The 144,179-nt window shown below is 41.2% G+C and overlaps 2 protein-coding genes across 3 annotated transcripts in view; both read right to left on the reverse strand.

Moving 5' to 3' along the window:
* The window catches only part of LOC308518636 (uncharacterized protein), a 20,469-nt gene extending 15,591 nt beyond the window's left edge, over positions 1-4,878 (reverse strand). Inside the window, exon 1 of the mRNA XM_081090357.1 lies at positions 4,718-4,878. Coding sequence (XP_080946483.1) covers positions 4,718-4,733 — 16 coding nt within the window. The 5' untranslated portion in view covers positions 4,734-4,878. The remainder of the gene's footprint in view (positions 1-4,717) is intronic.
* Positions 4,879-9,386: 4,508 nt separating this feature from the next.
* Positions 9,387-102,244, reverse strand: SYT16 (synaptotagmin 16; the record flags this gene model as incomplete). 2 transcript variants are annotated; one of them, XM_081090340.1, is made up of 9 exons in its annotated part: positions 9,387-9,527; positions 10,299-10,720; positions 17,713-17,859; positions 22,432-22,712; positions 40,200-40,389; positions 43,198-43,638; positions 49,073-49,329; positions 54,609-54,821; positions 101,722-102,244. In XM_081090340.1, the coding sequence occupies 7 exons, from the start codon at positions 102,242-102,244 to the stop codon at positions 17,755-17,757; spliced, it is 2,010 nt and encodes a 669-aa protein (XP_080946466.1). In that variant the 3' UTR covers positions 9,387-9,527; positions 10,299-10,720; positions 17,713-17,754. The 2 variants fall into 2 exon arrangements, 1 of the variants encoding a protein (XP_080946466.1); XR_013995955.1 differs by lacking the exons at positions 22,432-22,712; positions 40,200-40,389; positions 43,198-43,638; ... (1 more) ...; positions 54,609-54,821; positions 101,722-102,244 and having other exon boundaries at positions 10,299-10,362; positions 10,644-10,720; positions 17,713-17,731.
* Positions 102,245-144,179: the final 41,935 nt, after the last annotated feature.

Consider the following 144,179-nt stretch of genomic DNA (forward strand, 5'->3'; position numbering starts at 1 on the left):
ACACTGACAATTCCACAAATCTATCCTGTTCCCTGGTGATGGCCTTGGAACCAAAGAGAAGAGTATTCCATGGGATGTGACCATCCATGCAGCTATGAAGTTACCTTAGATGCTGCACAAAGCCTAACTCCTGCCATGATCGGGCCCTGGCCATGATAGAGACCAAGAGCTGTAGGTTTCCTGGGTAAACTTTGTGGTTCACCACCCCTCAGAAGTGCATTCCTTGTTTTGAAGATGATCCTCCCTTTCACTCCACCTTTCACTTTGGAAAGTGGAAATAAGAAAGAAAATTAGTAAAGCAACTGCATAGCTATATATAGGTCCCAAGAAGTATCTTCCCAATAATGTCTATGGAGAGGCTATAACTGCCTTAGATGCCCAGGTCTGTTGCTCAGAGAGGAAGGTTATAATCCCTAATATGCACAGAGCAAGTGGTCTTTTGAAAAGTATCTGACCTATATCATCTATATCATCTTCCACTTTGATACCACCATCAGGTTGGGTTACAGCACCCAAAACATTTAGCCAGGTATCCCCAAGGGTTTGTAGAAAAACAAAAGATGTAATGACTCGTGAACAACTTTGCTCACTCAGAATTTATGAGAATTTGCTCTGGAGTTAGGTGGTTTTCTGCCCTCACTCATATGGTGCCCGATTTGTGTCACCACCTGGAGCTGCTCTAGTGGCAAGATGTTCTTCCTTCACAGGGAGCCTGTCTTCTAAGGAGCTGAAGGTGCTTCATTATATTGCACTGTGTTCAAGCTCACGCACTCCACCTAAGTTTATTAAGAGTTGGTCTATCTCCCACATTACAGGTAGAGAACCTGAGCCATGAAGTGGTGAAACAAGTACCACAGGGGGGCAGAAGTGAGGCTAGGCTCCAGAGTCCTGATTCTCTGCAATACCCCTGCTTTTCTTGATATTTCAGGCCCCCTTTTGATAATCATCTTAAAAAGAACACATACTTTTAAACACCACCCCAGAGGAGAAGTTCCAGCTTCGAACCTGGCCCTCCTCCCCTTCTAGGCATCAGTGGTATTTAGAAGACACTTGGATCTCTGCCTACCAAGTAGACTTTCTGTTGCACTTTACAGTCAATAATTTATAATGTGAAAAGTTTTTTATTCTAAATATAAAGCTATATTACAGTACTGAACACACCACCAGCCTACCCTTGTGCTCTTCATTAATACCCTCCCACCACCCCACTGAGAATGAGTGCAGTAAACTAGATGGCTCTGTTATTAGCCTGTTTGTAAAAATTTAATCAGAAAAAAATTTAAAAAGAATTGTGTTAGACTAAAAAGGGGCTGCACTGACCATTTAGAGTCCAGTGGTTCTCAATCTTCTGGCCCTTTAAATACAGTTCCTCATGTTGTGACCCAACCATAAAATTATTTTCGTTGCTACTGCATAACTGTAATGTTGCTACTGTTATGAATCGTAATGTAAATATCTGATATGCAGGATGGTCTTAGGCGAACCCTGTGAAAGGGTCGTTCGACCGCCAAAGGGGTCGTGACCCACAGGTTGAGAACCTCTGATTTAGACAGACAACTTATTAAAAATAAGATGTGGGGATGGGAGTTTGACAAGGATTGGTTTCCCCTAAACCGGAACAGGTGTTTCTGGCTCAGTTTTAGTCCTGAATGATTATGGTCCATATACACCTCTGCTTCTGAAATTCTAATTTCAGCCTTTTCTGGGTTTCTGAAGCCTATCGCTTTGACAAATAGAGCAATGTGAACTGGCTGTGCCTTCGGTTTAGAGCTACTGTTGGGAAGCTGGTGTTTTGATCGCTGAAGCCAGCTGGCCTGAGTCCTCAGTGGAGAGCCCAGATGGGGAGGCAAGAAACCCCAGCATCTTCATCAAACCTTTCCACTTTCCTCCACGTTACAAAGCATCTCCTTAATCTCACGAAAGTACCATGACATAAAACAGAACGTGGAATGTTCATAAACACCTAAAAACTTCCAACAAGAGTTGGGAAAAAACTGAAATCAGGGCTTGGTTTCCATTTTAACCTGACTGATCTCAGCTTTATCGGAGCCTTATAGACCAAAGTACACCCCCTCTTTACATGTTCAACTACAGCTGGTATTCCTATTGAGGAGAGTGACACCATCCTTAACTACAAATTGGTGAGAACTGTTTTTCCCACTCTGACTTATGATCCACCAATGTCTCTAGGATTAAAAACTTTTATAATGGTACTATTTGATTTGTTTAAAGCTAAATACCATGATAACATTTTCTGGTGAATGATTTTAAACAGATCAGTTCTCCAAAAGTACACAGCATATATTCTGCACATTATACATTCAGGATAAAATCATAATGAAAATTTAAGAGCCTCTTTTACTTGACCTTGTTGATTGCAACAGTGGTCTTCACGAAAGGGCAGACTCGTTCAATAATTAAAGGCACTGAAGGATTGTAAACCCCTATGCATATTGCATAAAAAATAGGATGTGTATAAATTACTAAAACTCAAGACTAAGGCACGTACAGGAATCAATACTTGTGGTGTTGTACTCAAACTTTCCTCAGGTTGATAGCATGACTAGATCTCTATCTGCATCTCATGGCAGAATGACAGCAAGTATTTTTGGTATCCTTAGATTTGTTTTTCACCATAAAATGTAGTAATTGCGATGGAGAAAGAAAAAAGGGTGGGCAGTACTACAGGCTAATTGAAACCAACATTTGTGATGGTTCAAATGGTCACCTTTAATGCTTAAAACCACTACTAAACCACAAATATTTCAATGACTATGGAGACCAGTATTTTCAAAGCCTCATGATACTCATAAACACTGTACTAATATAACTGATATAACATTGTATACCAACTACACTTGAATAAATAAACACAATACAACAGCCAGAACAGAATAAATTTTCAAATTGGTTTCTGAGTAAAATTGTTCAATTATTTATTTTTACAAAGGGAAGTAAGGAAAGGGAAGAAAGGCAGCATGGCACATTTTCATGAATTCGATCACAATTTGCTAGGCTGGTTACCTACAGGAAGTGCACATGGATAGCTCAGTATATGTGAAAGTTACACAACGCCGGAGGGCTGAATCCTCATTAAAAGACCACATTCAGTCTTGAAAATTGAGTTTAAATGCTTAACACTGATGGGTTTGTATTATCATGACCTTCATGCAAATTAAATTTAAAACATCACCACAATCTCTTTTTGCAACTTAGAGAGTTCTTTTCATTGCCTTCATTCAGACATGCTCCAGTGTGCTGAGCCGGCTTCCGCTTGACATGCTCCCTGAGCCAGGCTACCTAATTTGGCCCACCCTATTCACATGGGTCGCAGAGAGGAAGATCTGCCAGCCCACAAATGTCCTTTCTACAGAAACCCTCTATTGACTTCTACCCAGCAACCATCTATAGAAACAACCCCTTACATTGATCTTGTAAGTTATGGTAATGCTACATTAGCATTTATTTCTCTGGATACATATTTAAACAGTAATGTCTGCAAAGCCAGTGATTACCTGGTGATGCTGAATCAATCTGAAAAGTGTATTTCTAGAACAGCTTCAGAAAATCTGGTGAGAGTTCCCCTTTGCACAGCAAGCATTTCTCACAGCCTCTGGCTCATGAATGAATGGTTACCTGAGATTTTGAAACAAGGAGACAGACTCAAATAATGTGGGAAACGTGAGCACGACACTGACTTGAACTGGTTATCAAGCAGGTGAAAGCATTTAGTAGGAGGACATGAAGATCTTTGGGGGGGCAAGGGGTTGATCTGGACCAGAGAGATAAATAGAGAAGCCTTTGAACACACTATTAATTTCATTTTCTCCAAATTTAATTTCAAACGTGAGGAATCTTAACTATTCTAAGAAATCTGGAAATAACTGAATAACTGATCTCACCTGTTATTTACTGGGAGATTAACAGTCGGTTAATGTTTTGTTTTGTTTTTAAACTCAGTCAGAGAGATATAAGTTTTTTTTTAATGCCAGGGTTTGTATAATTTCAGAAAATATTAAAGTAAGAATCCAGCAGTTAACTCAAAATACACCAATTCAATCGTTCTCTGGAATACACACTGTTTCTCGCAAGCTTTGAAATAGCTAAATGGCACTTTTCTTTAAAGGGCATGTTTAGCTGCACCTTTTCTACATAGCTGTAGGCTTACAGATCTCATCATCTTCTATATTTAGAGAGATGAGCTTTCCAAAGGCAGATAGGCAGCCAATGAGGAGGATCCCATCAAAAGAGAGGTGAGTTACTATGGTTACTTTTCAGGAGGCTGAGTAACAGTGAAGGGCTGCTCCCGGCCAAATGGACCCTTTCCAGAGCAGGACCTAAAAAGATGTTGCTCCCGGTACGTGCAGAGTCAATTAGTGGAGACTCCACTATGTCACTTTCGCCTACACCGCAGGCTTCCTGTGAGCGACTGCTGCTTCCTAAGGCACACAGGCAGCGAAGTCCAAGGAAAAACAAGGACTGAAAACTTCCGAACACAAACCTAACAGCGATGGGCAGGGACATCCTCAAGAACCAACTCCGCGATTATTATTTCTTAATTGAGTCGGGATGTTTGGGGCTACCAGCTGACCACTTTTCAATGGGCTGGGGGCGGGGTGGGATCTCCCAACACCTTCCCACCCTCACCCCCTGAGCCTCAAACGGAGGCAGCTGGCTGGAGGAGTCCACACGGACCTTGCGAGCTGGGTCCACTCACCGTGAGACGGGCGCATGCACTTGTCTGGGAAAGGCGCGGGGTTCGGTGCTCCCTGCTTTTGCGGCTGTCACTCTTCAGACGGCGCTGACAGCGGCGGCGGCGGCGGCAACTGCAGCTCGGCCGGCAGCCCTGGCTCCCGCAGGTCCGTCCCTCCGCTCTCTGAAGCGCCTCTCGCTCTGGTTCCGAACGCGAGGCGGGCGCGCAGCTGTTCTCTGCTCGCATTGGACCAGAGGGAGCAGATGTTACCCGGTTGCTAGGAGCGTTGCTAGGAGGCGATGACGCCCCTCCAACCGCTCAGGAGCAACTTTCCTGCAGTCGGGTGCACTGGCGGAGGCTGTAGGAACAAGGTTGGAGAGCAGGGACGAAGAGGGGCGGCGAACAGAGGCCCAAACAGGGAAGGTCCTCTTGGGGTCTAAGTTGGGTCCAGGAGAGCGGGCGGGACCTGGGGTGAGAGAGCGCTGCGGCTGCCGCGCCGGGCTTCTTCTGGATGAGCTCCCGCAGGCCTGGGCAGGTGATGGGGGCCGGCCATGCCTGCGCCCCCAGGGCAGGCCATTCTCCGTAGGCCCTCGCTGGGGGCGGGGTGGGATCTGAAACACCTTCCTACCCTTTGTAGGTGTGCCCTGTGGGGGTTGGGTTTGCGGACCAGAGTAGGACAGCACTTTCAGCGGCTGAGGAAGCAACAGGACTTAGTCAGTGCTTTTTAGACACTGAGACATCCACTAGGTGCTCCTTTGCCCTGGAGCAGGTCCCTGGCAAGGGGACAGGTAGAGGAGTTGTGCGTGTGACCTGGGTGAGGCATGTGGGGTGAAGAGCGTAAGAGCTTCTTCTACCGCCTGGAACTCTCCAGAGTGTTCCTGTTTGTGTCTGCGGGTTTGAGCCGTTGTTAAATTTTAAAGAGCCAACTATGAACTAATCCATAAAGAATTAGACTCCTTTTAATGTTGTCTATGGCTGACTACAGTTATAGTGTCGAAGTTTTCAGAAAAATGTCCCCTTTGGTCTAAAAGACTTCCTTTATATAGTTCATCTTCATTTTCATCGGATGACTAATGAAAACTCAGGCTTATATGCAAACTTCTTTAAAATAAAAATACACAGAACAAAAGGTACTTTTCACAAAGAAGACTGAAGAAGTTATGCGTGTTTCAGTCATTTACACTTTAGTATAAATTCACTTAAAAGATTATATTGTCTCTGATATCTCATTCAAGTCTTATTTTTATTTTTTACCACTGCTTTTTGTTGTTGTTCAATGGGGTTGTTATTCATGGGTGGAGAGGAGAATGAGAACATCAGAGAGGGTAAAGTTAGGTAGCCAGTGAGCCAAATTAAAGACAGGAAAATGACAAACCTAAGAGGAAAATGTTGACCAAAGCTGTCCTCAGGGGGGAATCTCATTGAAGAAGATACACCATTTCCCTGGTTCCCTGAAAGGTCCAGCCAGGGCCTGGAAGGAAGAGGGCACCACTGGGAATGAATTAAAATGAAAAGCTGCTATCTTTGGAGTCCGAGTAGCGCTGCTGTGCAGCCTCAGGTTGACTCCTGCAATGGCAGACATTCTGCAAAATGGAAGCTACATAGCATCCCTGTTCCTCCTAGGGGCCCCTACTCCCTCAGGCACCCAGGACCAGCTTAACACAACAAACCCCAGAGTCAACAGCTTGTTAGCCCTAATTCTTTCCCCCTTGCTCTTCAAGGCCTAGTCACTCTGGACTTTTTTTCAGTTTCTTTGAATGAGGAGGTTCTCATTTGTCTCAGGTATTTTGTGCATGCTGTTTCTGCTTCCTTAAGAGGCCTCCCTTTTACCTAGCTTACTCCTACTCAGCCTTCAAATCTCTGCTTAAATACCACTTCCTCAGAGTGGCTTTCTCTCCCTTGCAGCCTCCCACTGATGAGATTAGTCTCCTAATTAAATTCCCAAATCATCCTACTGGTCCCATTTCACAACAGGCACCTCACTGGTGACTATTAAGGTAGTTCCACTCTGTCCCTAGCATCTAGCTCACAGTGCCTGGTCCATCAAAGGTAACCAAGAGCACATCTGACTGCATGGAGCCACTCTGCCTGGCCCACGTCCCTGTGTCCGCCTGGGCTGTAGCTATCAGTGAACTTTTAAAAGCCACGAGGGCAGCAGCTACTTGCTGCCCTTTTAGTTAATCAAGTAGAAGGGGGAAAGCCTATTATACAGAAAATTGTTTTCTGCCCTTAATGAGATACTGCGTAGACACAGCAATGTGTTTACCTTCTCAAAGCATCTTATAAAAGTTGCTTTTATTACATTATACTGGATTTTAATTATATTAGGAAACAACCTAAAAGTTCTTTATATGTTTCCCTAATTTTCTTCTTTGTCCTCCAAAGTAGGTGTGAGTCCTCTGAGCTGAAATGCTTCATCTTTTCTTAAAATGCTTTTCTCCCTCAGGTGCAAAGCAGCCTCCATCATCACAGGCTGTATCTTCATGGAGGGAAAAAACAAAACAAAAAACATCTATTTGGGGAATGGCTCATGAACTTGACCATTATGGGCATCCCTTCTACTTACTTTATCAGAATAAATCAGGATATAGTCTTTTCTGTTGTTAATATGACACGCCAAATAATTGCCAAATCCCCTCTTCATCTGGGACTACCTCAAGAAAAATAACAGATGTTGGAAGACTTGAAGGAAAGGTCAAGGTAATCTCAAGATCACAGAGTCGCTTGGTGCAAAACCAGAAATAGAACACTGGTATAAGAGTTTAATCTTTACTGGATTGTTTATGTTTACAGATTTAATTTTTAAATTCTTCAGTTCTCTGGGCAAGTGATTAGAGCAAATCTCTCACTAAACAATTTCAGATTTTAAAATTAAATATTAAACTACCATACAATCCACCTTAGACTTCATCTAAATTCTATTCTGCCCTCCTCAAGACAACCACAGATGTGATGCTAATCCTGTCTCCTGCGCCTTATCTGTTTGCTGAAAAGAATGAGATGTTTTATTATGTAGTAGAAAGAACATTAAAATTCATCAGAGCTCCGAGTTGTCAGCCAATCTTCCTCTTGAGTCGTGTCTCTGAATATCCCTGGAGAAACCCTAGGGAAACTGTAAAGAGAGACGGAAGTTTACAAGACATAAAATGTCACTTGATTCATCAATAAAATGTTACTCAGGATGGTTAAATTTTTTTTAATTACTACAAAAGACTTCAAACCAGAGTCATAGATGGCTGTGTCCATTATTTAAAAATGTAAGGAATGTTGAAAGAATGTCAGAAGGTAGCAATCATTTGTCAAGATTTAGGTTCTGCAGATGATTTACTCCACGTTCACACACTGAAAAACCTGTTCCCTCAGCAATATTCTGCTTTTGCTTGTTCAGACATTTTTTTAGGATTTGCTTTGGTGTTTTTAACATGTCACATATTAGTATGTATGGATTTACTAGTGCACATACACATAGAAATGGTCAACCTTGCTCAGGTTATCAGCCCAGAAATGTGAAGCCAAATGGTCTTTATTTGCAACAGCACCCACTCCACCAAGAGAGTTGAAATGCTGTGAGATGACTAGGATGAACAAGTAGAATCCTTAATTGGCCCTTAATGTTCCAGTGCCCCCACCGTTAGAAAGAACTTGAGCAACAGTGAGCCTGCAGTCAGCAAGCTTTCTTTAAATAATCACCACTACCACAGCACTTGAAATATTCTTTTTTAAAGAAAAATGTACATGTGCTAGATACTATGGTAGAAGAATCTCACCAAACTGATTCCTTTTCCTGTACATACAAACTACAATTCCCAGCCTTCTTCAGTATAGGTGACACCATGTGACTAGTTCTGACCAATGGAGTTTGGATAGCAGTCAAGAGACTACCTCTAAGCCTGGCCCTTTAAATATGCATTTGACTCTAAGGACCTTTTTTCCTCCTCTGCTTGCAGGGCAAAAACTTTCCTTAAAGGATCTGAGATGGTCCTCAATCCCTCTGATGCTGCTAAGAAAGGAAGCTGCATGGTACCTCTCTGATACTTAGGGTGGCTTATTAGAACAGGTAGCATTAATTACCTCTGCTAATACAGTGTGACAAAAGGGGAAAGAGATTTTCCCTGAAACATCTATAGAATGTTTTCTAGTCTCTTTTGTGTGTTTTGCTTTGAGGACATCAGCCATGCTTTCACTGCTGTGAAGGTGTCTGATCATAATAGCCCTGCCCCATTACTCCTTCTTTGCTGCAACAAAGCCTCATAAACTTATTGGAACTGGGTACACATAGAGGCTCTAGAAAAGAGCCTCTGTGATGAGCAATTACCTACACTTTTTTACAGGAATACCTGTTTTGCTTTCTCAGACTCATCATCAGATGCAACTTAGTTATTTTGGGTGATCTTTGCATTTATATAGCTCCTCACTTATCCAATATTCTTAATTTAAATTCAACACTTGAGCATTTGAGTTGATATACATTGATGTATATACATGTTCAACATAAAAGCCTACAGCACCCTAAAACCAAAATAAGATATATGGATCATAAATGTAATGCTTGTAGTTCTAATATACACATCTGCCATTGGTATGGTTTTTGTATATACTAAAATAAGCAATATCATTCGGGCTCATAAAATGTGCATGTTGATACTGCAAAACTGTAGCTTTTTTAACATAAAAAATGTCACACATATACATTTAAGCCATCTGCTTAAACTTTATTGACAAAACCAGTAGCAGCAGTTTTACAAAATTGGAATGATTTTCAGTTCTGAACAATCATGAGTTCAGTTGCAGCAGACATTTTGTACAAACTGGGACTAATGCTTCTTCCGTGTTTCTGTTTTAAACAAAAAGCAATTAGAATTTATCCTCATGCATGTAAATATCTAATACAGAAATAGTTTGGGAGCTGCATAAAATATGCTTCCAAAATCATTGTGCGACTGAACATCTGCCTTAAGCATTATTTGTATTAAAAAAGACAGTATAATTCTTCTAATTACGAATTTATTCTTTATCACAGGTAAACAATTTTGTATTTTCTAACATATTTTCAAGGGCGATCTAAAACAACAGTATCACCATGAAATATTTCACTGACTTGCCCAAATAAAATGCAAGACCGAACAGTGCAACAGTAATACACTAAAACGATTGTTATGAAACCTTGAACATTACAAAAAGCTGAAAGGTACTCCAGTTTTTAAGTTTAACAGTTAAAATTTTTTCCAAACCTTTCCCTATATAATAATTATTCACCAGTAAAAGTAATTTTAGAAATGGAGTGAGTCATTACATTCTATCGCTGTTTGTTCAGGTAAGAGCTACAGATGCATTCATGCTTCTGAAGCAAGAGACACCATTAGTCAATAAGTCATCCTGTGAGAAGCATAAGGACACCTGCATGGAATGTTTCAGAACTTTCTAAAATTCGAGTTCAACCCTTTGGAGGAGAAAATGTTTTCTGTTTCTTTCTTGAACCTCTGGACCATCTAGGGGTGGAAACCTAAAAGGGTTCTCTGCTGGAAACCTTTTAAGAGGAACTAAGACCACAGCCAGGTCTGAAAATGCCCATGAAACAAAGGGAGAAGTTTGGTGCAGCTCCTACCTTACAACTAAGTCTGGCCTTAACAACGAATTTGACCAGGAATGCCATCCAGTGACGTAGTCATCTAAAGGAAAAGCAGATTTTTTACGAAACCATGTTATGCTAAACTGTCCTCATAGGTGAAATCCATAAAACTATTGACCACCATTCACAACCACCATCAACCCAGGACAGTCTGGGACATAGAAATTACTCATTCAAATAAACATGGAATAGAAAAGGCACAGGCTCACATTACGAAATATTCAGCATCCAGCTGTGAGTAGAACAGAAATACAAAGCACACTCCCTGCTAAGAGCAGTGTGCTTGCTCCATGTGGGGTGAAATCTCCCAAAAATACTTACATATGTTCAAAATGAATGAATCATTCACATTTACATTTTTAATGCAAGCTCTTCAAGGACACCCATCAAAAGTTGAGCTATAACAGAAAACCAATAAAATATTTTAAAACAACAGAGTTGCACACAGTATGCATATGGGGAAACATAAATGTGTGAATGTGAACAACTGTTTCGGATGCCATATGAAGACCCAAAAGAGAAAAAAAAAGAAATCAGGAAAGTCAGATTTATCTTGTACTATGAACACAAAATATTGTTATGAAATCTTGGATGTACCTTGGAAGTATATTTTTACTTTCTTTCAGCGAGAAAATAAATGGTATTTAGGACAAAAGGATGATGTGGGTGAGGAAAGTCACTTGGAGCAGGGAGATATGGAGAAGCCTGATTTTTCAAAAGAAAAATAATACATTGATTGGAGGACCTTTTCTGGTGGGGGAGGCATCTTTGCAAATACTGTATCTAAATCCCACTTTATGAAAAAAAAAGCTACTTAATTGAATACTTCCCTGTACTCAACATTAAATTATTCTAAAAAGAGAAAAAAGAAAAGTCTCAAAAAGATTGGCAAGCCTGCTGAAAAGATAGGTTTTCATCTGTGGTCTGGGTGTCTGAACAAAAGAATTAGCACCTATTGTCAGAGGTGGAATGGCTAAAGACCATGCCAATGTAACTTTTAGTCAAATTACTAACCTTCTGTGAATATAGCTCCATGATTGGCAGAGATATAAAGGTGTCAATTACTTTGCGATTGCAACATAAATAAATGATTCGACCTTAAAATAAAAATGGTAAAATGTCTTACAGTCTTCAAAAACTCTTAATTCTGCAAAGTATGTTTCCATCTATGACCTTGTCATGCGACATGGTGGGGACGCAGAGTGTTTTAGTATATTAATGGAGGAATGAAGGAATCTTATTCTTACAACAATCTGGAGAAAATAAATGAAATAAATATCACTATTTCTACCTGACAGATACCCAAATGAAGGCTTGAAGAACCCGTGACTTTCATTTTAGAGGTCATTAGGGAAAGATTTGGTACTTGAACACAGTCCTCATTAGTTCTAATCCAATAGAATATTCTATCCACAACTGCCCCTTCATCTGCAGTAACGCCAGGTTCCACAAGTTGTTGCAGCTACAAAGCCAAGGACAGTCAGTACACATGTAAATAATGTCAAAATGTTCACCAGATATTGATTGCCCGTCAGGCCTCCCCATTCACCCAGTGTGATCATCAGTGTGATCACTGCAACATCCATCCATTTGCTCATTCAGCCACTGTATTATCATGGGTCATCCTCCACTCAGAATTCAGAGCTGCTCTATGAGCCAGATGCTTACATACCACTTTCAAATTTGTACAATTGACAATGACAGGGCACAATCACAAAGCTTCCTTTCTCTGGGCAACAGTGGGAAGTCATATAAACCAGTAACAGAAGGTGCTTTTCTATCATGAAGAAGTAATAACACAATTAGCACTTTTTATCAACATACACTTGATTCACTGCTCAGCAACAGAAAACACAACAGAGTCACTAAACTTGGGAATCCCATCTCAGAGCCTACAGAATGTTCTCTGTTTAGATTGCATTTGGAGGGGGAAAGGCTTAGATAGGTTAACATAAATCATGAAATTGTGATTTCATTAATCTCCTCACATGTAAAGCAAGCCCAATATCAGGTGAAATAGATTCCAGATCGGAAGTTGCTCCATTTTATTTGATGAATCACATGAATCAATCCAGCTATTTTTCTTGAGAACATGCACAGGAACAAAATGTACCATAGCAATTAGAACTGCAAACAAAGGTAAATAAACAAATGGATACAACCAGACAATGAGATGTTATTCAGCACTAAAAAGAACTGAGCTATCAAGCCATGAAAAGACATGGAGGAAGCTTAAAGGCATATTAGTAAGCGAAAGAAGCCAATCTGAAAAGACTATATGCTGTGTGATTCCTTCTGGAAAAGGCAAAACCATGAAAACAGTAAGAAGATCAGATTGGTGGTCGCCAAGGGTTGAGGGAGGGATGGATAGACAAAGCACACAGGATTTTTAGGGTAGTGAAACACCAAGAATGAAACCAAAGCTAAACTAGGTGGTAATAATGTGTCAGTGTAGGTTCAGAGATAGTAACAAACACACCCATCCTGGTGTGGGATGTTGGTAGAGGCGGAAGTTGTGCAGGTGTGGATGTAGGAGCTATATAGAAACTCTGCACTTTCCACTCAATTTTTCTATGAACATGAAATTGCTCAAAGAATTAAAGTTATTAAAAATTTAAAAAGTAAAGAGATCGCAAAATTACCATCATGCTTTTTCCTGAAAATATAGGTCAAATCTTATTCCAATGAATGTTATTACACAAATTCCTCAGTCACCAGAAAGTGTGCAATACTAACTTATTCATAAACTTAAAATCTGCAATAAAATTAAATTTTAAAATTCTGAAAAAGTCTTTGTATTTCATAGTAAAGTTTAATTTGTAGCTGCATTTGTGTGGTGGCAGAACAAAAGACTGCATTATAATTTGGTGTAGTTGTGAATTAACAAAGATTATTATGGGTCACAGGAAAAGGTGGCAAAATTAATAAGCTTTGCTCAAGGTGCCAATTACAAGGAACTTAACAAAGAAACTCTTAAAAGAGACATATGGACAGAGAATGGGAATACATTTATACAGAATAGCATACATGAAAATATTATTTTAGTGTACATGTTCTTCATCAATCCGTTCTTATTGGCAGCCTTCTGATATATTTTGCCAAACATCAGGTCTTCATCAAATAAGAGATGTGAATTTTTTATTATGGGTTGTCCACTGAACAACACTAAAAAATTGTCTTCAGTAAGAATTTTTAGGACATTAAAGATTCTGATTTAACTCACATGGACTAAGACATGTTCAGTAGATAGTTGAGGTAAGTTTTTATGATATCAAAAATTACAACCAATAAATCCATTGTCAAAACTTCTATTTTTGTCTCCTGCTATAAAACTGAAACCATTAAGAGTTAGATTCAGGCAGGTTTAAATGGTTTGAGACCAAAAAACAATTATTGGTCAACCTGCCAAGGTAGGGACAATTCCAATGCTGACTTTTACCCATGTCATTGGGATGCCCTAAATATGTTTCGTGCATAATATCTAAGACAATTTAATCAGAGGACACAGAGAAGTAAGCAGTGTTCTTTGTTCACACCATCACCCCTTTATCTGGTAGCTACTGTCTCCAGTTCACTCAGAGAGTAAAAGGTAGCAACACCTTTCAACTATCAAAACACAGAACTTACAAAAACCGTGTCATATTTGTTTGTATACACCTAGCTAGCATTCCAGGGTCTAACTCACTTCCTTGAAAAGGTGACTTAATATCCTATCTAATAATAGAGAAACATGGTAATTAACCATAACTTCGCTACGCTTCCCATTGGCTAATCAGCAGGATATGCAAATTAACTACCAACAAAGATGGTGGCCAGCAGCCACGAAGCTGAAGCGAGCAGGAGGCTTGCTTGCTCGAGTGATGGAGGAAGCCAAGGTTCTCTGCCTGCCTCAGCCCAGCTCTGAGCTCCGGATGCAAAAATGTTGCAATTACAGAAGCTAAACAAACTCCAGATACCTGCTTGCAGCGGGCTCAGAGCTTAGAGCGCCAGTGATGGTAACAGAATTTCAATTATAGAAGCTAAACAAACTCAGATACCTGCTTTCAGCCAGCCGCTGCCTCAGAGCTGGAGCCGGCTCTCAGCTCCAGTGACAGTTATAGAAGGTAAATAAATCCCAGAAAAAAAAAAGAAAAAAAAGAAAAAAAAAGAAAAAAAAAAGAGGCTGGGAGCTTCAGTCACCCGCCAGCCTGAAAACAGCCCTCAGCCCCTCACCCAGACTGGCCAGGCACCCCAGTGGGGACCCCCACCCTGAAGGGGTGTGACCAGCTGCAAACAGCCATCATACCCTCATCCAGGCTGGCCAGACACCCAAGCAGGACCCGCACCCTGATCCGGGACACCCTTCAGAGCAAACCAGCCGGCCCCCTCCCGTGCACCAGGCCTCTATCCTATATAGTAAAAGGGTAATATGCAAACTGACCCTAACAGCAGAAAGACTGGGAATGACTGGTCACTATGACACACACTGACCACCAGGGGGCAGATGCTCAATGCAGGAACTGCCCTCTGGTGGTCAGTGCGCTCTCACAGGGGGGAGCTCTGCTCAGCCACAAGCTAGGCCAGGGGTGGGCAAACTTTTTTACTTGAGGGCCACAATGGGTTCTTAAACTGGACCGGAGGGCCGGAACAAAAGCATGGATGGAGTGTTTGTGTGAACTAATATAAATTCAAAGTAAACATCATTACATAAAAGGGTACGGTCTTTTTTTTGAATAGTTTTATTCATTTCAAACGGGCCGTAGTTTGCCCACGCCTGAGCTAGGCTGATGGCTGCCAGTACAGCGGTGGTGGTGGGAGCCCCTCCTTCCTCCTCAGTAGTGCTAAGAATGTCTGACTGCAGCTTAGGTCTGCTCCCCGCTGGCAAGTGGACATCCCCCAAGGGCTGCAAGGCTGCCAGGCTGCCAGAGGGCTGTCTGATTGCCAGCTTAGGCCCAATCCCCCGGGGAGCAGGCCTAAACCAGCAAGTGGACATCCTCCGAGGGGTCCCAGACTGCGAGAGGGCACAGGCCGGGCTGAGGGACCCCCTACCCCAGAGTGCACAAATTTTTGTGCACCTGGCCTCTAGTACAATTATAAACATAAAAAATACTAAACAACTAACTTCTATTTCGTGTCATAACTCATTTCATTACTGGAATGGGATGCTACATTGCTTCCTTCAGATGCAAAGCACATCTCTTTATTTTGAAGGGAAGCATAGACTGACACAAAAGTGTATTTCTTAACTAGAAGCAGAAATACACTTAACGGGGGGTGGGGGGTAAGGAGGAGAAATCATTACAGAAGTACATTAAGCCAAAAAGTAAAGGATAATAAAAGATCTTCTGTTTACCTGGAGGATCTAGTTGTGTGTGCTTTTTGAAAAAAAGGAATATTTAGAAACAAAAATGATTAGTACACATCTGCTATTCTCCAGCCCCTAGCCCAGAGTCTGGGGTATAATAATAATTAATAAATATCCTTTGATTCTGTTTCACATAAACTAAAATAAAAAAAAATAGCAAGTAGATACTTTAAGGGGAAAATGAAGTAAACAAAAATAATGCATAAATATGGTGATATTGATAGGAAGGCAGCCACTTCACATCCTCAAAATGGAATAGGTTGCCAAGCTGGCATGGCTCAGTGGTTGAGCATCAACCTATAAAGTAGGAGGTCAAGGCACATGCCCGGGTTGCAGGCTCAATCCCCAGTCAGGGGCATGCAGGAGGCAGCCGATCAATGATTCTCTCTTATCATTGATGTTCCTCTCTCTTTCCTCTCCCTTCCTCTCTGAAATAAATTTTAAACAATATTTTTTAAATGGAATTGGTAACATTGACATGAAATAAACAGCATAAGTAAGCAACAGAGAGCAGGGAGCAACATTCTGCTGGTGGTTTTATCCTAGGAGCTCCGCAGGCCTCCGTGACTGCCTCTGCGATTGTTCTGTGAAGCCTCGGCAGTTTCACAGGTTCCACAGTGGCCACAAATATAGCTGATCCTTGTCTGTGCATCTAGGACATTGCTGTGTGACTCAAGGGAAACACAAACAGTCAAAGCCCCATGAGAGAGGGAACGCACTCAAAGCCTGCAGACATCCCCAGGCACCTGACCAAAGCCCGGACAGCAACTCTCCAGAGGAAATCTTGTATGATACAAAGAAAAATCAATGTGGAAACATGTCCAAAGGGGCAGAGGATGGGCCCAGTGTTGTTACTGTTGATTCTGTTTGGAGGTTACATATAAAATGTTAGACTTAGAAGGAACTTTATGAAGGCCCTCCGTTCTCCTGTAGACAGAACCCACAACTCATGCAGATGTTTCTATTTTTAAAAACTTCCAAAGATGATGAGTCTGTGATCTCCTTGGTGATTCCCCTTCCAACATGACCAAGGATTACTTCAAGCCTCGGGATTCCTAGATGTTTTCTCCAATAAATGCAGTCAATATATTTATCTCTTTCTAATAACCCATAAAAGGGAAGTCTACTTTTTATGGCACATGATTAGACTAATTGAACAATTATATGTTGGCAAGCACTGCCAGTGTTATTATGATGACTAATGCTTCCATGTGTTGTCACAGCCCAAACAAAAAAGATGTCAAGTTCTGAGCTATCCCAAAGAGCATGGTGCTAGACACAAGAAAATCCAATTAATAGTTAATTCAAAACAACCTTCATATAATTCTCCTTATGTCTTAGTTGAACTCTCTCCACCTTGATTCAGGTGGAATCTCTGACTCTGCCCAGTTGGTCAAGAAAAGAAGGAGTGCATTGTCCTCATGGCAAGAACTCCTGTCCTGGATAACTGTTACTAGAAACCACTCTAAAGTCTTCTCAACTCCCCACCAACCCCTTTAACTTCCCTACATGCTGAGTTATTCCTGACTAAAACCCTTTCTTCCTATTTCACCTGAATTGGGAAGCCCAGAACTTGAACCAGCATGTTGGCAATGTGGCAATATTGGGAATATAGCCTTACACGTCCCCATCCCACAAGTAGACCATGACAGGCTCATGGCGCCTGGCTATGCTAAATTTGAGGAGATTCATTATTGACCACTTATTTAGATCAAAGGTCCACAAAGCTTTTTCTAAATCCTCAGGAAACTCACCTCTTTACTCAAAGTTTGAACACTTGATCACAACTGAACGTACTTTCTGTTCTATCAGTAAGTCACTCTTAAAACGTTTCAAAAAGAAGTTAGTATCAACTCTAACAAAATTCATTTCATTAAATCTCTTAAGGGAAACAGTGATAAATAATTGGTCCTGAATAGAATTTTCCAGTCTAACCAGTTCAGTGAGTTTTGATAGCTGCATTATTATATCATTTAAAAATTTTGCCTATAAGGAAATAGTATGGATGTATAATATCGGCCAAAAAAAAAAAAAAGTGAGTGTTACCTGTTTTGAGAAGGGTGTCAGTATTGTGCCACACCACTTATTTTAGTTTTTCAGATCAAAGTTGAAACATGTCTGCGAATTGCCCTCTTCACCAATTCTTTTGATGGTGACAAGATGCTCTGTCCAGGTACAAGTAATAGAGAAGAGCTGGGGACAAGGAGAGGCCTTTATTAAGATGTGCATACAAGCACTAAAATTTTGCATCGCCTTGAGACCAAGGGATGGGGGCAAAAAAAACCAAAGATTTTGTTATTATACCTCATAGGGGATTTATTAAGGCTCAAATCCTCTATACACAGGCTATCGCTTCTTAGGTTGCCCCAGTAGGACTTCCTTTCTTTACAAATTCAGACTAGCTCCACGAGCCTATCCTTTTAAAAGTATCTGGACATTTTTAGTTTTCCTCTCATGTTACCATTACTTTCACTAGAAATAGAAACAAATTTTAAATGCTTTTCTTTTTCCTTTTTCAAGCATGATTGTGAGGGGATATATGGAATGCTTACTATATGCCAGACTGTGTGGTTAATTCTTTAATGTCTTTTTCAAAACTTTATGAGGTAGATATTATTTCCATTTTCCAGTTGAAGAAAGAGGGACACGGGCTGGATAAGTAATTTTCAGAAGGCTACACAGTTAGCAGAGCTCCACCCAAACCCAGGCTAAGACCACAGCCTGTGCCAACTCCTCTGGGTTGTGTTAGACCAGCCTCATTTCCCTCAACTTTGTTTTCCAGAATTCTGCAAGATGTGAAAAAAAATGATAGCTAGTTAGCCCGAAATGTCTTATGGATTCTTAGTTTACTCTTCTTGACTCTATGCTGGTAGACACTGAAGTTCACCAACTTATTAATTCTTTCATTCTTCCATACATATGCTATAGGATTTTTTTTTTTTATGGCTTGCATAGCTTTTTTTCTTTGGAATAAAATAATGACTTTTTCAAGGCAAAATACTTTTGCCACTTCAGGATTATCTATCAGTTACTTTTGTTGTGAGTCAAACAGAGTGGAACGTATGTTCTTTAGTCACAGTTTCCTCAAAGTTAAGTGGAAATGATGCCCCATGAGTTTTGTTGTCACTTCCTTATTATTAAATAATATGCCTTCATTTGGTGTTAGGTCATCTACAAGTAATCATTTCCTCCTCAGTTATCTGATCTTAATGTACTAAGTCCTCTGTTGCAAAAGGATAGCCAGGCTTAGGGGAAATCCACAAGTCAAAGTCCACAATGAACCATAATTTAATCAATTCACTGGCTATCAGAGAAGCTCTTTCACATAACCTGATAGTAATTTCAGCTTAAATAATTCTTTACTTGAAAAGAAAAGAGTTTTGATTCTCAGATAAGACCGTCTAGGGCAGCCAGGATGTACAGCACAGTTACTGCCCAAGAAGCATCAACAAGTTGTAAAATATTGCGCAAGCTGCCTGAAGCACCCAGCACTACAGAGGAACTCAACGCTTGAGGTCAATTACTGTCTTTGAAGGAGAAGCAGAGTGAAGGAGTGACAGTGTGGTACCATACTCTCTTTTCCCCTTGAAATCGTGGTGAGGATTCTTTCTCAAACTTTGTACAGGGAGACTGCTGAGTGTAAGACATCTAACGGCATTACAAGTACTTCTGTTAGGGAGGCAAGGCCTCCCTCACAGTTATGCAACATCAGCAAAGACGGTCCCAAACAACTGAGCATCACACTGGGACTCAGTGAGGGGGTCAGCAGTGAGAGAGCAGGTGCTCAGCTGCCTGGTGAATGGCCCATTTACAAACCCAACAGTAGTCAGAGGGTAGCAGGGAGCGCAAGAGTAGCCACCGTGATGGGCAAAACCAGCACATCACAATTCAGTATGAACTCATGCCCCACAAGAAGGCACACTAGAGGGCCAATTTCCATAAACCCGGTGCATGCATCTCTCTCAACAATCTTATTTACAAAGCACCTCTTCAGGAAAAATCGTGGTGAGAACAACTCATGCAGCAAATACTGGTGCTTCCTCAATTGCAATGTCCCTGTGAGATATTAATTATCAGCTAGATATGTAAGAGCAGCTTTTTCACTTCAGAACCAACTAATTATCTCTCCTAACTCCTTTGAAAAGCAAATGTAGATATAAAAGCTCGAGTGAAAAACATGTGAAATACATCATGTCTAGACTGCCAAGAAAACCAGGGAGCTTAAGTGCACAAAATCAAAAGATCTTAGTAAACCAGAATTTCAAATCAATGTAAAAAAAAAAAATCCAGCCTCAGATTTTCATGTGTCTTGTCATTAGCATTTTATATGTGTGCATCAGTGTCAGGGTGGATGCTGCTGCGTATTAAAGGCGTGCCTACACCCCACACGGTGAGTAGCACCAACATTGTAACATTATAAACACTAAAAGTGCTTTTCAGGCATCTCTTCCCTTCAGATGCTGCACATTCCTGCAACTGTATGTCCTGGGCAGACCACTGGGAAGCAGATCACACACACAGATACCTTCACTACACCAGCAGAAACCCTTACAAAGGGGTGGGTCCAGGCAGCAGACAAGGAAGTGGAGGTGATTCCTGGGCACCGTGAGCAGAAGGATGCAGCGAAACATAGGGCAGGAAAATATGAGGGGGGGTGGGGTGGGGATCCAGGACTGTCTGTCCAATATATGCAGATTTTTTCAAATGTAAATTATAAAGTGAATGCTGCTTTTATGTGACTGCATAAAGGCAGGCATAACAAGGCTGCTCTACTTCCCTTTAAACACAAGCACATAAAGAGAGTAAGGGATGTGAAAAGCCAATTCTTCGTGCCGCTACTTAATCAATTGCACTCAGTTCTGCTCGATGACACAGCCACACTGCGAACACCACTCCGCAGTTAATGGATATAACGTTGGAAAAGCACTTTGAGGTCTTCCCAAGGAAGACGGGGGGTAAAAACCCAGCAGGGCACGGTTTTATTACTTAGTAACTGAAAGGCATGACATGTGAAACTCCCGTGACCTGAAAAGAAATGAAGATATTAATTTATTTTGCTTATTCTGATTATTCTACACGAAAACACTTCTTCCCAACGTCGGACCGGGAAAGCATGGTAGGGTTATCCTCTGCCCTAGGCTGGTCTTGTCGGGATAACCATCACAGGCTGTAAGGAATAAATATGTTCTTCCAGTGTTACAGCCTACGTTTACAATCTGTCCAAATGTAGAGCTGAGGAGGAGTTATGTGTTTTTAACTGTATACATCCATCACTAGCTATCGCTCTTCCCACAGACAGCAAGAAGTCAACAGCGAAACACAAAAGCTAAAAATAAGTGCCTGGGCAATTGCTCGGAAGAGCTGCACACGGGCGCAGTGTGACATGTACACACATTCCTTCCCTTTTTCTGTGACAGCCGATTTAAAGTAATTGAAATTAAGGGCTCAGACCTAAGAAAAAAATGAAATAAACATGCACTGCACAGATATGTAAAAGTCAGTTGGAAGTAAAATTTCATGCTCATAACCACACAACATCACTGTTCCAAATGGCACGTGCCCAGAGGCAGGCAGTGACTATCACATGTTGCTGCAAATGCCGTGAAATATGACAATTATAGGCACATCAAATGCTGCAAGAAAGATTTAGTGTCATTCCACACAAGCTGGAAATATTTCTCCACTCACCGGTATTTTAACACATTCATTTCCAAGAGTCTGTCGAATCAACACTATTAAAGACCCACTGTTTACAATTTAATATGCTCTACCGATGGAAAATATTGCATAAGAAGTATGGTTCACATGCAGGTGTACATTCAAAATATATGTCTGAATATGTCGTTGCATATAGATAAAAGTATAATGTAAAAGGAAAACACTAGATTCAGAAAAATCAATAAATCCATGACTTAACTAGGTAGTTTTGGTTTTCTTCTCGTTCTGCAAGAATTCATTAGGTGAGAAAAAGAGCATAAAAACCTTGGAAGTTACAAGTTTGAAATATATTCAAAGGAGACAAGTGGTCTTTTAACAGTCGCTTTTGAACTATTTTTTAGCTTCAAAATGATTTAGCTAACCAAACCTCATAGGAAATCACAATATGTTCAATAGAAAGAGGTATTTAATTAATACAAATTTCTTTTATAAGTGCACATTTATGACATTTGTTTGTTAGGTAATTAAGTGAGGGGGAGTTTGAAAAAGAGAAAAATGTGAAATAGGAGCCTATGGGTGACAGTACATTCTTCTTTGAGTGTCTGACTCATTTCTGTATTTTGGAGTTTTTTGCACCATATTAAGACAATTCTGATTTATATGCGTAAGTGGTTACAAACAGTAACATTTAACAGCTCCCTTGCAATCTGAGGTTACTGTTCAAGCAAACAGACGAGAGAGCAGGAGAAGCTTCATCCCACAGCCTGAACCACCTCAATAACCTATTAACACAAATTAACTCATCCTCACTGCTTGCAACTATGGTAACATTTGCCACATAGTTGATTGTATATGTAGAATTTTTTAAAAAAATCACAATACTTAAATCCAATTCAAACCTTGAGAAAACCAAAGATCTCCTCCCCCCACAGCACCCCGATCCCCCACACAGAATGTCCTAGTGGTTAGTGGAATCCAATCCCTATTTGAAAGCCTGTCCTTAAAGAGCCTGCCAGCAGACACTGAGTTGGTGTTAGAGGTCAACCACTAGCATAGAGACACCTGTGGGCAAACCTAGGATTCGAGCAAGGTGTGCCATCTGCAGACCTGCTGGCCCTTGGTCTCCTTCATTTCCAACCAATGGTCTTGTTCCTCCTCTCCACTACTGTTTTGACCCAGAGCAATCCAACCAATCATCTCTTTACGCTTCATGGTGCGCCTGTTATAAACGGAGATCATCAAGGTGACATCAGAGAGCTGAAAGAGGGCCACCTGGAAAACAAAGGTCTCCTTATAGACAGGATTGGGCTGACCGCGTCGAATGGACGTCTTGCAGCGGAACATCTCTTGACCCACAGAATTGAGGAGAAAGAGCTTTCCATAGGTATCTAAGAAAAAACAAAACACAACGGAAATGAAAAATCATCCGTGCTTTCAGTTTTGCTGGACTAGTTGTAGTATTTACATGGGCAGCAAATTTTTCCTTTTCACATACTGATCAGCATCCTTAGGCCTGGTACTTGCCGTGGGACTAACATATTTTACATGAGCGATTAAGGAAAGGGATTATTACCTGGAAAGCATAATGTTTCATGCAGCCCACTGTCGGGCACCTTGCCAATGTTTATAAGGAGCCCTACACATGCAGAAGTGTACTATATACACACACAGCCATAGATACAATTGTGTTTATGCACATGCAGTTTTTCATTCCCATTTTATTTATCAACAAGATAAATGTGTGGATTTTGCTCTATACATGTTTTCCTTTCCATTGTCAAAATACTGTTTTGTGCCTGAGTTTAAGAGTCCCTTCTTTTCTCACATGTACATATTCTTTGGACCATCTCATCTACTCAATGACAACTACCAACTCTGGCTTCAGTGACAACTACTAAATCCGTCTCTCTAGCCTAGATGTCTCTCCCGAGCTCAGGATCCAACAGAATACTACATTTCTCTTCATGGATATCCCACACACATCTCACACTCATCAGGTTCCCAACTCAAACACTCGCTGTTCCACTGTCCCCCATCTCTCATAACATCATCCCCTCAATGATCCAAATCAGTAATCAGGACTGCATTTTTTTGACAAGACTGGCTTCCTCACCCTGGTCCAGCCAGTGAATCACCAAGTATTATTGATTCTACCTCCTGAGTAGTTCCCCATCCACCCACTTTTTTGCATCCCCAATGCCACTGAACTCTCAGTGTACAGCATAAGCTCAGATCTCAGCATCTCTCACCTGCATTCCTGCACGCTTGCTCACCAAACACCAGTCACTGGATAAGGCAATATTTGTAAAATGCCTATCTGGTCATGTTACTTTCACTAATAAGCAAAAACAAACTTGTCAATACTTCCCACTCGTCTCAGGATAAAATTAAATTTCTTTATATAGACTAAATATTTGGGCCCTGTTTATCTTCTAGTCTTATTGCACACCACTGTTGCCTTTACAAATTGTAATCCAACCATTTTGAACTACCTTCATCCCTCCAAACCCACCTGCTCTCTTTCCCTTTCACTTTTACACAAGTTATACATGTCCCGATATCCCAAGTGATACCCACCTTCAAGTGACTTCTGCTCACTGGTTTGGTTTGGACGTTACTTTATCCAGATTTCCTGACCACTCTCCTTCCCCACCAGGCCTAGTTCAGATAACCCTCCAGGGGGTCTCATCAAAATCAAGTGTTACAGACATAGATACAGAGAACAGACTGATGGTTGCCAGAGGTGAGGAGGGTTGGAGGAGTAGATGAAAAGGTGAAGGAAGGGACTGAGAAGCACAGATTGGTAGTCACAAAGTAGGCAAGGGATGTAAAGCACAGCATAGAAAACATAGCCAATAGCATCGTCATAACCATACATGCTGTCAGGTGGGTACTGGCAATATTGTGGGGAACACCTTGCAAAGCATATGATTGTCTAACCACTGTGCTACCCACCTGAAACTAATACAAAATAATACTGAATGTAAACTGTAATCGGAAAAAAAAATTTTTAATCCTATTTTAGCTTCTCTCAGCACGTATCACCCAGTATTTTACTGCTTGTTTACTTGTCTGCAAGACTCTCAGTACCCCAATGGTAAAAGGAGGGACTGCCTTGTTTATTATTGTATCCAAAGCCTGGCCCAGGGTCTAACATGTAGCACACATTCAATAAGTATTAAATATTTTATAATGAATGCTCATGACTAGCCAGGATGCTCAACTTTTCTTTGTTCTTTTGGTCTCAAGTTTTTCCAAACTTGCAAAATGCAGCTTGTTTGATGATCCTTGCACTATTATGTTGTAAAATGGTAACTAGCATCATATATTTAGTCATTTATAGAAAGGAAAGAAAACGTCCAAATCACTGATATAGTCTACTACTTTTGCTAAAATTCTTGAAAGGATCATTACAAAGAACATCATTCCTAAAACAATTATATTTTTAGGAAAATCACATCAATTTCTTGACTTTTTTCTTAACTATGACTTTTACCACTAACTTACGTATGCTCTATTTAAAAAAAAAAAAATCCTAAATGCTAAGGTGCTTTCCAAATTCTATTGTTCTGTACATTCTGTACAGACTGAAAGCTGATTTGTGTTTACTGCTCACTTTCCCACCTAAAACCAGTCAAACTTTTTACAAGCGTAAACCCAGGTCTCTGTAATCTACGTAGAGGAGAGCATTGTAGGATGGGAAACAAAATACAACCTGCGGTGTTCTATGTTGATTTTTCCCTATCCTGGTTCGATGTGTTGTTTTATGCACTTATCCACTGAGAAACACAAGGTGTGAAATTACACTTCAGGTGGGAAAACACTTCTCTTTCTCAGACTCGGGCTCTCCACTCTTCAAACTGCTTTACGGAAAAGCTATCAGCAAACCAACAACGGGGGAGTGAATTAGCATTGCTGCCTCTGTAGGGCTACATGATTCCCGAAGGAAAAGTTCAATCCAGCCACCAAACTGCACTGGGAATTCTGCTGCCAGGGTGGCAGTGGGAACTGAGTTAACCTTGCAAGCAAGGACCTGCTTATTTCACAAAGAGAGCAATTTCCAGCTTTATCCTGTCGCAAGACTGTTTTCTAGTTACGAGAAAGGTCACCTCCTACGAAGCCACCATCTCTGAATTGTAAGTGACAGGAAGGGGAAATAATAATTTCATAAACAATCCAGTCTGCGGACACCTGGCCAAAGGAAGGAAATGGTGCTGATCATTCTGGCTCACAGGGGAACCTTTATCAGCAGGAATGATGTGCTTGCTTTTCAACAACCTGACCAGAGGAGCAGGGCATTCTGCTGTGTAGAAGAGTGGGGAGCAGGGCTTGAGTCTTTTGGGGTTCGTTGACTTATTCTGATGACACCAGTCCAAACGGATAGAGAAAGATCCACCGAAGTAAATAGACAACTTAACTGGGCTCTTTTTTAATTCTTTGAAATTGATTATACTTGTTACAAAACAACAGCAAGCAATATTTTATCTTCTGACGATGAGGTAGAAAGTCTCTCAGTGTCTCCAGTAACTTGAAACTATGATCAAAACACGGAATGGGTCACGATCCCTGAAGTGCTGGATGCTGTTCTGCCAACTCAGTTCTCCAACTGCTTTACCTGCACTTGTGCCACGAGTGGGAGAAAAAAAGTGTAACAGCACAACAGTCCTCCCTCATCTCTGGTTTTGCTTCCCATGGTTTCGGTTACCCGTGGTCAGCCACGGTCAGAAAATGTTAAGTGAAAATTTCCAGAAATAAATGATTCATACATTTTAAAGTGCATGCCATTCTGAGGATCTTGATGAAATCTCCCACCATCCCCCAGTTCTACGGGGGAGGTGACTCACCCCTTTGTCCCCAGTATCCAGGCTGGACACACTCCCACTGTTCGCCACTTAGAAGCCACCTGGGTTATCTGATCCACTGTTGTGATATCTCCGAGCTTGTGTTCAAGTCAACCTGGTTTTACTTAATAATGGCATATTCACATAGCGTTTATTATAGTATATTGTTCTCATTGTTCTACTTTATTACTAATTTGTTAATCTCTTACTATGCCTAATTTATAAATTAAAATTTATCATAGGCACGTGTGTATAGGAAAAACATAGTACACTTAGGGTCAGTATACTATCCATAGTTTCAGGCATCTACCAGGGAGCATGGAACATATCCCCCGCAGTAAGGGAGGGCTCCTGTACACAAATCCTCAATGTATCACGGCACCAAGTACATCTCTTGGAACTCAGAAGTCATTTTTCCCAAGAATCAATGTGATACCACAATGGCTATTTCTATAGCCCATACAAAAAGCTACCCCTTTGTAGCATGACAGTTTACCACCTGGTACAACAAATGCAGCCTCAGGATGAGGGCAGGGGAACCATGATATTCTGGGCATGGGAAAGGAATTTCATCATTTGAATTTATTAACAACTATCAAACATTTTAAACATATGTAAAAGAGTAGAGGATAATAATACACATATTCAGTACCTACCCAGACTTGTAATATTTAGTATTTGTCTTATTTACTATTGATCTGTTTGCTTTTTGTTTGACTTTTACAAAATAAAATATTACGATTAAAGATAATCTTGAGTATTCCTCCTTGATCCTGTTCAACTTCTCCTAGGTAACTAATATCCTGGGTTTGGACTGCATCATTTGCATGTATGTGTTTATTTTAATTTTTAGTTATTGATTTTAAAGAGAGAGGAGGTGGAGAGATGGAGGGAGGAAGAGAAGGAAAGAGGGAAGCATTGATTTGTTATCCCACTTATTTATGCATTCGTTGGTTGCTTTTTTATGTGCCCTGATCTGGGATAGAACCCACAACCTTGGCATATCAGAATGACATTCTAACCAACCTAGCTACCTGGAGAACTTTCATGTATGTCTTTAGATTTTCACCCTTTAAGTAAATGAATGTTGGATTTTCACAATATAAGTAAAGATATTCAAAATATATTTAACAATATTTTGCACATTAAAAAAAATTTAATATTTTAGCTTATGACTTCCCAAAACTTATTTTTTTCATTTGATATTAAATTTGTTATATTATCTATATTGATATATAAATCTGATTCATTTATTTTAATAAACTACAGTGTTTAATAAACTACAATGCACTTATCCCTACTTTTAATGAATGGATATTTAATTGTTTATAATAACCAAGAATTGAAAATAGTTCAGGGAATATTTTTCTATATTTTGCATTGTACCAATATTTGAGACCCTTTCTAGTATATACCCAGGAGTGAATTACTGGCTTTTATAAATTTTAGATACAGAATCATTGTTATGTTTCCTACTAGTATCTTTTCCCTACTTGTAGTTTATCTTTTTGCTCTGTTTATAGTACATTTTGCAGCATAAATGTTTTAAATTTTATGGTATCAAATTTATCAATGTTGTCTTTTAGTTGATTATTTTTAAACAAAATTAAGAAATTCTAGCTAAACTCAATAGTCTCCTGTATTTTCTTCTATAAGTCTTAAGAATTTGTTTTTCACATTTGATCTTTTTTAGATATAACATTGTTAGTTTCAGTGTACAACATAATTTGACATATGTACTAGTATATATAGTGAAACTAGAGGCCTGGTGCATGAATTCATGCACGGGTGGGGTTCCTCAGCCTGGCCAGTGATCAGGGTTGATGGGGGGGTGGGGGTGGGGACAGCCATTTGAGGGGAAGGTCCACGCAAGGTTGGCTGGCCAGAGGGAGGGACCACAGGATGTTGGCCAGCCACAGGAGGTTGGCTGTGGGAGTGCACTGACCACCAGGGGGCATCTCTTGCATTGAGCATTTGCCCCCTGGTGGTCAGTGCACATCATAACAAGCAGTTAACCAGTCGTTCAGTCATTCGGTCAGTTGGTCACTTAGACTTTTATATATATAGACTAGAGGCCCAGTGCATGAAATTTGTGCACTCTGAGGGGTGTCCCTCAGCCCGGCCTGCATCTTCTCATAGCCTGGGAGCCCTTGGGGGATGTCTGACTGATAGCTTAGGCCCAGTCCCTGTGGGGAGCGGGCCTAAGCCATCAGTCGGACATCCTTAGTGCTGCCACAAAGGCGGGAGAGGCTCCTGCCACTGCCGCTGTGCTTGCCAGCCATGATCCCGGCTTCTGGCTGGGCAGCACTCCCCCTGTGGGAGCACAATGACCACCAGGGGCAGCTCCTGCATTGAACATCTGCCCCCTGGTGGTCAATGTGCACCAGTGCAACCAGTCATTCCACCATTTGGTTGGTTTGCATATTAGCCTTTTATTATATAGGATGATTGCCCGTGGGTAAGTTTAGTTATCCATGACCACATATAGTTACAAATTCTTTTCTTGTGATGAGAACTTTTAAGATCTACTCTCTTAGCAGCTTTCAAACATACAATACAGTAAGTTAACTATAGTCACCATGCTGTACATTACATCCCCAGGACTTATTTATCTTATAGCTGAGAGTTTGTACCTTTTGACCATTTTATCCCTCACATCTCCCACCTCTGGAAACCACCAATGTGTTCTCTGTATCTATCTTTAAAAAAAAGATCTCACATGTAAGTGAAATCATACCCTATTTGTTTTTCTCTGACTTACCACATTTAATTTTTAATCCACTGAAATTGATCTTTGTGTGTGGTGTGAAGTAGGGGTCTAATTATTTTTCCATATGGGAAGCATTATCATTAAACAGTCCATTATCTCCCCGCTGGTTTGTAATATGTCTGTCAGATATCAAGTTTCTAAGTTTGAGTGTCTTTCCCTAAGCCTGGTGATATTTATTATCATCATTTCATAATATGTCTTGATACTGCTAAAAAGAATCCCTCTATCATCTTTTTAAAAACCAAGTTATTCTAAGTTTTTTCTTGATTTAACTGGCTCTTACATATGAATTTTAGAATCAGCTTATAAGGTTTTTTTTTTAAGGGCAAAACATACCAAAAAAACACTGTTGGAATTTTGATTGGGATTATATGGGATATATAAATTAATTTGGGAAAAGTTGTTCTCATAATATAAAATATTCTCACCAATGAACATAGTATCAATTTAGTTTCCTTTTGTGTGTTTTAGAAAGTTTTATAATTTTTCCATAATTTTCACTCATATTTTATAGTTATCATATACTAGAGGCCCGGTGCACAAAAATTTGTGCACTCGGGGGAGGGGGGGTGGTCCCTCAGCCCAGCCTGTGCCCTCTCGCAGTCTGGGACCACTCAGGAGATAACGACCTGCTGGCTTAGACCTGCTCCCGGGTGGCAGAGGGCAGGCCTAATCCCTAGGTGCAGCCCCTGGTCGGGCTCAGAGCAGGGCAGATTGGGGTGCCTGGCCAGCCTGGATGAGGGGATGATGGCTGTTTGCAGCTGGTCACACACCCTTCAGGGTGGGGGTCCCCACTGGGGTGCCTGGCCAGTCTGGGTGAGGGGCTGAGGGCTGTTTTCAGGCTGGGACTGAAGCTCCCAACTGCTACTTTTTTTCTTTTTTTCTTTTTTTTTATTCTGAGCCAGCTTTAGCTCTGAGGCTCCAGCTCTTAGGCCTCTGCTCCTGAAAGCAGGTATCTGGTTTGTTTAGGTTCTACAATCGAAACTCTGTATCAACTCCAGGTCTGAGATCCCGGCTAGCTGAAAGCTGGTTTCTGGGGTTTTGTTTAGCTTCTATTTTTGTAACTATGTTTCAAACTGCAGGCTCAGAGGCCTGCAGCGGCAGGCGGGGAACGTTGCAGTCCTCCGTCACTGAAGCAAGCAAGCCTCATGTTAGTTTCAAGCTGCCTGGCTGCCAGCCGCCATCTTGGCTGACAGTTAATTTGCATATCTCCCTGATTAGCCAATGGGAAGGGTAGCGGTCGTACGCCAATTACCATGTTTCTCTTTTATTAGATAGGATATGTAAATGTATATATAGCTTAGATATTTTGTTGCTGCTGTAAATTGTGATGTTTAAAAACTCTACTCTTTAATTGTTCCTGATACATTAGAAAACAATTGATTTTGTATAAGAAACATCTTAGTTTAAATTTGTAGATTTTCTTTCCTTTAATATTTTTTTATTGATTATTTACAGAGAGGAAGGGAGAGGGATAGAGAGTTAGAAACATCAATGAGAGAGAAACATCGATCAGCTGCCTCCTGCACACCTCCTACTGGGGATGTGCCCGCAACCAAGGTACATACCCTTGACAGGAATCAAACCCAGGACCCTTCAGTCCACAGGCCGACACTCTATCCATTGAGCCAAACTGGTTAGGGCTAAATTTGTAGATTTTCTTGTATTTTTATGTAAATAACCATATATTTTTTTCTTATTCTATTGCATTGCCTTCAGCCTCCAGCCTAATGTTGAATAAGAGATGCTGGTGGGAGCCTTATTTTGTCCTGACTTTGAAGGGATTTCAGGATTTAAGAATGATAGTGAGGCCGTGGCACTGGTGGTGCTCAGTGGTTAGAGCATCAGCCCACACACTGAAGGGTCTCGGGTTTGATTCCTGACCAAGGGTATGTACCTGGGTTGCAGGTTCAATCCCCAGCCCTGGTCAGGGTGAGTGCAGGAGGCAACCAACCGCTCTCTATCTATCTCTCCCCTTCCCTCCATCCTTTCCACTCTCTCTGAAAAGCAATGGAAAAAATATCCTTGGGTGAGGATTAACAAATATATATATGGTGTCCCAAAAAAATATATATATACACACACAATATGAATAATTACAAAGGCAGTGTTTATTTAAATATAGTTGTATGTATCTATAGATATTGTGTGTGTGTGTGTGTGCGTGTGTGTGTGTGTATATATATATATATAGTGTCCCCAAAATATATATACACACACAATATGAATAATTATAAAGGCAGTGTTTATTAAAATACAGTTCATTTTCAAAATTGAGCTATCAGCTGTTGAAGTGTGTATACATTGTTTGGGGGCACCCTATATTTTCTTAAAATGCCCACTATTAAGGATAAGCAAGTTCCCTTCTGTACCTTATATTAGTTGTTGATATGCAATACCATTTCCACCTTTCTAAGCTCTTTCCTGTACCAAAGGGGTGTCAAGCCATAAAACTACATTTGCCTAAATCTCTGGCCTGTGAGACCCCAGCTAGACTAAACTAATGAAAGCTACATTCATGAGACTGGAAAGGGGAGCCGTAACTGTAGGCGCAGGTGCAGCCACATGGGCAGCATTAGAAGCCTGCAAAGCAAGGGTTTGCCCACGTGTTCAAACATCCTTGTGAGAATCACCCCTTTTGTGTGTTCACAGCTCACAGACCAGATAGGCTTCTTTCCTGTGATACCTGAACTTCAGGACTTCCTTAAGAAACCCTGCTGACATTTCTTCCCCAGGGTTAAACCCTGTGATAACTTCCAAATTACCTAGAGCATTTTCCTGACAAAATCAGCCTGATGTAGTAATCAGTAATCTGAACTGGAGTGTGACCATAAAAAAGAAAAAAAAAAAAAAAAAAAAGAATGGGCACCCGGCCTAGAAGTTGGTGCCAGGTGATGAGGAAACTAATATCAGAGGCCAGAACAGCGGAGATCCATAATCCATGTTACATGATGATAAAAACCACCATCTGCTAGAACTCGAAGGAAGAGCATACGCCTAATGAGCTTGCTGATCCAGGAGACAGATTGAAAAACAGAATGTTAAAAGTGAGTATTCAGTGCGACTGGCTTCATTGGGAGGTGCAGGGAGGTGAGAGGTAAGCCTGGGAAAGAACTGACCGGTATGCAAGAGGCAGGGAAAGGAAGAGAGCATGCAGGAATTCAGACCCTTTTGTGGTTGGAAAGGCTGATTGCTCCTAGACCTCCAAATAGTAAGAGATGGACAATGGTTAGCCATTTAGGTCAAATACCAAATTAAGATGTAGCTTCTCAGCAGATTTGAGTTGACTGGACCATGTGGCTGAGATCTGAACAGCAGAATATGAGAAGAGATGTTCAGTCGTGGCTATCTTCAACCACTCCCACCAAGAAGTCTCCCATGCTGCCTCCTCCCCTTTCATGGCAATGATGGAGCTCACATGTGAATGTGCTACTATCTCCCAATTACAGAGCCTGCACTCATCACAGATTGGAGGAGTCACCTGACTCACTTTGGAAAGTGATGCAAGAGAGAAATCAACCTGCCCTAACCAGTTTGGCTCAGTGGATGGAGCGTCGACCTGCGGACTGAAGGGTCCCAGGTTTGATTCCGGTCAAGGGCATGTACCTTGGTTGCGGGCACATCCCCAGTAGGGGGTGTGCAGGAAGCAGCTGATCGATGTTTCTCTCTCATCGATGTTTCTAGCTCTCTATCCTTCTCCTTTCCTCCTTGTAAAAAATCAATAAAATATATCTTTAAAGAAAGAGAGAGAAATCAACTTTTGCTGTGTAAGCCACTGAGACTGTAGGATATATTTGTTACTGCATCACAGCCGAGTCTACACTAATGCACTTTTTATTATTCATCTGCTAAGAATAATTATTTTCTCAATAATGGACACTGAACTTTATCAAAAGCTTCAATTGTGCCTATTGAGAAAACCATGTTTTCTCATAAATCAGTTAATATGGTGAACTACACCAGCGGATTTTCTTAATGTTAAATTTTCCTTGCATTCCTGAGACAAGTCCAGTGTGTTGGTTATTTGTTTGTTTTTTCTTTCTCATTAGGATGCTGGTGAGTGGGCCCAACATAAACTGCAGTGTATGTGAGAGGTTGGGGAGAGAAGAACAGGGAAGTATTGAGAAGAGAAATATTAATCTAATGTTATATCTATTTTTATATAGCATTTATTACATTTATTATGACCACTAATATATTTTGATTGATTTTTTTAATTTTGTTTTATTGCTTAAAGTATTACAAAGAGTAGTACATATATTTGATTGATTTTTATTGTGTTGGTTTGTGCTTTCTATCTATTCTGAATTTTCTATGCTTTTAAATATCTTTTTCTGCTTTCTGTTGTATTAACTGAAGTTTTTTTTTCTGATTTATTACCTCTCTTGGTTTTAAAGTTGAATTAAAATTTTAACATTACACCTCATTTAATGTCTCAAATTAATCAGTATCTCTTAAACAATATTAGGACCTTAGAATTCTTTGATTTCCATCTCCTCTTCCCATACTTCATGTTATTTCTGCCTAGAATTTTATTTCCACTTCATGGTTGTACTCCCAATATTGGTCATTTTTCCTACTATTGCTGTTTTTTATTATGCAGTCTACATATGCTTATATTTATCTACATGTTTACTATTTTTTGTTCATTACTCTTCCTTACACGTCACTTTTTCCATGTTCAATTTCCTTCTTCCCAAAATACATCAGTTAGTCGTTCTTTCAGTGATAAAACCTTTCAAATGTTTTGGGAAATATCTTATTTTTCCTTTACTTGAACAGAATTCTAAGTTGAGAATGTTTTTCTCTCAGGACTAGAATGATATTCTCCCCAAGTCCTCTGGCTTCTATCATTGCTGTGGAGAGGTCTCTCCTCTGTCTTACTGTTAGTCTTCTGCAGGTAACTGAGTTTTTATTGTTATTTTTTCCTTTTTATAATGTTATTTTTTCTTTTCTTAAACAGCATTATTGAGATAGAATTCATATGCTATGGGAACTGTATTTTCTCTCCTGTTGCTTTTCAGATTTTCTAAGTTGGATATGGTGGTGAGAATTAAATGAGTTGATGTAAGTAAAGGAAGACCATTTATGTTCTCAATAAGTTAGTGCCACATGGAAATCCTTCTATGAATTGGTCCTATCTGAGCACAAAGTGGCTATTAGTAAACACTCACTGTATTTCACTGAAACCTGGGCCAGGATTTGTAATGAAGGTGGGTGCCCCACATCTTTGTTTAGTCCCTGTCTCCAGGCACTTCAGTCATAGCGCGCACCCCCGCCTCCCTCCTTCACACTAAAATGAGGCAGCCTGATTTGCCTTTTGTTTTTCTTTCCTCCGGTCTCTGCTATTGTGACTGCCTAACAAGGTTAATATGCTGCTGCTGTAAGTATGATCATTTGGGAGGTAATTATCACACAGAGCCAATCCTGCACATGCTGAGAGGCTTGGGAACTTGTTTTAACTGGCAGGGCGGCTTAATGACAGTGTTCGACAAGGACCATTACATGTGTGTATATACACACACGTACACATTGGAGACAGAGGCATGGCAATGACGGAGCTGGAGAGAGAGAACCTGCAGCAGAATAGCTAACATTTTTTTAAACATAGCACTTGTATCAGTAACATTAGCTTGTTGACCTCATTTAATAGGGAAGAAAATGAAATTCGGGGAGGTTAAATCAAATGTCGAGGCCATGCAGTAATTGTGTGGCAGGCGCAGGAAAAGGACAGAACAGAGCTGCTAAATGGTTGGAGAATTGCCTTCCCATGAAGCCAAATTCAATAGATAATCAAATGCTTCTAATTCTCAATGGTGACTTTTTAAAAAGCATTTGCAAATGCGCGTCAGGATTTTAGATGTCTCCCAGCCGCTATAAGCTGCTTTTCACCTGGACCACCCACCGCCTACAGGTGTGGAGACTATCCTGCACCATCCTAACAGCAATCGTGACAACAGTATTTGGAATACTGACCACATGTACTAAATGAGATGTTACCTTGGAAGGGCCTGGAATGATTCCTTGGCACATGGTTATGGGATGTGGGTTAAGATTAGTTCATGTTGCTACCTCATTTATATACTCTTTCTGAATCAGATCTATGAGCTAGTTTCAGTAATTTCAAATAGCCTCATTTATCTTCCCTAGCATACCTTTAATTTGAAAAAACAACAACACAGCAATTTATAGTTTATAACATGAGCATTTTCACCAAAAAGATGGTAGATAGATAGATGATAGATAGATATATTTTATATCTATATCTAAGTCTACGTTATCTATCTATCATCTTTCTATCTACCTATCTACCTATCTGTCTACCTACCTACCAGATGAATAGAGAAAAGGTTAAACTTGAAAAGGAAGATATTCCCAATCACATACTTTTCCTTGGGATGAATTTGGTTTATAGAGGTTCAGCTGCTTGGTAGTCTCTCTATCTATCCCATTCAAGGATGAGTCAGGGAAATAGAGTTCAACCTTCAGATGTCACCATAATAAATACACACACACACACACACACACACACAGTACCCCTACCTATGGCTCTCTTGTTTTATTTTTCTCCTCCTGACCCAGCTGAACCATTCCAGGCCATTTTTTTCTGCCCAAAATTTTATAACTAAGGTTGTACAGTGGACACCCATAAACCCAACACCTAGATTCTTCAATTGTGATGTTTTGCTCCATTTGCGCTATGGACTAAATGTATACATCCTCCCAAAATTCGTATGTTAAAGCCCTAATCCTCAGTGAAGCCATTTGAAGGTCTGGTGGTATTTGGGGCCTTTGGAAAGTGATTAGGTCATGAGGTGACACTCTCATGAATGGGATTAATGCCCTTATATGAAGAGACATGAGAGAGATGATTTTTTTTCTTCCTCTTGCTGTATGAAGACATGACAAGAACGTGTCTGCCTGCCAGGAGCGCTGGCACCTTGATCTTGGAGTCCCCAGCCTCCGCAACCAGGAGAAATAAATTACTATAGTTTAAGCTACCCAGTCTATGGTATTTTTGTTATAGCAGTCTGAACTAACACAGTTTGCTTTCTTATATAAATATCCATCTATCTAAACATCAATCCATCTTAGCTGTAGCCATCATTACTCCTGACCCTAAACATTTCAGCCTGCTTTTAATTAACTAGAGTTCAATATTTTATGGTTCTTTTCTATATTAAGTTAAAATTCACATACAGTTAAATGTAAAAATCCTAGTACCATTCAGTAAGTTTTTAAATTAGATTTATTGGGGTGACATTGGTTAATAGGAGCATATAAGTTTCAAGTGTACATTTTTATAATACATGTTCTATATATTGCATTGTGTGTCCAAAACCCAAATAAGTTTTGACAAATGCGAACATCCATTTAACACAAATATAAAACATGTCCATCACCCCAAAATATTTCCTCCTGTCCCTGTCCAGTCCATCCTGCCACCAATATCAATCCTAAAGCAACCACTCTTCTACTTTCTAAATTCACTATAGATGAGTTTTGCCTATTTTAGAACTTCATATAAATGGAATATTTGGGGGATTCCTCCATGCTGTTAAATGCCTCAGTTAATTTCATTCCTTTGTATTGCTGAATAGTATTCCACAATACAAATATATCTTAATTTGTTGATTCATTCATGAGGACATGAAGACTTTTTGTGGTTTTTGACATTATGAATAAAGCTGCTAGGAACATTCTTGTGCAGATCTTTTTTTAAACTTATAGTTAAATGCCTAAGATGGAACTGCTGATTTTCAGTGCATTTGACTTGTATAAGAAACTGACAGGAATTTTCCCAAAGTGGTTGTTTCATTTTCTACTCCCACCAAGAATGTATTCTCCACACTTGGTGGAATTGGTCTTTTCAGTTTTAGCTATTCTGGGGGTGGCGGGAGGTGGAGACTTACATCTCTAAGTAGGCCTCCACCAGCTCCTGTTCATCAGAGTAAAACCTACCCCTCACTGAGCCTTCTCCCCAAGGATTTAACTCAAAAGTTTCACAATGGGTCTTACATTTCTTCCAAGACCCTAATAGAGGAGAGGAACTTCATCTACTATTTGTCCAACTCTTCTATTTTGCTTAAGAAGACAAGTTTAAAATATCAGAACAGTCATCTGACTGAATCAAGCTCTGAATTCAAAGTTATCTTCTGTTTCATGATATATTTTGAGACAAAAAATTCTCACATCTAAATCCCAGCCTTTGTTTCCAGAAAGATTTAGAATCCTCAATATTCTAGACAAGGAAAGCTCCCAGTACTCAGGCACAGCGACTCTTTCCCTTCAGATTCCCTAAGAATGATTCTTCACATTATCAAAGCCACCCTGTAAGACAGGCTTGATGTCCCTTTTAACAGACTAGATAACTGCACCAATGCCAAGAGTCCCAAGCACAAGATTTGTGACCCTTGCATATACATGTTCCTACATGTGTCTCTCCCCTGGCAGGCACCTCCTTCATGGTGAGCTCTTCCATGGGGCTTTTTGGTCCCACATCCTCCCATCACCTCCACCTTGGAGGCCAGTGCACTTGGCAAGGTCTCTCCACCACCCCCGGTCCCAGGCCCACTCATTTCCCCACTTGCATCCTCTCTCCTCCTGTTTCTTCCAACTCTGCTCAATTACCTCATAAAACTCATGTTCCCTCATCCTTTCTCTCCCTTGTCCTCTTCCATATGGGAACTAAAAATGTATTCTAAGCTTGCCTGACGACTGCCAAAGTGGTGCTTGTGGTGTAATGAAGTGAGACATAATGAAGAACCAAAGCCGTCAACAACTAAAGACCTTGAAAGTGGCAAGAGAGCCCTTTCACAAAGGAACCTTCTACTTTCTCAACCCCTCCTAATTGTGCTGGATTTTCCTCAAGGACCAGCATTCTACATAAACAAAAAACTTTCGTCTTCCCTTTTGGGTTTCTGTTTTCATTGCTAGCATCGCAGCAACATTGTCTTCTATTACTTTGGTTGCAAAGACACAGCATGTCAATTACATTTTAAATTAAATTGCAATGCTATGTCTAAGAAAAATCGTGTTGTAAATGCCAAACTGACTTAAACTTCTGGAATCAAATCAATTTCTAAATTATTTTTTCCTATTTTGTTGTAAACATTTGTTGTAAGAATTTCCCTTTGGCGTATTTTCTTTCATATAGAAATGTATGAAAATATAATAATAGCATCCTCAGCATCACTTTATATGCAATAGCCTTACCTAGAAAGTATATATTATGACCTCATTTTACAGATGAGGAAACTGAGATTCAGAAAACTTTAGCAACTCACAACTAGGAAGTGGCGGAGCCTGAATTTACACATTAGCTTGTTGGCCTCCAGCTGATGTTTTCATAGCCACCATGCTATCCTCCCCCATCTCCTATATTTCCTGGTACCATCCAGCATACAAAATAAAGTTTCCCAGCATCCACTGGAAAGAGACATCACTGTGTGATCCACCTCCCCTTAAATCTCTGCAGCGCCACCAAGTTCTTCCCCCCAAATTGTTCAGATCTCACCAAACCCCAGAAGGACAGAAAAAGAGACCAGCAAAAACTCTGAAGATAAAGCATTGAATTCAGATCTTTCATCAATCCAAAGCTATTTTAAAAAGCAAAGCTGATCCAGAGACAGAGAAACATCGATCAAATGCTCAAACCTCAGAGGGAAGATAGAGGGGGGTGGGGGTAAGGGGGAGAGATCAACCTAAGGACTTGTATGCATGCATAAAAGCATAACCGATGGACACAGACACCAGGGGTGAGGCATGAACGAGAGTGGGGGGGGGGGCAATGGGGGGGAGGGCACATATGCAATACCTTAATCAATAAAGAAAAAAAATGCAAAGCTGTATCTAACAAAGTGTACCTGTTCAAACAGCACTTAATATATATTTTAAATAGCTCTCACCTGGTTCTGAGAGTCAACTCAGATTATAGTTTATGCATCAGTATATTCTGTTATCCAGAGTGTGGGGCTTTCCACAAACTTGCTCTAATAGCTTTAATACAGATTGGCTAACAAAGTACCAGTGAATGGAGATTTCATGGGATGCAGCACAATTAAAGGCTAAATAGAATAAGACCCCCCCCCCGCCCCCTAAATAAAGAGTAAGAGCTCAGATTTGGTTGGTAGAACCAACCTTTTTCTACCAGCTATGCTGGCTCTTCATCGATGCTGACATGAGGCCGGAATTTATTGCCCTGTGCAGCCTATCATGTAGTTATTGATCTCATCCTTATTTCAGGAAGACTCTGTTGCTGATAGTGACAGGCTCACTTGCACTTCACTCTACCCCCTTCTAATTTACCTTCCTATACTTGAAAGACTGGAAAGTCAACATTTTTCAGACTCTCTTGCAGCTAGCATTCTGGATACAAATTTGGATCCTTTGAGTAGATGTACTTACATGAGATCCACAAGGCAGAACATAGGCAAAAATTATCTTCCTGCCCCCCCTTTAAGCTGGTTTTTGCTGACAAACAAGATCATTAAAGGTAAACTCATTGTAAGCAGCATCATTCCAGTGCTCAATCTCTAACTTCTTGGGCTTTGAAAGGTAGTTGGCAGGAGCTGCTTTCTTATTCTGATTTCCTGAACCCTGGACTGCAGCTATTGGAGTAAGTCTTGAGCCCTTTTTTCCAGTGGTGATCTCAGAAGTGGTGAGGCAGGCCTGTGTTGCCCCAGATCTTCCTCCTCCATCAACACCATAACCACTAACATTTCTAGTATCCTCACTATGTGTTAGGCACTGTGCTAACACTGTACATAAATCACTTTATTTGCACCCCAAAAGAAACCCCATGAGGAAGATATTATTATTTTTTCTCTAAATGAGTGTACCAAGATTAAGACAAGCGAATTGCACAGATCAGAGCAAAGCTAGTAGGTAAGCAAGTAGACCTGCCTCTTTGAAGGTGTTTGAGGGCCTTGAATCTGTAGGAAAATATCCTGTTTATCCAGCCACGGAAATGTAATTGCCCATACATATTATGATGCTGAAAATACACCATTCTTTTCTCATACACACTATACACATAGAGGTCAGCCTATTTCATGTCAAGATATGTCTAGGTATCAAAGAAGCCTCCAATCTAATTAAATAGAAAGACAATTAAAAAACACGGAGGTCTCACTCTGTAAAAACTCTCTAAGCTATACCAAGATCACTTTTATTGTAAAAGTTAAAGACTTAAGATGAAAGCACACATAGCCTTGTACTTGCTCTTGGAAGGAACAGAGCTGGGGGAATAGACATGCACTTACCAGGCGCTCTGTTCACAGCGAGGTTTCGGAAATGGCTGCCTTTGATCATTTCCACAGATAATCGCCCCGTTGTGGCATTGTAGGACAGCCCCACCAACAGCTCTGGTGCCCCTCCATGAGACAGCGACTGTGTGGAGGAAGCACTATCACTGTGAGAAACGGCAGATGGGCTGAGCGGAGACTCTCCACTCTGGAGGGGAAGAAAAACAAAGAATCCATTGGTGCACGCTGCACTTCTCTCTCTTACAGAAAGCCAATATTATGTTTGGTGAAATTGTGGCCCAGTCTCAATGGCTGCCAAAGATTACGAAGGAAGGGCGCACTCCGTGGGAATGATAATGGGCCTGGGGAGCCGGCCGGGGACGAGATCCCCTGCATTATTAACTGACATCTTTGTTTCAAGAGCTGTCTCCATTCAATAATTCCTCTCCAAAGACAAAATGAACCAAGATGTTATTACTAGTGTAAATCAAACCCTCTAAGATACACAGAGAGCTAATAATACATTTAATATAGACCAAAATTCCCTCCTGTGTGATTTGTGCTCGAGTGCTTCTATGGAACCCATCCACTTCGTTCTCTGCAGCTTTGTGATGAATGGGGCAATTCAAAGGGCATTTTGTCTTCGCTGGGAAAAGAAATGACCACTGGATGTCTACCACCGCATAGGACATTTGGTCCCTAGTTCTGCTTGGTTGTCAGGAATATGCCTGATGCTCTGTTTTTCCTCCTAAAAACTAAATGACATTGAAAATGAGCACTTTTACAACTTTTTGATAAGGAAGCTGACACATGGACTGAGATCTCAGAGACCTGGCAGGCAACAGGTGAGCCCAGGGAAGAGCCTCGGCCTTCTGTTTATTCACGTGCTTGCTTCTCCAAAGCACCCTCTTGATGCAAAGATACATCAAGAAGAAAAGAGGGAAATCGATCACCAAGTTGATTCTCCTTTAGGAAGGGGGAATAGGAATCAGCTTTGCAAGGGAAACCAGCCAGCCTCCTGGGGCCACCGCTTCCTTCACCAGAAATAAGTACATGGAACTTTGCTCAAACCTTTCTTCTCCGCATCTAATATCATTTCCTAAAACTTCTTATCAGAAACTCCAATGAATAAATGAATTAAGAGTAATTAAGTATTCTTTACATCTGTAGGAAAATATCCTGTTTATCCAGCCATCTAGAGCCCCTGCTTTCATGGAACACAATTTGTAAACTATGGGGCCAGGTGGTTTTGATAAGCACCTTAGATAAGAACCTATTGGGTATGATAACCCAACAATGGAATATTTGTTTAGTTTTGGATGAGGATCCCCCCTCCCCTGTGTTTCTACAGAAGCATCTACTGTGGGCTGCATAGCTTGCCTCTCCCAGCAAATTCCCAATCCTTATAAACCTCTCAGGCCACAGTGCATATAATCATGCTTAACCAATAACTGGCGAATGGAAAATTTTTTATACTCAGAGTTCTTTCATACTGACTCATGTTCCCCACTCAACTCTGTGCTCCCAGAGCACAGCACAGGGCCTGGCACAGGTAACGGTGGTGTGATCATATCTAACCCTGAGTTCTACGGTGCCGGCAGGACACCTGACCTCCTGTGGCTTCTGTTGTTCACGATTTCAGATATGCTTTACTCAAAGCTTAAGGAAAAATAAGGGTTTGAGCAGAGATGCGATGTGATCTGGCTTATGCTTTAAAAGGCTCATTCTGAGCCCATGTTGGGCATAGTCTGAGGGGCAGAGACAAAAGCAGGGAGAATGTAGGAGGCCATTTCTTCCAGCAGAAAGTCGGGTTCTGGTTGTATTTTTGAAGACAGAGCCAATAGGATTTCAGGTGGAAAGGAGAGAAGTCACAAAGGACTTGTAAGATTTTTGATCTGAGCAACTAAAAGGATGAAATTGCTTTTAGCCAAGATTGGAAGACCATAGGTGGGAATAGAATTAGGGAGGCAAAAATCGGGATGTCGAGTCAGGAGATATTAATTTTGAGACATCTACTAAAAATATAATTGGCTGGATCTCCCATGGCTACACTCTAACCTTTCTGACTCCTTTCCTCTCCTTCAGACATGATGAGTACCTTCCCACCCCAACACCTGCGTGTGCCATTCTCTCGGTCTGACATCCTTGTCCTCCACATGTCACCAGCTTTTTTCTTGAATTCTGTATTTTATCACCACCTCAGAGAAACTGTCTCTGACTCTTTTGAACAAACAGCAGCCTCGGTCATTGTCTTTCCTTCCTGCTTTGGTTTGCCTACTGTCACCCTCCTCCGCCAGATTGTAAGCTCCCTGAGGATGGAACAATCGCCTGTTTTGTCCTTTCCTGAATCCCCTTCATGGCACCTGACACAGAACAGGCACTCAGTAAACATCTCTGAATGAATGACTGATTGGCCCAAGAGAGCGACCTGATCTTTTTACATGTTTTTTAAAAGGTAATAGTCACACTACACCAATGGCAATAGTGAGATGCCCATTTGCAGACATTCAAGCTGCACTTTCTTTCCTCAAAACCCCAGGGGAGGCAGAGGATGGGGCACAAGGAGGTGTTTGGTCATATAAATGGAAGGTCTTCAAAGTGGCTGGAGTTTTAGGCGACTGTTTGCAGCCATAAGCACATGTGTCAAGCACCTCACCTTGAGAGTCCCATCTCTGAGTGCATCATAATGCATATGGTGGGAGGAGCAGGAGTATGGGTGGTAGGACCATTTATTAACTAACTAGAAGGCCTAGCCACCTCTCCTGGTTTTCCCATGCCCAACACACACTGTGCTCTTATTTCTTAAAATGGACATCCACCAGGTTATAAGGAAGACGGGCATGAAAAACCCAGGGAAGCATAAAGTGCAAATCATGGCTTATAAGGATGAGGAGAACCAAATGGAAAATTACATTAAAGTGTTGAATTTCACAGGCCAAATGTACTAAATCAAGGGCTGACAATTCCACATCCTTGAACACACCACGTCACTGGCAGCACCATCTAACCTACTCACACTGATGTTACTTCTTGGCTCCAGAACCAGAGTCACTTTCATTTCCCCTTCTGGGTGCAGGTGGCTGAGACAGAACAGCTTCTCTCCCATCATTCTCTCACGGGTCATCTTGCGGGCAGCGTACAGGCGGAAGCGGACGGCACAGACAGCCACATCTCTGGGCTCCAGCTTGGTGAAGGTGACCTTCTCCTTGAAGACAGGGTTGGGTCCTCTCTGAATGCTCGTCCTGCCCCTCTGTTTCTTACTGGGCAGCAGGACTACATGAACTTGCCAGGAGTTGATGCCACTTCGGTCCTTATCCGGGAGGCCCTGTGCTCTCACGATGGTCACTGTGAGTTTCTGGCTGGCAGCTCTATATTCAAAGATGACATCCAGATCACCACACTTTGAGATGGGCTCTGGGACCCCTGATGGCAGCTGGAAAACAGCCCCATCCTGCTCCTGTTGTAGACAAAGGAAAAGATTAGGAATGGAAATGATAATACCCACTGCATTTCGGTGAGACAATGCCCCTCTGCTCCTTCAGAACCCTGCACTTTTTAACTGTGAGCTCAGATCCCTCTATATTAGAAAGGTCTATTTATTGGTCTATCTCTCCATTAGATTGTGACTTTTTTGAGGGCATAGTGCCTGGAACACAGGGAGACTTCATGAATGCTTTTGGAACAAATGAACAAAGCTTTTATGTTTTGCAGTATCTTTCTCTCAAAAAGCATAACTGACCACTATCATTGAAACCAACTGAGATGCAAAATCTAAAATGAGTAAGCTACACAACTGCCGAGGGGTAACTTTACCTTGAGTCCCAAGAGAAATGGTTGAGCCTGGACCTGTGCTCTATGGGCCAGGACCTCCTGAAGACAAGAATCCTAATAAAATCAGGGTCATGGACAGGTGATCCCTCAGTAGATATTCCGTCTACCTGGGAGAAAAGCTAAGGGCAGAGCTTCTCAAATGCCTGTGTGGACTTGAATCATCAGGAGATTCTTACTCAGTAGGACTGGGGTGGGGACTGAGATTCTACATTTTTCAGAAGCTGAGGAGGACATCACAGTTGTCCTCGAAGCACATTTTGAGTAGTGAAGGTCTAGGGTGGCATCCCCAGCAGCCATTTAGTGAGCAGCAACATTGGACTTGGAGACAGAACACCTAGGCTGAAAGTGTACACGAGTGTCAAGCAGAAATCATCAATCTACCACTGACTAGCTTTCTGATCCTGGCCAAATAGACCATCCTTTCTGTACTCTCATTAGAAAAAAAAAAAAAAAAGAGCATTAAGATGCCTACTTGATAGAGTGCTGTTGTGAGGTTTTAACAGATGTGAAAAAATACCTGGCTCAGAACAGACTCCATAAATATCTATTCCCATGAATAGACTGGTGCTACCTATTTTCAAACAGGCTCCCCTCATTATGAAATATCACCTTTAGACAGCAATTCACCTGTAGCCAGTCAGATCTGATGACCTCACCGAGAAAACTGAGCTGAGCTCCATTTACTGTAATGAGTCACCCTCCAAAAGACTATAAATCATGTCAACCTAATTTGATTTTCCCTCCAAAGGCATGACTCTTGCCCATAACTAAACTTTGGTCTGATTTCTTATTGTAAATCAGAATCAGTCCTTATTTATGTAATGGAACACCAGACTTTGCTAATTCAAAAACCTCTTTATTTAAATATATATATATATATATATAATCACCAGAATAATGCACATGCAGCAACATAACTTTCCAACAGAGTTCAAGTAAAAGTGCATAGTTCTCTGGAATGAGACAGCCTTAGGAATCCCACGTCTGCCTCCTGCTACCTCAGTGACATTGGGCAAGTTATTTAATCTTTTCCACTTCCTATTTTTCTAAATATTAACATGAAGGGGATACCTACTTTATAGGGTTGTTGTGAAAACTAAAGGACTTGACTTATAGAAGACATTTATTAAATGTCCTCTCTCTTAAGATTCACATTAGTCTACCAGGAAAATTTAGGCTTCTTGCAAAATAAGGGTAGCTTCTTCTATCTTTTCCTCTGAGCATGCATGCATTCATGTGTGAGTGTTTCTATTCAGAGGTTCTTGGTTTCAAGTCATAAAAGTGGTTGCTATAGAGACTTTTGAATACAACTGACTAGTGTAGATATAATATTAGCAGCAAGTCTCCAAGGAGTGAGGCCAACTCAAAACTCAAGTCACAGACTTCTGTTAAAATTCCCATCTATTTTAGTCTACTCGTGATCATCTCTATACTGCTTGTCAGAACATAAGTAATAATAGCCAGCCAACATGGCTCACTGGTTGAGCACTGAGCTATGAACCAGGAGGTCATGGTTCAATTCCGGGTCGGGGCACATGCCTACATTGTGGGGTTGATCTCCAGTAGGGGGAGTGCAGGAGGCAGCCAATCAATGATTCTATCATTGTTACTATCTCTCTCTCCCTCGCCCTTCCTCTCTGAAATCAATAAAAATATAGTTTAAAAATAAGTAATAATATATAACATATACTAAGTCCTCCCTTATGCCAGGTACCATACTAAACCCTTTATAGACTACAAAAGCCTGCTTTTATGCACTTCAGACTTTCTTGGCCTCACCTTTTATTCCATCTTCCCCTACAGGCCCAGCCTGTCTGGGCTCTAAGTGGCTTCAGCCTGGAGAAACTCAATAAAGCCTTACCTCCTGCCATGCCACATAGCTCTTAGCTCCCACCACAGGCTCTCTGCTGATGTCAAGATGTGGAAAGTCCCAGAATCCTGCTTGGCAGTCATATATAGAAAGTCCAGAGTGTGGGGAGACTTCATGCCTCATACACTAAACTTTTCTCCCCTTGGAAAGAGGTCCTGAGATTAGTTTGTACAGCTTCACAGAGTACAGTCCCACAGGATCAAGCCATGAGTCACACTTAATGGTGCCAACTTCATTATACTCATAATGACACTCCGTTCTTCCCTGCCTCACTCCCATGTCCCTCACTCTTCCTTGGGGTTGCATGTCCTGTCCTTTTCGGGAAATGCAGCTAAGAAATATTATCCTTTAAAATATTCACTTTAACCTAATGAGGTATGTATTTTAATACCTTCCTTTTTATAGGAAACCAAGGCTTAGAAAGGCTAAGTAATTCATTCCATGCCCCCAACATCATAAGCCCAGCCAGGACTATCCAGGATTTACCCATATTAATGCTTAAAATCCCAAACATTATGATGAACCATGATGTCTCCCTTCTTCTCCCGAAAACCTTTCGCCATAGCAATTTCTGTGTATAGTAACTGTGTGAGATGCAGAGGGAATAAGATTGAAGAAGAGAGTTGAAAACATGCACTACTTGGAATTTCACATCCTTTTAGGCCCTGCTCTTAATATTAGTTAACAGTTCCCAGTTCTGTCATCAACTTCAATGCCAAGGTAAAAATATCCTAGTTAATGACTCTCTCTCCACTTATCCCTCAGGCTGTCTATTCAGATAAATGCTCACTGCACCTGCGGGTTTGTGGTAAAGTCCTGGGAGAGGAGAGGGGCCTGAAATAACTGAGGAAGACAACTCCAGGCAGAGACCAGGCTGTGGATGGGGACATTCAAACTGCAGCCCATGAAAACGTAGCCCCTTCCTTCGATGGTCTGAAATGAAGATTTGTGAAGGCAGGTACTTTCAGAGCAATTAATCATTTCAACACATATTACCTATCACCAGGCAACTAAAGCCGCTCCTCCAGTGGGTACGGTTAATATCTCTAATCCATTTGACCTTCCTGCAAGGTAAAAATCTCTTCATTTTTATCCCCATTTGGCAGATTTTAATTAACTTCTCAAGGCCAACCAGTTAATCAGTGGGAACAGATGAAAAGTGAGACACCTCCCTCCCTGTGTGCTCAGCATCACCAGCCACCTTCCTATCGTCCTCCCCACCAAGCCTTGGGTGTGCAGGGAAAAGTCTTCCCGGCCAAGAAGCACAGCGCATGGAAATCCATCAGACTAACAGGGAGTCACATTACATGACCTGTTTCCTTCTGAGTCCAAATAAAATTGGATTCCTTTAGCTCTAATAGCCTGGGTTTTTCTTTAAGATGGGAATACTTGTGCCACATTGTCAAAAAACCATGTAGGTTTAAAGATTTTTCTATCAAATTGAAAGCCTCTTTTGTCTTAGTAAAATAGTATTGATGTCATCTGTGTGGCCCAGAGTAAACAGACCCACGATATGTTCCTGATGCCAGATACAGGGGGGAAGACAGGGCTCTTAATACAGCTAAGAGGCAAATAAATCAATTCTTAAAAGGCGAGCTAAGCCTGCCAAGCAGGCAGTTACAGGAACTGTCTCCGAGCTGCATTTGAGGTTCTACTGTAAGAGCACAAATTACAGTTTTTGTCTCAAAATAGATATAGGAGGTTGAATGGAGCACACAGAGATGTCTGGGTATTTTGGGAGTCTGAGAACACTTCGTGCCCTCAACACCAAGTCTTCTGTTAAAGCTCCATGAGGCAGGCAAATGGGCGATTACCTGGAGAAGCAATTCTGGGTTAATGGCATAGTGATCAAGGGGACGGAGTATCACTAGGTAGGTAAACAGTGCTGTTTTGTTTTTGTGGTGAGGGAGCCAAATAGAATGTTACTGTGTGAGATTTTGTATGACTCTTGGCAGTAAACTGACAAGAAAGCACAACTGTTTAATAAAACGTATAAGGTTAATAGCTTTGGGTGTCTCTAATATGAAGGGCTGCTTTTAACAAGCTGCACATACATATCTGAGTTACCATCTACTGTCCTTAGCAGAAAAACCAACACAGGGGCATGTACACACATGTGCACATCTCCTTACACTCTCTCTGCACGCCTCAGTGTGTCAGGATTTGGAACATGATTTCCTGTAATTTTTTTCCTTCTCCTTGGTGAGCATTTGGTGTTTATGACAGTCCAGGCCCTAATAAGAGATTTACCCTGTTTATTTTCTCAGTCAGACTGATGCTAACAAAACCCATTCACCCTTCTCCTTCCTCTATCCCCACAAATGACAAATAAGTTTTATATATTTATATATGACTTATTTCATCAAAATTAATTTCAGTGAAGGTATTAGACACAATTGAATATCTCTTAATGTTACAGAATCATTTTAGGAGGGATCTAGCTAATAAGGAATAACCGTGAATGCTTGTAAGATAAAACAATATTTGCAAAATCCTATCACAGTGCTTGGCACATAGTAATTGCTCAATAAATGGTAGTTTCTAGCACCATCACCTCCAGTCCAACCTTTGGTTAGCTAGGTATATTCTGGAGTAAGTTTTAATTGAAAAATAAATTTAGAAGCATCTTTTATTGTAGATTTACTTCAGAAAGCAAAGTCAATGGCCAGACTAATGCCATTTCTTAGATCTTCAATTCAATGAAAAGCCAACAAATATACTGTAAGATTGTCATCATAATATCCTGTATAATTTCATTTGGAGGGCCACAGTATTTTATTTTAATTTTTAAATAATTATCATATTCAAATAATCATTACTCAAGATTTGGAGTAAATAAAAATAGATTCCAATTAATTGAAACCATAAAAAAAAGTCTCTCTAAAGAACTAAAATCTCCTTTATGTAAAAAAGAAGCCTAGTTGTTTCTGGGCCCATTATGCCACCATTCTTCTTTCTTTTTTTTCCATTTTGATAGAAATTTATGATTCTTTTATTGGTCCACATAGGTGTCAGATCTTGGTCATCAGAACAAAAGTTTATTTAAATAAAGGCTCTTTAGGTCTTCATTTAAGGCAACGCTTTCTTTTTGGAGAAATCTTTTCTTGAAGGTTGGGGAGGGGAGGAGAGCAAGAACTAGACAGAGCACAAAACACTGAAGCAAGAAAAAAACGGAAAACAAGTCACTTGCCTCTGGACTCCACACGGAGGAACTATCAGTGGCATAGGAGTCTTCAAGTCCCCGGTTATTGAAAGCGGCTTCCATCTCCACGCTGCCCTCTGTGGACTGGCGACTGAGCCTGCGGACCACACTGGTCTCCTGGGGAGATGCACCATGGTGCCTGGTATCCCCCACCTCACACAGGGACTGTGCACGGGCAGAGGTGGGCTCATCTTCACCATAAGACAAATTCTCAGAATAATGCAGTTGCCTTGCTCCATCCAAATCTAAATTTGCAATAAGGAAACTATTTCAAATATATTATTAGTTTATACATTTTATCTAGAGAAACTGAGCAATAGCAACTACATCAATCAAAACCCCAAAAACAAAACCCATAAAGTAACACCTGCAGAAACATAATTTCACTCATACAGTGGATAAACTTGGTCCATATAATCAAAAAGACCATTGGTTCATTATGTGGGGTAAAGGTTAAATACTTTCTAATAATGTGAGTATAAAAGATGTGTATTTCTATTAGGAGAATAAATTAAACACATTAGCATTTTGTTGGAGCCAATGACCCCAAGACTTTGGGGATGGATCTAGGACGCAAGAACAGCAATCTACTATGGAGACCACATGGTCTCCTGACTCTATCATTCTTTTTTTTCTCTTCCATGTTCAACATATTACCTTCTGCTCAAAAGGCTTCAGTGGTTTTCTCAAGCAGAAAGTTCTCTACTTGATCCATGCAAAGAACACTGGACTTGGATTCAGATATTCTGGATTTAAGAACTTGAATAATTTGAGCTGCCTGAACCTTTGTTTCCTTATCTATAAAATGATGATATAAGTCATCAGAGAGACACATCAAATAATACCTGCCTGGTAGCCACAAAGCCTTCCATAAATATTAGCCTTGCTTACTTGTCTGGCCCACACTGGCCTCATCCAACCCAGCAAACCTCACTTTCTACTACCTCCCAACTCTCTGTCACCTGCGGCCTCACTGGCTCCTGAAAATGCTAGTTGGGTATTTCTGTTCACAGAGGTTCTCAAGCCCTCACTCTTGTCCGTTTCTCCTGTCCATCTGAAGCCTCAAAAACTCAATCTTTTTTGAGTCCTTCAAACTCTGTATTTTTCTCAGACCTCCTTTTCTTCCTCCTCTTCCCTTCTCTTCTCTTCTCTTCTCTTTTTTCTTTTTCTTCTTCTTCTTCTTCTTCTTCTTCTTCTTCTTCTTCTTCTTCTTCTTCTTCTCCTCCTCCTCCTCCTCCTCCTCCTCCTCCTCCTTCTTCTTCTTCTTCTTCTTCTTCTTCTTCTTCTTCTTCTTCTTCTTCTTCTTCTTCTCTCTCTCTCTCTCTCTCTCTCTCTCTCTCTCTCTCTCTCTCTCTCTCTCTCTCTCTCTCCTCCCTCCCTCCCTCTCCCCCTCTCTCAGTTCTTCTTACTCTGTTCATCCTCTGCCTCTCCTTCAATGTCTAGGTTACCCTCATATTGGAAGGAAAAACTGACAGTTTCTTCCTAAGCTGTTGCCTTCACCCAGACTTGCCTCCTACATCCAAAAGGTAGCCAAGGATGTCTTATCTCTTTGGCCTTCAGGCTACCCAAATAGCCCCCATCCCAGGATGAGAGATATAGACAGAATAAGTGAGTAGATGACAAGGTATCTATAAATCCAGCTCTATGTATACACTGTATGACATAAATTTTTTTCCACTGTAAGTCAAAGTTTCAGCTAGAACATCCACTCCTTGAAAGCACTAAGCCACATGCATCTACTGCTCCTACCAGTGGACTTCACTAAACCCTCAAATAACTTCAAAGGCTGGGCAGGTACCAAATACTTGAAGCAGCCAAGTGTGCAGCAATATGGAGTGCTGGTGGCAGTGGTTTACTAGACCCACTTATATTAAACAGGCAAACTTAAAAATATAGTATCATCTTTGCAAACCACATGAAAACACTTTCAGGCAGACTTGGTCCTCAGTGCACAACCTCAGACCCCTTATTTGGGATTTTTCAAAACCCTGGAAAGCCATTGAGAAGTTCCACTATCTGCCTTCCTATTCTTAAAAATTCAGTTCAGCCCCCCACCCCCCGGGGACACGTTCATAGGACATCAGAACATTTTTACACTCGCACTTGCAGTTATTTGGCAAATACACTTTTTAAAAGGCCACAGAAAATGACAAACAAAACAAAGTCTATTGCATATGCAAAACCCTACAACATAAAGCAGAATTTTCTTCCAAAGCTCTAATTAGCACATCCATTCCTCACATGCATGAACACTAAAATGTCCTATTAAACAGTGGGTCATCCATCAACATGTGTAGCAACCAGCAGGGTTTCAGCACAAAAATCTAACTTTGCCAAGAAATTACTCCCATAAAATTGTCTCATGACTTCAACTCCTACAGTGATAATACCTAGATCAGCAATAAGAGAATTTTTGAAAGCTACATCAAGCCTTGAAAAGCTTTTCATAACTGAAAAACATAAGACCTATATTAATGTAACAAACCATTTTCTTTGACAGACATTCAAGGATGAATTAGGCAAGCAAAGCTGGGGTGGAAGTCAAGTTGCAAGGAGCAAGAAAGGGAAAGGTGATTCACCGTTATATAAAGCAGTCTTCCCAGACTTTAAATTAAAGAAGATCATGTCACCTTAAACACATACAGAAAAGTAATTGCCTGTTGTCAGAGAAATGTATCCTGGCTTTGTATAAATTATAGGGCATAATTATGTCACATCAATCCCATAAATTTCAGCAGAGAAATTCTGGAATTTATTTAGTCCATATCCCAATTTGATGGAATGTAACCAATCACTTTCTTTTACACGCCCAAACTCCTCTCTCCCACCACCACCCATATACAAATACTTTTGCTTGCCATCTATGATAGTTATTGTTAGGTTTCGCTGTGGCTAACATATTCAATTAAAACACTAATGTAGTACCTGTTGCTATACAGGTACTTTATAGGTGGGATTAAAACCCTTAAACAATTGACTTTAAGTAAAGGAGATGATCTTACATAATCAGTCCATTGAAAGGCCTTAAAGGGGAACTGAGAGATCCCTGGAGATGAAATTTCACCTGTGGACTGCTTACACTGCTCATACCTGAGAGTTTAAGCCTAGCTTTCTCAACAGCCATTCCTATGCATTTCAGAACTGTATGATTCTACTGTCCAGTCGGCCTGCCTTTCATGCCTAAAGATCTGATGCATAGCCTCTGATCCAGATCACTTAGCCCAAGCCCTCTTTGACATGAGCAGGAATGCAGTGACAATTAATGCAAAATAACACTAAGTCAGATACATGTGGCAAGAGAGAACTTGGCTAGAATAAGAAGACCTCATTGTCTTGGTTCTAAAATAACCTCACACTCAATCTAATGAAGGATCTCACTTGAGCTGAAACATGAGACAACCTACCAGTAACTCATTCGAGGTTCAGATTTTACTTGAATTTGGACCTTTAATTTCATCTGTCCAACATTTTGAATGTGTTTTTAAAGTAAGAATTGTCTGAAATTAAATTTGACTGTAGATACTCATGTTTAAGGTAGAGTGAAAAAAAAACACCTAAATAAATAACAAACCAAAAAAATCTTCTTGGGGTACAAACTTAATCTCATCATTATTCTTTATTACTGAAACAAATTCACTGATCTAAAGATGAACAAAAATAAATAACACATAAAAAATCATACAATTAAATTTAGCATGCAGTTATTTATTCCTATGAAAATCCCCCTGTTTTTCTTCAAAATCTACAGGTAATTCATTCACCATAGTGGACTTTTTCCTCTCTCCAGTAGAGAAAAATTTACCTTTTCTATCACCACCTGTCAAAAATTTTAGAATCACCAGTGATGACAAAAGTTGTTGCTAATTTCAAGAAGGGGAGAGGTTCGAGTGGTTGTCAGAACTCTCAGAACATCAGCCAATGGAATAAATCAGAAGCTAGACCCTTAGACTTCTGGGAAATGGGGCCATTAGCTTTAGAATTAAACAAGCTACTCCTAGGGAATAAACTGCTATTGACTTTCATTAGCTAACATGTGCCCTCTCAGTGGAGAGGGAGGAATGCTCTGATGTAACGTGAGAGACAGACAGTAAAGCAGGAGGGGCTATAAGGACATGAGGGGCGGTCAGCATTGTGCTTTGGTTACATAAGGCATTTGTTTCTTGGCTCACCTTGGGCTAAAAAGTATAGCAAGAAAATATGTTATGTTGCCCATACCAAGAAGTAAAATTACATAATGGATAGCAAATTATGATATTCCCGCTGAAAAAAAAAATAGGGTTCTTTTTGTTAGTTCCCCTTTTCTTTTTCCTCTGTTCTTTTTCTGCCTGCCTCGTCCACATGCCAAGTCAGAAATTTCCTCTCCATCTCCTCTCAATTTTGGTCTTGCCCTTTTCTCTTTCCTTCTACTACCGCTATGTGTTGAAAAACCACGGACGAGCTATAACTATGCCCCCCCCCCTTGGTTTGACTGGCCAGAGGCCAAAAGGAAAGACAGAACAGATTAGAGAAGCCAGGTCGTTCAGACCAGGTCACTGAGGTGCACGGTATGACATGTTCCCTTGCTTTGTACCAAATACCCTCCACAGCCTCTTCCCCTTCCCGGCGTCCTGTGCCTACACCGGGGTCTCGGCCTAGGAGAGACGGATGCCTGACCTTCGCTGGGAGAGCACCAAGGTGTATTGCCCTGCCCATTTTCCAGGTTATTTTGTGTAAGTGGAGGACACTTCACAAGCCCTTCCCTCCGTCACAGGCTGTGCTTACCCTGCCCCCGAGTGTCCTCCCCTCCCTCCTACGGAAGGTAAACTTAGTAGAAAGATGCTAGGAAGGCATAAGACCTTGCACTTGCCCAGCTAGTTTCCTGTGAAGTGTGTGTATGTGTGTGGGGGGGGGGGGGCAGAAACTATGGGGAATGAGGGAGAGAGTGCAGGGCACGTGTGGTTTGAGAAAGGTTATTCAATATTATTATGATGCATGTTTTTATTTGGAAAATAAAGCATACCTATTGTCTTACTAATACAAACTATTAAAAGAAAGGCTTCAAAACTCATCTGAGGTTATATAATCATGTGGAAAATAGACTCAACATTGCAGATGGGAGCAAAGGCACAGGGTTTCAATGTCAGCGGGCAGGTATATAAAGTTTTTGAACTTATCAGAGGGAAACAAGATGTTATAAAGCTTGATAAATACCATTCTGGTCATTAGTGCTCAACACGCACAAAGCAGTAACTACAGGAAGGAAGGGGTCCCACAGATCAGGGTCCAGGCTTCGGCACTTCTGCCTTCCATCTCCAGCTCCCTGCAGCCCCCCATCCCACCCCCATCCCCACCCCCACCCACCCCCGCCTTCATTCCACTGAGAAGTGTGGAGCAGCCCTTTCCCTGTCCCAGCCCCTGGCTCCTGCCCCACTTACTCTCCCTCTAGTGACTCACAGAAGCAAGTGCAGAGTTACATGAATCAGAGATGTTCTTCCTGTTGGCCATCCCTGGTCTAGATAGAGGAAGGGTTGGATGCAAAGAATACCTTCACAGGCAGACACCCGGGATCTGTCCTCTTCCCCAGTAGAAAGCAAATGGCAGACTTTTGGTTTCTGCTCCGATCTTGTCTGCTTGCCTTTCTCAGACACTCTTGACCGGAAGCTCTGGGACCGGGACACAGAAATCTCAAATTGCTTCATCACCTCCTCGTCAGTGTCAGAAGATGTGCACAGCTCTTCATCATTTCCAAAGCTGTTCACTGGGAGCAAACAAGAGCCATGAGTCTCCTGCAGGGCCCGCAAGAATACAGAGGCATAAGTCTAACCAATGGGCACAGACACCAGGGGGGTGAGGGCATGAGTGGGGACGGGGGGGGAAGGGCAATGGGGGGAAAAGGACACCTATGTAATACCTTAATCAATAAAGAAAAAAAATTTTTAAAAAGAATACAGAGATAGACCATCATAGAGAAACAGAAGAGCATGGGCAATTGGTCTGGACCAAGCAGTCCCAAATTGGAGAGAAAGCATTTAAAGCATGGTTGGAACACACATTTGATTTCAAATGAATAAACAGGAAGAGACAGCTCATGGGGGGTAATTAGAAGTGCATGGCAAGAACCCAGGAGAAACCATGGGGACAGCCCTAATCTACACAATGAGCCCTCTTGCTGAGCCGGCAGCCCTGCTGATTTGTTATGGTGCTGACACGTTCTCATAACTGGGAAGAGGGCCATTATCCGTGCACGTGCCTCATGCAGACCTCGTCACTGTGACAGAAAAGCTCTGTGCTTCATCTCAGCTATTAAAACCCAGAGCCAACTGTGATTTGCCAAAAGCTTCCTGGTTTTGGAAAGAGACATCCATAGTGTGTGTGTGTGTGTGTGTGTGTGTGTGTGTGTGTGATCTTGTTTCTACTAGAAATGTTCTGATGCCTTTCTCAACACCAACAACCCAACCCAAATACCCTTTGAATTACTTATACTGCTTCCCCCACATTCCCCACATCCCAGCATACAGGTCCTCTCTCAGTTTCTCCATCATGTCCAAATCATCCCCGCCTTAGAGTTCTTTGCCTTTGTTGTTCTTCTGCCTGGAACCCTCCCTACCCTGGCTCCACTGTCACTCTACCCTAATCACTTTCCACAGCCTGCCTTAAGCAGTTCATAGCACTTTCCATCTTTTTCTCTTCTCTTCCATAACTTCCATAAAAATAAAAACATCACCTGTTTTGTTAACCCATGTGTACCCATTATGTAAAACAATACTTGTTTCATAGTGAGTGCTTAATAGACACTTGTTAAGTGTTGAATAAATTGGTGAACACCCAGTGTTTTATCCCAATCCTGAAGCACTCTCCCCACCACATACACACAGTTCCCTATGCCTGGAACACTCCTCAGCCCCCATCCAGACTAGTCAAGAATCTAGCTCACATTCCGGTCTCAGCATTGACATCAGTTCTTCCAGAAAGCCCTTCCTGACCCCTTAAATCATGTTCAAGTCTCCTTCCACGTTCTGTAAAGTCTCTCTATGCCCTGCCCTGGCAGTGCTCGCTCCACAGCGTGGCAGAATTACCTGTGTAATTGCCAACCATTCCACCTAATGTGTGCACACATGAGGGTAAGAGTACATCAGACTGCCCAGCTCTGCATCCCTCCAGGCCTGATCTCTGTGCCAGGCACATGGCAGACTACTCTGTAAATATTTTCTGAATGTGACTTGGAAATGAAAAATAATGAGAAATTATTTTTTGAAAATTTCCTCCTTCCATCCAAAAGTCACAATGATTCTGGGGAAGAATGTGGTTGCTAATTCACAGATGGCTCCTAAGATCACTTCTGAATCAGAAGCTAAGCAGACATTAAAAAGCCATATTTTAAGTGAGAGAAAATACTTTAAAACACCAGTCTGGTCAAAACACTAATTCTCTGGCTCATGTAAGAGTTGATATGTTTGAGGTTCTTTGGGAGACTAGTAATAATAACAAGCACTTTCTGAATATGTTTTATGTGCCAGCAACTGTCCTAAGTGCCTTATACATATTATCTCATTTAACCCACACAAAATCTCTATTATTATTCCTATTTTCCAAGTAAGAAAATTGAGGCAGGGAGAAGTCTACAGCTGGCTGAGATAACACTGCCAATAAATAATAGAATCAAGACTTGAATTAAGGCAGCTTGCCTCTCGAGGCCACATTTCTAATCCCCATGCTGGAGAACCAGAGAGAGCTGGTGGAAGTAATCCTTATTCTGCATACTCACACAACTAGCTGAATCCCTGTCACCAAGTCCCTTAACCTCTCTGGCCCTGCTTCTTCATCTGTGGGTCATTCCTAAGATCTGGATCATTTCCCAGGTCTTTTCTTGATCTAAATCAGGGGTCCTCAAACTATGGCCCGCAAGCCACATGCAAATACAAATATTGTATTGTTCCTGTTTTGTTTTTTTACTTCAAAATAAGATATGTGCAGTGTGTATAGGAATTTGCTCATACTTTTTTTAAAAAACTATAGTCCGGCCCTCCAACGGTCTGAGGGACAGTGAACTGGCCCCCTGTTTAAAAAGTTTGAGGACCCCTGATCTAAATTCTCTGACTCCCAACTTCCTGCCCACAGGCATTAAAATTTTATGTTTCTCTCTTTTTTTGAGGGGGGGAGGGTAGCAGCTAATCCAAGAACATGGGAGCACATTGCTGTCAGTTCACTCAATTCTATCAGCTGTGACCGGTGCCATGGGAGGACCTGAGAAGCTAAGTGTCAGAAGAGACTAGATTTTCCATTCATAATCCAATGCATTCCAACAAAAAACCATCACAATGAGCTGCCTGCTCATGTCTCAACATGCTGGGCACTGCACTCTGGAATGGGGTGAACCATCACATAGGGGAGACATCCAGAGACATAGTGAGGCAAAATTAAACTTCACCTTTAGCATATAAAACCAGCTACACACCTGGGAGGGAGACAGAGGGATATATGCACAGGAGGGGTGGATGGATTAGACATCTGTTTAGAGCTATTTTCATCTCTGAGATTCCATTCTACTTGTATTGCTAGGCAGGCATTTTTAAAATTTAACTGGTCATACGTCATCAATTTCAAATTAAGTGAGTTAGCTCATGGATATTTCCCCACATATAAAATCAGTAATTAATATTCATTAATTTATCAGTATGTGGTCTTTGGTGGTGTTGTTATTGTTTTTTTTCCAGTAAGTCACTGATCACCCACAGAGCAAGATTCGCCTCACTGATACAATAATCATGATAGTAATTGTAACATTTCCCAGTTACTAAACACATACTATATGCCAGACACCTTTCTTGGAACGGTGCGTGTATTATCTCATTTAATCATCATAGCAAGACCAGGAAGTAGAGATTATTCTTATTCCTGTTGTAGAGATGGGAAACAGAGGCACAGAGAAGTTCAGTAACTTGCCCAAGGCAACACAGTTAGTTAAGTAGCAAAGCTGAGGCTTAAACACAGAACCTATATTCTTAGCCACTGTGCATATCACCAGACATCATTGCATCAGGACACTAGAGCCATATCTAGCTTACTTTTCAGGGGAAGTTGAGAGAACTCTGACACTCCTACCCTGAAATCTGCCAGGAGGTTGCCTCCTTTGTGAGAAGAAAAGAGCAGTGAGAAGAATGGTTAGTCCATGTGGGAGTGAATGCTTTTAGAGAAACTGCAGTATAACTGGCTATTGCTCCTTATGGGATATAAACACATCCGCCATGCTATCCTTAGCCTTACTCCCCAAGGGTCTCAGGGAATTCTCTGCCTAAATAGCAAAACCACCCATCCCTCCTGGAAACCACTGAGCTGCAAAGTATGTCCATGGTGGCACTATTACAATGATAAAATCAACCCGATATACAGCACTTATCATGTGCCAGTCATTGTTCTGGAACTTTGCATATGTTAGTCTATTTACTCCTCACAATAACCCTTAATGAAATAGATACTTTATTATCCCCATTGTATGGATGAGGAAAGTGAGGTTAGCAATTTGCCACAATAATAGCAGTTAATAAATAGTGGGATCGATATTCAAACCCAGGTTGTCTTGCTCCAAAGACAATGTTATAAATTACCACATAATCTCCTTCTAACCCTCTGCTGTCTCAAGGAAACAACATCTTAAATCCTGGTCAAAATCAATATAACTTGTTTTGTCACTAAGACAAAATCACATAGGTTGGACTGGAAAGAATTTTCATAAGCATCTATCTATTCTCATTTTCACAAAGAGACACCAAAGCCCAAAAAGGCAAAGTGGTCTGCCCACAGCCATACCATGCCAGGACCAAACATGGGTCTCCAGTGTCCCACATCCACGAGTTTGCTACATTATCTTCCAAGCTCTCTCGCCAATGGGCTATTTTTTCACACTAAAATCTTTACTTGTCTTTATGAATTATTCCAGTGATTGTGGAGGCTGGGGTGGTGGTGGAGGTGGAAGTGGGCATAGAGGGGATAAATGGTGATGAAAGAAAAATTGCATTAGAAATAAATATAAAAATAAACAAGAAAAAGAAAAACCCCAACTACTCACCTTGCAATGAATCCATGTCAACAACTAAATAATGAATCTGGATTTCACTCAACTGAAATCTTTGATAATCACAAAGTCTCACCTAAGTTGTGGCACTTACCTGATATGTAATGGCATATCAAATACCAAGTTCAAACCCCTTTCAAGCTAAGTAACCCGGGAACAGTGCAGTAGGGATTTGTATTAAAATCTTCACCCCTTCATCTAATTAGCTTGCTAAAATAACAGAAAAAAGTCGCACAATTACCCTGGCTGTAGATATATCTTGAAGTTACCCTTGTTCCTTTCCTCAATCACAGAATGCAGAGAGATCTTAGCTACCACCTACACCTCAGACTCTTCTGAACTCTCTCTAATGCACAGCCACTTAGCCTCCTCCCTTTGTTCACACACTGCTAAGGTGCTACTGTGGGCTTCTTGCACTGGCAGGAAGATCATGACTTTGACATGAAGAGAGAGCTATGTATAGACCCACAGATATCCAGTCCCACTTCAATGAAGTCATATTGTCCCTCCCTCTAACTTTAATAATTTATTCCTATTTTAAATAGATAGGGGCAGAGGAAATGATATCTCCATCTTGCACATTTAAGAGAGGAAGGTAGGTCCCTATCAAGTGTAACATCAGTTAAAACAAGAGTGGTTAAGGATGTGGAATCTGGAGTCAAGCTGACTGAGTTTGAATCTTCTATTTGCTATTTTAAGACCTAAGCAAGTGGTCTGCCCACAGCTATACCATGCCAGGACCAAATGCGATAAACCATATAAAGGCACTTAGCACATGCCCAGCTTATGATATGTTAACTATTACAATTATGTCCCCTCATGGCAGTGCCCTGTGTAGAAACCCTTTTATAATGCCTTGTAGTTACATGCAAAGGAAAGAATGTGCCTGTTCTTGCAATGTATAACTTAAAGACTCACCATAAGAGTTGTTGTGGGAGAAGGATAGAAGAAACAAGGATCGGAAAGGAGAAGATTAAGTTGATATGTGGGTTGCATGGCCTTCCTTACCTCACCACTCTTTTCCCCAAGTCTGGAGGTGGAGCGCTCTGTAAGAGCTGGCAATGCTGTCGCTCTGCAAGAGTTGGCAATGCCCTATGGATGTGGGCAGTGCCCAACACCTGCTCATTTTGTTGTTTCCTTTAAGACAACAAAACCACCAACTGGAAAGGCAAGGAGATTATCTTATGCCTGTCTGCTGCTATTTTACAGATGAAGAAAGAATTTCTAAATGATCAGTACAGCTCCAAGATTATTAATTTCTTCCCACCCACATAGGAGCAACTAGATGGAGGAAAGAACTACTCATATCCTATAGATGGGAAGTAGAGATAGGTGAGGGTGGGTTGTGCTTGGTGGTGCAGTCCTGGGCGCTACTTTTAGCTACAATTATAGGAAAGGAAAACCCTTATATAGAATAGCTGGCAAATACCCACAGCAAATGTCTGCCCATGGTGGTTGCATAAGGATAAAAATAATAAGATGCTGATTAAAGTGGAAAAAAAAAAAAAAACAGAAGAAAAGTCAAAGGTAACAACTGCACATTTCAGATCCTAAGAAAATGGCCACCACAATTCAGCCATTCTTGGATTCAGGCAAAATAGGCAAATATATTTATAAATCAGCCAGCCTTGATTTTTTTTCAAACTATGCTCTATGGAAGTCTAGGGTTCCTCAAAGAAGCTTCAATGCCACGGTATAAGTTGAGATAGGGATGGCTGTGCTGAGCAGGCTGAGCTATGAACCATCTACCCAATAAGGGCTATTTCACATAATATGGTTTATTGTAAGATTCTATTGGGAAATAGAAAAAATAGGAATCCTGACACTGAAAATATTTGATGCAATCCAATTCCCTCATGCTATAGAACAGAACCTAAGGTGAGACTGGCTACTTAAGAGACTTATTTTAGTCAAATAGCTAGCTAGTGACAGAGGAAGAATTATCATCTGGTTCTCCTGTGCACACCTGTTTTGTCACCCTACACCTTGTATGAAAGGTTCTGATAACTCTACTTCAAATATACACAAAGAGATGGCACATGTAATGGTTAACTATGAGTGAGTCAAATAGAAAATCTTTTATAAAAATTAGTGACATACATAAGTCACAGTCTTGAGGAGTCCAGTTCTAATAACAGCAGAGCAAGTGATTTGAATTAACCTACTACTACTAATAATAATAAATTCAGACAAAAAAATGTAAACCAACTATTTTAAGACACAGAGAATGAGCAAGGGCAGGTAGACATTGGAGGAAACCCAATTTCTGAAAGAAAGAAACTTCACTGAGTGAGATACATAGTCACATTGCTTTTCTGCTGAAAGTACTCTTAAGTCAATGAGACAGGGCACCTAGGACTCAGGCAGAAATCTGAAGCCTATTGAATTGTGTGTGCAAAATTCAGGGCAGCTAGAACAGCTGGAAATAGACAGAGAAACCCCAGAAAGGAGGGAACCAAAGAGATGGGAACCCCAAACATTCATACAAACTTATCTCAAACACTTGGCTCAAACCTGAACTATGAATGCATGGGGGAGAATCTAAGGAACCCAGAAAAGTAACAGCTACAGGGCTAAACGTTTGAGCAGACAGTTTGGCTGTATCCTTCCTCGAGGGAGACCAAGTTAGGAACTTGGAGCTGGCCAAGTTAGAGGGGCTTGGTTAACACTCCAGGTTTTCCATTAAAACTCTAGAATAGTAATCTTAGAAGTGAGACTAAAAGTAAAAGTGAATTGAGCCCATAGTAACAAAGTATCAAATCAATACTTCACAATTTCAAAGGAACCCAGCAGTAATTAAATTTGGGGCTAAAACAAAAAGTAACATTCTGTACAGGAAGATGAAAGAATATAAAGCCTCTATAACATTTCATCCTTAATGTCCACTGTAAATCAAAAATTACTAGACATACAAAGAAACAAGAAAAACGTAAGGAAACAAGAAAAATGTGAATCAGCAAGAAAAGAAGCAGTCAATTGAAACTAGCCCAAAGATGACTCAGATGTTGAATAAAGAAGACAAAAATCTTTAAATCATCTACTATAAATATGCTCAAAGAATTAAATGGAAAAGTGATAATAAGAAATATACAGAAGGATAATCTCAACAGAAAATAGAAACAATAAAATAGAACTAAGTAGATATCTATACTTAAAAATAAAATCTCTGAAATAAAAAAAAAATTCTTGGACTGGTTTTATAGCAGATTAGAGATGGCAATAAACTTCGAGAGATCTCAATAGAAAGAAATCAATTGAAGAACATAAATTTGGAAAAAATAAACAAAGCCTTAGTGAACACTGATGGCATATCAAGTTGTCTAAAATATGTGTAATTGGAAAAACAAAACAAAAAAATATTTTAAAAATAATGGCTGAGCATCTCCCAAATTTGGTGGAAAAAAACAATTCATATACAGATTCAAAATTTGTGGCAACAGTTAGAAAGTTCAACAGCTAAGCACATCATAGTCAACTAGCTGAAAATTAAAGATGCAGTAAAATGTTTGAAAGTAGGAAGAGAAAAAAAATTAAAAAATGGAGAACAATAATACAAATGAAAACTGATTTCTCTCAGAAAAATGAAAGTCAGAAATTACATGTAAGTGCTGAAATAAAAAATAATAATATTAAATTCTATATCCAGAGACACTATCCTTGAAAAGGGAATGTAAAATCAACACATTTTTATGTCAATGAATAGAAAATTCATTAGACCTACACTTAAAAAAAAATATTACAGGAATTTCTTCATGTGAAAGAGACTGGTAAAAATGTAAATTTCCAATCCCAGGGAAGAATAAAGAGCAATTTTGCATATGGTAAATGCAAAAAAAAAAATTGATGTTTTCTCCTTTAACTTTTTCTAAAGATAAGTGAAGAAAGTATATACTATTGCATTGTGGGAGTTGATAAAATGTGGTGAAATAAAATGTAATATAACAGTAACACAAGAGAGAGAAGTAATGATTTATACTGCTGCAAAATAAAAATCATTGTAAAGTGCTATAATGCAAAGAGTAAATGTTGCAAAGTGATAAAATATTAAACTTGAAATGGACTGTGATAAACTAAAGATGTGCATGTATTCTTATAGCAACCACTGAATAAAGAAAATACTAAAAGGTATAAGTAAAACCTTAATAGAAAAATGAAAATTGCCCTAGCCAGTTTGGCTCAGTAGATAGAGCACTGGCCCATGGACTGAAGGGTCCCAGGTTTGATTCCAGTCAAGGGCACATATCTTGGTTGCAGGTTCCCCAGCCCTGGTTGGGGTGCATGCAGGAGGCAACCAATCAATGTGTCTCTCTCACATCAATGTTTCTCTCTGACTCTCCCTCTCCCAATCTCTCTAAAAATGAATGGAAAAATATTTTTGGATGAGGATTAACAACAACAAATTAAAATTGCATGCTAAAAACAACAAAAGTAACAGATGATAAAAGTCAGATGCAACAAATAGAAAACAAACATCAAAATGACATACCTAAACACAATAATATTCATACATTAAATGCAAATAAAATAAATATCCTATTTGAAAGCAGACATTGTCAGGCAATAAAAATGCATGACCCAACTATAGGATGACTATAAGAAACACACTTTACATATAAATACACAACAGGTTAAAAGTAAAGAATTTAAAAAGATATGTTATGCAAACTGCAAATAAGGAAGCTGGTGCAGTTATATTAACTTTGAGTGCCAACCAATATCCTAGGAACTATGCTAAAATTGCCAAGGCATTTTTGCTGATTTTATAGCAGTTTAGGAAAAAAACTATGAATCGCAAGTAAATGAAGTTACATATTCAAAAACTTAAGGAAACCTTTACTACATTGACATATTTAACAATATCATCATCACTAATAAAAGCAGACTTAGAACTGGACGCCATTTCGAAGCTTTGATAGCGCTCCCGGCACTTTTGGTGAAAGACAGGAGGAGCACGATCGCGCTCCGCGCTCCCCAGCACTCTAGGGGTTAACATCAAAGTAGACTCCAAGTCAGGAATTTAACCAGAGATAAAGAAAGATAGCTTAGCACAGTATCCTCTAGGTCCATCCATACTGTCTCAAATAATGAGATTTCATTTTTTTTTTATGGCTGAGTAATATTGCATTGTATATATGTACCACCACTTTTTTATCTACTCATTGATAGATAGGCACTTAGGTTGCTTCTACATCTTGGCTATTGTAAATAATCCTGAAATAAACAAAGGGGTGCATATCTTCTTTCAAATTAGTGTTTTGGGTTTCTTTGGATATACTCCCAGAAAAGGAATTGCTGGGTCTTAAGGCAGTTCCATTTTTAATTTTTTGAGCAAACTCCATACTGTTTTCCAAAATGGTTGCATCAATTTGCATTTCCAACAACAGTGCACAAGGGTTCCAACTGATAGTTTACAAACTAGTCCTGGGGGTGAAAACCACAGCATGTGTTTGTAGTTCTGATTGTAAAACTTTAAACTATAAAACTCCTAGGGGAAAAACACAGGAGAAATTTTTGCAATCTTAAAATATGCAAAAGCATGAACCATAAAGGCAACACTGATAAATTAGACTTCATCAACATTTAAAACTTTTGCTCTTTGAAAATCATTAAAAAATGAAAAGCCAAGCCACAGGTTAAGAGAAAATATTTATACACATATGTCAGATGAAGGACTTGTACCCAGAAAGAAAAAGACCTTTACAATTCAATAATAATATAACTCAACACAAACAATCCAATAAAAATTTTCAAACCTACACTTTACAAACTAATATGTGCAAATGGCTTTTTAAGTGACCATATTAAGGGCAAGGAAGTAAAGCATCAACAATTCTTGTACACTCCTGGTGGAAATGTAAAATGGTAAAACAATTTTAGTAGTTTCTTAAAAATTCAAGCAGCCGAAACCGGTTTGGCTCAGTGGATAGAGCGTCGGCCTGCGGACTGAAAGGTCCCAGGTTCGATTCCGGTCAAGGGCATGTACCTCGGTTGCGGGCACATCCCCAGTGGGAGATGTGCAGGAGGCGGCTGATCGATGTTTCTCTCCCATTGTTGTTTCTAACTCTCTATCTCTCTCTTCCTTCCTCTCTGTAAAAAATCAATAAAATATATTTAAAAAAAAATTCAAGCATATATTTGACCATGTAACTTAGCCACTCCATTGCTAGATATTTTCCCAAAGGAAAAAAAAAAAAAGAAAGCACATGTCCACACAAAGACTTTTACACAAATGTTCATAGAAGCTTATATTTGTAGTAGCCAAAATCTGGAAGTAACCCAAAAGTACATCAACAGTAACCTAAAAGGTGAGTGGATAAACAAATTGTGATATATCAATACACTGGAATATTAGTCAGCAATCAAGAGAAATCAACTATTTATATCTGCAGCAATATGGATAAATCTCAAATGCACTAGCCGAGTGGTGAAAAAAAAAAAAGTCAAAAAAGACTACACTGGTAAAAAAAATAGTACCCATTATATGATTCCATTTATACAATATTCTAGAAAATTTTAAATATTAGATTGTTATTATAAATAACAGACCAGTAGTTTTCTTGGTGGGAGGGGAAGCTACTGAGAAAGAAGAATGAATGACCATGGGGCATGAGGAAACTTTTGGAGTGATATAAATGTTTGTTTTCTTAATTGTGGTGGTGGCTTCACATGTATAATAATACGTCAAACTCATCAAATTACACACATGCATTTTATTGTATTTCAATTGTACCTCAATAAAGTTTTTTTAAAGCAGTTGAAGTAAAGCTATATCCCATAGTAGCCTTATATCTCCCCACTGCAAGGCATGAGGGCCTCCCCTATTGACTGAAATGTTCCCAGTCTTGAGCCATTTCTGTGCAGTTGAGAAGGCTCCAAGCCAATGAGGTCTAGAACTTGTCCCCTGCTCTAGCCCTAGAAAAGATATCTGAGGGCCAGAGTGCCCACTAAATGGAGCATCTTTCTGATCCCCACTGTGCATACCTGGGAAGTTCTTCTGGTTTTCTGATTTGTAGTCTGAGTATCTAGGTAAGGCTTGAAATGCTACCCTCATTTAGCTCTTGTCTAACCTCTGTATGTATCTAGTTATTGGACCCTATTGCCAACAGCCAACAGCTACTAACTAACGTCAAACCTAGAAGACCCTGAATACAGACAATGCTGCCACAACTCGCCTGATGCCATACTCAGCTCACCTTATTTACCACGAAGAGGAAAGTGTTTGCCTAGATCAGCCCCAAATTTTCCTTGCATCTCTGGACAGGAATTTGTATTACTAGCTATTAACCACTTAAGGCAGGGGTGGGCCCTTTTTTCTGCCAAGGGCCATTTGGATATTTATAACATCATTCACAGGCCATATAAAATTATCAACTTAAAAATTAGCCTGCTATATTTGGTCAAACATCTAATTAACTCACCCCTAATGCCTTGGCAGGGCCAGACCAAATGCTTTTGTGGGCCTTATATGGCCCAGAGACCGGACGTTCCCCACCCCTGACTAAGGGATATGCCCTGTATCCAGGGCTTCTTTAGTCTCTTTAAGATTTATTTCTCTTCCCCATCAGGCCAAATTCATCCAAGATATGAGAAGAAGCATTGTGAAAACATTGAAGGGTAGGGTGATTGGCTGATTGTAGGGATATTCTGAACAGACCTGTATTTGCACTCACTGGGCCCTCATTTCTCACTATTTGAACTCTTGAGTGCAAATGCTTTCTGGTGGTCTTTGACAATCACTCTAAGCTGTTTCATCACTGCAACAAGGCTGACCTGGACAGGAGCAAGTACTAAACTGTCAACCTTCCTGTTGCTTTGAAGCTCTGCTCTCTAATTTGTATGCCTCCTACAAAGGAATTTCTTGATGGGACCCAAGTGTTGTGTTGTTTTCCTACAATGGTGGCATTTACATACAAATTAATGGCCAAGACTGTAATTTACTCTGCTGAGAACTGAGGTGACTGGATAATTAAATTTCTGCACATGCAGAGAAAACATAAAACCAGCATGGTTGTTCTTGCTTTTTTCTTCCCAGCCCCCAATAGTTCTCCATCACTCCAAAGAATTCTTACAAGCAAATGTGAATCAACATTTCATTTTACAAATGTTCTGATTAGGGAGACAAAAAAAACAATCCCATTGCCATGGATACTAAAATGCAGGGCACGGGATGTGTAACCAAGGTGGAGAAAGATAATGAACAGATCTTGTGATTTGCAGGTATTATTTCTGAATTTCTAGCTGTTCACTTCATCCCCTCATCTTCCCATCTTGTGCTGCAAATGATCCTCAAGTCAGTACCCAAAGTGGTTTTTTTTTATCTTGCAATAAACCCAAGCCAATATACAGAGATAATTTCTATAAGACAGTTTCAAGTCTCCTTAGCACCAAATCTAGGGTAAATACTAGTATATCCAAATATATCATGACAACTGAAAAGAAACAGACTAAAACACTCACTTAGCTAAGTAAACTTTTCCCAGAAAAAAAGCCATATTCCCCCCCAAAAGTCATGCATTCGTATGTCAGATATTCAGTGGGGATATGCATACATTAGAATAGCAGGCCCCAGTGATGCTCTGAAAATCTGAAAAATTAATGGAAATTTTTCTAAAAATTCAATTTTCCCCATAAAGTTTGTATGCTTCAAGTATCTGTTATTATACATGCTGACAAGCAAAAGCAGGTAATAAAGCAAATGAATATTAACAAAGAACGTGCTAATCATTCTTCCTTCTTCAGCTAGTTTTGTTGCAAATATGCATACTCACAGCTGTGACTGTTATATGGCTTACATAATCTAGTCACATTTTCCATTGGAAAAATGATTCCTGATTCATGATGAAAATAAGTGCATTAAAATTTCATGGGGTGCCACAAAAAAGCACCTCAATTTTCAGGCATTGAACCACCTGAACAAGCCAGGCACCACTGAATTAGAAATGTTGCCCTGGATATAATAATATCCCTGTTTGATCCATAATCTTAAACATCATGCAGAGTTTAGCTTCTATTATTTCTCTTACTTACATTTTCTAAATGGGTTTGTGTAGCTGCAACTCTTCTAACATCTTTAAGTAATCTGCAGTCTTAATTCATTCTTCTCTAGTCTGTCCCCTTAGTGTCTAATATACTATTAGGTAATAATGCTTCAATAATAAACAAACAAACTTAAAATTAGTGCAGTGCTGTATTCATCAGGGTTCTCCAGAGCAACAGAACCAATAAGAGAATATATATATATATATATATATATATATATATATATATATATATTAGTAATATGCTAATTAGACTGGATGTCCTTCCAGACAAAGCCAGGGCTATAAGGGAAGCCCAGGTCCCAGGTGCCAGAGGTAAGCTGGTGCCAGCAGCCAGGGGAAAGAAGGACTACTCTTGCACAAATTTCATGCATCGGGCCTCTAAAAAAGGCCAAGAGGCGTCACAACCAAAATGACCAAACGACAGGTCACCATGAGGTGCATGGAGCACCTCTCAGGCCCTCCCCTGAGGCCCACAGGCTCTGATTGCTGGAGGCCCGCGAGTGGGAGGAGCCATGCGATATCATGCGCTGGGCCTCTAGTGTGTGTGTGTGTATGTATATATATCTTTCTCACATAACTGTAGAGGCTGGAAAGTCCCAAAATCTGCAGTTGGCAAGCTAGAGACTAAAGAGGACACAGTGTAGTTCCAGCCTCACTAACGGGCTGAGAACCAGGAGAGCCAATGCTGTAAGTTCTAGTCGGAGGGCAGGAGAAGACTGATGTCCCAGCTTAAGGAGACAGGCAGGTAAAGTTCCTTCCTCCTTACACAGTATTTTCCTTCTATTCAGGCCTTCAATTGCTTGGGTAAGGCCCATCCACATTAGAAAGGGCAATCTGATTTGCTCAGTCTACTGGTTCAAATTTCATTCACAAACACTCTTCCAGACACATGCAGAATGATATATCACCAACGATCTTGGCACCATGTGGCCCAGACAGATTGACATGTGAAATTGACTATAAAAAATAGCATATAAAAGCTAAATACAAAGTAGAAAGAGTACCAGCAAGATGCAGACCACATGAAGGTTTTAATCCCAGCTCTGACACTTTCCAATTGGGTGATCTTGGGTGATCACTAAGCTTGTTTATTCATCTTTTAAAATTAGACCAGCTTTTGGCTCCAGCTGTATGGAAGCCTGAACCATATATATTGGTACAAACTCATAGAAATACTGATGAAATTAGAACCTGGTGTTAGCCTAAAGGGTGACCAATTTGTTTGCAGGTGCCATAGGCTTGTATCTAGGATATTAATAGTCCTGGATTCATACAAGCCTGGCTGGAAGCATAAGGCTCCTACTCTTTAATAAGGGCTGGCCTTTTTTTTTGAAAAGGGGACTAGTAAAATTTCATCTAACATGTTGGACCTAAAGAAGTGGCAAAGGAGTTTGATGTCTGTTGTGGATGTAAATGAGGGGGGAAAATCCTATGAGAAATAAAAAAAATCAAGTCTTTACTTCTCACAGAGATATAATATCAGCACAGTGCAGACATCTGAAGGCAAGGACTTAATCAAATAAATTGTTAAGCACCTATGGAATCCAGGAGACCCAACAGAAGCAAAGGGCAAAACTTGTCTATAAAAACACCTCTATAACCCAAGGTGCACAGGACTATACCCCCACTAAGCACAAAAAAAATGATCCCTTCTGAAGATAAGCTCACCCCACAAACACACAGAATATAATATACAAGAGGGATTAAGCTACCATGAGGTGGGATACAACTAAGAATACACAGTAATTTCAAGTATATAAGAAAGATTTACAAAAATTAGCCATGTATTAGATGACAGAGGAAGCTTCAAAAATGCAATTAGTCCACATTCTAATTTCAAGACAGTTAGAAATAAAACAAAAGACTTTTAAAAATTATAAAAATGCTTTTGGAGACCAGAAACCACATTTTTAAATAATTGATGGGTCAAAGAAAAAAACTGTAATTGGAATGATAAAATATTTATAACTGAAAAATAATGAATACATCACATATCATACACTTGTGTACCTAAAGGAAATTCAAAGATTAATTTAAGATATATAATAGAAAGAAAGAAAAAGATTAAAACATAAATGATAACTGATCAGTTCAAGATGTTATCAATCAACAGCTTAAACAAAGCAAAATACAAGGAAGAAATAGAAAAGAGAAAAACAAATATTAATAAAAGTCTTTTTTTAATATATATATTTTTATTGATTTCAGAGAGGAAGGGAGAGGCAGAGAGAGATAGAAACATCAATGATGAGAGAGAATCACTGACTGGCTGCCTCCTGCACGCCCTCTACTGGGGACAGAGCCCACAACCTGGGCATGTACCCTTGACCAGAATGGAACCCAGGGCCCTTCAGCCTGCAGGCCGATGCTCTATCCACTGAGCCAAACCAGCTGGGGCAATAAAAAATCTTAATATAAAGAAAACACTAAAAACTAGAGAGGATAAAAACTATCTTTTAAAGATAAACCATGACAAGATTGACTGGGACAAACAATATATTTACAAATATATTGAACATTTAAAAACCACAAGAGAAAAAAATAAACAAGTTTACATAATTTTAATAGAAAACATATAGCCTAAAAGCTACTAAAAAAATAAAATATAGAAAAAAATGTAAAACATACATATCACATCAAGATGGTTTTACATGATTATTTTCAATTTTGAAAGGATAAGAACTGTTCTTACATACAAGCTGTTCTAGAAGAGAAACTTCCTGTATTCTTTTATAAGGATAACATAAACTCAAGTATGGTTATGTATGTAATATATCAATCTCTTATTACCCTAGTTGCAAATATCCTAACCTAGAGTGCAGCACACAAAATTTACATTTGTTAAAAAAAAAAAACAAATACGTCAAGAATAAGAATTTATAGCAGAGAAGCACCGAAGTTTAAGTATCAGGACAGTTTCTTAAATGTGGTTAACCACATTCATAGATTAAAGATGAAAAACATAATCATCTCAATGGTTTTGGAAAATCATTAAATTTCAACACTCATTCACAATAAAAACTCTTAGCAAACTAGGAATAGAAAAAAACTTTCTCCACGTGAAAAAGAAAATCTACCATGTACCATACTCAAAAGTAAACTTTTTTTAAGCATAGTTGGTATAGGGGAATACAGACAATAATACTGTGATAAGTTTGCACTGTTACAGGTAATTATTAGAATTAGTGATCATTTTATAAGTATGAAAATGTTGAATCCCTTTATTGTACACCTTTAACTAATATAACTAATATAGTATTGTATATAAAAAGTAAGCTTTAGCATTCTTTAGAAAAAATGAAAAATAAGAATACTTTCATCACTTCCTTGTGATTTTGTACTGGAGGTCTTTCAAGTGCTATAGACAAGAAAAATAAATGAAGAATGTAAATTGGAAAACAAACATGAAATTCCAAGAGATCTAACTTTCCATGTTTAAAAAAAGTCCAAGAAAAGCCAAGGTCAACCTTTAAATTATTAAGAGTTTATCAAGGAGACATTTGCCCCTGATCAAAATGGAATAATTAGTGCCAAATTTAACCTCACAGATGAAACAACTAAAAGCCTGGACATAAACAATTGTTCTCAAGGTATTGAACATTACACAACAAAATGAGGGGACAGGTGAGAGATGAGAAATGAGCAAGTAAGTCCTTCTGATTGCTCAAACCGACTGCCTGGTGAGAAAATTTGAGACCACCAAGCAGGGAAGGGAAACCCAGGCAAAGCTGGTGGTCTCCCTGAGTTGAGGAGATGGAATTAGGAGGCCAGCGAGGAGCACACCAAAGCAGCATTAAAGGGGAAAGCTACAGAGAGAACTTCAGAGACCTGCTGTACTTGAGCACTCTGCTGAATACTGGTGTGTGAGGAAACTACCTGAAACCATGGAGAGAGCCACTGGAAAAGACTGACGGTAACAACATCTGGAGCTCAGTGCCTGGTTCAACTAGAATAAGAAATCTCAGCCCTAACCGGTTTGGCTCAGTGGATAGAGCGTCAGCCTGCAGACTGAAAGGTCCCGGGTTCGATTCCGGTCAAGGGCATGTACCTTGGTTGCAGGCACATCCCCAGTAGGGGGTGTGCAGGAGGCAGCTGATCGATGTTTCTCTCTCATCGATGTTTCTAACTATCCCTCTCCCTTCCTCTCTGTAAAAAATCAATAAAATATAATTTTTTAAAAAAAGAAATCTCATAAGTAATGGGGTATCAGCTAAACTACTCAAGAGGGTTTTATCACAGTAGGGAAGAGCAATTATCACGGGATAAAACAGTACTTTGGCCCTACCTAACAAAGCTTAAAACCAAGACCTAAAATAATCAGTTTCCAAGTAACTTAACCACATCCCAAAACAAAGCTCAAGAATATTTATACATCCAGCATGCAACAAGGTAAAACTGACAGTGTATGACAGTAAATCAAAAATTTCCAGGCATACAGAAAAGTAGGAAAATATCACCAATAATGAGGGGGGAAATCAGTCAATTGAAATGGAGTAAGAAATTATACCATAAGATAATAGAATTTATAGACAAGGACAATAAAACAGTAAATATCACTGTATTCCATATATTCAAGAAGCTAGTAGACTGAACATAAGTAGAGATATGGAAGATTCAAATGGAACTCAGAAATAAAATCCACACTGTCTAAGATGAAAAATACACTGATTGAGATTGATTGCAGAGTGAGCAATGCCAAAGAAAAGACTAATAAGCTATCCAAAATGAAGCACAGAGAAATGTAATCACTGTCAAAACATGAGCAGAGCAGCAGTGAGATCTTTGGGCAGCATAAAAAACATGTACTCTGAAGGAGTGAGGGGAGCAGAAAAATGTATGACGAAATCATGGCCAAACTTTCCTATATTTGATGAAAATGATAAACCTATCAATTCAAGAAGTTCAACATCTCCTCAGTCTAAGAAATATGATGAAAACTATACCAAGGCACACCATAATTAAATTGCTGAAAGAACAAAGCAATAGAATGAACCCTACTATACACTATGGACTATATAGTTAGTATACAATTGCTTCATCAATTGTTAACACATGTGCTTCACCAGACCGAGATATTAATAATAGGAGAAATGGGGACAGAAAGAGAGTATTTGAGAGCACTCAGTAATTTCTGCACAATTTTTCTGAAATTCTAAAAATAGACTATTTTTTAAGTAGAGGAAAAAGATTTTATGAACAAAGAAACGTAAGTAAGGATGACAGCAGGTTTCTTGTTTTGATACAGTCAAGAGTTATTTTTTTTTAAGTGCTGAAAGAAAAAAAACGCTGACAGATTTCTATACCCAGAGAAAATATCTTTCAAAAACAAAAGTAAAATAAAGACGTTGCAGAAAGAATTCATCACCAGAAAAACAACAAATGTTAAAATAAAACAAAATAAAAAAGCCCTTCAAACAGAAGAAAAATGATACCAGATATAAACTTGCAGCTACACAAAGAAATGAAGAGCACCTGAAGTCACTATGTGAGTAAAAATGCAGAAAGACTTAGGTTCTTATTATGTAAATTTCTTTTTTTAAAGGTACCAAGTTTTATATGTGTACTATACAGATGTTAATTTTGACATTCTAGAGTCTTTGTTTCCCTTTAACTAATGATGTTATGATTTTACTTTATTATTATTATTTTTTTAGGAAACCACTCCTCTCCAAATCTCAATCTACAAGGTTGGAGTGAGGCTGACCGCACATGTCTTCACTTTAAGGTAGGCATACACCTCCAATCTGGCCAATGACAGCCAGCCTCAGGACTTCCTTAGAAATACTGAAAACTATTTTCTTCTATCTTATCAACCCCACAGCTGGGGTTGATAAGTTTGAAGGATATAAGCCTATATCTACAATCACCTAGCATAGTCTGACAGCGAGAGAAATCAATACAGAAAAAAGCAGAACAAAGAATTGTGGGTTCCTGATACTAACACCTGCTGTGAACGGGAGCCAATCATTCCTGTATCTAGCACAACTTACTGGGCTTTCACTGACATGAGCCAATGAACTCAAGCAGGTATTTGTGTGAGAGTGTGTGTGTGTGTGTGTGTGTGTGTGTGTGTGCACAAGACCCTTTTGAACTGAACTGAGTTTCTGTCACTTGCAACCTGAAGGATTCTGACTAATGCAATAGTCAAATGTAAAGAATATAATAGATGAGAATGAAGAGATCTCCATTCTAGATCTGTCTCTGTTAACATTAAATTATAAAATCTTGGCCAAGGAACTATATGTCCTGTATATTGCTCTTTCCTCTGAATTCCTACAATAAATGCTATCTGCATAATTCATTAAGTAAATATGTATGTACTACCTTGTGATATGTCCTCTCTTGACTATATTTAAATCTTTATTAACATTTTATTCACTTCCATCTTATTTTCCCTATCGGATTATATGTCTTTAATTCCTCCCAGACAGTTGATGCTGTTCCCCTGAACCCAAACACGCACAAAGCACAGCTAATATGAATAAGCTGATTTATTAGGGTCCTCTCTTTTTAAAATAATGATTTTGTAAGAATGTAGTTCCAAATATCATGACTGTTTTTTTTTCTTTTTTTTTAAATATATTTTATTGATTTTTTACAGAGAGGAAGGGAGAGAGATAGAGAGTTGGAAACATCGATGAGAGAGAAACATCGATCAGCTGCCTCCTGCACATCTCCCACCGGGGATATGCCCGCAACCCAGGTACATGCCCTTGACCGGAATCGAACCTGGGACCTTTCAATCTGCAGGCCGACGCTCTATCCACTGAGCCAAACCGGTTTCAGCAATGACTGTTTTCTGATTCTACAACATTTCATTCACATTGACCAAGCCACCCATGCCTTGTCCCTGAAATACCAGGAGTGCCTAGAATAAGAGTCTGTCTTGGGCTTTTACAGCCCCCAAGATAAAGTACTGGTGCCCATGACACTGTCAGCATACTGAAAGCATTGGCTGAATTAAACTGAATCTATTTATATCCAGAAATGTTTTCCTTTACTGAAGAAGAGCAGATGTGAAGAGCAAAGGATTTAGAATAAAAAGACCCAAGTTTTAGTTCTGGTTCTGCCATTTGTTAGCTTTGTGCTATTTGCCACTTGTAACTTAATTTCTCAGAGCTGCCATCTTATATAATAAAGAGCTAAAATGCAAATGGTCATCACACCCTCACGCTGTCACACAGTAACACTGGAAAGAGAGGAATGGGGACCATCCAGGCCCAAATGAGCTCACGAGAGAGGAATGGGGACCAGCCAGGCTGCAGCCCGGGGGAGGGACAAGCCGCCCACCCCGCAATCCCGGGTGCCAGTGGCTGTGCCTGCACCTGTGGCCCAGGAGAGGAACAAGCCGCACGCCCCGTGGTCCTAGGCACCAGCAGCTATGCCTGCAGTCCAGCCCAGGAGAGGGACAAGTCGCATGCCCCACGGTCCAGGGAGCCAGTGGCTGGGGCTGCAGCCCGGGAGAGGGACAAGCCACCCACCTCATGGTCCCAGTCACCTGCAGCTGCAGCCCGGGCAAAGCCGCCTGCCCACAGTCCCCTACGGCTGCAGCTGGCCCAGGCAAAGCCGGCCCGGGTCCTGGGTGCCTGGAGGAGGGAATCCTGGGTCCCGGGTGCGGGGCCAGGCAGAGGCAGTTAGGGGCGATCAGGCCAGCAGGGGAGCAGTTAGGGACAATCAGGCAGGTAGAGGTGGTTAGGGGCAATCAGGCAGACAGGCGAGTGGTTAGGAGCCAGTGGTTCCAGATTGTGAGAAGCAGTCGGACACCCCCCAAAGGGTCTCGGGTTGGAGAGGATGCAAGCCCGGCTGAGGGGCCTCTCCCCCCATGCACGATTTTCATGCACCGGGCTTCTAGTTCATATATAAATGGAAATAACAATCCCTGCCTTGCCTTTTAAGATTGTTGTGAGGGACAAAAGCAATAATCTGTGGGCAAAGAGAGGCTGAAAGCAATTTTTACTAAGCATTATGCTGTACTCATATTATATACAATACTAGAGGCCTAATTTGTGCAAGAGTAGGCCTTCCTTCCCCCTGCTGCCGGCACCAGGTTCCCTCCAGCACCCAGGACCCAGGCTTACCTTGCAGCCCTGGCTTCCCCCGGAAGGTCATTTGGAAGGACATCTGGTCTAATTAGCATATTATGCTTTTATTGTTATAGATTACATTTAAAATTTATCATATCCTCACTTATTGTAACCTGACTTGACAGATAATGTTACTGAGGCTCACAAAAGTCAAGTAACATGAAGGCTCTGTGTGACTCCCAAATCCATGTTCCTCCCATCACACTATTCTACTTGGTAAACACAAGATGTACAAATAGCAGGTACTCCATTCCCCAGGTCCAAGGGGACTGTGAAAGACATCAGGCTGGGCTTCAAAACCAAATGGAAAAGAGGAAACGAGAATCAAAGTGGAACCCAAAGAGTCCCCGAGTATTCACAGTAGTCAGGGTTGACAAAGTCATGGAGCACGTTTCAGTATAACTTTTCCTTCTGTGCCCAAAGCAGAGGACACTCACTTGTCATGGCTCTCTTTCCTGAGAAGCTTGGCTGTGGCCTTAGAATCGGGAAACCTCACTCCAAATGGCAAAATCCACCCTTCAGAGCAGCCTGCCCAATGAAGACTCTGGTCATCCTTGGGCCATGTAAGGACTCTGCCTCTACCCTGTCTATCGGCTGCACAGTGGAACCGCTGCCAGGCCAGGAAGCAGCCTGGAAAAGGGGAAAGGAATGGCAGGAAATTCACTTGCTGAAAAGTCCATCTGCTTAATAAACAGCAATGGCCATGCCATGTGCAAGGCCCAGAGCCTGATGTCAGGCATGCACGTGAACAGAATAAACCTCGGCCCTCAGCTGGCATTTATAATACCACCAGCTCTGTCTTCTATGATACCAAAAGGCTTCAGAGGGTCGTGAAGCAGGCAGGAAAAGTGGGCTCATTTAAGAAAGCAGAAGTAGCCTAGGTGGGTCAGCAGCTAAAGAGACTGCCAAGTCCACTGTTGGAACCCTTGGAGTTTGATATGTTTCAGAATTCGGGTCTCTTAGATTAAAAAGAAACACAACAATATAGTGTACATACCATATATTATTTAATGCCCCAGTGGAATCTTGGGCAACACCTCCCAATAAAACACATTAATAATTAAAACATGTGAATATTCACTAGGAGAGATGAGTAAAAGCTCTAAATAACCACATTCCAGTTAAAATTGTCCTTGACCTTATAAAAAAAAACGATCTAGTTTGTGATGTTTTGAATTGTGGAATTCCAGATAAGGGTTAGTACATGTGTACTAGGATAATGTTGAAAATATCAATTTAAGATAAAAGCTAATTTTATGCATTTGATTTCTAGAAAAGACTTCCCAAATCATATGTTGGTATTTAATAAAGGTATGCAAACCTTTTACCCACATTTATTCATAAATTAATACATTTTTAAGATACAGGAATCTCAAATATTCTAAAAATTATTGTTTTATGATATTAAAGTATATTTTAAGGGTAATGCACAATTATAGGGTCTGGAGATAGCACAGAGTAGTAAAGAAATTACACAAATACAAAGAAAACTAAAAGGACCTTGGGAATAGGGATCCTATTATAATTAAGCTGAAGGGACAAACAGCTCATGCCAATATCTTTTCCCAGTTGGTTGGTCGTCTTGTTATTCTGTTGGTGGTTTATTTTGCTGTGCAGAAGCTTTTTGGTTTGATATAGTCCCATTAATTTATTTTTGCCTTTATTTCCCTTGCCTTTGTGGTCTAATTTATAAAATCCTAAGACCAGGTCCATAAATTTAGTACCTATGTTTTCTTCTATGTATTTTATTGTTTCAGGTGTTATATTTAGGTCTTTGATCCACTTTGAGTTAATTTTTGTATATGGGGACAAACAGCAGTTTAGTTTCATTCTTTTGCATGGAGATTCCACAAAATTTTAAGAATAGAGTGACCATATGACTCAGCGACCCTCTTCTAGGTATCTACTCAAAAAATTTGAAAACATTTATTTGCAAAGATGTTCACTACAACCAAGACCTGGAAACAACTAAAGTATCCTTTGATAAATGATTGGATTAAGAAGATGTGAAATATATATATATATACACAATGGAATACTACCCAGCCATAAAAAAAAAAAGAAATACTGCCACTTGCAACAACATAGATGGATCTTGGAAATACCATGCTAAGTGAAATAAGTCAGATGGAAAAAGTAAAGACCCATATGACTTCACTCCTTTGTGGGATAGAAAACTGAAAGCAACAAACAAAAACTCATAGACACAGACAATAGTATGGTAGTTACCAGAGGAAAAGTGGGGTGGGAGGGTAGTAAAGAGTAAAGGGGGTCAAATATATGGTGACAGAAGGAGATTTGATGTTGGGTGGTAAACACACAATGCAATATACAGATGTTGTATCATAGAATTATACATGGGAGGCCGGCCCAGGGGGGTGGAGGGGCCACGGGAGGTTGTCTATGGGAGTGTACTGAGCACCAGGGGGCAGCTCCTGCATTGAGCGTCTGCCCCCCGGAGGTCAGTGTGCATCATAGTGACTGTCCAACCGGTCATTCCAGTTGTTCTAGTCATTCTGGTCATTCGGATGTAACAGTCGCTTAGGCTTTTATATATATAGATGTCACCCCAATAAATTCAATTTAACAAAAGAGCTCATGCCCATGGGTGTAGCTCGGAGACCAAGGTGTTTAAGAAATTCAATGACTTCTCCCTTGTTGCTGCACATAAAGAATACTTACTTTTCAGCCCTCCTTGCCTTTCCCCTCACAGGATGTGACATCACTGACAACGTGCCTTCACTGGTCTCCAGGGCAATGTAGCCTCCTGTTTTCCCGAGGCCTCCCTGCCCATCTCTTGGCACCTGTGCTCCATAGTGTTCTACTCTGAGCAGGCTGTTCAGTCCTCATGCTGCCCTTGCACATCTCAGACCACAAACAGTTTCCATGACAACAAGCAGAACACCTCCTCCACTCCTCTCCTGAGATCTACATGTGCCTCTAGCCAGGCTTTCTCTACAACCCCCCACCCACCCGTCCTGTTCCCCTGTATTCCCAATCTATGTTCTGTAACCTTTTTCCTTTGTTCACATCCTCAAGTGTCTGTGCCCACAATGACCTCTGCTCCTCCACAACTCCCATCCCCAATTTTAACCTCATTCTTCAGAATGCTTCTGGCTTTACCTTGTTTAAGACCTAGTCTCCTGCACCCAAGATCACAAGCCTGAACTTGGGCTTCTTTCCCTCATTCTTGTGACCCCTGCCATCTGTGCTTTACCCCTATGGGAGCACTTACTAAAATAATTTAAAACTCTTCTTGCACATGCCCCTCTCTAGAGCAATAGCTCCTTAAAAGTAGGAGCAGAGTCCCTCTCTCTGCATCCTCAGAGCCATGCCAGCATGGTGTCAGGCCCCCAGCAGCTGCTCAGTGCATACTTATTGAATTAAAGCAGTAATTAATAATTGGTCCTAGCCTACTATAGTGAAAGGAGTTGGAAACCCAAAAGCACCTATCACCATAATCAGGCGCAGAGAGGGTGCTTAGTGCAGATGTGTTAAATGAATCAATTACATATTTCATTAGCATTTATGTGACTCTTCATCTTGTATTTCAGATACACACAAATTAAATGAGCTTTTGTGGTCTGGACTCCAGCCCCAACTCTTATAGGAAAATGTCTTTCAAGTTCCAAATAGCTTATCAAGCAGCCCTCAGAACACACCCGAGGGCTGCTTGATAAGAAGGGACTCTTATGGGGAAGCAGGGGCTGGGTGTACGACAGTGAGCCATACTTTATCCAATTTAGCTTCTATTAATCTATTTAAAAAAATTTTTTTGCTAAACCTGTAAATGGATATGTACTTTTCTCTTTAGTACAATTACAAATATTTTCCCTCATATTTTTCTCTCAGTATTCTATCTTTTCTCTATCTTCATGGTTTTTTTTCTTTTCATTAAATGAATTCAGTATTGTTAAGAGCTATTATAATATGATAAAGAGCTGAACAGAATCATCTAAACAAATAATTAGGACAAGGTAAAAAAATCAAAGCAGTATATAGCACAAATAGAAATGATTCATACTTGTAAAAATAAGACGCTCAATGACTGGGCTATGTGTCCTTGGACCTACTTCATTCTGAGTTCTGGAGCATCGTGTCTGCCATAGTTGATAAAGCCACAAGGCAAAATAAGAAGCCTGTGGCCTACGAGTATGATGTTCAGTCCATCCTTCACAGTAAAACTTTTGTCATTTTCTAGAAAATGACTGCATATGACAGTTTTCATTTGGCGGGTGGAGGGTTGGATTGAGGAGATCTGGGCTTTTTTAAACAGCTTCATTGAGATATAATTCACATGCCATACAATTCACAAGTTTTTGTGTGGACATATACTTTCATTTTCAAGTGTATAATTCAGTAGTTTATAGAGCTATGCAGCCATAACCACAATTTTAGATTATTTTCATCATCCCAACAAGAAACTTTGCATCTCTTACCCATCATCCCCTCCCCTCAATCACCTCATTCCCCCGCAGCCCTAGCCAGTCATTCACCTACTTTCTTTTTGGGGACTGGCCTACTCTTGACATTTCATATAAAAGAAGTCCTAAAATATGTGGTCTTTTGTGACTGGCTTCTTTCACTTAGCATAATGTTTTCAAAGTTCATCCACATGGTAGTATGAATCAGTACTTCATTCCTTTTTATGGCTGAATAATATTCCATTGTATGTATATACCACGTTTTGTTTATCGACCCATCGGTCGATGGACATTTGAGTTGTTTCACTTTTTAGTTATTATGAATAATGCTGTTCTGAACATTCATGTACAAGTTTTTGAGTGGACATATGTTTTCATTTCTCTTGGATATGTACTCATCAGTGGAATTGTTGGGTTATATAATAACTCCATGTTATCAAAGAGGCTGTACCAATTTATAGTCTAACCATCAGTGTATGAAGGTTCCAATTTATTCATATTCTCATCAACACTTGTTATTATCTTTTTTATTATTGGCACCTTAATGAGCACATGGTGCTATCTTATTGTTGTTTTAATTTGCATTTCCCTGATAACTAACAATTTTGGACATCTTTTCATGTACTTATTGGCCATTTGTATATCTTCTTTTAAATAATGTCTATTCAAGTCTTTTGTCAATTTTCTAATTGGATTACTGCCTTTTATTAAGTTGTAAGAGTTCTTTATACATTCTACATGTAAGTCCCTTGTGAGATATATTATTTACAAGTACTAGCTCCCATTGTTTTCATTTTGTTGATGGTATCATTTGTAGCACAAAAGATTTTAATTTTTTATGAAATCCAATTTATCTAGGTGTTTTGTTTTGTTTTGTTTTTGTCACTTGCACTTTTAGTGTCCCATCTAATAAGGCTTTGGCCAAACCAAAGTCATAAAGATTTACTCTCAGGTTTGTTTCTAAGAGTTTTAGCTTTTATAGTGATGTCTATGACTCATTTTGAGTTCACTTTTGTATATGCTATAAGGAGGTTTTGTTTTTTAATTAGATATTAGTTACATATTTATAAATTCTAGCATATTTCTACATCTTTCATTTCCCTACAAGCTGCTAACTAACCTGCTCGTTTTCCTCTCTAGCTTGCTCATCTTTTCTTATACTCTCTCCCCATAATGGCTCATGAGCTTCTTCTCAATTGATTCCATTGACACGTAATTGTTAAATTTCTTCCAGAGTATGTGTCCTTGCTTTGAAAATAAAAAAAGTGAGGTATGCAATGCCAGTTTTTATTCTTTACGCATTGAGGTGTGGAAGGAGGGAGAGCCCTGATCTAATAACTGAAGTTTGTACCTCGCACATTCATTTGTATTATTGTCCAACATTTTATTTCCACTTTTGACCTTCGGGAAGGAAAATTGCAACTTATTTCATTAGTAACAAAATCTGAAGATACATGTTTATCTTTGGTTTTATAAAATGTCTATGGCACCTACTTTTCAATTGTCCTATGGTTTTTGAGATGTACTTTGCCTTTATATTTTAAAATCAAATTAAGCATTTAGCCTTCTATATTTTTGAGACATAATATTTTCTTAAATACTTAGAGAAATATATTTTCCTTAAGTTTATTATTCTAACTTAACATCAGAGATACTTTTAATTTCATGAAATATATTTCAGAGTACTGATGCTGTAATTTATGATCTAGTGTTAGACATACATTCAATAATTGGTATATTTCTAAAAGTACAGAATTCAAGACAAACAAAATAAGATGGGTTCACCTGAAATAACTAGGGATAAGAATATCTTTCAATCACTGCAATGACACTCATCAGGTAAGTGACTTTTTAAAAACTCTATTTACCTAATAGATTTTAGTGCCTAAAACAAATAACAACAAAAACACACCAACCACCCCCACTTCTACTTTTTCTCAATTAGTTGTTTTAAATTTTGTTACATTTACCTTAGTGACATTTTTTACTTAGAAGCTCCCAAATCTATCAATATTATGTTTAATCAGATTTTCAAAACTGAATAAGAATTTTGCTTGCAAATTAACCAGATATTTAAAACTTAAAGATCATTATCATTATTCGGTTTCAGAATAAAGATCATTATTCATTATTCGGATTGATGTTTATAAACTCAAAGAAATAATCCTATATAATAAAAGGGTAATATGCAAATTGACCCTAACATCAGAACGACTGGGAATGACTGGTCACTATGACACACACTGACCACCAGGGGCCAGATGCTCAATGCAGGAGCTGCCCCCTGGTGGTCTGTGCACTCCCACAGGGGGAGCTCTGCTCAGCCACAAGCCAGGCTGATGGCTGCCAGTACAGCGGTGGTGGTGGGAGCCTCTCCCGCCTCCTCAGCAGCGCTAAGGATGTCCGATTGCAGCTCAGGCCTGTTCCCCACTGGCAAGTGGACATCCCCCGAGGGCTCCCGGGCTGCCAGAGGGATGTCTGACTGCCAGCTTAGGCCCAATCCCTCAGGGAGTGGGCCTAAGCCAGCAGGTGGTCATACCCCGAGGGGTCCCAGACTGCGAGAGGGCACAGGCCGGGCTGAGGGATCCTCCTCCCCGCCCCCTGAGTGCACAAATTTTTGTGCACCGGGCCTCTAGTATATTTATAAACTGAAATAAGAAAGTGTTATGTATTGGGTAAACAAAAGCATCCTAAGTTAATGGACATTACAAGATAATAGATTTTAAGTTGTCACTATTTGGGGGAATTTTTAAGTAAATGATTCCTGATTCTTCTAAATGTCAAAGAATAACAGATCTTTAGAATGGTATGTAATTTTAATTCTTACCTCACTGAGAAAGGAATTAAAACCCAAAAAAATTCAATGATTTTTCAATAGGGAAGGAAATGACAAAAATTATCTTTATAGCATCCTACATTTTTATAAAACTTTAAATTTTATTATGATGATCAGTTACTAGCAATAATGCCAACATTTACCTTATTCGTTTTTTAGGCTTCTACCATTTTTCTTTTGTAATTGATTTTCCTTCCACTTCCCATGCTTTCAACTTCCTGGGTCATCTATGTCATCACTCCTGTTTTATTCACCTAAGCCAGTATATTCCCTCCTAACCTCTCTGAGCCATTATCAAGGTAATTGGCCCATTATTCTTCACTCCATTAAATTCCCTTCCATTTTTATAGTTTGAAAAATTGTGCTGCTGCCTTTCTTAGGTTTTGGTGTCTGCAGCCTCTTGCTTTTAGAGGTCAGATGAAGTCTATCTTTCCTGTATAAGCCCTTCCTTATATTTCAACTGTCTCTTAGTACCAGATGAAGCCTTCCTCTTTGAGCCAAGCTCTGACACACACAGACACCACCCACTCTTACCTTCCATGAGAGGCCTGGCTCCTTGGTGTCAAGAACACTTAATTAGAAGTCACCACTCTATCAAGATTTTCCAATTTTCCCAGGAAGGTGAGTTTGACACTGAGTCATTTCATGAGTAATGATGTGTGTCCCCTGTCACCACCTATTCATGACATTTAGAGCAAGTTCACCATAATGTCCCGTTCTCAGTTTCCTGGACTGTAACATGAGGGGGCTCTTCTGGTTTCTAAATTACTTTTACCCCAAAACATGATCATTTACCTCACTTCCAGGCTCACATTTGTCTTTTTTGTTTTAATGATTAGTAGGAGTGAAAAGATGCCCAAAAGTTTGGCTACCTGTTCATGTAGATTAGTGACTATTTGCCTTTCAAATGAGGTTGAACTATTTTTTTCCACCTTTAAAATATACTGTGAACATCATCTCCATTTCTGAACAGCTCCACAGTGTTTTTCTAACTATAGTGTTTGTGCTAAATGTGAATAGACCTGCAAATTAATGCAGTTTAGCTCACTCGAAACCCAGATTGGCAAGTCTCTTTCTCTGAACTCAACCGAAGAGGAGTCAGTTTTGAGGACATGCTAGTGTTTAATATAGACAGGCCTGCCGGCATTTATTTGTACATTGTGGCCTTTTATCTTTTAAGACAGTGAGTATATTTTCAAAGGGAATTTAAAATGAACTTTCACAATACTGATCTAAGTTGATTTTAATAGTTCAAGAAAATCTATTCTAAATAGCTTGTGTGTTTTACAATATCTTATGTAATCTTCACAACAAGGCTATGAAACAGGTACTATTATTTCTCCCCATTTTATAGATAAGAAAACTTAGGCACGGAGGAAGTAAGTTAATATGCCTAAGGTCACCTAGGCTTTAAGCACAGTCTGGTTCCAAGACATGTTTTTACTTCGAATCAAATGATATGGTATTTCTGCTTCTTATTAATAACTAAATGCAACAGATAAATTGTGGCCTTAATTTTCTTTCTTTGCAGTTTTCATTTTATAAATACAAAAGGACACTGAAAATCCACTTTATTTCACCTATGCTTAACTTCAGTTAGTGATAATTTAATACACTCTATTCACTAACTGAGAGAAAAGTTAAAACCACCTTTGAATCCAATTAACAAATAGCAAAGGAACCCTCCATAACCATGGTGTAGATAGACCAAAGCTATATTCTGTCCCTTAGCAAGGAAGCGAAACAGGCAGTTCAACTAAAATTGTATGAAAGAGAAAGTGAGAGTAATCAGGAAAATTTATGGCACAAAACTAGACAGGAGTTGAACTGCTGTGGAGATGGCCTAGATCAGCAGTTCTCAACCTGTGGGTCGCGACCCGTTTGGCGGTCGAACAACCCTTTCACAGGGGTCGCCTAAGACCGTCCTGCATATCAGATATTTACATTACTATTCATAACAGTAGCAACATTACAGTTATGAAGTAGCAACGGAAATAACTTTATGGTTGGGTCACAACATGAGGAACTGTATTTAAAGGGCTAGAAGGTTGAGAACCACTGGCCTAGATGGACCTCTTACGTTTTAACAATTGAAGGTAAATCGAGGCCACACTAGTCTCACTCAAAGACCTTTCAAAATGATTCCTACTCAAGGGATTCATCACTTTTTGGTTGAATTTCCAATATTCTATGAGCAAGGTCTGTTCATAACACTTTCAAAACTAACTTATTTCCCCTAGCAGTACAAAGTCAAGTGGACAAAATTGCCATTCTAGTAATAGAAACTGATCTAAACAAACAAAAAAAAAAGTCAGTGAAAGATTGACAATAAATGGCTTTAATCTGAGCAAAAAGAGACATTTCAATTTGGTTTTAATCGAATCTTTTCAATAATTGTCAAAGTTTCCTACTGCCCAAACCTCCCTACTAGAACTAACATTGAATCGCTTCTCTGCATTATTTGCTGATGCCCAGTGGAGAAGAGTGTGGGGGGAACCGGTTGGCAGAGGGTGGTCTCCTATCAGCTGTTCTTAAAGTCTGTCAACTGGTGAATGAATCCTCCAGATTTGTGAGCAATTTCCCGCCCCCCCCCAACCCCCACGCCCCAAAAGAAGGAAAAATCAGAACTACCATCTGGGAAGTGGGAAGAAGACACCACGTAGCAAAAATGTTTCAGAAAACATAGGAAAACACAGAAACACACACAAACACACCAATGTGTACACACAGAAATGCAACGCGCTCAAGCTGATAAAACCAGCAAACACTCCCTACTACTGAACTTTTTTCCCAACTACCCTAACACAAGAGAAAGGTGGGAGACTTCCTCCAGAGAGCCTGTGAGGGAGAGAACAACTGGATTCTATCGAGAGTCCCACTGCTGACTCACTGCGCGACTTCAAGCAATCCACCTGTTAGGAATTCAGGGCAGAGTTTATCAATCTGCAAAGCAGGTGTGAGCATTCTCACCTTCCACAAATCATGAAGCTCATTTAAATGAGGATTTCAAAGAACAGTGCTATTCTGGGAGTAGCATTCCCAAAAGGAAGTGTAACATATCATTTTTAGAGCTCCACATGATCTCCATACACTCATCGAGAATCTGCACAATCAAGATAAAACCACCTTGGGCACCGCTATTTGTTCACACAGGTGCAGCGGAAACGCCTGACATCTGTTCCCAGGGTGAGGTGCGGCTGCTGCCAATATGGGGAGAAAATGATGGATGTTCTTTATATCTCCTTCTCACTTCCCGCTAGCCCAAGACTTTGCTCTAAAAGGGCCAGTTCATTCCTAATTGTGATGTTCAGGCTGGCCCTATGGGAACCACTCTGATGAAAGGTAATTCAGAGCATCACACACTGCTTGAAACTCTGGCCCCTGACTGAATTTTTCACTGAGGAACACTCATAGCTACATTCACTTTAAAGAAGGAGCTCCCAGAATTGGATACTGTAATGTTCTACATGTGTTTTTTCTCATACCTACTAAAGTCCACTGTTTCCCCTACTTCTTTTTCTTATTCACACTTCAATATACTGTCCATAAACTTAGTACTTCCAAGTTTGCATTTATCAATTAACTTTCAATTTCCCTTTTCAAATTGTCTTTTGAGCCCAATCCAAAAATATTAGTGTAGTTTACTTTTAAGAAAAGAATATTTACTTCAGCAGTGGTTGTAATAATATGATTTTAGTCTTCTAGATGTTAACACTTTGATGACTTTTCCCATTCAATCCTAAAACCTACTTTCCTTAATCAGTATGCTCAAGTAATTCTCAATTCTATTTTGACAACCATATTAGCATGAGAATTCATGTATGATATTCTCCAATTTACATAGAAGTTTAAACAAACAGAAGAATGAAATGGGTTAATTATTTACAGGGGCAGCATAGCATTGTGGTTAAGAGCCAGACTGCCTGTGTTCAAATCCTATACCTCTGTGATTCTGGGTTTAAACATATGCCTCAGTTTCCTCTGTTGTAAAATGGAGTTAATAATAGGAGTTATAGAATTGTTAGGAGGATTGAATTATTTAATGTATATAAAGCACTCAAGAACTCCTTAACACACAATAAGCTTTCAAGAACTGATATGAATTATAATCATCATCTTCACCACCATTACCAGTACCAAGTTCAATAGAGCCCCGTAAGTGTACAACCCACTGTGTTTGAGGCTCTTTCCAAAGAGTTGCAAGACAACCAACTGAAGGCAGGGGCCAAACAAATTACTATTCAGGGCATTGTACGGTGGCACAATCCAATTGAGCAAATTCTGTCTTCCGAAGCCCAGCCATGCCAAGAATGGCACAGTGATGTCCCTGAATAAAAGGCTCAGATGGAGCATCAATGCTTTCAGTGATAGCAAATGATAAAACCGGGGTTCCTCCTTGCTAAGGAATCAGATCCTACATCTGATACAACCCCCAGCAATAATGAAGTCTGAAGGAAAAATGACCAACTCTTCAGAGATGCTCTGACTACACAAACTATAAATTTCCCTCTGAAATAAAAAGTCTCTTTTGAGCAGTTTGAGGGAGGTAATGGGAGAAATAGAGGACTCGAGTTAAAGATGGCTGTCTTGAGACTTCTGAGTTGTGTTTCCAATATGATACCCACTCCAGATTCAATGGGAAGGTCAAGGAGAGTTAAACTCCCGATATAATATTGAGCACGCAAGGTCATGATGCTGCAAGAACCAAAGGACAGTGAGTGAGCTATATGCCATCTCTGACAGCATGACTACAGTACAACTAAGTCTGGATTGAAATACAATGAATGGCAAATTCATGCTTCAATCTAAAAAACATAATAACATAGTGAAAGAAGAATATTAAATATTTTAACAGCCTATGAGACATCAGCAGCAAGCAATCAGAATAGTCTCTGGATATAGAACCCCTTATACCCATATCTGCATATAACCTTAGAAAAAAAAATCTAGAGCCACAAATAAGAAAATGAGGTCTCTCTCCAGCTCAGAGCACAATCCCCTTTATTGGGCTCTACTTTTGAGGTGGTTATTAGAGCCATTTCTCTTTCCTGGGCCTATATCCAGGAAAATTCATTTTCTTATTTCTAAATTTTCTAAAAGGTAACTGTCTAAAGCAAAAATAATGGCAATATATTGGGTATTTCGTGTATATGTTAAAAGTAAAATGTGTGATAATGACAAAGGACAGGGAGGAGGAATTAGGAATAAACTGTTGTAAGGTTCTTACACTACACATAAAGTGGTAAAATGTTTAAATTATAACTTAATAAGAAAACAAATATTAATTCCAATTCTTGGGGGATTTAAAATATTTGTAGAAGTAAAAGGTTTGACAATAGAAACACAGAAGTACAAAGGTAGATATATGAAATTAAAATGTTACAAAGTCTTTGCATTGTTCAAGAAGTGATAAAATTTAGAGTTGACTTTTAAAAGTTAACAATTAATATTATAATCTCTAGGGTAACCACCTAAAAGTACATATTACTAAAAGTTAATTAAAAAATACACTAATGCAAATATTTGATTAATTCAAAAGAAAGGAAATAATGGAACAAAAAAAGACAAAATGGGTATAGAAAATACAGTAAACTGCCTTAAAAGCACTTATATCAGTAACTACATTAAATATAAATGCACTGAATACTCGCCTTAAAATATAAATATTGTCATATTAGGTAAAAGTAAAGAAGATCCAAATATATTTATTCATAAGTAACCTGCTTTAAATTGTATAAAGCGGGATAGAAAAAACTCTAGCATGCAATCTGTAACAAAAAGTAATATGGTACATTTTTATTAATATCTGAATAAACTTTACGGCAAGAAGTATTACTAAAAATAAAGCATTTCATATTAACAAGGTTAGTTTAATAGGAAGAGAAAACAACCCTAACTAATATAACTTCAGGCTATATACAAAAATAGAAAAATCTATAATCATATTTAAAGATTTTAATAGGTTTCCCTAACCCTACCTAAATATATATATATATATATATACACACATACACACACACACATACACACTCTGAGTGGCCACATTGTTATGACCACCTGATGTTTGTAGGCAAATTAGCTATAATTTTGCGCAGAAGTTGCTAGAGGGCCAGACCATTATAAATAGGGAAGCAGGTTGTTTACCACGACCGTAGAAGTGATGTTTTTCTGAAGATATGGGTAAACAATGTGATTTAACAGCCTTTGAACGTGGAATGCATATACGTGTGTGTGTGTGTGTGTGTGTGTGTATATATATATATATACACACACACTTCACACTCCTTAATGATGTGCATTTTTTTCTAATTTTATGGGGTGTTTACCAAAAATGGACTACATACTGCGCCAATAAAAGAAAAGCAACACAAATTTCAAATTTTAAAGGATTAACTGACAAGAGTATATTCTCTGACCACAGGGATGCTAAACTAGAAATAAATAAAAGAAAGATAACTGGAAAGATACTTGAAACAAATTAGAAAATGTGTTGAGCATAGTTATAATGAAAATACAACATATTAAATCTGTGGATGGCAACTAAAGCAGTTTTTAAGAAAACCTAACTTTAAATGTATATATTAGAAAAGATCTGACAGAAGAAGAAAACCTGAAAGGTTCATTATACTAGTATATTAAAGAAATTCAATCAATTATTTAATTTCTTTCCACAAAGAAAACTCCAGTTCCAGATAACTTCCCTGGTGAAATCTGCTCAACTGCAAAAGGAGAAATAATACCAAACCTACATGATAAGACAATAGAAAAAGAGGCAAACATTACTCAAATCATGCGATGAGGTAAGCATAGCCACAACAGTAAAATCTGAAGAAGACATTACAAGAAAGGAAAATGACAAGCCAATATCTTTCATGGGCAAAGATGTAGAAACCATAATCAAGATATTTGAATTCAAATCCCTTAATATATAAGAAGAATAACATTTCATAACTAGGTCAGATTTATTACAAGAATACAAAGCTAATTTAACATTTGAAAATCAACCAATGTAATCCACTCAGTAACAAAAAAACAACAACACCATATGGTTATTTCAATAAGTGCAGAGAAAGCATATAATAAAACTTATAATCTGTTCCATCCCCCAAACAAACTAGGAATACAAAAAAGATTCCTTAATCTATGTTGATAGAAGTTAGAGCTAAAGGACTAGATAAGGCATCCCTGAAACAGATTAACAGAAAGAAGAACACAATAAATGATAAAGAAAGCTCTACAACTTTACAAAAATCAATGGGAAAGAAGGAAAAATGTGCTAAACAAATGGTACTTTGAAAAATATGGCCCATCAGAACAATCCCCAACTTAGAACTTCACTTTACATTATATACCAACACGAATTACTAAGGGATTAAAATCTTTTGTATTGATTTAGTAATATTTCTTCTATTAAAGGTTTAACCTACTTTTTTCTAATACCTTGTGAAAGTGAAGACAAGCTACAGTTCTTCCATTTCAATAGCTTACAGTTTCTCTTATTACAAATCTAAAAGCATCTCATAGCAAATTCAGTCACTCAATTTATGAATGTTGTCAAAATAAACTGAAAACAGGATATAACAAATAGCAAAAAAAGTAGTCATTCATTTATTTGACAAATATTTATTTATTTCCACCATGAGGCAAGCACTTCTAGATGTGGGGTATACACCCATGAAAGAAATGAATGGAAATGTCTGCCGTCATGGAGACAGACAAGTATAACAGGTCAAACAGCAATAGTAGTGTGTGTGTGTGGGGGGGGGGGGGGCATTCCCATAGAAAGAGGATGGGATGGCTGGAGAGTGGAGGGAGGTACAGGTTAAATTCATGTGATCAGAAAGGCCTCTGAGAAGGGCCATTCGAGCAAAGATGTGAGGGAAGTGTGGTAGCAAATGCTGGGGACACATGGAGGACGGGCATTCGAGACAGAGGAGACAGCGTATGCAAAAGCCCTGAAGCAGGGGCACAGCTGGTGTTTAAGAAGATCCGAAGCAGCCAGAGTTGACAAGAGAGAAAAGGGCAGTGAGAGGCCAGAGAGGCAGCATGGGGCTCGATTACCATGGATCGGGTAGCCACTGGAAGGGGTCCGGTTTGCACGCCAGGTGAGATGGAAACTAGAGGGTGGGGCAATAGAGAGACAAGTCCAAAGGCTGAGAGCCCTGGACCCTGATAACATTTAGAGGTGAGGGAGATATTAACCATCAAGCAAGAGAGGCTAAAAGAAACTGATCAGTCCAATAGGAGGAAGCATTTATATTCCTTTGGATCTGCAAAGAATTATTACTAAAAAAGACATTTGATAAATATCAACTTTCCACAATTTAATTCTCACATTTCAAAAATTCCTGAATACAGAACAGGCAGGCCGAAAGGGCAGGCAAGCACGTATTCTTTGGAGATATCCCAGAGTCTTCCATGTTGCTTGAGAAAGGTACGCCAGAACCTCTGCAAAGTGTAACAGTCCCCCTGACTTATGAAACATTTATTGTAAATCTAACGTAGGAAAGTCACAAGCTAAATGTGGTACGGATGGGATGGATACAGAAAACATTAATGCATGGTCCCTGTTCTAAGGACTTTGTACAGTCTAGCAAGGAAGCTCAAGCATCAGAAAAAATGAGATAACGTTAATGTAGATAAAATCATGGCAGTTTCAGAGACACATTTGGGGGTCAAATACTTATAGTTTGAAAAGAATTCCATTATAATCAATGCCATAACTAAAAACCAAAACTGTAATTGAAGTAATTTAAAGACTCCTTTGATGAGAAACTAAGATGGCGGCATAGATAAACACCGGGAAATAGTCGCCCCCACACAACAATTGAAAATTAGCCCAAAGGACGGAGCAAACATCGTCCAAAACAACAGGAAGGCTGGCTGAGTGTAATTTCTACAACTAGAAGAAAAGAAAAGCACGCTGAGAGCCAGAGGAGCTGCGGAGGCTGAGTGCAGAGGTACGCGGCGGCTCGCGCGCGCGCAAAGGGGGTGGCACCTGAGGACGCGGCTGTCTTTTTGAATCACAAGCTCCCGACTGCTCTGATCTCCGATTCTGGGAAGTCTCTGGGGACCCAGGACTCATACGGGCAGAGGCTGCTATCTCAGGCGGCAGCGGGCGAACTTGGGGGCAGATTTCCCTCGGAGGTGCTTGCAGCCATTGCCGGGACACTGAGACGCGCGACTCCGGGCGCGGAGAATCAGCCATTGCTTCTTTCCCCGCCCTTTTGACTCCCTGAGACCCCGCCCCACCCGGGCTGCGGCAGAGGCTTTTGCATGTGAATGCCCCAGAACTTTGCAACCTGATAATTACCTAACTGCAGCCGGGCCAGCCAGACCCGGAACTTCCAAGAGAAGGCCCAAGGCCCCGCAGCGGCTTGCATTGCTTCACAGCTGAGCCTCTTCGTAGTTCCTGCTGTGTGGCCTCAGGCAGGGGCTGAATTAGCACCTCCTTAGATCCAGGAGCCACTGTACCCAGTGGTCAGAGGGGGTCCATTCTCCCACTTCAGACACAGCTGCTTCCCACAGCCAATTGGCCTGGAGGTCAATTCCTCCCAGTGATCCTACAACAAGCGAGGCACCAAGAGTGCACCAAGAGTGTCCACCCCAGGTAACTGGGGAGGCTGAGCCACTGGGCCCTACAGGACACCTGGCGCGCAGGCCACTCTATCAACACAGGGAAGCAGCCAAAATGCGGAGACAAAGAAACAGGTCGCAATTGGCAGAAACGGAGGAGGCCAGACGACTGGATATAGAGTTCAAGGCCACGTTTATAAGGTTTGTCAAGAATTTTATGGAAACCGCCGATAAATTTAATGAATCCCTCAAGGAGTATGGTGAGACCATGGAGGTCATGAAAAAGGACCAATTAGAAATTATGCATACACTGACTGAAATAAAGAATACTTTACAGAGCTCCAACAGCAGACAAGAGGATCCCAAGAATCAAGTCAAAGATTTGAAATGCAAAGAAACAAAAAATACCCAACCGAAAAAGAAAAAAGAAAAGAGATTCAAAAAATATGAAGATAGTGTAAGGAACCTCTGGGACAACTTCAAGCGTACCAACATCAGAATTATAGGGGTACCAGAAGGAGAGAGAGGGCAAGATATTGAAAACCTTTTTGAAGAAATAATGACAGAAAACTTCCCCCACCTGGTGAAAGAAATGGACTTACAAGTCCAGGAAGCGCAGAGAACCCCAAACAAAAGGAATCCAAAGAGGACCACACCAAGACACATCATAATTAAAATGCCAAGAGCAAAAGATAAAGAGAGAATCTTAAAAGCAGCAAGAGAAAGACAGTCAGTTACCTACAAGGGAGTACCCATCCGACTGTCAGCTGATTTCTCAACAGAAACCATGCAGGCCAGAAGAGAGTGGCAAGAAATATTCAAAGAGATGAATAGCAAGAACCTGCAACCAAGATTACTTTATCCAGCAAAGCTATCATTCAGAATGGAAGGTCAGATAAAGAGCTTCACGGATAAGAAAAAGCTAAAGGAGTTCATCACCACCAAACCAGCATTATATGAAATGCTGAAAGGTATTCTTTAAGAAGAGGAAGAAGAAAAAGGAACTCTCACCATTTGCCACAACATGGATGGAACTGGAGAGCGGATAAATACCACAAGATCTCACTTATTTGTGGAATATAATGAACAACATAAACTGATGAACAAGGACTGATCCAGAGACGGAGAGGCATTGATTGGACTGTCGGGCCTTGGAGGGAAGGTAGGGGAGGGTGGGGGCAAGGGGGAAAGATCAACCAAAGGACTTATATGCAAGCATATAGGCCTAACCAATGGACACGGACAACGGGGGGGTGAGGGGGTGAGCGGGGAGAGGGGGGGTAGAGGGTACACATATGTAATATCTTAATCAATAAAAAATATTAAAAAAAAAAAAAAAAGACTCCTTTGATAACCAGCAAGATAAATATTCTCCTGCGCTAATACTGAATGACAGTACTCTCGGGTCTTCTCTCCCATCTTAGCTAAAAATCTCTTGACAAGGACACCCCTCTTGTGAAAATGACTCAGGCTGTGCCACTGAAGACTGAAATAGCATGACTTCATTTCCACGGCTGGAGTGCCAAAGGAGAGCTATTGCTCCCTTGATCTTTCCTCCCTGGTGAATGCTCAGGAGCTGTTGCCAGGACCTATCCATTGGCTCCGTGCTGTAATGGGTTTACTACTATTGCCACGTTGCCTGAGATGGGCCCGCTGACAGCTCTACCAGGATAGCCTCTCCTGTACAATAGGAGCCCTCCACTTCAACCACAAAGGCAGGACTCGTGTTCAACATTATGTCATTTGTGTAAAGTTTTAAAACATGTAAAACTATAGTATGTATAATTTACAGGTACAAAAACTTGCAGGAGAAGAATGAAAATACGATGAGAATCATAACCCTCCAATTTAGATTTGTTTTCCTCCTGGTGAGGAGAGAAGGGAGAGAAAACAAAGAGGGGGTTCTCGGGGAACTCTAATTATATCTGTCCTAGATGGCTTCTTAAAAATAAATCTGGATTAAATATGGAAAAATGTTAAAATTTGGCCAAGTTAAATGGTGGGTTTGTGGGTGTTTGTTATATCATGATACATTTTCCTATGTTTTTTAATGTGTCCTAAGTTTAAAAACTAGGAAATGTAAAGGGCACTAATATCTCCACTAACAGTGGCCCAGCCCACCCCTGAGCAGAATTAACAAGAGCTCAAAGGGAAGAGAAACTTAACCACAACTCAGAAACTCTCTTTAGCATAAGGCTCTTTTTCAGAAACAAGACTCTCTCTCCTCTGGAGTGGATGTTGGGAAAGAGTAGCAGGGAAGGGAGAAGGGGATTTACCAAAGAAAGAAGAATAAAATAGGGGGAGAGGAGGGTAATATTTCTATGGTAATTAGAAATATAACAACACACAAACACACAGGTAAGAATCTTCCTCAAGCAAGAAGAAACAAGATATATTGGAGGGTGGGTGGGGGAGGTCTTATGAAGCTCGTAGCTCCTACCTGGCCCCAACTTCTTCACCATCAGACTAGATAATTGCAAGAAAAACACACCTGGCTCCATTACTGTCTGAGTCTCAGGGCTAGGAAGACTCCTGGACCTTTTTATTATCAAGAAATTCCATTATTTAAAAAAAAAATCTGGTTCCTTGAGAATCATTAAAATGGAACTTAAGCTTATTTGTAGTATGTTATCTCTAATTCCTGTAATCCATCCCTAATGATGGTAAGAATGGGAAAATAGAAAATGGACTTTATTTTCTCATAAACCTGACCTTAAAAAAAATGTTCTAGCATTTATTGTAACACCCAGAAATCAAGGTAAAAATTGAATCGATATTTTGATCAGGTGTATAAGTTACATGTTCTAATTTCTGGCCATGTAGGATTTTGTTACATGCCTGAAATGTCCTTTAAAAATGACAACAATGGCAAAATACATAACCACAGCAATAATAAACTCCATGCCTTAATGTCAAGGCTCTGAAAACTGTGTCCGCTTTTAGTGTGTTCATTAATACCTAGCTTTTCTAAAACGTGCAAGTCAACATACCGAGAAAACTAACTTCATAAAGCTTTTAGAAAACAAATCTGAAGATTTTTCAGGCTAATCCTTTTTTAATGGATAATTCCAGATAACTGAGGAACATGATGGCAAATGCTATCAAATGAGGATTAACAAATGGAGATAAATTTAACCAGGAATAGATTTACCCTCAAGACAGCACTGGTGCAATGAAAACAAGCGAAGTGCCAGTTTTACAAATAAAGGAACGGCAGGATGTAACATCTTATGTGCAGTCACGCATCCTATAGAAAGGCAATGAAGCCTGTATGATTTATATATCAACTGCATTACATTCCCTGGTACCATTTAGTGTCAACCGCCACAAGCCATCCTAAGAGCATCGGCAGAAAAAAATACTTCAACACATCAAAACTCCAGACCAACCAGCAACTAAGAACCGTGTGGGATTTTCCCTTCCATGTCATACTAACCTGGTAGAGTAATCTGATTGAAAGTCAAGTTATATCACCCTCATTTCTACTATTCTACTTTTTAAATACATTCCAGGTAGCCAAAGAGTGTGTCTAAAGTTCTATGTGCCAGTATACTTGGAACACATTAATTCCATTAGCAGGCTATTTCAGGAAATAGTGAGCATATTTCCTGGAAACAAATTCATGTGGTTAAAAAAAAACAGCCTAAATTAAAAAAAAAAAAAAAAAAAAAAAGCATGAGTTGAAAAACTTAAAACAAAGATGATTTTAAATGCAATTAGAACTCCTTCCCAATACATATCAAAGGTGTCTGTCACAACTGCTTCTTGACTGAGAAGTTGGTGTTTTTGGATTTGGGTCTTTAAGCCGAAAAGCCTATCTTGAGATGGCACTGTAAGGAGTCTCTTTGCCTCTTAATCAGAGGCAACTGCTAAATGAAGTGTATCTATTTTCTCTGCTACATTACTATTGGCAACCAGGTCCCCAGTAAGTGCCCAGAAATGTTTCCATGGTTACAAAAAGCATTCAGCATCCCTCTTGTTTTAGGCCAATTTAGTTGAAAATCTATTGTGGAGAAAAAAATATGGCACATTAAGGAACATAAAATCAAGACACAGCGTTATGAAAAGAATTCAAGGTTAAATGGGAAAAGCAGGCTTGACAAGGCTTTTTTAAACGTGCATATAAATCACTGATTAAAATGCTGCCTTTTCCTAGCATATCTCCAAATACATCCCTGTAGAGACTGCAAAGCAGCCCATGTGCTGTGTCTGACATGATCCCATGGTATAAAGGGGAAAATAAGCACATGAAAACGGTTAACAAGCAGGTAAAATAAAAATTAAAAACACAAGCTCTGAACATTCATAGGACTGAGAGCCCAGTCCCTTATCCTACTGTCATAAAGTCCTGGGGTGTTTAAATATCTTAAGGAAAGAAAGGAATTAGGGGCTTTGTCATTTTTGCTATAGGCATTGGGAGTGAATTAGTGGGCTCTATCACATCAGCGAGAGAGGCAACCTAGTAAAGCTCCTGCATCTATAAAGTCACAACTGAATGGGGACACAGGACTGTCTCATTCTAGGTCCCTGCCTCATTCCCAACTGCCACTGCCACCAAAGAGCAAGGGCATCAAACACATTTTTGCATCTTCTGGGACATATTAAGCAAAAGGTGTAAGCTTTTCAATAACCTGAAGGACGGGCCCATGGCTTATCCTTGTATAAGTACTGTCCATTCCCAGTACTTTGTACATGGTAGGCAATTGATTCCATTAGACTAACGGAGAAGGGCTATCATATAAGACCTCTCCTTACAGAGGAATATTTCTCTTATATTTACCTACACATACATACCATCCTTTATCATTTTCTATTGTTCTTATTTTCACTATGAAATGGAGAGGAGTGGTGGGATTTTAAATCATAATGCTAGGAAGGACTAACTGGAAGACGTTCTTTTCCAGGAAGATAGAGTAGATGTTCTTTTCTCTATTACTCCCCCAGCTCACAACCAGAAAGCCCTAAAACAAAGAAGAGAAGACCCAACAGTGCAGAGGAGAAGGCAGACTGGCGGGGGACCAGGGGACTCAAGGAAAACATGGTGGTGAGTGGCCTGGTTCTTTGCCTCCTAGAGCCTAGACTCGAAGCTGAAGAAGCTGGCAACCCTGCAATGCCAATTGGCACAGACAAAGAAAGGCCTCAAGAAACGCCTGCTCTCTCTATGCAAAGGACCAGGGAAAGGGCAGCCTAGCTAAACAGAAAACTTTGGGACAATGAAATTCTACTCCAGCCAAACGGCACAGAAAACGCTGTGTTCTCTATCCCAATCCAGGCCAGCAGAGGCCAAGTGGAGAGCCTAGACTTGCATCCTCACCAACCTGTAAGAAGGCATGTTAACACCCCCACCAGGGAATGCAGAGAAGGCTGTGTAGGGATCCAGGTCTTTCTCCTTTGATGGCCAGGAATGAGCATCTGCACCCTCCACAGTGTCAAAGGAGACCACATGGAGAGCCTGGACCCACGTCCACCTCTGCCCCTCCCAACTTGGGTGGTGTCAGAAGAGGACTGGTGGAGAGTCCAGATTTTCACCATCGTGCAGCAGCAATAATGCTACCCTCAGCTCGACGTTAGTGGAGACCATGTGGGGAGACAGAACTCCCATCCCAACCCTGCATTGATGAGAAGCACCTCTTCAAATGTTAAGGAAGTGAAGAGGGAAGCCTGGACTTCTACCCCCACCTACCAGTAATAAGTCCACCACCCTGCCAGTGCCCTGTCAAAGACTCTCTTTTTGAGATGCCTTTTGGGGGGGAAATACATCAAAATAATGACAAGAATTTCTTTTTATATATTCACATTGATTTACACACTACTTCTTCTTTCAAGCTACTATAATAGCTCCCTAACATTTATTCTTTCCTCCGATTTAGCCTCCAAACTGATGCCTGAGTTATCCTTCTAAAACAGACCTCTCTGTTGGTGTCACTTTTGATTAAGATCTTTTTGAGACTGGCAACTTAAACAGAGTAAAACCTAAATCCTTAACACGAAAAGTAAAGACATTGCCAATTGCAGCCTAAACTCTAGCCTCAGGATCCATCCCTGAAAATACCTGGCTTGTCCACATGTGTGTCCATGCCCTTTCCTCCACCGGAATGCCTTCTCCCTCCGTCCACCTGTTAAATTCCGACTGTGCTCAGATTTTGCAGTCTTCCATCATCTGCTCTGTGGACCTTTCTTGGATCACCTCTGGCAAAATCACCCCCAAAGCTCCCATGTATGTAATTGTTGTAACTCTACACAACTTTGTTATACAACTTCCAACACCTATTTCTTAGTCATTACAGAACTTAGTCTAACTATTACTTAAGGGAAAACCAAGATAATCATCTACACAGATAGACTCCACAGAAAAAAAGAAAAAAGAAGACAAAAATTACCAATACCAGAAAATAAAGAGGGAAATCACTATAAACCCTATAAGCATTAAAAAGATAACCAGAAAATACTATGTCCATATATTTAACAACATAGATGCAAAGAAAAAATCCTTAAAAAACACAAGTTGGCACAAATGACTCCAGAAGATAGATAGCTTGAACAGTCCTATATTTACTAAAGAAATTGAATTTTTTTTCTTTTTTTTAATTGAATTTGTTGGGGTGATATTGGTTAATGAAATTATATAGCACTCAGGTGTACAATTCTAGAGAGGACAGCTGGCACACTCCCAGGGAGAGGGCCAGGAGTCTTGCTGGAGACAAAGGCACCTCAAGAATCTCACCCAGTTCTTTGCCCTCTCCAGGAGAGCCCTGATCTGGGGCAGCTGCCTCTGAGGCCTGGGTATTCTTCCTAACCCCTTCTTTTCCAAGTCCTGAGCAGTGGGTTGGTGATGGTGGCTCTTGTCCACAGGCTCTGGGTCTCCAGGGGTGTTCAGAGCTGCCCAGAGCCCATGTTCTGGCCAGACCCAGCTTGCGGGATGAGGTTTTGCCCCAGCCTGGTGCAGGTTTATAAGTTTTAAAGGTACAGTGCCCTGGTCTCCCTGGGAAATTGTGCCTCACTCCCACTCCCTATCCTCAAAAGCACAAGATGGGTTCAGGCTGCCTCCAGAGTTGGGTCGGGGGAGAGATCTCAGGCATCCTGGGAGGGGGATGTAAAGGCTAAAATAAAACAAACAAAAGTTTGCCAAGTTGAAAGTAAAATAAACTAAATTGAATTTATATTTCAAAATCTTCCCACAAAAGAAAATTCCAAGGTCAGTTGGCTTCACTGGAAAATTTCTAGCAAACATTTAATAAATAAATAATATTAATTTAACACAAATGTGTCTCAACTATAGAAAAAGAGAAACATTTCACAACTCATTTTATAAGGCCAGCATTACCCAGACACGAAAACCAGAGAGAGAGATTGCAAGAAAACAAAACTACAGACTAATACTTCTAATGAAAAGTTATATTTTTAAAATCCTCAACACAATATTAGGAAATAATTTCAACAAACTAAACAATAAAAATCATATTATCTGCTCAAAAGATACAAAATAGCAATGGACAGCCTGGCCAGCGTTGCCCAGTGGTTGAGCACCGACCTATGAACCAGGAGGTCACAGTTCGATTCCCAATCAGGGCCTCTGGGGTTGCGGGCTGGGTCCCCATTGTAGGGCATTCAGGATGCAGGCAATCAATGATTCTCATCATTGATATTTCTATCTCTCTCTCCCTCTCCCTTCCTCTCTGAAATCAATAAAAATACTTTTAAAAAGATAAAGCTAAGAGGAATCATGAAAATAGATAAAGAGATTATTAAATATTCCAGAAAAGTCTGCTCCTCCTAATAAAAGAACTAATTACTTCATCATTATATTACATAAAAGATCCAATAGTCTGTGTGAGCTATGTACACATCATACGTACACACTCAACATCTTTCTCTGCATGGCATGTACCTCTCTGTCCCTAATCAGGTGGAATGTCCTTACTTCAGGCTTAGAGTATTAGAAGTATGAAAAATCTATGCCAGCACATACTATAGCTGCCTTTACAGAGTTAATTACAGTCTCACCATATTCATTTTACATTTATTGAAAGCCCATTATATGCTCCGTTCTGACAGGATAAAGCTTTATAGGCAGTTTTTCTTAAATATATCCTTTCCATTCAAGGCTGAAAGAAAATCAAGCTATTCTTATTTCAAAGATTTTCTATCTACTGTCATCTCACATCACGTCTCAGTGAAATACTGTGAGAAGTGTTCTTGGAGTGTTATCAACTAAAATTTTTTGCAACAAGTATGGCTTTCTGAACAGGATTTCGCACTGAATAATATAGTAACATCTAGAGATTCCTAACCTAGTGAAAAAAAAAAAGAGAACAATTTAGAAGATATTTTAAAAAGCATGACATGCACAAGGGGCTTCTCAGACAGAACCCACAGACTCGTTTTCAACATTCTACTTGCTTGGAGCTCTTGCTTTGGAATTGAGTCCCACAAGTATGGATATTCCAAAATTGTATACATTGAAAATATTCCTAAGGATTACATCTCTCAATAAAAAAGCCAGCATGTGGAAAGGTAGAAGAGGAAGCAGAGTAAAAGTCATATGACAACCAAAACAAGTCAAAATAAAATGAGCAGAATTGTCCTTTGGAAGAACCCAGAGAAAATGACTACTGGCTAGCTTACCTTGCTTTTTTCCATAAACATTTTCTAAAATACCAGAGAGGTGGCTCTCAAAGTCATGTTGAAGGCCACTCCTTTGCTGTTCAAGGTGATGTTCTTCCTCAGCAATAGAAGAAAGCACATGTGGTGGCTTTTGGCCATCACAGGTCTGACTGGGCCACTGGGATACTATGGAACATGAGTCCTTTGCAGGTTGGCTAAGTCTAGGGTTTGAGCTTTGGGCAGAGTCCTGCAAATCACTACTGCAACAAGAAAAATGATCCACTTCAAGAAACAAGGAATGTGTGTCCTCTTGACTCCCGTCATTGATTTGTTCTTCAACTTCAAAGTACGTTTCCTGAATCTGAGTATCATCTAAGTCCTGGTCTAGCTTGTCATTCAACTTAGAGTCTTGTTTGCTTAAGTTAACCAACGAGGCAGATAACACATCCCCTGCTTGCTGGAGGGCTTCATACACCCGAGATATCCAGGAAGAGAGAGGCTGGAACAGGTTCTGAGTATCCTGAGATGCCATGGCCAACACCATGGCCAGTGATCTGATGTCTAAAAGTCCACTTGTTCAGTTCCTTCAGCACTGTGGAGTTAATATGAACTACAGAATAAGCAGGATGAGAAATAAAATTGGAAGTCTCTTAATGGCTGTGAATATTTCATGCTCAAAACTTCTCAGCTGAAACAGAGGAAAGAAACACTTACACCCGTTAAAGTTACAACCTCAGACCCATCACCAAATGCCTATAATCAATGTCAAACAGCAGTTGGGGACAAAAAGAGATCATCATTGAAATCTTAAGACAGTTAAATAAAAATTACTATGAAAGATTAAATGTGAATTATTTCGATGTGAATTCACCTCCATGGGCATGTATAAGACTTCCATTACCAGTAATGGGCTCTATTCATGTGGACTGACAGAAGTCTAGCCCCACAGACTATACCTAACGGTGTGAAAAAAATAAATGAATCTTCATTAAAAGGCAGTTGGATATGACATTTTCAAATACAAGAAAGGCTGGATGCTTCATCCACAAACATACAAATCCCAGAGAGCAGGCTAATAAGCATATCTGCTTCATGACACAAAGATTTATCCTTTCAAAGGAAATGTATTGCCTGGAATTAAAAAGTTTTAACAAACCTAAAAGTAGGATTGTATATTTTTATGCAAGTTCTGGAAATTATATCTATACTTGGGGAGAAAGCAATCACTGAAAAACTAAAGATGGCAAGTTTATTATGCAGCTTACTGGAGACACTAGTATTTATAGACCTTTGTCTATATTCCAACCTCTCCAAGATACTCCTCCACAGCCCCTGAGACTCCTGAGAGACACTTCTTCCCATCAGATGCACAACCTGAAGGAGGCAGCTAGAGGACATCAACAGAGCAACAGGGAACAATGAAGGCTGGAGAACTAAATGTCATATTTTATATATATACATGTATTCAAACATATACTTGCTACACATACCTATACATAATACACATACATATGTGTGTATGTGTATAGCCTTTAACTGCTCATCAACAGCTCAGGATGAGTGTTATAAAAGACTGCAAAGCCTAAATTCACTGCTTGTACTTAATTACCCCATCTCTTTTATTGCAATAACTTCCTTCTGACCAAATCTACCAGCAATCCCGTAAGTTTCAGCCCTCTTGATCCCAGGCTACTGCATTTAATATGACTGCCTATATTCTCCTAAAAATTTCTCTTTAGCTTTTGTGAAAATCATGCATGTATGCCTTGATTTGTTCAATAAACAAATATTGATTAAATGACTATTAAGTGCTGGGCACAATGCCAGGTATAAGGTAACCCTGAGGTCTCTGTCCCCATGGAGCCCGAATTCCAGTTAAAGAAAAACTGAGCTCTCTGCACTTTCCCCGTATGCTGAATAATTCATGGGTCTGTCTTTCAGGTTCTTCCTCATCTCCCCACCAGCTGCGTATATGTAACCACTCATTTTCCTCTTTCCCTGAGAGAGTTGATCCATCCATAAGTCTCAATGAACACTTTTTTTAAAACTCCAAAATACACATCTCCAGCCCTTAGCTCCTCCCTCTTTTCAGGCTTGAATCTCTGGTTATCTAAGTCAGTGGCTCTCAAACTTCGCTATGTCAGTACCAACAGGTGAGAAAACACACACACACACACACACACACACACACACAGAGGCCCTGGACCTTTGTATTTCTTTTGTACCTCTGACACCACCAAAGTTTCAGAAAAGATCTACACATAGGTATCTTACCAAACTCTCAAATTCAGCTCATCAAAACCTAGCACAGTGTACGTTTGCAACCACAACTGTTCAACACTCTATACTCACGACATTCTAGTGACTGTGAATTTCTCTCGTAGACACTTCCCCATTTCACTTCAAGTTCTGCTAGTTTGGGGTCTGTGAAAACTGTCTTCCATTATGTTTTCTATAATGATCGCCATTCCCTGTTTGGTTTCCATCTCTAACCTTCCCCAGCCTCAATCCATCCCCTAGGTTTGCTCAACATAACCTAACCTGGCATCAGGCTTATTGACCATCTCTTCCCTTAGAATGAAAGTTTCATAGGAGGGAGGAATAGTAAATTCTCAATAAATGAATTAAGAAATCCTACTTAAAATTGTGCCTAGGGCAGTATTTAACATATAGTATGCACTCAAATTTGTGAAATTGATGAATAAAACCAACACAGAATTGTTGAAAACACCTTCATGCTCCCACACAGACTCCCTGCTTGGTAACACTCAAGAGTTCTTTCAGCATTTGTTCCAGCCCATTTCACCACCCACAGTTTTTTAGTTTGTTTTTTCTCCACAAATATTTTGCTTAAGTTAATACGCTTCAGGGCATCCCAGACCCAGAATGTTCTCTGAAATCATTGGGTTTAGCTTCTTGTCCTTTAGGTACTTAAAACTTTTAAAGACAGAAATGATATATATTCCTTAATAATCCAATAATCCTTTTTATTGTTTTATCACACAGAAAGAAAAATACTTTGTTTTCAAAATCTTTGAATTTAACCCAGCATATTCTTCTCCAGCCTTTAAAATAGGAGCATCCATGCTCTCAGTCTCATATCTCCATGTTTCTATAATCTGTCTATTAAATCCTCATGACAATTTAAAAATATATTGCATCACTTCCCTAGTTTAAAGAATTGTGGTTCCCTGTTTCTTATACTGCAACATTTGAGCACTGGCATATATCTATGCTTGTTGACACAAAGTCTTTAAAATTTAATTTTAATGTCTCGAATTCATTATAGTCCTCAACTTTCCCTGTTTTTTGTACACAGTTGCTTCATTCATTTCTGTGTAGCTTCCTTACCCATGGAGGCATTTGCATTTTCAAATCCTATCCTATAGGATAAAATTTACATTCTTTACTAAGGTAAATGAGAGGAGAGATGCTCAAAAAAATTAATAATCAGCACAAATAAGAGGAGAGATGCCCCCAAAAATTAATGATCAGCACCATGTAACTAGCCTAGAGGCCTCCTACAGGAATTAAATTTAATTCCTGAATCACTGGGTGTGAGGAGTCTGGGGGATGCAACAAGACAGTGCAAGCGACCTTAGATCAGTGGCTATTTATCAACCAGGTTGAAACTATTTCTACATTTTCACAACTCATAGAGCCCTCCGTTTTGTCCTGAATGGATGTGCATGAGCTGTCCCCAGTAATACTGCCCCATAGAGGGGACTCAGCCACTCCTCACCACTCATCACTCTACAGCCACACTAACACGCTCAGCATTTTCCAAGGTGACTGCTCTTTCCTGACTTCTGTTTACTCTGCCCTAATGCCTTCTCTCCCTACACAGTCTGGTAAATACTCCTGTACATTGAAATTCTTGTGTCGACTCTTCATCCACAACCAAGGGTGTGGCTTCAAGTGCTTTGAATGTGCTTTTATGATATAAGGTTTCACTTGATGTGGTAACTATTTGTCAATCTTCTTACTCCAATGAACTATGAGACCATAAGTTCTGGGACTGTGTTTATACTTAACTAGAGGCCCGATGCACAAAAATTTGTGCACTCGGGGGGGAAGGGGGGTCCCTCAGCCCGGCCTGTGCCCTCTTGCAGTCTGGGACCCCTCTGGGAGATAACAACCTGCTGGCCTAGGCCTGCTCCCGGGTGGCAGAGGGCAGGCCCAATCCCTAGGTGCAGCCCCTGGTCGGGCTCAGAGCAGGGGCCATTGGGGAGTTGGGGCACCACCCCCTGTCACGCACAGAGCAGGGTGATTGGGAGGCTGTGATGCCACCCCCAGTCACGCTCAGGGTAGGGTGGATTGGGGGGTTGGGGCACCGTCCCCTGTCACACTCAAGGTAGGGTCGATGGGGAGGTTGTGGCGCCACCCCCTGTCACGCACAGAGCAGGGCCAATCAGGGGGTTGGGGCACTGCCCCCTGTCACTCACAGAGCAGGGCCCATCAGGGGGTTGGGGCGCCACCCTCTATCACCCACAGAGCAGGGCCGATCAGGGGGTTGGGGCGCCGCCACTGTCACACTCAGGGCAGGGCCGATGGGGGGGGTTATGGCTCTACCCTGTCACACACAGAGCAGGGCCCGTGGGGGGAGGGGGGGGGGTTGGGGCGCCACACCCTGTCACACACAGAGCAGGGCCGATCAGGGGGTTGGGGCACTGCACGCTGTCACACACAGAGCCGCAGGGCGATCAGGGGGTTGGGGAGCTCCCCCCTATCAGACACAGAGCAGGGCTGATCAGGGGGTTGGGGCACCTTCCCCTGTCACAAACAGAGCAGGGTGGATAGGGAGGTTGTGGCCCCGCCCCCTGTCACACACAGAGCCGCAGGGCGATCAGGGGGTTTGGGCGCTGCCCCCTGTCACGCTGATCCCGGTGCCGGGAGGCCTCGCGGCTGGGAGGCATATTACCCTTTTACTATATAGGGTAGAGGCCTGGTGCACAGGTGGCTGCTGGCTGGTTTGCCCTGAAGGGTGTCCTGGATCAGGGTGGGGGTCCCCACTGGGGTGCCTGGCCAGCCTGGGTGAGGGGATGATGGCTGTTTGCAGATGGTCACACACCCTTCAGGGTGGAGGTCCCCACTGGGGTGCCTGGCCAGTCTGGGTGAGGGGCTGAGGGCTGTTTTCAGGCTGGCGGGTGACTGAAGCTCCCAACAGCTCCTTTTTTTCTTTTTTTCTTTTTTATTCTGGGCCAGCTTTAGCTTTGAGGCTTGGCTCCAGCTCTTAGGCCTCCGCTGCTGAAAGTAGGTTTCTGGCCTTTGCTTACAATGTTGCGATCCTGCTGGCTAAAGCCTGGCGGACTAAAGCAGGTTTCTGGGGTTTTGTTTAGCTTCTATATTTGTTACATAGTTGCTTAGAGTTGCAGCTCAGAGGCCTGCAGCGGCAGGCGGGGAACTTTGGAGTCCTCCGTCACTGAAGCAAGCAAGCCTCATGTTAGTTTCAAGCTGCCTGGCTGCCGGCCGCCATCTTGGCTGGCAGTTAATTTGCATATTGCCCTGATTAGCCAATGGGAAGGGTAGCGGTCGTATGCCAATTACCATGTTTCTCTTTTATTAGATAGGATAAGTCCAGAACCAACACAGGGTAGGTATTTGCTGAATGAATGAATGAGTGAATGAATGTTATTAATGAAAATGTTTAAAGCCAAATAGTCCTGATTGTTTAACTTTTCTTCATCTGTAAAGTGAAGTTAAATTACTAGATAACCTCAAATAGTTCATTTCTGCTTTGAAACCCAAGAATTGACCAGTGTGGACCAGAAAATACTGTAATATTGATGCTGGAAATACCAGTATTCAGCAGTAAATTGCCTGTTCAGGCATTGGTTCTGTACTTTTGTCAATAACCACTGCCGGATTATCTCAGAGTGACTGGAAAGAGGCCAAATCTCAGTCTATATATGAAACAGTGTTCAGCAGTTATATTCCAAAATACTAAAAAAAAAAAAAAAAAAAAGGAAGGGCACCTACAAGTAGAACCTGGAAAATGATCTAGTTAGCAACACCTTTCATGCTTTGCTAAAGCAGTCTAAAGCCAAGAGGGCTATGCCCTGAAGCCCTGGCACAGTAACCATGGAGATATCTTTGCTGTGTAGGTAAATTTCAATTTGATTGAGAGAGCACGCCACGGGTGATACCAGATAAATACCTGGTAACCTGGTTCTTTGGGGCTTTCTTACAGTTGAGAAGACAAAGTGGCTTCTTGGTATTGTAATAATAATTTTTAAAAACGAGAAAAGAAAAATAGACAAGAAAAAACAGTCTCAGTCCCTGGATTAAAAGGAAAAGTATATACAATGTCTGTGGTAGTTGAGAAGGCTCATTATTTGAATTAAAAAGCTCATGATACTTCATTATTATGAGAAGCTAAAACAAAACAACAGAAAACTGTGTGTGTGTATGTTTATGTGTATACTAGTGGCCCGGTGCATGATATTGGTGCACTCGGGGCTGGGGTGGTCCCCCAGCCTGACCTGTGCCCTGTCACAATGCGGGAGCCCCGCAATCCATCACCCCAAAGAGGTAGGCCCCGCCCACCCACCCGGGGCTCCACGATGGATTGCCCTAAAGAGGCAGGCCGGAGCCGGGGAAGGCCTGCGGACCCCTGGCCAGGCCGCAGCAGAGGCCTGCGGACCCCAGTGCAGATGCACGGAGGCCCCCGCCACAGCCCTGCCCCAGGCCGGGCCGCAGCCGAGGCCTACGGACCTCCACATGCCTGCGGACCCCCAGCTGGGGTCGTGGCAGAGAGGCCTCTCCACACACCTGTGGACCCCTGGCCGGGGCTGCAGCTAAGGCCTCTCCACGTGCCTGCGGACCCCAGTGCAGGCATGCGGGAGGCCTCTCTGCCGTGGCTCCACCCCTGTCCCCGACACTGCAAGTTCTCGCCCACCCGCGCCTGCTGCGCACGCAGCCTGCTGATCGGTCGTTACTGTGACGGCGTCCTGACAAACTTGCATATTACCCTATATTAGTATAGATATTTAAGTTAACAAGCTCCTACCACAGACATACCCAGGGAAGGTCTACAAGCTCTCCTAGTACTAAATAAACTAATAAAGAATTAGTGGCAATTGATAAAAACACGAGTAAAACCACTGATGTATTCCTAGGGGCTGCATTTCTTTAAATTCTGCTTTAATTAGAATTATTTAGTTCTAAAAGTATTTCATTTAATAAAGGTTATTTAAAACACAGAACACAACTAAACAATAAACAGTAGAGTTGTGTTTCTGCCCTGACCAGTTTGGCTCAGTGGATAGAGTGTCTGCCTTCGGACTGAAGGGTCCCGGGTTCGATTCCAGTAAAGGGCATGTACCTTGGTTGCAGGCACATCCCCAGTAGGAGGTGTGCAGGAGGCAGCTGATCGATGTTTCTCTCTCATCGATGTTTCTAACTCTCTATCCCTCTCCCTTTCTCTCTGTAAAAAAAAAAAAAATCAATAAAATATATTTTTTTAAAAAAAGAGTTGTGTTTCTGTAGGGGGAAAGGCTATCAAGTTTTTGAGCCATATGCTTTATCACAGATTTTGATCATCCTCACCAAGGGTAATTATCAACAGAAGTGTTCCATACCCAGAATAATAATGCTCAGGATCCTTCAAAGGCTGCTTCGTTGGATCTTTCTGCCCCCATTTTCTCTCTGATGACAGATGCTTGAAAGGCAGGGGAGAGCATGACCTAAGAAGAAATGCCAGCTTCTAGGCTAGGGGCTGTGCCTTAAAAACCATGTTATTCTGGTGAAAGTTAAAGTGGAAGCCTGTATGCCTCTGGGATTTGTAAAGGATTTTCAGCTCCTGGAGACAGTCACCCAAAGTCTGAGAGAAAAGATAAAGTTTCCAGTATGGTCCCCAGGTAACCAATCCTCAAATCAAAATCTTATACAAGTCCAGCTACTAAAGTGCCTTAATGTTTAGCATTTTTTGAAAAAGAAATTTCCCTGGAAAATCTTCTTCTCTACCAAGACCTATAGAGCAGACATGAGTGAAAGTCAAGAACACCAGTTTATTTCAAGTGTCCTCTCGCAGCCACCAGTTCACTTACTGGTGTCATTTAGCAGGTGTGGGTTATGTATTATTGACTTCCTAGAGCAGCGGTTCTCAACCTGTGGGGTGCGACCCCTTTGGGGGTCTAACGACCCTTTCACAGGGGTCGCCTAAGACCATCAGAAAACACATATATAATTACATATTGTTTTTGTGATTAATCACTATGCTTTAATTATGTTCAATTTGTAACAATGAAATTGGGGTCACCACAACATGAGGAACTGTATTAAAGGGTCTCGGCATTTGGAAGGTTGAGAATCACTGTCCTAGAGTGATCATGAGGCTAATGAAGTTTACAGTTTTTATGACAATGATCATACCTTTCAGAGAAAAGCATTTTGCATTACCTAGTATGAACAAGAAGGTTTAAAAGGATGAATAATGCATGGAGTCAAAATAAGAACTATAAAATGGGCTGCAATCCATCTTTAACATGCTTCAAAAGAGGATACAGGTGTTTTCTGGGAAGAGCAAATTTGTTATGCGGGTAGGAATATGTGCCATTGAGATGAAGTAGCTTTTGTAGCTTTTATCCAAAATGTGTTCTAAATGCTGGAATCTTAACAAATATAAGAATGGACTACTGGGGACTCTATATGTCAACAATATGGATACAATTCAGCCAGGCTGTCATTGCTGGGGCATGGGCAATCCAACAGGCTCTTTACCTCTGGGCTTCAGGGGGACAATTAATGTAAAATGAAATGTATAACTGCCCTAAAACTAAAAATATACTTTTCTCAGTAGACACTGAGAAAAAAGAGACAGGTGAAGAAAAGACATAGCAATGGCTTTGGCATCATAAAAAACAAGGTTCTGGGCTGGATTTTCTCTCAGTTATGCCACTGTGTAGGGCAAATCATGTTACCTGGGGCCCTGAACGTCCTCATCTGTAATTCAGGAAGTACTGGCCCCTTGCTGCCATTCACTATGGAAATTACATGACACAATGTTTCTGAAGCTCCCAGAACAGAGCCCAGTACAGAACAGGTTCTCAGTACCATCATGATTACTAAACCAAAATGTGTGACAAAAATAGGTTAAAGTCTTGTAGTCTTCTCTATAATGTGCTAAGAACTCAGAAAAATAAATGACACTGTTGTAATAGCTAACATTTTCCAAACACATTAAAGCATGCAATTCTTTTTGACAACTTATCTGAATAAAAACTGTGAGGGATATTAGCCTTCCCATTATACAGTTGGAATAACTGAGGCTCAGAAAGGGTAAGTGACTTGTCCCAAGGTTCATACCTATCATAAAGAGGGAAGGTGATATTCCAACTCTCCTTTATTGAATCCCAAATTCTTGCTTTTACTGCTATTTCAAATCTTCAAAAAATGCCTATAAAACATAGAAGACACTTAAAATAAAAAAATTGAATGCATTTTCCTAATAAGTGACCAATGTGAGGGTTCAAGTCCAGGTTTGTGTGACTCCAAGGTCTATTCTCAATCTGCTTCCACTCTACCATGGCTGCCTATGTCACTAAGGAACTCCTTTAAAAATGAAAACTGTTGTAATTATTTTTCCAAAATATGTGTAATAAAGTACAAAATTTTAAACTACTTCTTAAGTCAAGGAATGGTTATTTTAAAACATATTTTTCAAGCTCTGTCCAACAGACAGCTTTGTATTTGAGCATGATGCTCTCAAAAAGGCTAGGGTTGGCTCGAGTTTTAAATTGTTCAAGGTTTTTTGCCATTATAACAATAGCACCTTTCAAATATTCTCCAAATTGTATAAGCCCATGGAGTATTTTGGAACACCTATTCTATCCAAGGCAGAGACTTACATATGCTCCACAAATACTCAGTGGTTATATAAACACAAGGTCTTCAGCATTTCTAGAGGGACGACTGAAAGTGGCTTTAACGACACAATTTACTTAAGAGATGGTTGTTGCCCTTGCACAGAAACCATTTTCTGACTAACATATAATAAAACTTTTACTGAGAAATTAAAAATAAGTTATATCTACTTAATATTTACCTTTCTAAAAACCCACTCAAAATGAGAAAGAATCTAATTTTGCATCACCCTCACTGAAGTGATCACAACAGACCCCCGACAAGGGTACACCTGTGTTCCAGGGCCATTGGCACATATCAAATGGCCCCAAATAAAGGAGATCCTGAAATCCCAAATAACACCCACAGTATTAAGAAATGTAATAAGAAGTTAATGTAATGAAATTGAGGAAGGCAAAATGCAGGCACAAATTAACAGGAATTACTCTCAGACTTAGAGATTTACCAGATTGTTGATTTTTGTCCCATGAGGAGAGATAGAAATATCATTTACATCATTTGAAAATGTAGCTCAAATGTAGACTCAAAAATAGGGGGAAACTTTATGGAACAAATGTAATTGCAGCCCTCTGGATATAGATTAAGCAATGCTCTAAATATCAGCAGTAATTCAGCATTTTGTTAGATTTTTTTATTAATTATGGAAGTAATTTTAGCCTTATAAAAATTTGGTTAAAGGAGGGGGGGTCATTTAAAACCTCTACACCATAACATACTCTGATTTTTGCATATTTCTTCTATCTTTTTATTTGTAATTTGCCGAGCTGTAATCATATTATATAGGAACTTAAGAGTTATCTTTGCCCTGACCGGTTTGGCTCAGTGGATAGAGCGTCAGCCTGAGGACTAAAGGGTCCCAGGTTTGATTCCAGTCAAGGACATGTACCTTGGTTGTGGGCACATCCCCAGTAGGGAGTGTGCAGGAGGCAACTGATCGATGTTTCTAACTCTCTATCCCTCTCCCTTCCTCTCTGTAAAAAAAATCAATAAAATATATATTTTTAAAAGTTATCTTTAACACTCCTTATCCTTTACCTAGAATTCATCACAAATGCCTACCCATTCTTCCATCTAAATATTCTTTTTATTTTTACATATGTATCCTTTTTCCCCTATTGACACCCCCACCCCCAGCCATTCCCACCCCGGATAAGCTCCCACTGCCCCAGTGCCTGTGTCAATTGGTTATGCTAATATGCATGCATACAAGTTTTTTGCTTGCTCTCTAACACCCCCCCCCACCCTCACTTCCCCTGCCATTTGTCTCTGGATCTATTCTTCTTCATCAAATTATGTTGATCATTATATCCCACATATGAGTGACATCATGTGATATTTATCTTTCTTCAACTGGCTTATTTCGCTTAGCATAATGCTCTCCAGTTCCATCCATGCTGTTGCAAATGGTAAAAGTTCCTTCTTTTTTATAGTGTTCCATTGTGTAGATGTACCACCGTCTTTTAATCCACTCATCTACTGGTGGGCACTTAGCCATCTAAATACTCTTGAATCTACCTGCCTTTTTTTCACATACACAGGTAATACCTGAATACAAGTTACCATTATTTCACCTGAACCACTTCTTAAGTGATGTCCTTGCATTCACTCCTACTCCATGTTTCCACAGAATGGCCCTGATGATCTTTTTAAGATACATATTTGATCAAGTCATTCAAGTAATTAAAATGATTTAAAGTTACTTCTGATTGCTCCTAGAATAAAGTTCAAAATCTTCCACAAGATTCAGAAAGCCACGCCTGGTATTTTTATCTTTAGCCTTCTTATCTTTAACCACTCTCTATTAGCTCTCTATCATTTCGTGGCTCACCTCCTCTTTTCACAAGGCTCCTCCCATTGGCTGGAAAATCTCTCCTCCCTCCATGCTTCCTTTCCCTGTCTCCCAACATCCATTCATCTCCTTTCCAGGCTCAGTTTACACTTCACTTGATAGAATGCTTTGCCAGACAACCAGGCCCCCATAATCCAGACTCCATTATGTCCCTCTGAAATAGTCTCTCAGAGTACCACTTACTTCCTCTTAATACTTATTATAATTGTAGCTTATTGATGACTTGTGTAATTATATCACTTAACTAAACTAGCAGCTCCATCAGGTAGCACTTTAATTTTTGTCTTTGCTCTGCTCTCAGCATCTAGTTGAGTGACTATCATAGAACTGGCAATCAAGTTTTGACTATCTGAACATACACAAATATTATATCCTTCTTCTTTCATTTAGGATTTTTAAAAGGCTTTTAATTTATTTTTAGAGAGAGGGGAAGGTGGAGGGAGAAAGAGAGAGAAATGTCAATTTGAGAGCAAAACATCCATCTGCTGCCTCCTGCACGTCCCCTACCAGATATCGGATATTGAGTCTGCAAACTGTGCATGTGCCCTGACCTGGTATCAAACTGGCAACCTTTCAGTGCATACAATCATGCCCAATGAACTGAGTCACACCAGCCAGGGCTCATTTAACTTTTATAATGCATTTTGCTTCCAGTCTTTTGTGTTTCTCATTCTTAATCATTTAATATTTTAATGAGGACCTTAATACATTTTTCCAAACTCAAATCTATGAAGGTACCTATCTAGACTAATAAAAGACAAAGATGCTAATTGACCATACCTTCACTATGCCCTAAGCCACGCCCACCAGCCAATCAGAGCGACTATATGCAAATTAACCCAATCAAGATGGCAGCCGGCAGCCACCGAGCTGGAGCAAGCAGGAGGCTTGGTTGCCCAGGCGATGGAGGAAGCCAAGCTTCTCACCAGCCCTGAGCTAGCTGTGGCCACCACTAAAGTCAACAAAGTTTCAATTATAAAAGATAAACAAATCCCAGATACCTGCTTCCAGCCAGCCTCCACTGGAAGCTTGGGTGGCTGGGGGTTGTGGCCAGCCTGCAAACAGCCATCAGCCCCTCACCCAGGCTGGCCAGGCACCCCCGGTGGGACCCCCACCCTGAAGGGGCTGTGGCCAGCCTGAAAACAGCCATCAGCCCCTCACCCAGGCTGGCCAGGCACCCCAGTGGGGATCCCCACCATGAAGGGGCTGTGGCCAGCTTGCAAATAGCCATCAGCCACTCACCCAGGCTGGCCAGGAACCCCAGGGGGGACCCCAACCTGTAGTGGTTGTGGCTAGCCTTCAAACAGCCATCAGCCCCTCACCCAGGCTGGCCAGTTACCCCAGGGGGGACCCACACCCTGAAGGGGCTGTGGCCGGCCTGCAAACAGCCACCAGCCCCTCACCCAGGCTTGCCAGGCACGCCTATATAATAAAAGGGGAATATGCAAACTGACCCTAACAGCAGAATGATTGGGAATGACTGGTCACTATGACACACAATGACCACCAGGGGCCAGATGCTCAATGCAGGAGCTGCTCCCTGGTGGTCAGTGCGCTTCCACAGGGGGAGCTCTGCTCAGCCACAAGCCAGGCTGGCGGCTGCCAGTACAGCAGTGGTGGCGGGAGCCTCTCCCGCCTCCTCAGCAGCGCTAAGGATGTCCAACTGCAGCTTAGGCCTGCTCCCCGCTGGCAAGTGGACATCCCCCGAGGGCTTCCAGGCTGCCAGAGGGATGTCTCACTGCCAGCTTAGGCCCAATCCCCCAGGGAGCTGGCCTAAGCAGCAGGTGGTCATCCCCTGAGGGGTCCCAGACTGCGAGAGGGCACAGGCTGGGCTGAGGGACCTCCCCCCCGAGCGCACAAATTTTTGTGCACCGGGCCTCTAGTCTACACTAATAAAAGACAAACATGCAAACTGACCGTACCTTTGCTACGCCTTAAGCCACACCCACCAGACAATCAGAGCGGCTATATGCAAATTAACCCAACCAAGATGGCGGCCGTGGCCATGAAGCTGGAGTGAGCAAGAGGCTTGGGTTGCCCCTGGCGATGGAGGAAGCCAAGCTTCCCACCCGCCCTGGCCGGCACTGAGCTCCACTCAAAGCTACAAAGTTTCAATTATAGAAGGTAAATAAATCCCAGAATAAAAAGAAAAAAGGAGAGGCTGGGAGCTTCTGTCACTGGGGGGTTTGGCCAGCCTGAAAACAGCCCTTATCCCCTCACCCAGACTGGCCAGGCACCCCAGTGGGGACCCCCACCCTAAAGGGGCTGTGGCCAGCCTGAAAAGAGCCATCAGCCCCTCACCCAGGCTGGCCAAACCTATATGGGGTGAGGGTCCCCACTGGGGGGGGGGCTTGACCAGCCTGTGAACAGCCATCAGCCCCTCACCCAGGCTGGCCAGGCACCCCAGTGGGGACCCCTAACCTGAAGGGGTGTGACCAGCTGCAAACAGCCATCAGCCCCTCACCCAGGCTGGCCAGTCACCCCAGTGGGATCCCCACCCTGATCCGGGACACCCTTCAGGGCAAACCAGCCGGCCCCCACCTGTGCACCAGGCCTCTATCCTATATAATAAAAGGGTAATATGCAAATTGACCCTAACAGCAGAATGACTGGAAATCACTGGTCACTATGACACACACTGACCACCAGGGGGCAGATGCTCAATGCAGGAGCTGTCCCCTGGTGGTCAGTGCGCTCCCACAGGGGGACCTCTGCTCAAACACAAGCCAGGCTGATGGCTGCCACCACAGTGGTGGTGGCGGGAGCCTCTCCCGCCTCCTCACCAGCACTAAGGATGTCTGACTGCAGCTTAGGCCTGCTCCCTGCTGGTAAGTGGACATCCCCCGAGGGCTGCCTGGCTGCCAGAGGGATGTCTGACTGCCAGTTTGGGCCGATCCCCCAGGGAGCTGGCCTAAGCCAGCAGGTGGACATCCTCCGAGGGGTCCCAGACTGCAAGAGGGCATAGGCCGGGCTGAGGGACACCCCCCCCACCAGGACACAAATTTTTGTGCACCAGGCCTCCTGTTCTTATAATAATATGCAATCCTTTACATCTCAAGAAAAAAATATCCACTATTCTCCATTAGAACAAGAATATCATTAAATCACATTAATTTAGATATCATAAAATTGACAGTTATAAGAGCTTTGACTAGAGGTAGGCTAAAGATGACTTCTATATTTACTATTAAAATAAAACAAAAATGTATAGCTGGATAACCAAGATAACAATCATCATCATAAAAATATTACAATTATTATTATTTTCTTCACTAATAGGTTAGAAGAGGGGCCTATGGTTTTTCTTTCTGAATCAGCTCCCAGATCATGCTTATACTGGCCCACTGACATACTTTGAACAGCAAGGTTTTATTGAGGTACAATTCACAGGAGAAAACCCACCATCTCAGTGCACAGCTCAACACGTTTTAGTCAGTTTATCAAATTGTACAACCATCATTGTAACCCAGTATAAGAACATTTTCATCATCCCAATAAAATCTCTCATGACCATATATAATTAATCCCCATTCCCACTCCAGCCCCAGGCAACCACTAATCTACTTTCTGTTTTTATAATTTGCCTTTTCTGGGAATTCTATATAAATGGAATAATATGATTTTTAAAAAAGGTTATCACAGACAGTGGAAATAAAACCACGAGCTAACTTCCTATAAGATTCATAGATTTTTTTATAAATTTTAAACTATATGCAAAATATTAACTGAATAAGCTTTTTCCTGAATATGACATTTCTATTTTTTTGAGAGTCTCAAAAGATTCCCTTATCCCCCATTGTCACTGCTATACATAGCCCCCAGATTGGTGAGGTTAGTCTGTCTGAAAGATACCCTACTACCAATAATTACACAAGTTTTATTCAGGTTCCCACCCTGTTTGTGATGAGGGAAATATAAATCTTTCATCTAATGAAATTTTCACTTATAGCCTGAAAACAATTCTCACACAAATTACTAATCCATTGCACATGTTTCTGCTGGTCCTAGGACACAGCCTTACATTCGTGTTTGCCCGGGCCCCCTTCTGTCTATGAATGAACACATCAATACTCTTAAGTTGGAACTCCCAACCTAAATCAATGCTAGCAAGTGCTCACTATTTTTCCTTCTGTTTTCCTTTCATTTGTTTATGCAAGTCTCAAACTAAGCAGGTATTAAAATTGTTCATTACTAAAATGACTATTGCTACAAATTTTATCTCCTTCATTAGTGGTTATCAAAATAAGTTCTCCTGGGGTCCTTGATGACTGGGCTCTTAGAATAGTAATGCTAATAACACCACAATGTCAATACTTCTGTGTCTGGCAAACATTAATAATCAGATCCCCCTGGGATCCCAGCAAAAGCAGCAGCCTTAATGGGATCTTTGTGGTTGCAGACATAAGTAGGTTAAGTGGGTGGTAGATGACGTCCCTCAGATCTGCCCAGGCAAAGTGTCCCCAATCAAAGAACATTTAAAAATACTCCTTCTGCATTTCCCTTTCCATTGGCAGGGAATATCCCATAAGAACTGGGAAGCACTGTTTTCTACGCATGAGAGTGGATCCAAACATTCTTAACTAATTCTACATACACGTATGACCTATTTTATAGCATCCTGTATAGTTATACAGATTGTGTCTATTCAGTTAAAACAAAATGCAGTTGTATTTCCATTGTAAGTTACTAATGCTTGTCTTTTACCTTTTTCTCCTCTTCTTTCAATCCTTCCAATTTCTTACGAACATATATGGAAGCTTACCTGCAGAGGAACAGCAAATACCTCCATAGCCTTCTGTTAGCACAGTTCAGTTCCACTAGGATTTACTACCATCACCTATAATCAATGGATTCTACTTTCTGGTAACAAAATACTGATAATGCATTCCAAAAACTACACTAAGTGTAAATAGGGTATTCTCATATTTATTACCTGAAATAAATCAAATAATAGAAAGAAAAATCCTCTGATATGAAAAATGATATTTCAGGCCTGGCTGGCATGGCTCAGTGGTTGAGCATCGACCTATGAACCAGAAGGTCACACAGTTCCATTCCTGGTCAGGCCATATGCCTGGGTTGTGGGCTTGATCCCCAGTGTGGGGCATGAAGGAGGCAGCTAATCAATGATTCTCTCTCATCATTGATGTTTCTATCTCTCTCTCTCCCTCTCCCTTATTCTCTGAAATCAAAAAATATATATATTTTTAAAAAGAAAATTATATTTCATGTTGATATCCTATTTCTAAATCTAATTCCATACAAAATACACATTTTGGTTAGTTTCAGATTCTTTGGGGAAATTCCCTGAAATATTCTTAAAACCAATTGTAGTTAGGTCTTGGGCTATAAAGACACCCCATGTGAAACATATTAATGTAAAAGGACTCTGACATCTTTCCCACATAGAATAATGTGGGAGTGATGGAGGGGTTGGGGAAGGTCAAAGAACAACTTTAAAAAGAAAGAACTTTGTGCTAAAAGGTACAGGTAAGACATTGAGAGTTTCCCCCATACTTTCTATAATGTGCCTTATAATGCTATAATTTGTATTTTGCTTCAATATAATTTTTTAAAAAAACATGCAGCCCTAGCCTGCTTTGCTCAGTGGGTAGAGCATCAGCCTGTGGACTGAAGGGTACTGGATTCGATTCTGGTCAAGGGCAAGTACCTTGGTTGCAGGCTTGATGCCCTGCCCTGGTCAGGGCACGTATGGGAGGCTAATGGATGTTTCTCTCTGTGTGGCTCTTCCTCTCCCTTCCACGCTCTCTAAAAATCAATGGGAAAATGTCCTCAGGTGAGAATTAACAAAAAAAATTAAAATTAAAAAACAACAACATTCAATTAATGCCCTAAAAGGTTTTTCTCCACCACCCTCTTCTGTATCAAGTGGCCCACACTTCTGTGGAATGACAAATATAAATTACCACTCTGTTGTCAATGCTTGCTTGGAAAAAACAAAAAAAGAACGGCAGTTTCTAAGCAGGTAGCAATTTTATTCTATAAAACTGACATTAATTGTTCTTAAGTATTAAGAAATGTTTTTGAGAATTCAGAGTATAGAAACTAAGAAAATAAGAATCTTAATGTTTTTGGAATTTCTAAATTCACACACTTCAAATAATATCTGTCATCTTGTCATTAAACCTCAATCAGACAGCCGGGAATAATACAGGCTTGAAATTTTTTGTGAGAGCTTTTGTAAATAAGGCATTTGCTTATGTAAGTGGGTTTTAAAAGAATGCACCATATTCTAATGGATACACATAACCATAGAAATGCCCCCTTTTTAACTTTAATCTGTCAGGCTAAGAAAAATGATGATATTTTAAGCATATTACTTCAATCACTAGTTTAAAACAGATTACTCAAATAGCTAGTTAAGCATATAAACTCATTGACAACCAATTCAATGCAGAAACAGTGATCTCTGCTACTAACTCTTCTACTCAAACAATAATCCTTTTTCCCTGCTGCCCACCCATCAACTGATTTATTTTAATTTAAGGCATGTGTCCCTTTAAAGTATAATGAGTATTACTGTCTTGCTCACAAATGAGCACACACACAAAAAAAAAAACCCCAATATTCTCTGATAAATATAACTTACCCCACCCATGGTATCCTCTAGGCACAAACGTATCTCTAGAAGATATCACAGAGAGAACAACTGTCGTTCATGATGCCATTCTTTAGCACATGCATAAGCTTTAAACTTATAAGCCTTTTCCTCGTCTATAAATGATATGTTCATCTCCACTACATCAAAATCCCTCAAAGCTACCCAAAAAGTTGATGAGGTAGATTCACTATCTCCAGCAAAAGGAAGTATGTGTGCTTAAGGCTTCCTCAGATCATCTTGGGAACCCATGCTGCAGAACTAGGCAAGAACTTCAGTCCACCAAGCAATTTAATGGGTGCTTCTATTTCATCTACCAAGGTTTACTGAGATCTATTTAGAATGCTCATCATAAAATTCCATGCATTGGCTATTTCATATACAAAAAGACTCAGAATTTCTGCCAAAAATTAAGACTTGGGCCCTAACCGGTTTGGCTCAGTGGGTAGAGCCTTGGCCTGCAGACTGAAAGGTCCCAGGTTCGATTCTGGTCAAGGGCATGTACCTTGGTTGTGGGCACATTCCCAGTAGGGGGTGTGCAGGAAGCAGCTGATTGATGTTTCTCTCTCATCGATGTTTCTAACTCTCTATCCCTCTCTCTTCCTCTCTGTAAAAAATCAATAAAATATATTTTTTAAAAATTAAGACTTGGAACTGTGTGTGTGAGAGAGAGAGAGAGAGAGAGAGAGAGAGAGAGAGAGAGAGAGAGAAATATGCTCTACAGTCATTGGCAAACCTCTCAACAGTAATTCATATTTAGAGTTTCTTATTTTATTAATATCTTAGTATCACAAAGGAAGCTCAAATGCCACAAGAAGCATGCTTGCAAGGTAACTCACTAAACACTCTCATGTAAATAGCTCAGAAAGTAGACTTGCTTATATTCCAACTAGTGACCTGGTGCATGGATTCCTGCACATTGAAAGGAAATTAATTAGAAAATGGCTGGCAGGGCAGGACTGAGCGAGAGGGCAGGACACGCCCTGGAGCCAATCTCCTGCTTTCCCTCCTGGGGTCTGCGGAGTGAGAGGGGTCCCTCCAGCAGGTGGGGTCCCTAGGCCTGGCCTGCAGGGACTGGGCTGAAACCGGCTGTACAACATCCCCTGAGGGGTCCTGGAGTGTGAGAGGGCACTGTGCAAAGTTGCTGTCGTTACAGGGTGTGGAACGCAAACCTAAGTGTGCAGTAAACCAGATTCAGGGCTGACAGTGCCCCAGCAACAACATAACCCACAGCCAAAGATGGACTCGCGAGGCCCTGCAAGGAATCAGGCTCCCTCCTCTCTGGTTTCAGGGTGCATCACCCAATCTGCTGCTGCCAAGTCACTGCAGCTTGGCAGCTCCTGCATTAAGCATCTGCCCCCTGGTGGTCAGTGCGCATCATAGCAACCGGTTGGACAGTAGGAGGGACACTTAGCATATTAGCCTTTTATATAGAGAGAATGTGCCCAGATATGTCAAATGATTTTTAGTATCCTCCCAACCTTTAATCTAATGTCCCCATCTCCAGCAATCAGCTAGCTGTGTAACATGTTCATTTGCTAAGTCAAATTCTTGAGCCGGGGACTATAATCCATTGTCTAAGTTGCAAAAATAAATAAATAAATAAAAATAGGAAAGGATGGAGATTTTAAAGGGACATATCTATTTCCTTTTGTGCAAGGAAAACAAGGAAATGGAGACAATAGGGTATAACATAAATGAATTGTCTTTCTTTTTTTTGTTCTTTTGTTAACCCTCACCTGAGGATATTTTTCCATTAATTTTTAGAGAGAGTGGAAGAGAAGGGGAAAGACAGAGAGAGAAACATGGATGTGAGAGAGACATATTAATTGACTGCCTTCCTCACACACCCCAACTAGGCCCAGGGGTCAAGCCTGCAACCGAGGTACATGCCCTTGACCAGAATCTAACTCAGGACCCTTCAGTCTGCAGGTTGATGCTCTATTCACTGAGCAATACTAGATAGGGCATCCATAATAATAAAAGGGTAATATGCTAATTAGGCCAGGCATCCTTCCAGATGTCATTCTGGACATATTCAGGATGAAGCGGAAGCCATCCCGGGTCCAGGGTGCCTGCGGGCAGCCAAAGGGGAGCCAGCCCAGGTCCCAGGAGCCAGAGGGAAGCCAGTGCTGGCAGCCAGGAGAAGGAAGGCCTACTCATGCACAATTTTTGTGCATCGGGCCTCTAGTCTTTCTTAAAAGTTGCTGGGTAATGGGCACATCAGGTTCTTATACCATTCTCTCTACTTTTCAGTATGCTTGAAAATTTATATGATAAAGTTATCTACACTAATAAAAGAGAAACATGCAAATTGGTGTCACTCTGCTATGCCCACCAGCCAATCAGGATGAGTATGCAAATTAACCCAACAAAGATGGCGGTTGATTTCCATATGCAGGCGCAGAGCGAAGACTGAAGAGGACTGAAGAGGACTGAAGACTGAAGACAACTGAAGACTGAAGACGACTGAAGACTGAAGAGGCTTGGCTTCTCCGCTGTAGCCAAAGCGGAGAAGCCAAGCCTCACTGCTGTGGCTGGACCAAAGGCCTGGGTCCTGGGTGCCAGAGGAAAACCAGTGTGGGCAGCCAGGGGAAGGAAGGCCTATTGCACAAATCTTTGTGCAATGGGCCTCTAGTATTTTATAAATGAAAATCTCTTCCCAAACTCCCTACCATAATACACTGAAGGAAGTAAGAACACAAACACAGATGTTAAGTAAGCTCCTATAGTGGTTTATTTAAGATGTCAAGGTGGCCACAGAGCCCAGATATTTTATCAAACATTGCTCTGGAGAATTCTGTGAGGGTGTTTTTAGTGGATGAGATTAACATTTAACACATTGTATGCGGGAAACGTGTTTACACGTTTTACGTATTTATACGTACTACCAGTGTAGTAGAGCGTGGGACACATATTAATACATTTTTTATAGACTAGCGGTAGAATGCAGGTAACGTATAAATACGTAAACTAAAGTTATCGTAATTTTACTGAACATTGCCATTTGCGCAAAAAAATTAGCAAAAATGGCCCGAGCCACCTGTAAGCGCGCGATAAAAACTACCCGCAAACAATGTGTTAAAATGGTGTATACTCTGTGAAAAGCAGATTGCCCTCCATTATGTGGGTGGGCCTTATCCAATCAGTTGAAGACTAATAGAACAAAGACTGGCCTACACTGACCAAGATGAACTTCTGTCGGCAAATGACCTTCAGACTTAAACTGAAACATTAGCTTTTCCGTGGTCCCTAGCCTATTGACCTACCCTGTAGATTTTGGACTTGGCAGCCTCCATAATCATATCCTATCTAATAATAGACAAACATGGTAATTAACCATACCTCCAACACGCTTCCCATTGGCTAATCAGAGCGATATGCAAATTAACTGCCAACCAAGATGGCGGCCGGCAGCCAGGCAGCTAAAGCGAACAGGAGGCTTGCTTGCGCCAGAGAAGGAGGAAGCCAAGGTTCCCCGCCTGCCGCTGCTGGGCTCTGAGCTTGCACTCTAAGCAACTATGTTGCAATTATAGAAGCTAAACAAAGCCTATGCTTTCAGCCAGCCAGCTGAGCTGGAGTTGCAACAGTGTTTCAATTATAGAAGCCTCAGAGCTAAAGCCGGCTCTCAGCTCTAGTAACAGCCATAGAAGGTAAATAAACCCCAGAATAAAAAAGAAAAAGAAAAAAAAGGAGAGGTTGGGAGCTTCAGTCACCCGCCAGCCTGAAAACGGCCCTCAGTCCCTCACCAAGACTGGCCAGGCACCCCAGTGGGGGCCCCCACCCCGAAGTGGGTGTGACCAGATGCAAACAGCCATTATCCCCTCATCCAGGCTGGCCAGGCACCCAAGTGGGACCCCCACCCTGATCCAGGACACCCTTCAGGGCAAACCAGAAGGCCCCCACCCATGCACCAGGCCTCTATCCTATATAGTAAAAGGGTAATATGCCTCCCAGCTGCTGGATCAGTGGAGCCGCAAGGCCTCCCAAACCCGGGATCAGCCGAGCCGTGAGGCCTCCTGGCACTGGGATCAACAGAGCCGTGAGGCCTCCCAGCACCGGGATCAGCGGAGCAGCGAGGCCTCCTAACACCGGCATCAGCAGAGCCGCGAGGCCTCCCAGCACCGGGACCAGTGGAGCAGCGAGGCCTCACTGCCCCTATGTCAAGCGGAGCCGCGAGGCCTCCCAGCACTGGGATCAGCGGACCAGCGAGGCCTCCTGGCCCCTGGAGTAGTGTGACAGGGGGCAGTGCCCAAAGCCCCTGATTGCCCTGCGGCTCTGTGTGTGACAGGGGTCAGGGCCACAACCTCCCTATCTGCCCTGCTCTGTTCATGACAGGGGAAGGCGCCCCAACCCCCTGATCGGCCCTGCTCTGTGCCTGATAGGGGGGAGCTTCCCCAACCCCCTGATCAGCCCTGCTCTGTGGGTGACAGGGTGGAGCCACAACCTCCCCATCAGCCCTGCCCTGAGTGTGACAGGGGGGAGTGCCCCAACCCCCGATCGGCCCTGCTCTGTGGATGACAGGGGGCGGTACCCCAACCCCCTGATCGGCCCTGCTCTGTGTGTGACAGGAGGCAGTGCCCAAACTCCCCTATTGGCCCTACTCTGTGCGTGACAGGGGGGAGCTCCCCAAGCCCCTGATCGGCCCTGCTCTGTGTGTGACAGGGTACGGAGCCCCAACCCCCCTGATGGGCCCTGCTCTGTGCGTGATGGGGGGTGGTGCCGCAACCTCCCCATTGACCCTGCCTTGAGTGTGACAGGGAGCAGCGCCCCAACCCCCCAATCGGCCCTACCCTGAGCGTGACTGGGGGTGGAATCACAACCTCCCGATCCGCCCTGCTCTGTGCATGACAGGGGGCGGTGCCCCAACTCCCCAATAGGCCCTGCTCTGAGCCCGACCAGGGGCTGCACCTAGGGATTGGGCCTGCCCTCTGCCACCCGGGAGCAGGCCTAAGCCAGCAGGTCGTTATCTCCCGAGGCGTACCAGACTGTGAGAGGGCACAAGTGGGGCTGAGGGGCACCACCCCCCTCCCCGCCAGTGCACAAATTTTTGTGCACCAGGCCTCTAGTCTACACTAATAAAAGAGAAACATGCAAATTGGTGTCACTCCACTACGCCCACCAGCTAATCAGAGCGACTATGCAAATTAACCCAATAAAGATGGAGGTTAATTTGCATACATAAGCATGGAGCGAAGACTGAAGGCTCCGGCCAGAGTAAGAACTGAAGACTGAAGACTGAAGAGGCTTGGCTTCTCTGCTGCGGCCGGACCAATAGCCTGGGTCCCAGGTGCCGGAGAAAATCCGGTGCCAGCAGCCAGGGGAAGGGAGGCCTATTGCGCGAATCTTTGTGCAACGGGCGTCTAATAAACTAATATCGTAAAATAATCCTCTTCCTTCCTTCTTTCCCTCCACCCGCCTCTATGTCTCTCTCTCTCCATATATACATGGTAGGATAACTAAAATGCTTATAGTGGCCATTGGGACTGTATTAGTAACTGTTCTCTAAGAGAAACAGAACCAATATAATATATGTGTATGTGTATCTCTCTCTATATTGCCAGCAATGAGCAAAATGTGCTCAAACTTCTCCAAGGTAAATCTCCCCATTCTGTCAATTAGACTTTAATTTAGGTCCTCGTAGCATTTATAGCAACCTAGAACTACTTCACTTGCCTCTTTTCTTTCAGTTTTGTTTTTGTTTGTCTTCATCCATATTTCCAGCATTTCATACACTATGTAGCATAACACAGATTCTCAATTAATAATACTGAGTGGATGAATAAATATTCTCAAGCCAGTAACTTCCCACTGAGTTCTTTGAAATTTGTACTCATCAAACTAGGTTCAATTAGTCATACTTGGATAGGCCCCACTGAAAGTATTCTCAATTATTTATATCTTAAGCAAGTCATCAGAACAAGTAACTGGACAGCACAGTGAGATATATCAAGGCTTGTCCTGTTACTCAAACAACTTTTTACAGTTCTTCAATTCTCAGTTTTCATCTCATGTAATAGGTTGAACGATATGAAACTTCTAACCTATAAAAACAGTGATTTCATAGAATTCAACCTAATATAATATATATAGTTAGACAAATGTGTTTTCTATGCAAATTAAGCATTAAAATCAGAAGAGCAAATGCTTTTCAACATAGAGTGTTAACAAATGTGTCTCCACCCTAGGTACCACCCCTCAAGTTGGATCTTGTTTTTCATATGAGCCATTCGGGAAGGGTCACTACTATTTCACGACAAAAAAATACAAAGTAGAGAAGAGGTAGGGGGTAGAAGATTTCAACTTTCTAAAGACTACTCAGTCTACAAATCTAAAACAAACTATTGTGCAATCCAAAAGTTTGAAAATTGTATAAATAGCATTTCAGTGGCACTTATAGGTTTTAGTCATCCTATTAGGAGGGGAAAAAAGGAGCATAATATTAAGCCTTTTTTTATTCCAAAATATTTTTTATTCCAAAATAAAATTCATCTGAGCTCAGCCAGTGTGGTTCAGTTAGATGGAGAATCCTCCCATACACCAGGAGGTCGCTGGTCAGGGCAAATGCCAGAAGCCGGGCTCACGGCTGGTGAGTACAGTGGCGGTGGCAGGAACCACTCCCACCTCCAAGGCAGCGCTAAGGATGTCCAACTGCCATCAGTCAGACATCCCCCAGGGCTCCCAGACTGTGAGAGGGCGCATGCCAGGCTGAGGAACCGCCACCTCCAGTGCACAAATTTTGTGCACCAGGCCTCCTCTAGTAAGATTATAATGATTAGGTTTCTGATAGCCAGCCAGGTTTTATCTATAAAAATGGCAATTTTATATGGTTCAATCTAAGATTTTTAAATTATTTTTATTAGGCCTCTTTCATTTATAAACTGAAACCTGGAGAAGAAATTTCTATAGTAACCCTAAGAATCAAATAAGATTGCATAATGGGAATTGGGAGAAGCCTAGACAGACTCATCGATTTGCAAATGAGGACTTAAAACCCTAAATATCATGGCCAATTAGTGGCAGAGCTAAGCCCTGGCTGTCGGCACTACACTCCTCTCCACCACATCAGGCTGCCTTCCTTCCTTCTTAACATTTCTCAAAATATGTTAAGAACATCATATGAGAAATAAGTGCTCTGAGGATGAAGGCAAATATCAAAAGTTAGAAGCATGTTTTTCAAAGACTTTTGATGAATGATAATTAAACTTTTAAGAGGAGAAATGTCAATCAAATGAAGGTGTTTGCTTCTTATAATCTGGAGATTCTCCTGGTTAAACTCTTTTTAAAGCCCCCTTTATGGCCCTACTCTGAGTTTTCAGACATGGATTTTTCAGTGTTTCCTGAGCTAACAGCTTCTGAGTTGTTCTTTATTGTTATTGTTTCAACATTACCTTCAACCCTCAATTTATTTGCAAGTATAATTCATTAATTGTCTTTAAAATACTATAATATGCCAAACAAGACAAAAGGCAAATGTCTTAAATAGCTCTAACCTTAGTTTTCTGTAGCCATAATAGCTTGCAAAGGAGAAAACACCACCAACTTTAACCTCCCAATTTAAATAGTGTTTCGTGTGACGTCATTCCTCGAAGCCATTACTGTGACTGGTATTTTGTTAATGCTGCACAGCTATGGGTAAAGCTCTATTAGGACTTTCACCATAGCATCATGCTGGTATCTATACAAAATTGATTCATTTATCTGTATCAACTCTAAAAGGGCTATATTAATAATCCCAATATGCAGATAAGAAAACTGAAGTTTGGAAAGGTTCCATAATTTTCCAAGGAACCACAACCAATGACAGGGAGCTGCTGCAGGAAGAAAAGTAGAATCACTAGAATCCTATCTCCATGCCACCTCATGACCAAAAAGAAGTCTATTCATCCTCCTGTCCAGATGGGACAGTAGTGGCTAAACTGTTTGCAAGTCCCATTTTCACATGACAGACTCTATTTAAAGTATTCCAGTCTATTTTCAGAAGATGAGTCAGACGTCCCAGGTAAAGTTCAAAACACAAGGCCACTGCAGCAGCAGCAATGCCAAACCGATGACCAGATCTGCAACTTACACCCCTCCCGTAATTGTCCCCTATGGCAATTTTTTAATATGTCCACATGCTCTTTGATACTCTTCCTTTCAAAAGTGGAGCCTGATTCCCCTTCCCCTGAGTGTAGGCTGTACTTAGTGAATGAATAGAATGTGGTAGGAGTGACAATGTCTGACTTCCCAGACGAGCTCATAAAAGGAACTGTGGCTTCTTCCTTGCTCTCCTCTCTTGCAGGGCTCACTGTGGGGGAAGCCAGCTGCATGTCATAACTACATCCCAGCAGCCCTGTGGAGCAGTCCACGTGGGCAGGAACTGGAGCTTCCTGCCATCTTGGAAGTGAGTCCACCAGTCCCAGTTGAGCCTCCAGATGACTGCAGGAGAAATTCCAACTGCAACCTCATGAAAAATATCAATTTAGAACCACCGAACTAAGGTGATCCCCAATCCCTGAACTTCAGAAACTGAGAGATAATGAATTTTTTAAAGCTTTCAGGTTTGGGAGTAATTTGTTATGAAGCAATAGATAATGAATACACATTTATGCCTAAATTATGTCTTTTCTTATAACAAAGCAAAAAGCTGAAGTATCCATGGCTACAAAAGCTGCCATATCCATAAACCAAATATTCTCCTTGGTCCAGGTTTACTTAGAACATACCCAGGAAGTGAGATGACTGTAATGGGTGTTCTCCTCAAGATTTTGCCCCTGATCAAAAATATAATGTACCTCATTTGCAAGCTCAATCCCTGGCCCTGGTAGGAGCATGTGCAAGAGGCAACCGATCAATGTGTTTTTCTCACATCAATGTTTCTCTCTCTCTGTCTCTCCTCTCCCTTCCACTATCTCTAAAATCAATGGGAAAATATCCTTGGGTGAGGATTAAAAAAACAAAACAAACAAAAAACATATATATATAATAAGAAAAATTATATATATAAAGATTATTCCTCCACCAGTTACATCATGCCCCATACCCTATAAGAATCAGCCTGATATAAAAAGAAAAGTGTTACCTATAAGATAACGGCACTATCTTTGAATGTCCAGCGTGCATGTGCTGATAACCATGACTCTGTGATAACACCCTATATCACAAAGTTCTACACTTCAGCAATTGAAAATAGCACATGTCCTTTAAGAGTAGGAAGCCAATTATTTCTTTAACTATGTTATGCTCTCCCATCAAACCGAAGGCTGCTAGTAAATGATGCAGTAGATTCAGTGAACTTAATGAGTAGAAACCTCCCTTTGAAGTGAGGCGCGGTCCTGAGCACCAAAAGTCTCAGAAATAGCGAACTGGAGTGAAATGTCAACTCTGTTCCAACCAAATGAGACCAAAACACATGAAGGCTCTTGTCAATCAAAAAACATTTTTTCCTTCAAGCTTCAGTCAGAGGGAAACTCAACACAGACATCTAAAAAGCTAAGAAGACAGGAAGTGGTGGTCAGGTTTTTCCCATCTGCTCTTCAGGCTCGAAGGAGAGCATTACTTTCACAAAGTTAATGTATCCTTTAGTCACATCCATTTATCATGTCCACCACCGTGGCGGCCAAACGGCTCATGTGCGATTTCTTAATGGGGCTCATCCTGGAAATGGCGGCCCTCCTCCCCTGACCCAAACCACAGCCAGTTGCCAGGCTCAGGAGCATGTGAAGCGTGTTGCTTACCCAGCCCTTCGTGGATCCCAGTCTGGTCTTTAGAGTGCTTTCTTTTCCCTTGTTGCTCCAAGCATGGAAGAACTATCTTTTCAAAACACAGCTTCTTGCTGAGGAAGAGGAACAGGGCGGCCAGAAGCATGATAAAGATCCCAGCTGCAGACAAGAAGCCAATGGCTTCAAGAGGAACTGGCAAGAGAACACAAAGGAAAAAATATCATCACAATGAAGTGCTCCAGCTTTTAGTTCTAACACATGATCAGATTCACTCAGAATTGTTATGTTTCCTAATGAGTGTGGCAAATACTCTACAAGTCCTGACTGGCTGGCATCCCCAGGACTGTATACAGGAAGAAGGATAAGGACCACTGCCAGGTACCTTCTGCAAGGATGGCCCCTCAGATGACAGACCTCCGTACCTTTGCACATGTGGTTTCTTCTCCCTGGAATACACTTCTTGTCACTCCTGTCCTCAGCCTAATATTCAACTTCAAGCTTGCAAACTATAAAGGAGATATCCATCAAATGTACTGAGCTGTAAATGGTTGACCAGTGTCACAAAAGCAAGTCTCTTAATAATATAGCTGCCTAAGCTTAAAAAATAATCATTTGGACCCAGCCGGCATGGCTCAGTGGTTGAGTATCAACCTATGAACCAGGAGGTCAAGATTCGATTCCTGGTCAGGGCACACGCTTGGATGGTGGGCTCGATCCACAGTGTGGGACGTGCAGGAGGCAGCCGATCAATGGTTCTCTCTCATCACTGATGTTTCTTTTCTTTTTTCTTTTTTCTAATGGGAGGGGAGGGGAAAGGGAGATCCCAGCCAGCAGCAGGCAGCTGCTAGGGATCCTACCCGTGCACAAATTTTGTGCACTGGGCCTCTAGCATGTGTGCGTGTGTGTGTGTATAGTGTTTTTTAAACCTTTTATTTAAAGGACTTTTTAATCTAAAAAGAAAACACACACACACACACACAAAGAGAATACAAAGAAATAAGTCATAGAAAGGGAATTCATTTATCAGTAACAGTGTAAATTCCAGAGCACAAATGCAGTGGGTGATTCTGTTGAGGGTAGGGGGTGAGCTACTCAACATTCCTATGGTTTTCCTCCATCTCCTTCTGGCTCACTGTCGGAAAGGAGGTGTGAGTCTCTCATAATTGATGTTTCTATCTCTCTCTCCCTCACCTTTCCTCTCTGAAATCAATAAAAAATATATTTTAAAGAATAAAAATAATCACTTAGGATAAACTTTCAGATGTATACATCCATCAATATTAGTGATTGGAACAAAAGTCATTTCCTGGATATATGTTTGCAAATCCAACTATGCAATATGACTATGATGATTATCTATGGTGACAAGAAAATTTCTAATCCATGCCATCCATAGAAATTAGAATTATATTTGATTGCTAATATTTTAGAATTTTGAAATATGAAATTCCATCATCCTCTTTCTCCTTATTAAAAAAAATCCTAAGCATTAAATAACCCTGATTAAGTGTTATCCAATATGCCTTAGATTCTCAGCCACTGTATTCAGCTATGTGATATATATAACAGGGAGACCAGAGCTAGCTTGGGGCTGAAGAAAGACTCCACTAAGGAAATGACATTTGAGCCTAGACAACATTCAGTAAAGAAAACCAGACATTGCCCTGGCCAGTATGGCTCAGCTGGTTGGAGCATCGTCCTGTACACCAAAAAGTGGCAGGCTCAATTCCCCTGTCAGGGCAAATGCTCAGGTTGCAGGTTCGATTCCCCGGTCGGAGCATGCGAGGGAGGCAGTGGATCGATATTTCTCTCTCTCTCTCTCTCTCTCTCTCTCTATATATATATATATATATATATATATATATACACACACACACACACGCTAGAGGCCCAGTTCACAAAAATTTGTGCACTCGGGAGGGTCCCTCAGCCCAGCCTGTGCCCTCTCACAGTCTGGGACCCCTCAGGGGATGACCACCTGCTGGCTTAGGCCCGCTCCCCAGGGGATTGGGCCTAAGCTGGCAGTCAGGCATCCCTCTGGCAGCCCAGGAGCCCTCGGGGGATGTCCACTTGCCAGCAGGGAGCAGGCCTAGCTGCAGTCGGACATTCATAGCGCTGCTGAGGAGGCAGGAGAGGCTCCCACCACCACTGCTGTACTGGCAGCCGTCAGCCTGGCTTGTGGCTGAGCAGACCTCCCCCTGTGGGAGTGCACTGACCACCAGGGGGCAGCTCCTGCATTGAGCATCTGGCCCCTGGTGGTCAGTGTGTGTCATAGTGACCAGTGATTCCCAGTTGCTCTGCTGTTAGGGTCAATTTGCATATTACCCTTTTATTATATAGGATATATATATATACACACACACATATATATATATATATCCCTTCCTCTCTACAAAAATCAATTTTTAAAAAAATTAAAGAAATCCAGACATCAAGTAGCATAGAGAAAGTGATTACAAAACAAGTGTCAATAGGAGTTATTCAAGGAAGTTGGGTATATGTAAAAGCTTATGAAAATGAATCTCCTAAGAGCAGCTTTAACCCTTGGGCAGATTTAATATGCACATTAATAATATGAAAGAATAATATTCACCTTGCCCTACCATCCAGATAAATAGAAAAAGGATGAATCCAACCAGTCCTAACTCCATGAAAAGATAAAGAAAACTAAATCTATCTAGTGGCAAGCCAATAAAAGAACAAATGAGACAAAAAATCAGAGATAAGATAATAGCTTTGTGGTCTGTAAAAATAATAGTGCCTGCTACCAAAACCAACATATACCATGAAAAAAAAAAGTGTGCACATAACGATTATTCCCTCGCCCTTCCAAGGCAGCACAGACAGCGGTGCTCACTGGTATGGGTTCAGCAGTCACACTGCCTGGAATAAAACTGTACTCTACCACTTATTATCTGTGTGGCCTTGGGTAAGTTATTTAACCTCTCTGTGCTTCTGGTTCCTAAGCAATGAAAGGAGATAATAAATATAGCTATATCCAAGAATAAATGAGGTAACACAAGGAAAATAGTCTGGAATCTGGCACATAGAGAGTTCTCAAACAGGAGTAACCACCTCCCTCAGCATCACCATCATCATCTTTACAGACCTGTCACACTATATAGGAGCAGTCCAATATGGGATGCATGTGCTGCTTTATACACATTCTGTGCTTTGGACCCATCTCGCTCCTCCCGCCCCTTTCATCAAAACAATTATCTCTGCTTTTTTTTGCCCCTCACTTCTGTATTTTCAACTTCTTTCCCTTGGAGATACACCATCTTTCTCATCTGCATTAAAAAAGCACCAAGTATCTCCCTTCCTTTAAAAGCCCTTCCTGACCACTATGTGCTCCTCAACCATAACCCTCTCTCTTTTCCTCTTCAAAACCAACCACCTTCAGAGCATTTCCTGCATTCATCTCCACTTCCTTACCATCAAAGCCACTAGCATCCTTTACCCAGACTCCCACTGGTCCCCACGGGCGCAGCCTTATCGCCTCAAGTCCCTTCTCCACACAGTAGCCAGAGTGATCTTCTGAAATACAAGTCTGACTTGTTCAACTGCTCTCTCCTAAAACCCTCCGTAGTGGACTAAATCATGGTTCCCCAAAAGACATGTCCACCATGAATCTCAGAATGTGACCTTATTTGAAATCAAGTTCTTTGCATAGGCAATCAGGGTAGGATCTTAAGATGGGATCATCCTGGATTAGAGTGGGCCCCAATTTCAATAAGTATCACTATAAGAGACTGGGGGTGGGGTGGGGAAGAAGAAGATACAGGAGAAAGAGATGTGAATATGGGGCAGAGACTGGAGTTATGAAGCCTATGGCTGAGGGATGCCAAGAGTTGCCAGCAGCCACCAGAATCTAGGAGACAGTCATGAAGCAGATTCTCCCTCAGAGATTCCAGAGGAACCAACCCTGCTGACACCTGGTTTTGGACTTCTGGTCTCTAAAACTCTGAGAGAATAAATTTGTTGTTTTAAGCCATCAAGTTGGTGGTAATTTGTCATGGTAACCTTAGGGAACTAATACACCCTCCGATGGCTTTCCATTACCCATAGGACAAAATTTGAATGCCTTTACTTGGTTTACAAGGTCTTTCATGACCTAGCTACAGATTCCAGCCTTTGTCACTTGTCACTCACCAACATCAAACTCTATTGTCAGTGTATTTGCCTATTTCTGGTTCCCCAACAGAGCTCACCTCCAGACTTTTAAATAGGTTAGTCCAACTCTGTAGGGCAAATGCTTACCTCTCCTCTGGCTAACTCTGATACTATTCTTCCTCTGAACACCTTTCTTGTTCCTCTTGACCAGGCTGGATGCTTGTACTGTAGGTTCCCACCCACCGAGCCTTTGACAGCTTTTTTCAACAGTTTTCAAATAAGTTTTAAACTTCCTAAGAACAGAGACTATGCCTCAGTTACTCTCAGCAGCTAGCACAGGGTAGGCACTCAGTAGATATTTCATGCCTGAATAAGTGTTAAACTCTTCTCTGTTACAACATGGCAAAAATAAATGTACCTATCAACGGAAACTTCTGGAAAGAGAAGATATACCTCAAGTGGGTCAGTAACACCAACTATACTGGATATGATTTATATAAAATCAGGTCTTAGAAAAAAAAGAGGGTTCATATCATTCATAAGCAGAAATATTTGCACCTAATAATTCCATTCACTAATGAAACTAGATTTTTACTTTTGAATAAAGTCTATTTTTCCATTATAAAGCAACATGAGACTCCTCACATAAAATCTGCAAAATAGAGAAAAAGATGAAGACAACCACTGTTAAGGCTTTGAGCTCTTCCAGTCACTTGGACTTCTCAAGTTAGTGGAGAAAAACAGGAATAAGTACAAATCTAGCTGAAACACAAAGCTTAGTTTGGCAAGTTTGGTTATTTCTATAGAGTTCATGTTCCTCCCAGAATCTGCCAATTCCAACTTCATCCTCTTCTATGTGTTCAGGAGTACTCAGTGGGAAGTTTGAAGGGATGCGTCAGGGGCTCTTAGCCAAGTGCTTTGTGAAATGTAGGTCAGCTTGTGTACTTTCTACATGAGTAGAGTATCACTGAAATGGCTAAGAAGTTGGCAGTGATCCCAGACTCGTCGGAATGGCTTACCCAGGGTTCTACACAAACTGTCCTCTTTCAAAGCGATTTAGAATTCCAACCATAACCCAGCAATTCCACTTCTAGGTATATACCCAAGAGAATGGAACATACATGTTCACATGAAAACATGCGCATGAATGTTCATAACAGAATTATTTCTAATAGCCAGAAAGTGGAAATAGCCCAAATGTCCATAAACTGAAAAATTAATAAACAGCATGTGTTACATGCAAACAATATATTATTCTGCAATAAAAAAATGAAGCACTGATATATGCTATAACATGGATGAGCCTTGAACACATTATGCTAAATGAAAGAAGCCCATATATTGTATGATTCCAGTTATATGAAATGTCCAGAATAGGCAAACCCATGGAAATAGAAAGTATATTTTGTCGTTCCCAGTAGCTGGGGGGAGGGATAACGGAAGAGTAAACTGAAAACTGCCAATGGGTATCCGTTTTCTTTCTGATAACAAAACTGCCGATAGGTATCAGTTTTCTTTCTGATAATAAAATTATGCTGGAATTGGATAGTGATAATGGTTGTGCAAACTTTGCAAATATACTAAAACCAGTGAACTGTATACTTTAAAAGGGTATGAATTTTATGGAATATGAATCTTATCTCAAAAAAAGTTTAAATTCCAAATATATAATTTTAATAAAGATTGGAAGAAAATATGAGATAATGTATAATAGTTTGCTTAGGTTTGGTTTGAAATTAATTCTCTTCATGTTAAAATACTCTAAGTGATTTTATTATTCAACGACAGGCCTGGTGCATGGATTCGTGCACCGGTGGGGTCCCTTGGCCTGGCCTGTGGGGATCGGGCCAAAACTGGCTCTCCAACATCCCCTGAGGAGCCCCGGATTGCAAGAGGACACAGGCCAGGCCGAGGGACCCCACTGGTGCACGAATCCATGCACCGGGCCTTTAGTATGCATATAAGATCTTAGGTTAATCTCTTTCCACCTTCCCCTTTCCCCCCTTCCCTCTGAGATTCATCAGTCTGTTCCATGTTTCCATGCCTGTGGTTCCCACTCCTGCATTGAGCGTCTGCCCCCTGGTGGTCAGTGTGCATCATAGCTACCGGTTGGATGGTTGAACAGTCGGCAGGTCAGCCAGTCGCTTAGGCTTTTATATATATACTAGAGGCCTGGTGCACAAAAATTTGTGCACTGGCAGGGGGGGTGTCCCTCAGCCCCACTTGTGCCCTCTCACAGTCTGGGACCCCTCCAGAGATAATGACCTGCTGGCTTAGGCCCGCTCCCGGGTGGCAGAGGGCAGGCCCAATCCCTAGGTGCAGCCCCTGGTCGGGCTCAGAGCAGGGCTGATTGGGGAGTTGGGGCGCCGCCCCCTGTCATGCACAGAGCAGGGCAGATCGGGAGGTTGCGATGCCACCCTCAGTCACGCTCAGGGTAGGGCCGACTGGGGGGTTGGGGCGCCGCCCCCGGTCACACTCAAGGCAGGGTCAATGGGGAGGTTGCGGCGCCACCCCCTGTCACGCACAGAGCAGGGCCAATCAGGGGGTTGGGGCCCTGCCCCCTGTCATGCACAGGGCAGGGCCCATCAGGGGGGTTGGGGTTCCGTACCCTGTTACACACAGAGCAGGGCCAATCAGGGGGTTGGGGAGCTCCCTCCTGTCACACACAGAGCAGGGCTGATCAGGGCGTTGGGGAGTTCCCCCCTGTCACGCACAGAGTAGGGCCAATAGGGGAGTTGGGGCACCGCCCCCTGTCACACACAGAGCAGGGCCGATCAGGGGATTGAGGCACTCCCCCCGTCACACTCAGGGCAGGGCCAATGGGGAGGTTGCGGCTCCACCCTGTCACACACAGAGCAGGGCCCATGGGGGTTGGGGTGCCACACCCTGTCACACACAGAGCAAGGCCTATCAGAGGGTTGGGGAGCTCCCCCCTATCAGGCACAGAGGAGGGCCAATCAGGGGGTTGGGGCGCCTTCCCCTGTCATGAACAGAGCAGGGCAGATAGGGAGGTTGTGGCCCTGCCCCCTGTCACACACAGAGCTGCAGGGCGATCAGGGGGTTTGGGAGCTTCCCCCTGTCAAGCTGCTCCAGGGGCCAGGAGGCCCTGCGGCTCTGCTGATCCTAGTGCTGGGAGGCCTCACAGCTCCACTTGATACCAGGGCAGTGAGGCCTCACTGCTCCACTGATCCTGGTGCTGGGAGGCTCTGCTGATCCTGGTGCCAGGAGGCCTTGCGGCTCTGCTGATCCCAGTGCTGGGAGGCCTCGTGGCTCCACTGATCCCAGGGCATGAGGCCTCAAGACTCTGCTGATCCCGGGTTCAGGAGGCCTCATGGCTCTGCTGATCCCGGTGCTGGGAAGCATATTACCCTATTACTATATAGGATAGAGGCCTGGTGCACAGGTGGGGGCCGGCTGGTTTGCCCTGAAGGGTGTCCTGGATCAGGGTGGGGGTCCCGCTTGGGTGCTTGGCCAGCCTGGATGAGGGGATCATGGCTGTTTGCAGCTGGTCACACCTCCTTCAGGGTGGGGGTCCCCACTGGGGTGCCTGGCCAGCCTTGATGAGGGGATGATGGCTGTTTGCAGCTAGTCACATCCCCTTCAGGGTGGGGGTCCCAACTGGGGTGCCTGGCCAGTCTGGGTGAGGGGCTGAGGGCCGTTTTCAGGCTGGCAGATGACTGAAGCTCCCAACCTCTCCTTTTTTTCTTTCTTTTTTTATTCTGGTATTTATTTACCTTCTATGGCTGTCACTGGAGCTGAGAGCCAGCTTTAGCTCTGAGGCTCGGCTCCAGCTCTGAGACCTCGGCTACTGAAAGCAGGTATCTGGGTTTTGTTTGGGTTCTATAATTGTAACACTGTTGCAGTCCTGTTCGCTCCAGCTCTGACGGCTGAAAGCAGGTTTCTGGGGTTTGTTTAGGTTCTATAATTGCAACATAGTTGCTTAGAGTGCAAGCTCAGAGGCCGGCAGCGGCAGGTGGGGAACCTTGGCTTCCTCCATCACTGGAGCAAGCAAGCCTCCTGTTCTCTTCAGCTGCCTGTCTGCCGGCCGCCATCTTGGTTGGCAGTTAATTTGCATATCCTGCTGATTAGCCAATGGGAAGCGTGTTGGAGGTATGGTTAATTACCATGTTTGTCTATTATTAGATAGGATAGATATAGATATTTAGAATTAAAAATAAAGTTTAAATATAATAGGCTCTGAGAACTGTAGTCAGCACAGCTCTATCATTGATGTGTAGCACTGAACACAGCAAGCCAATGGCTCTATCAGAATGAGCCAAAGAAGGTTTGATACTGCATCTGAGTTTAAACAAAATTAGAAACTTTGGCACGGACTTTTAAAGTTATTGTGCATCCCATCTATATAAAATGCTAGCCTGAAGAGCAAGCATTACATGCATCATCTGCAATCAATGACAAAGGCACATATGTCAAGAAACGTCAGTGCCATCTGCAGAATAACTCATCTAATTAGTCCAGTAATTACTAAATTGGAAATCAGATGGCTATAAAGTTCAGTCACATAGTTCATATTGAAAACTTCCTCAAAGTTAAACATATCTCTCACATTCTACTGATAGCCCATCTATTGATATTCAAGGAATGGCTCTAGGAGAAGCCTCTGCATGTCACACAGTCACTAGGTGTTTGTAAATTTCCTTCTATGGTTGGTAAAGAGGTTAAAAGAAGAAAAGGCCAACCAATTGCAGCCATCTGACTCACAGGAACTAGAAATAAGATGAGAGGAAGGTGAAAATTTAACAAAATGATCATGGGGGGATCAGAATTAAAGGAGGAAAGACACTAGAAATCATTTAAAAGTTCTAATTTCTCAGGAATAAACTTTCTTGGTAACATTCTGAAGAATGTGAAGTATCTCATTAAAAACAAGAGGATCCCTCGCCGGTTTGGCTCAATGGATAGAGTGTCAGCCTGTGGACTGAAGGGTCCCAGGTTTGATTCCGGCCAAGGGCACATGCCAGAGTGCAGGCTTGATCCCCAGTGGGGGGCATGAAGGAGGCAGCCAATCAATGATTCTCTCTCATCATTGATGTTTCTATCTCCATCCCTCACTCTTCCTCTCTAAAATCAATAAAAATATATTAAAATAAAAAAAAAAACAAGAGAAAAGCTCAAGGTAGGTACTACCTTGAGGTATACCTAGAACTCACTTATATACCCTTACCATCTTTGAGTATCCATTAACCTGAAAGTCCTGTCTTCAGTGATATATTTACATTTTAAACATCCCTTTAAGAAGCAGCATGACTTTAGAATTGTTTCTATGAAGTTCTCAAGCATGGTTATGCCACAGAGGTTCCTGACTTGAACCTAAGCTTGTCTGTCTTAGAATTCCAGCACTGATCTAATGCACAGCATAGTGACTACAGACAACAGTACTATATTCTAAACTTCTAAGCTACTAAGAGACTAGATCTTAATTGTCCCCAGCACAAATAAAAGAAATGATAATTATGTCACATGACAGATATATTAGCCAATGATAGAGTGATAATCACATTGCAATACATAAGTGTATCAAATCGACATTGCATCCTTTTAACTCATGCAATATTATATGTCAATTATATCTCAATAAAAATAGATTTAAAAAAGAATTCAGGATCACCTTGGCATGTCCCCATCCTCCTCCAGGAATTTATCCACCTGATGACCCAAGGAATTTCCCAGGAAGGACAGTGAACAAGTCAGAGTAGAGGTTACATGAGTATAGCACACGTGTCTACCACTCAGGTTGACCCAAATCCACAGTCCTTTGGTTGCAGGGCAAGGAGGTGATAATAACAGCTATAGCATGATATGAGCAGCTATTGCAAATTAAGGAGATGTTTTCAAAAGCAATTTTGGCACAGCAAGATTTGAGGCCCTTGACCTACAGTTTATGTTCAAACTTTCTTTGAAACCACCAAAAAGAACAGAAGGTGGGAAACGAGAAAGTTTTTAAGGGTTGAATACCAATGGGCCAACTCCATATACAGATACTTCGGTTCACAAATTCAAAATATATGTACAAAGAGCTAGACTCATTTATACCATTAGCTGTGTTTTTCACAACCAACTACAAAACTAAATGTCACTTAAAAAAATAGTACAGAACAAGTTAAACTGAAGGCTTTAATTTTCATTTTTTCTTACAGTGATGCTTCTGGAACTAAAAAATAAAAGAACAAAGCCTTTGATACTTAGCAACCTATTATATTGCCAATGCCCTAAATTTGGGTTGAGTTAGGTACTATATAATAACTTCAACAACCTTCATGGTTAGTCAATCATTTTTCTAAAAATTTATAGGACTATGAAATATAAATTATATATATTTAATGTAAGAAAAATAGGGAGTTCCATTTAAATGTTCTTCCTAGTAATAGCTAACAAGGATATGGTAACTACATATTCAAACAAATTCTTTGGAAGGAAAAAACAGACCTTTCAAAAAATAGGAAAAAATTGGCTTAATGAAACCTAAGTGAAATTTTAACATGTTCCAAAATAAAACATAGCAACATATGGAGTCACTAGCAACCAATCATTTCTCAAAACACTGGAGAACACAGCATTTGGGAGTATACATGGGGTGCTATCTATATATGTGTGTTGAAACGTGTCCATCTTCTGAGAAGTAACCTAACCTATCTGACTTATATGTTTAAAATATAAACTTTCCCTTAACATTAACACACACACACATGTGCACTTCTAGAAGCCAAGAATTATTAGCAAGTTTGTTCTATTTTCTCTTAATATTCAGATAGCTATCTGAGAAGCAGAAAGTAATGGAGAAAATGGCTGAAATGCACCACTGTGTCCATAGAGGGAATCTTTTAGATTTTCTTCACTCATCTGAGTTTCTCTGGATACTTTAGTGATTATCCACTATCCCCATCCTCTCTATTTCCCTATGTCTTCCAAGAAAGTGAAGAGGATAGAAAAGGAGCAAATAGAATTAGATGATACTGATGGTTTATAAGCCTAGATTCAACATTTTTAGACTGGTAAATTTTTAATGGCATGCTATGTTGCTGAATTTAATTCAACAACATATGGGCTTTGTACCATTTATGGGTCATTTGCCAAACAATGTAATATATTATTATATACTAGAGACCTGAAGCACAAAATTCGTGCAAGGGGTTCAGTCCTCACAGTCCTGGCTGCCTTGGCCTTACAGCCCCGACTGCCTCAGCCCTCTCAGCCCCGGCTTCGTCTGAAAGGTCATTTGGACAGTCTTCCAGAAGGTTGTCTGGACGGTCGTTCTGCTGTTTGGTCTAATTAGCATATTAGCTCTTTATTATATAGAACTAGAGGCCCGGTGCACAAAAATTTGTGCACTCGGGGGGAGGGGGGGTCCTTCAGTTTGGCCTGTGCCCTCTCGCAGTCTGAAACCCCTCGGGAGATAACGACCTGCTGGCTTAGGCCTGCTCCCGGGTGACAGAGGGCAGGCCCAATCCCTAGGTGCAGCCCCTGGTCGGGCTCAGAGCAGGGCTGATTGGGGAGTTGGGGCGCCACCCCCTGTCATGCACAGAGCAGAGCAGATCGGGAGGTTGCGATGCCACCCTCAGTCACGCTCAGGATAGAGCCGATTGGGGGGTTGGGGCGCCGCCCCCTGTCACACTCAAGGCAGGGTCAATAGGGAGGTTGGGCGCCACCCCTGTCACGCACAGAGCAGGGCCCATCAGGGGGTTGGGGAGCTCCCCCCTGTCACTCACAGAGTAGGGCCGATAGGGGAGTTGGGGCACCGCCCCCTGTCACACACAGAGCAGGGCGGATCAGGGGGTTGGGGCGCTGACACCCTGTCACACTCAGGGCAGAGCCGATGGGGGGGTTATGGCTCTACCCCGTCACACACAGAGCAGGGCTGATCAGGGGGTTGGGGCGCCTTCCCCTGTCACGAACAGAGCAGGGCAGATAGGGAGGTTGTGGCCCCGCCCCTTGTCACACACAGAGCCACAGGGCAATCAGGGGGTTTGGGTGCTGCCCCCTGTCATGCTGATCCCGGTGATGGAAGGCATATTACCCTTTTACTATATAGGATAGAGGCCTGGTGCACGTGTGGGGGCCGGCTGGTTTGCCCTGAAGGGTGTCCTGGATCAGGGTGGGGGTTCCCACTGGGGTGCCTGGCCAGCCTGGATGAGGGGATGATGGCTGTTTGCAGCTGGTCACACGCCCTTCAGGGTGGGGGTCCCCACTGGGGTGCCTGGCCAGTCTGGGTGAGGGGCTGAGGGCTGTTTTCAGGCTGGCAGGTGACTGAAGCTCCCAACCGCTCCTTTTATTCTTTTTCTTTTTTATTTCAGGCCAGCTTTAGCTCTGAGGCTCGGCTGCTGAAAGCAGGTATCTGGTTTGTTTGGGTTCTATAATCGAAACACTGTTTCAACTCCAGCTCTGAGATCCCGGCTGGCTGAAAGCAGGTTTCTGGGGTTTTGTTTAGCTTCTATATTTGTAACAATGTTTCAAACTGCAAGCTCAGAGGCCGGCAGCAGCAGGCGGGGAACATTGGAGTCCTCCGTCACTGAAGCAAGCAAGCCTCATTTTCGCTTCAAGCTGCCTGGCTGCCGGCCGCCATCTTGGCTGTCAGTTAATTTGCATATCGCCCTGATTAGCCAATGGGAAGGGTAGCGGAGGTACGGCTAATTACCATGCTTATCTTTTATTAGATAGGATAATTATACAATAAAATTAGGAGCATATGCCCAATAAAAGCATGTTGTGTTAAAACATCAGAGAATAAACATATGATTTTGGTGGAATGGTTGTTGAATCAATGTAGTAATTAAACTTTCAAGTAAAAAGAGAATATTTTTTATAAATGAGAGAAATTGAGAGACAAGTCTACTTCGGACAGCTAGAATACATCTATGAAGAAAGATACCCAATTGTCTTCAACTCCCCAAAACAAAGGCATTTGGAGAGCATTTGGAGTAAAATATAATTTTGATTTGTTTATTACTTCTTTACTTTTCAACTTATGGAAGACTGCCCACACAGTGAGACTGAAACTTTAAGAGAACTGTTTTTGCCAATCCAATACCCTAAAAAAAGTAGAAAACTTTTTTCTTGTAGTCTAAAACAATTAGTTTTTAATGATTATTATAAAGTGTCTTCAAATTGTAATTATTGACCCCAAAACTTAGTATGCAGAGATTTGTGCTCAAGGACTAAACAGCATATGGAACATCTGGAAATAGGAAAAATATTCAAGGGCAATTTACATACCCAATTTCTCAAACAATAAAAATATTTCCTGTATTCAGAAAGTTATCCATCCACAGATATACAAGTTCACCCTGTTACCAATAATTTGTTGAAACACTCAAAATCTACTGATATTTCAGCTGAGAAAAAAAAATGTATAACCCTAATAGTAAAATCAATTCTCCAGTGTTAACATCCCCTTCTAAGGATCAGACCACATGATACTATTTAGATATCAAGAAATAAACAAAATGATCATTGTATTCAAATAAAATAGGCATCTTTTACCTATACTAGTTCCTTGGTAGAAGCTAAGAAGCTTCTCTGTATTTGATTTATGAATAAAACCCTCATCCAAAACAGATTAGATTCTATTTAATTCTCAGATTTCTCTAATAGAACTATTTACTGGTACTTTTTAATTTAAAAAAAAAGCAAATGACCATAAATTGTCTGTTTTACTGTCTGTGCTAATTTCATTTCATTATATTCTTGGAGTAAGCTATTATTTTCCCACTGGTTCCCATGGCATTCTTCATTATCAGCTGCTAATTGTCTAGTGTTCACAGAGGACTGTGAACCAAGTAGGCTGCTGCGTGGGCTAAAGTTCTAGGGGAAGCTGAACAGCACTGGGATTCTGCATTGTTATTATTGTGACACATTAGAAAGTTTCCACCCACTCACGTGCCCACATCACTCCACTACACAGCAGCCAGACCCAGAGGAGCTGTGCACTGAAGCATGGAAGGCCATCTGCACTAGGCATTCCACGTGGTGATTATCACACCCATCAAGGGAAGATCACACAAGGCCAAATTGTGGCAGCCGTGAAAACCAGAGGTCTGGCTCCATATGGCAGACATGAGTATTGATCTTAAAACACAACAATGACAGGTCCATCCTAAAGGGTTCCTTTATTCCCAACCTTGACAAGTACCTGACTCAGCCCAATTACTCCCTCAAACTTCTCCTCAATGACCCTTCCAGAATAAAAGCCAAGTTAGAAATTTCAACATTTTTTTGCAAGATACAAAGACTTTTAAGGAGATTTGAAGATGTACTGCCCCTTGAAGTTATTCCCAAATGGAGACTTAGAAATCTGGAGCTGATTACATTTGAC

Source organism: Myotis nattereri, assembly GCF_964212035.1.
Source record: "Myotis nattereri genome assembly, chromosome: 1".
In the NCBI taxonomy this organism is placed as follows: domain Eukaryota; kingdom Metazoa; phylum Chordata; class Mammalia; order Chiroptera; family Vespertilionidae; genus Myotis; species Myotis nattereri.